This window comes from Marmota flaviventris, chromosome 8 (genome assembly GCF_047511675.1).
Source record: "Marmota flaviventris isolate mMarFla1 chromosome 8, mMarFla1.hap1, whole genome shotgun sequence".
Lineage (NCBI taxonomy): Eukaryota > Metazoa > Chordata > Mammalia > Rodentia > Sciuridae > Marmota > Marmota flaviventris.
Window position 1 is genome coordinate 131,393,007 of NC_092505.1, and position 144,179 is coordinate 131,537,185.

Below are 144,179 nucleotides of genomic sequence, written 5' to 3' on the forward strand. Positions count from 1 at the left end.
TTTATTTGGTACTGCTCAGTTAGAGGAACAGAGCAATTGTCACCATTGGTAAGGCTAGAGATGAATACAAAGACCAGATTGGGTTTTTTGTTTGTTTGTTTGTGGTATCCAGGAGTGCTTTACCACTGAGCCACATCCCCAGCCCTTTTTTATATTTTATTTAGAGAAAGGGTCTCACTAAATTGGTGATGCTGGCTTTGAACTCACAATCCTCCTGCCCCAGCCTCTTGAGCTGCTGGGACAAAAACAGATCTCTGAGGCCTTGAATGCCACACAAACTTTTTGAGTATGTCCTATTGGGTTTTGGAAGCTGAGGAGACTTGAAAACAGCATGCAAAAGGACATGGATGGACTGTCATGGACGCAGTGTGTGCCACCCAGACCCACCTTCAAGCAGGACCTGTTTGTTGCCCTAGCTGCTAGGAGAGCTCTTGACAGAGACCCTGCATCTGGGCCCCATTCAAGTCTTCCACGGCTGCAGAGCTGCCTCGTCCACCAGTATACCCTGCCCTGGGTTCCCACATCCAGCAGCTAATGGAGGCAGGGAATACTGGCCCAGCCATTTAGGCCCACCCTGGAGCAACTCCAAAATGCCCTTTTGGTTCCAGAGCTCCCTGTGGGGTCAGTTCAGGCGGTTAGGATTGGCCTGCATTGCAATTCAACTTCTCTTCAATCCATTCCTGCTTCTTTCCGGTGAAAAGAGCGAGGCTGCCTGCAAGGTCAAAAGGTCAAGCCTTTCTCCCTTCCCATCCTCCAACATCTTGGGCATCTACAATTCTAGCCTTCAAAATTCTCAGGTAGCGGCTCCGTGGTTGACCATGTACCACAAAGTACCACAAAGTGAGTACCACAAAGGGAGCCTTGGTCTCAGGATCCAAAGGATCTCAAAACCAGTTTCTGTTATATGTCAGGGGCAGGTCACGTCTCTGAGATAGTTTCCTCATTCCAGAAATAAGAACAAGGCAGACATCTGGGAGTTAGTGGTGGGAGTGGGCAAATATATAAGATAACATGGGAAAGTGCTTCATAAATTGTGTTTGCGAGTGGGGATGAAGAGCGTCTAAAACGATAGATAATTGCTTCTGCCTCTTGGTTCCAGTATCTGGGTACCTCGGGATTTATGGAGTAGTTTTTGCTGGGAGTCAGAGGAGCATTGCATGGAAGGGTTATACCACCACCTAGGAAATGCAGGGAGAACTGCAGTGGGACCTCACAAATGTTCCAATGATGGAATAACCAACACACTTGAATACCTCCTCCCAATGGTCCTCTAGTTATGGAAACTTTGCCTTGGCATTCTGAACTCCTGGGCAAGGAAAGGGCAGATAAGAGTCAGAAGTGGAAAATAATCACAACTCGAATCAAATCCTTCCTCTGGATAACCAGTGTGGCCCCCTTATGCCCAGGTAGTTGGAATTCTGCCTTAAATAATGGTCACACACACTCACACCATGAGCAGCTCTGTCAAGCAAGATGGAAGAGTTGCCATTTCATTCCCAAAATGCTGTCTCCAAAATCAGTACTTTATGGAAGAAAAAAAAAATAGATAGTATATCCAGGCATTAAAAAAAATGGTTACCTTCAGATGAAGATTATAGGTGATCTTTATTTATGATTTTTTAAATATTTTAGTCATAGATGGACACAATACTTTTATTTTATTTTTATGTGATGCTGAAGATTGAACCCAGTGCCTTCCACATGTGAGGCGAGCACTCTACCACTGAGCTGCAACAGCCCTCATCTTTATTTCTTTCATGTGTGTTTCTGTGTTGTACAGATTGGCTACAATGAACACATAGTCATTCTTTTGTGATCAGATGAAAATAATTGTCACAAAAATAGAATAAATATTTTAACATTTCTTTGAACATTCAGTATAAAACTGGTTCCCATCTCCTCTGCACTGTCATCTGTGTGAAGGAACAAAGAGTATTCTAGAAATCAGTCACCGAACTTGCCAGAGAGCAACTCCACTCTGCATCCCTAGAGACAGCCACCAGCTGCTTGGGATCTTTTATGAATGTGACTATCTTTGAATATAGGGCCTTTAGATTAGATAAGGGTGGGGCTCTAATACAACGGGATTGGTATGCTCCCAAGAAGAGATACCAGTTTGTTCTTTCTCTCTCTCCCTCTTCTTCCATCTCCCTCGCTTCCTCCCACCATGAGCATGTACCAAGGAAAGGCCATTGTGCGACACAGCAAGAAGGTGACCACCAGCAAGCCAGGAAGGAACTACCTCAGCAGGAACAAAATAGGCTAACACGCTGATCTTGAATTTCTAGCTTCCAAGACTGTGAGAAATAAATGTCTGTTGTTTAAGGCACCCAGGCTATGATAAATTGTTAAGGAAGCCCAAGCTGATTAATTCATCTTACAGCAATGAATTAATTACCAATACCCAGCAGCCCCCTTCTATCTCGTCCCCAAATCTGAAACTGAGTAAAAATTCAGAGGCCAGGAGAATCAAGTTGCCAGGCAAAAGAAGATCTTGCAAAACACGCGCACACCCCCACACACTCTCTCTCTCTCTCTCTCTCTCTCTCTCTCTCTCTCTCTCTCTCTCATCCTCACTTCTTACATTGCAAAATTACATTGTCCATGATGAATCAAAACCTTTCATTTCATCTTTGCATGGACAATGACAGCTGTAATTGTTGAGTCACCATGTTTCCAAGGACAGAAGTCACCATATTTTAGGCCAATTGATGCCAAAGGACTGGTCCCATGGAAAAGTCATTGCTGTCTCCACTCTATCAACTGCTATGTCACAAAGCACATCACAGGTTGCAGTCAACAGGAATCACACGCAGTCTCACCCCTAAAGATTTCATAAAGAATGCCTTTATTTATTTATATTAGGTAGTGATGATGAACTTCACATTAGACATCCGCCTCTTTGACTTCTCTATTCTCTGGTAGTCAAAAGACAAAGCAATTTTCAACTCCTTTCTGAATTAGGTTTTGCTCACTACTTCCATTGATATCTATTTTGCTACGTAGCCCCCCAAACTTCAAAATAATTTTCGAGGTTAAGTTCAAGTTTCTCTTTCATTTGGTTATTCTTTTTAACTCTTAGAATTCAGCCCTTCTCAAGTCACAAATCATCTAGCCCCAGGACCTCACTGGCAAGAAAAAAAAAAAATTCAGGGAGCAAGAAATGTGATGTCTGTGACACTTAAAAGTGTCATGACACTGGCTCAATAAGGGTAGAGGAGCAATAGCCATAAGACTCTGCCTAACTGGAGATACACCAAGCTTCACATTCTTCCTTGGTTTCAAACCATCTGGCGTTGCTTCCGCAGCTGCCATACCAGAACTATTGGCAAGCCTCCTGCTTCTCACTGTAGTACCATTTCCAGATGTAATCCTGGCACTCAACTTCCATCTGATCCATGGAACAAGGACCTGAAACAAAATAAACATAGAGTTGGATTTCCTGCTTCAGCATGTCAGGAAAAGAACAATGGTGTCAGATCCAGAAATGGATCCTAGCCTTACTGCCAACTGGCTATGTGACCTTGGATCTCTGAGCCTTGCTTTCCTCAACCATAAAAGTAATATTTATTTAAAAACACATCACAAGTATGTTGTTATCACATAACATGTGAAAGATATACTAAAGTTATAGATATTGTTTTGCATAGTACCTGGTATATGGCAGATATACCACAGACAATGTATAAATGAGTGAGTGAAAGCTTTCTAATACTAAGAACTCCTCACTTGCTTCTTTTTCTCATTTTTCAACCATGTCAGTCCCTTTCCTAATCCCAAACCTGTCTGACCTTCAAATGACCTACACAAATCCAGCTTATTTATTATTTATAGTACCCTAACTCTTACCCAGAAGTTAGGATATCTATTAAAAGAAAAACATGAGGGTCGTGGAAAATGAAAAACAGGATTGGGAATTAACAAATCATAAGAAGCAAGATCTGATATTCTCTGAATTTTAAATCAGGCACTGATTTTTCCAAGTATGTATCCTCTGCCTTCTAGGGAAAAGAGATTTCTTTGGGTACACTTTATATCATATAGAAATTTACTTGTCCCAACTTAACACCCCCCAAAAAATCCAATCAATAAATGGGCTAAGGAGCTGAACAGACACTTCTCAGAAGAAGACATACAATAGACCAACAAATACATGAAAAAATGTTCCACATCTCTGGTAATTAGATAAATGCAAATCAAAACTACTCTAAGATTTCATCTCACTCCATTCAGAATAGCAGTTATCAAGAGTACAAACAACAATAAATTTTGGCAAGGATGTGGGGGAAAAGGCACATTTGTACATTGTTGGTGGGACTGCAAATTGGTGCAACCAATCTAGAAAGCATTATAGAGATTCCTTAGAAAACTTGGAATGGAACCACCATTTGGCCCAGCTATCCCACTTCTAGGGTTATACCCAAAGGACTTAAAAGCAGCATGCTACAGTGATGCAGCCACCTCAGTGTTTATAGCAGCTCAGTTCACAGTAGCTAAACTGTGGAACCAACCTAGATGCCCCTCAATAAATAAATAGATAAAGAAACTGTGGTATATATACACAATGGAATATTACTCAGCCTTAAAGAAGAATGAAATTATTGCATTTGCAGGTAAATGGATGGAGTTGGAGAATATAATGCTAAGCAAAGTAAGTCAATCCCCAAAAACCAAAGGCCAAATGTTCTCTCTGATAAGTGGATGCTGATCCATAATTGCAGGGCGTAGGCATGGGAAAAATGGAGGAACTGTGACTGAGCAAATGGGAGGGAGATGGGAGGGGACACGGGGGCAGGAAAGATGGTGGAATGAGATGGACATCATTACCCTAGGTACATGTATGACTACACATATGGTGCAATGCTACATCATGTACAACCAGAGAAATGAAAAGTTGTGTTGCAATTGTGTACAATGAATCAAAATGCATTCTGCTGACATATACGTAATTAGAATAAAAAAGAGCATGCTACAGGGACACTGCTACATCGATGTTCATAGCAGCACAATTCACAATAGCTAGACTGTGGAACCAACCTAGATGCCCTTCAATGGATGAATGGATTAAAAAAATGTGGCATTTATACACAATGGAGTATTACTCTGCATTAAAAAATGACAAAATCATAGAATTTACAGGGAAATGGATGGCATTAGAGCAGATTATGCTAAGTGAAGCTAGCCAATCCCTAAAAAACAAATGCCAAATGTCTTCTTTGATATAAGGAGAGTAACTAAGAACAGAGTAGGGTCGAAGAGCATGAGAAGAAGATTAACATTAAACAGGGATGAGAGGTGGGAGGGAAAGGGAGAGAGAAGGGAAAAAGCATGGAAACGGAAGGAGACCCTCAGAGTTATACAAAAGTACATACAAGAGGAAGTGAGGGGAAGGGGAAAAATAATACAAGGGGGACAAACGAATGTCAGTAGAGGGGGCAGAGAGAGAAGAGGGGAGGGGAGGGGAGGGGAGGGGTGATAGTAGAGGATAGGAAAGGCAGCAGAATACAACAGACACTAGTATGGCAATATGTAAATCAATGGATGTGTAACTGATGTGATTCTGCAATCTGTATATGGGGTAAAAATGGGAGCTCATAACCCACTTGAATCAAATTGTGAAATATGATATATCAAGAACTATGTAATGTTTTGAACAGCCAACAATAAAAAATTTAAAAAAAAAAAAAAAGAAAAATTTAAAAAAGAAATGTTCTGTCCTAGATCAACTAAAGCACAGAATGTTGACATCCTACAAAAACTTCTTGCTAGGTCTTTCAAATATCCCTGAAAAAAGAAGGCACTGTCTTCAGGAAGTAGGAATTAAAATGCACAGGCTGTATTCCTGGGACATACCCACTAACTTCCCATTAGTATGGTCAGTACTGATTAGCCTTCTAGGAAGAACAATGAGATCTTCTGGACTCATAGGGATGAGACACACTCTTAGAGTCTGAGGAATTGATCACAGAACCATCCTATGCCAACAAGCACACTTGAATTTGCCAGTGCAGGACCCTGACTCTAGAGGGTGAAAAATAACAAGCTGTGAGGACCCAGGAGAAAGAAGAGCATATACCTCTCCAAAAACTTTTTGAAATAAACTGAAAAACACAGCAGTGGTGAACTATGGCCTGTTCTCTTTCCACCATCTTATAGACTGGGGCCCACCCACCAGCTGACCGAACAAATCAAGAACTCATTGCAACAGATCAGTCCCTTTTCCAATGAGGCTCTGTACTCTTTTTATTTAAAAGACTCACTCTTCTTTTTGGCGTTGGAAACTACTGGATAGGGACTGCTTTTCCTAGATTAAACATCTGGAGCAACACTGCCCAACCTTCTACGGTGATGAAAATTTTGGAAATGATGTGAAACCTGTCCTTTTCAATACATTAGCCACCAGCGCCCTCCCATGTGGATGTGGCTACGGAGCCTTTGAAATGTGGCTAATGCAACCAAGGAATTGAAATTTTATTTGATTTCAAATTATTCAAATTTAAGCAGTCATTATGGCCAGTGGTCACCATATTGGTCAGCACAATTAGAAATGAGTCCTCAATCCTTCACACTAATTATTTCTAAGTTATTCTTTAAAGCTTAACTCTTAGTATTCCTTAGAGTTTTAAGTTTTCTTTTACTGATATGATATGGTATTGGGGGGCCAATAAGCTTTGCCTTAAGCAATTATTGTTGGCCTCTAATTTTATAATTGACATTCTTTTTTACCACAAATATTAACTTTTGCCTTCTTGAATCATGCAGCAGTGGTCACAATTTTATTCAAACATATTGGCAGAATCCAGGAATAAGGAAAAGAAAAAGTGGAGGAAGGGAATTGGGAAGGTATGAATGAAACTAGTTTTGCCTGGACTTATTCTGACCTGGTACATATTTCTTACAATATAGCCCTACTCAAAAGGGAAAACCAAAAAATAGATCTGTGTATTTTGAAGATAACACTGAAATTGAAAACACACAATCGAGTTCATTCTGACTCCTGTGAAGAGAGATAACACTGGTTAATTCTCCACAAGTAGGTGCAGGTGCTATGGCAGAATTTGGCTTAAGACACAGGAGCACAAAGGCAGCTATGAAAACTTAACACTACTTGGGAGCCCAGAAAGGATTCTCAGGAGAGGTATAACTTGAGCCTGGTAGTACGAGATGAGTAGGTGTGATACAAGTGGACACTGTGGAGGGGATACAGACAGGCAGGTGAGGGTGAGCAGCAATCGAGCCTTAGAACAACACGGAGGGCACAGGGGCAATTGGGAGTCATGCAAAGTCTAAAGTGGCATCCAGTAAGGCCCAAAGGGCCAGTGCAGAGACTAGTCTTGGAGGCCTGTGTGTCTTATCCAGGCACCTGAACTTCGTGCCAAAGACAATGGGGAAACCATAGAAGAGCAATGGCATGCCCAGATTTTCCTTGGAAAATTTAATCAGGTATTGAGAATGGAGTTGAAAGGAGGAAAATGGGAAGAAACAAGACTGTTTAGAGAACCAGAGGTGTGAGCAAAAGGAATGAAGTCGGGTTGTGGGTTTCCATTCCTGGTCCAAGGATGGTGCATTCCAATGAACACAAAGGAGTTTACCTTTGTCTACAGCAAAATGATGATATTGTCCATAAAGCCGAGAGGGAAGAAGGTTTAAAGAGGAAGAAGGTAGTGGTCAACAGTGGCCAAGTCCCAAGCTGCTCAAGGCAATGAGGTCTGAAAGAGCCCCGGGGTCCTTCTTGACAGTTCAGACTAGACAAGGGCAAGCTCATTTCTTCAACTGAGGGCAGGAAGGGAGAGTGTACAGAAGGGTGTATAGGAAGCTGCAGGAGGTTGCTTTTGGCTCCCTTTTTCTTTTGAAAAGAAAAGAAAAAGGCAACTGTTGAAGGAAGAGGTGTGGAGGAAGGAGACTGGGGAGGTGATGAAGGGTTAGGATGGCCTTGGAGTACAGTGCGGGGCGAAACTGCACAGAGCCCAGTAAGGCAGTGGCTGAGATGTACTGGGGACCTTCAAAGCTGTGAATGGGACTGGATCCAATGGTCATTCACCTCTCCTCCATCTCTTTGACCTTGATTTTGTGGTAAAGAGTTCCTTAGAACAGTGGTTCTCAGTCTTAATTGCTCAGTGGAATCACTGTTAAGTACCACATATCCACCAAAGACTCTGATTGGATTGGTTGGGGTGAATTTTTGAAGATTCCCAGGTGATTCTGTTATGGGCCAGGCTACATGGACAATGACCAAACAGACTCCATTTTACCCTGAGACTCCATAAGCCCCACCTCTGTACCCATTAATAGTTACCTAGCATAACATACTTGGCAACACAAAATAGCAATTCTTACATAATGTAAAATTGTTCTCTTTCCTTTCCATTTTCCTTGGGCAATGTACCTTGTCAGAGATTGTCTAGACATTAGTAACCATTCTCTAACTTGTACTCAACTAGGGTCATTTTGACCCACTTCCCTTCTGCTTGCTTGCTGCTATGCCAATCTGGAAAGTCCTGTGGGAAATACCAATGAACCCATTGCATTGTCTTGCTAACTGCCCAATTCAGCTTCTGTACCTGGTTGCTTACAGCTACGTCAAACCCAAATGTAGTTTTTGCCTTTAAAAACCATAAAATGCTCAGGCTTGGGGCTGTTCCTTGCAGAAACAGTATGGGTCCTGTGGGAAGCAGTTGCCAGCTGGCCAGCTAAACAAAGACTAACTGGGACTTGGTGTGTTTTCTGAGCGACCTGCCCCACAACAATTCTACTGTATAGTCAAGGCTGAAAAGCACTGCTGTTATAAAATCAACTGAGGATATTCTGTACTGAAAACATGATAATCAACAAGTTGCCCTGTGCTTAATTTTTAGCCTAAGGAAGGGAATGTTACTGTACCTTCCAAGAGGGCCTATGGTTTTGTTATTTCCTTTGGATGTGTATTTGCTATTTGCTTTGTTTTGGTATCTGGGATTGACGGAGAGGTGCTTAATTACTAAGCCACATTTCCAGTCCTATATTTTTATTTTGAGACAAGGTTTGTTAAGTTGCTTAGGACCTCGCTAAGTTGCTAAGGCTGGTCTTGAACTTGCAGTCCTCCACCTCAGTCTCCTGAGTCATTAGGATTACAGGCATGCGCCACTGCACCCAGCTGCTTTAGATTCTAAGCAATAGTATATTTCATGGGCATCTTAATAGCTAACTTGTATACTTACTATCTGGCAAACACAGATTATCAAGTTTTACTCTCAAAACAACTCTAGGACATAGATACTCCTATAATTCCTGCTTTACAGAACAGAAAACTGAGCCACAGTGAAATTAAATAGTTCCCATAGCCACCCAGCCAAAAGCCCTCAGATGGGGAATCATGTGGGCACATTCAAAACCTCTAAGGAAAGTATATTTACTTTATATAAGCAGGACCAACCACACCACTCACTAATAAACTCTTTCAGCTGTCTTAGAAAAAACATCACAGTCAAGTTCCCCAGTATCTTGTTGATCACATATAAGAAAGAACTTGTTATCTGCATAACTACAGACTGCAATTCAAAACTGATGCTACATCTGTTTTAGATGGATCCAAAATGTTCCTTAAGCTTGGTCAGAACACATGAGACATCTGGTCACTTACAAAGCAGCCTGTCTATAAGCAGTAGTTATTCTTCACTTCTCACTTCTGCAATAGATATTTGCATCTCTGCCACGCAGGGCAGACACTTGGTGGGTGTGCCTCCATAACATGCGCTGAAATGGCTTTCTTTCAACTCCAGTTCTACAGCTCAGTGAAATTTGGCCTTTTTCTGTTTACTTAAAGTAATCCCTTTAGCCTGCATACATGAATTTTTGCATTTGTACGGAAGATGTTATAAAAAGTCAACACTTGCATGCTAACATAATACACAGGGATGTTTTAAGAAATAAAGATTGAAAAAAGTGAAGCCAATTCAGGGAGCAAGAAGGTAGCTTGTTTTTTACTGTAGGCAGTGCCTGAATTTATTTCTTTTCTAGTTTCTGGTTGTGCTGGTGTTTCCTGTTCATTTTCTTCAGTGTTAAATTTGTTATTTACAATTTTCAAGAGCTTCTAGCTGAGTTATAGATGAGATCATGCCTTTTCTCTTTTCTTCTAGGAAAAAAAAAAGTCTGTTGCTTCAAGTGCTTCTAAATCATAAGCAAAGCCAGACATGCCAAAGTGGCGCTTGGACCCCCTGTACAGAAACAATCCTTGTCAAATTGCACAACCAGCCACAAGAACTGAGAGGTTCTTGTATAGCAAATGATGTGGCTACACTCAACAAACTTTAGGTTTGGGCATTTCCTGAGCAATTTCATTATTGTATTCACTGTTTTCTTAGGTTTGTAGACATGTTTGGACAAGCATCAAAATGATGGGTTTTTTAATTTCACCTCTGAGACATGGAATTAGATGATGCGATGATATGGTGGAACAGAAATTTTTTTTTTATTTTTTGCTTCCAAACATTCATGTGCTCTTTGAATTTTTTTTATGTTGGTCCTCAATCAGTCTTCTGACTGAAAGACTGAACATCAGAAAAGAAAAACTAAACTGTATCAGGGCTGTCAAGCCCAGGAGCATCCCAATGTCAGTGGTTTGGGTCAAATCAAGGACTGACTGGTAATGCCTATGACCTTTCTCTAGGGAGACCGTCTCCTGTCTGAGGAAGATGTAGGGGACAACCATAGCTTGGCCTTACCTATCTCTTTTTTTTTTTTTTTTTTTTTTTTTTGGTACCAGGAATTGAACTCAGGGGCGCTTAACCATTGAGCCACAGCTCCAGCCCTTTTTATATTTTATTTTGAGACAGGGTCTCATTAAGTTGCTTAGGGTTTCTCTATGTTGCCAACACTGGTTTGAAGCCATGATCTTTCTGCCTCAGCCTCACAAACCACTGGGATGATAGGCATGCGTCACCTTGCCCAGCATTGACCTACCTCTTGACAGGCCTGACTGCTTACAGCAGAGTGTCCCCACGGTTTGGGCCCCTGCATTCTTCAGTGAGCTCTGGGGGTGGATACTGGTTTGTTCCACCTGAAAGTAAAATTAAAAAAATAAAACATAGAATTATATAAACTTAAAAAAGAAAATAAATATAAAAAATTCTCTATCAAAACACAAAATTCCAAAGATAAAATCAAATGAAGCATAAAATAAAGTAAAATATAAAGTGGAACAAAATAAAATAGGTATAAAAAACAAAAGCAAATAGAACATTTAGAACAAAATAAAATCCATGAAGACATAAAGTCAAAAAGATGTAAGAGGGATTCAAATGAAGCATGAGACAAGTATAAAAGTAAACAGAAATAAAACAATAAAAATAAAATACATAGCAAACAAAATAAAAGCATAGAATGCCTCCAATCTCATAAATAATATAAGATCACAACATAAAAGAATACAATCTAATATAATAAAACATAAAAAATAAGATAAAATGAAATTAAAACAAGATGAGAAAAATGATTCTTTCAGCCTGCTTCTCCCTCAAAGAATCACTAAACCATAAGCCAACTATTAACATTCTCTCCACCACTCCCTGCAAAGATAAGGAATCTAAGGTGCAGACAGCAGAGTGGTTCATTGACTTTTCTAGGATCACAGAACTCAACTAATAGCAGAGCTAGGACTAGAACTAATTCATTGATTTTTTTTTTTTTGCACCTCTTAAATTGGAGAGGCACAAATGCCATATCTGTACTTCTAAGATGTCCATCAAACTCCCTTTATTCTTTTAGTGATGAAGGAGCTGATGTCCCTTACAGCCCCCAGTGAGACGTCACACTTGCTTATAAACTGAGAAACTCACGTCTCCCAGGAAGTGGGGCAAGAAGTCCTCACATTTTACAATGAAGCACCTGCACATGAGTTGTTTTGAATCATGCACTGGAAGACCAAGAACAAAAAACACCTGGAAATATGACCAGGACTGCTGGGCTGCACATAACCCAACAGTCAGGAAGGTGCCATAGGGCATCTACCTGCCCAAATGCCAGGCTATGTAAGTACCTCTCCCCCACTCACCCAATATATCCAGGATGCAGGGAATGCTCACTTTTTAGGAGGTTCAGGAAGGCCCATGTGAATCCCCTGGCGTAGGCTACCTCTGGTTCTGAAACTCCCTCCAAGCGCAGCAGGTGCTGCTCAGAGGGGACGCTGGCCACATGGGACAGCTCCACCAGCTCATGAGTCCCCACACCAGGGCCCAAGGCCAACACAAACAGGGTGATGCCCATGCACTTGGCTTCTTGGGACAAAGTCCTTAGCTTCTCCCTGTCCCAGCTGCTTGTCTCGCTGGCCACGATGGTGAAGAGGACACGCGCCCTCCGCGGCAGTGGGGCCACCAGGAGCACTTTCTCCAGCGTCCATTCTAGAGTGTGGCCCAAGGCAGGGAGTCCCTGCAGCAAGCGGCCCGCGGCCTCCCGGACCTGTCTCTGCATCTGTGTCCGGTGGCCATAGGAGGTCAGGTTGAAGCCCTCAAGCACAGGGGATCGACCCATGCCAGGCCTGAAGCCTGGAGTGGTGTGTGTCACTAGAGCCACACGCGCCCCCTGAAGGGACATGCTCGGCTGAGCAGCCACCTCCAGATCTTCAAGCACAGCGTCCACGAGATGCAAAGCCCCACGGTATATGTCAATTTCCACGTCTTGGGAGCTGTCCACCACGAACACCAAGTCCATGTCCACTGCCTGGGGCCCAGGCCCTCCTGGCCCACATTCTGGGTCTGGCTGGCACTTGTCTGGGAAGGAAGTGCAGGGAAAGGCTGAGGTTAAACCATGCATCCTTTTCTTTTCCGATGCATACCTTGTTGTATCCTTAACAAGGACATCTGCTGCTGAGCTATTAGCCACACATTGGACTGACATGGCAACCGTATGACCCATTATTCAGAAGAAAGAATGGGGGCTGGTTGCATATTTAGTGTGTTCAACCAGTAGGCCCTCTTGCTTCTTAATCTCTGGGCTCACAGATATCATTCCCCTTTTCCCCTATATAAGAAAGAATTATAGGTGAATTATTTATTGACTTAATCAGCAGTAATGATGTTTGAGAAACTACCTGCAAAACACTGATTACTAGAGCTGAAAGTAGCCTGAACAGCTCTATGAGATTGCCATTTTTACATGTTAAAAAAAATCAAATATAGGCAATTTTAAATGACATGATCATAGTTCTCAAGCTGGTTCAGCATCATAATAGTACATAGAATTTTTTTGTTTTTTAATATAGATTCTGAGATTCTATCCCCACCAAGATTCTGGTTTGGTAGGGCTGGGATGAGGCTCAGAATATGTAACTGATATTACCTCGGGTACTCTGATGAACAATGTTGTTAGAGACCCACTGATGGGGTAAACTCTTTCATTTAGATCTAGTGTGCAGCAGGCATTCTTAACCTGGGGGCTACAGTCTCCCAAGGGGTCTGTAAACCAGGATGGGGAAAAATCACATCTGTATTTGACTACATCTATTGAAACGAAATTTAGCATTCCCTTTCATTCCTCATGAAGGTAGCATAGTGCTATAATACTAGGAATTTGGACACCAATAGAAACCACTGATATTCCCACACCATATGTTGGAAAAGTTCAATATTATATAAACTCATCACTACCTTGAAATAATAGTTATTAGAACTTCTGCTAGGTCTTGCCACCTAATAAATAAACACATTAAAAATATACTTAAAATGTAATATTTTAATAGAATATTATTCATCCATAAAAAACGGAAATTCTGTTATTTGTGACAACATGGATGATTTTAGAGGACATTACTCTAAGTGAAATAAGCCAGACACAGAAACAAATACCACAAGATCTCACTTATATGCAGATTCTAAAAATGAACCAGACTGTCTGGTTCAATCTCGGTCTAACCCCGCATGTGACCTTGGACAAATTACTTAGTTTCCCCAGAAGCCTGTTTTCTTATCTGTCAAATAGAAATAATGATGATAATATTGCCTATTTTATGAGGCTGTTTGTGAGGTTCAAGTGAAAAATTGAGTCGATATATATGTATGTGCTCAGAACAAGCCATAGTAAGAGCTCAATCAATCCCATCTAGGTTGATGTTTCTACAAGAGAGGCAACTGAAACCCAGAGAGGTGATTTGTCAATGAAATGATGGATGTAAGAGCATTTCATTAACTGTGCCATACTCTACAAATGGCAGTTACTGCATTTAAGTTAACCAACTTATCAGAGCCAAATCTCTCATGGCAGTGCTAGGTCTTCCCATGGATCAGGTAGAAGGAGCAATGAAATCACCTACTCTGCCCCCTGGGCACAGTGGATAGGATTGGAGCTCTGTACTTGAAGACATACATGGGTTTCAACAAAACATTCTCTCTAGCACACGCGAGGGTGTGAGATGCAGTGACAGAGGCTGGGAAGCAAGAGAGAATTAATGACTGGCCATCAAAAGGGGTCAAGCACAACTCAGCCCTGATGCCTGTGACCACACAGGAATGCAGTGTTTGTGCCTCTTAAGACAATTCTGACTTCCTAAGAAAAACTGGAAATCCAAACATCAGAAGAAATTCCCAGATTTCAGGACGCTGAGAATGCTGAGTAAATACACATCTGCAAAGCAGATCTGGCCTGTGGCCACCAGTTAATTCCCTCTGTTCTAAATACATCAGTTGGATCAGAAGGCTGCCCTGGCTTACCATAGCAGAGAGTACAGTGGGCCATGTGCTCCACATCCTGCTGGTGCTCAGTCTCCCACACAAACAAATGAAATCTGCTGGCTCCATCCATCTAATCCAAACACACATATACATGTTTATGATTAGCTGGATTAAATTTTAGACTATGTTCTTCATGGCGTTTTCCACCATTCAAATGACATTTTAAAAGAATATATAGTCATATAAATATATATACACATAATTGGGCATTATATATTATAGCTACTTATAGTGTTTAATATTTAATGTTATATACCATAATACTAATATTTAATATTACATGTTAAAATATAATGTTTATATATTATAGTTAGTTAGGTACTAAAATAATACCCTAATTCTAACCTGGAGATTTGACTATCAGTGTAAGTATATTTGAACTATGAGTCTTCAGACTGCCCGTATGCATAAAGCTCAGCCCAATGTCATGTCGTGTCAGAACATGAGGGTTCAATCATTTAAAAATTCCATCAATCTTTGTTAACTGTTCACAGTATGTAGGATGCAGTGTGGTAGGAGCTATTGAAAAGAGAGGTAGTCATATACCATTAGAATAGAAAGAGGTTGATACTGTGAGAGAGACCCCTCTAGAATATTCTTGGTCTTCAGAGATAGAGTATTCCTGGTGTTCAGAGTTAGAAGAAATCAAGGAAGGCTTTGTAGAGATGGCAAATTTGTTTTTCTCTTTTACTTTGCCTTTCCAGTTATGATTAATTTAATAACCAATAATAAGACTTAAAAACAAAATATAATAATAACAATAATAAACTCAACAAGGTCCATGGGATAACAATTCTTTTTTCTTCCTTGGGCCACAACCAGACTACATTTCCTAGCCTCCTTTGCAAATCACTGTTACATGGCTGCAGTCTAGCCAATGGAATGTAGGTGGAAGTGATGTATGTTATTTGCGATGCACTATAGTCCATTGCTCCCTGTACCCTCATCTGCCAGGCAGACAGAGGATCCATAAAAAGATTTTGAGGCCCTAGGCTATAATGAGACCACTGATTGAAAGATCTCAGATCCTTAGACAGCTACAAGCAGCAAAACAGCTCTCTGCCATGACACCCACACATTCATTCATTCATAAGGGTCACATCTGCTTGTAAAGATGGCAGAAAAAATCTTGGGCTGGGGATTTAGCTCAGTTGGTAGAGTGCTTGCCTTGCATGCACAAGGCCCTGGGTTCAATTCCCATCACCACACACACAAAAAAAATCTTTTATGATGCTAAGACTAGGGGACTAATGTAAGACTTTCACCTCATGACAAAATTAGAAATGCTTTCAGATTCTTTCTGTTAGGACCTGAGGTGTGGATTGCAAAGAGGTAACCGTCTACACTTAGCCGCGTCCATCTTTTAATCTACTCCCTATCAAAGCACATAGGATGGCGCCCCACTGAGGGTTTGCTCCTCCTCCTCCTTCATCCTTGGTCAAGAACAAGCAGATTCTGGGCCCTTCTCTGGGTAGCAAGGTGCTGAGGAGTTGAAGATGTTGCGCTAGGCCTCAAAGAAATTAACAGTCAAGAGTTACTTTAGAAAAGAATATTCTGCAATATATACTCATTACAGAGTGCTTCACTCTCTGTTCATGGCTGCAGCATATCCCAAACATTGTCTTTCAGAGTGAGCTTACTTAAAGGAAATGTCCTAGTAAGGAAAGAAATAAGAAGAGCTGAACATGTATTTATCTAATGGAACACCAAAATCCATGGGATCATTGCTAGTTCCCCAAGAAAAAAGGCAAAAGTAAACTTAAATTCTGCTTTTTCCCTGACTTAGACATTGAAATCAACCAAACAGCTAGGACATAAAAGTCCTAACAAGCTGCAAAGAGATACGAAAGTGACGTGACCACACATTCGAAGGGCTTGAACCCTAAGGGAAAGGCACACAAAGGACTTTCAAGAAGAAAAAAGTTCTAAGAATATGTTTTAAGAAAACGGAAAGAAGAAATTCATTTTAAGGCCAGGGCTAGAGGAGACCCTATTACTTTTTATGAGGATAATGGCATCTGGGACTTTTGAGAGCATGAGTAGGGTACTGAGCTGAAAAAGAAGCAGGAGAAAGCATTCCAGTGTGAAGGAATAGCATGTACAAAGACCCAGAAGGGGACACTGGTTATCTCTCCAGTTCTTCTCAATGCCTCCACTTCTCACATATTTCAGAACATCCTCTTCCAATGTGCATCTACAGAGCACATTTGAAACCTGCAAGTCATGGATACAAGGAGGAAGCTGGCAGAAAGAGGGAGTGCACAGGTGCCAACATTCAATAATCAGACCTATTCCACATGATCATCAGATCCAAGTATGGACTAAACCAAATAGACTTGATTAATTACCCAAGGACTAAACATTGTCCACAGGGTTATGACATTTGCTAGCTTTACTGGAAATCACAGGAAGCAATTTGGAAGGCTTCTGAAACCAGGATCTATGGCAATGCACCAGGAGAAATGAGGAGGCTCAGATCACCCTAGGAGCTTCAATTTTTTCCCAGAAGTTGTGGGAAAATGCTGAATTCACACCAAAAAAAATAAATAAATAACCCAATCAATAAACGAGCTAAGGAACTGAGCAGACACTTCACAGAAGAAGAAATACAACAGATCAACAAATATATGAAAAAATGTTCAACATCTCTAGCAATTAGAGAAATGCAAATCCAAACTAAGATTTCATCTCACACCAGTCAGAATGGCAACTGCCAAGAATACAAGCAACAGGGGCTGGGGTTGTGGCTCAGTGGTAGAGTGCTTGTCTATCGTGAGTGAGCAACTGGGTTCAATCCTCAGCACCACATAAAAATAAATAAAAATAAGGCATTGTGTCCACCTACAACTAAAAAAGTATTTTAAAAAAAGAATACAAGCAACAATAAGTGTTGGTGAGGATGTGGGTGAAAAGATACATTGCTTGTAGGACTGCAACCACTCTGGAAAGCAGTATGGAGATTCCTTAGAAAACTTGGGATGGAACCACCATTTGACGCAGCTATTCTTCTCTTTGGTCTATACCCAAAGGTCTTAAAATCAGCATACTACAGTGATGTAGCCACATCAATGTTTATAGAGCTCAACTCACAACAGCTAAACTGTGGAACAACCTAGATGCTCGTCAACAGATGAATGGATAAAGAAACTGTGGTATATATACACAGTGGAATATTACTCAGCCTTAAAGAAGAATGAAATTATGGCATTTGCAGATGAATGGATAGAGTTGGAGAATATCATGCAAAGTGAAATAAGCCAATCCCAAAAAATCAAAGGCCAAATGTTTTCTCTGATATGTGTATGCTGATCCATAATGGCAGGGGAGGGCAAGGGAAGAATGAAGGAACTTTGGGCAGAAGGGAGTGAGGGGAGGGAAGGGGTCATGGGGATGGGAAAGATGGTGGAATGAGACAGACATTATTACCCTATGTACATGTATGATTGCACAAATGGTGTGACTCTGCATTGTGTACAACCAGAGAAATGAAAAGTTGTGCTCCATTTGTGTACAATGAGTCAAAATGCATTCTGCTGTCATGTATAACTAATTAAAATACATAATTTTAAAAGATATATTATTTTAAAATCACAGGAAACATGGGCAAAGTAGTTTATAAAATGCAGAATGTGGATGAACTTTAAAGTAGTATGAGACTGCAAGCAAATTCAAACATGCCTTCCTAGTCTGTACAAATTCATACTTCTCTTTCTTTGAGGAAATTCATGGGAGAAGTTATTGGCAGCACTAATGGATTAGATATCAGGAATTTGAGTCCTAATCCTTATGTGCCATATTTGACCTTGGAGAAGCTTCTGGCTTCAGTTTTCTCGTGACAGAGTTTTAGGGTAGGAATCAATGCCACTGAGTTCTCTTCCTGCCCCAACACAAGCTGGTCCTCAGTTACTGATTCTGTATTGGCCTCTTCTTCAGGACAGAGCATCTTTTCTATTCTGAGCAACTCAGAGCACATAACCTTTCTGTTGCTCTGCTTGCTGGAAAACTGCTAAATTAAACTGAATTTGAATAGATAGATAGAGAACTTTATTTTTTTCAGAACTGGGGATCGAACCCAGGGGTGCTTAACTGAGCCACATCCCTAGCTCTTTTTATTTTTTATTTTGAAACAGGGTCTTGCTAAGTTGCTTGTGCCTCACTAAGTTGCCGAGGCTGGCTTTGAACTCATGATCCTCCTCCTGCCTTGCCTCAGCCTCCTAAGCCTCTGGGATTACAGGCATGGACCACCACACCTGGAAGAACTTTCATTTTTAACTTTTCTTAGGAACATTAATTTTATAATCATGATTAACATTTTGAACTGTTCTTGCAAAAGAATTGTGGGCATGACTACACAAAAACCCAATGGAAATCCACAAGGAAACTGATTCAGTAATAGATGCATCTGTACCAAGTTGTCACTTATAACCATATAATTACTCAGACTTTGGACTTGCCAACACAGTCTGTCACTGATAATTGAGACAAGATACTTCCTGAGAAAGCTCAAGCAAAGAAATAGTGTGGGAAGGAATTCCAGTATGAGGAGAGGAGAAAACTGGCCCTGTGATTCCTACTTCAAACTCGCATCAGCATCAGAGAAGGAAATCTCGAAAATAGAGTACCTAAAACACAATCCAAGAGATCTGCTTGAAGCTCAAAGCTTTACTATCATTTAACCAGCACCATGGTAATTCCCACAACCAAGTTCATTCCTAAATGTCTGACTGTGGCTAGTTGGGACCAGTTGTTATACTAAAGATGGGAGTATCTTGAGCGATGAGGATAGGGCACAGGGGTTTGCATTAACAAACACTTTGTTTAATAGACAGCCATTTTCTCAAAGGATACAAGGACAATCCTCCAACCTCAACCCCCAAGATTAAAGGACTCCCTATGAGCCCTGACCTAGAGAGACCCAGGGCTTATTAGCTCGATGCTTCAGCTGCTATACTAAGCTGCCAGAGACCATTCCTGGGACTGAGTTGGGGGAAGGTCTTGGCTTGGAAAGATGGAAATAAAAGGGAAGAAGAAAATGCTAGGGAGGAGTATTTGCCTTGGATAGAGGATAAACTAGCCAGACCCTAAGGAGTTAGAACTGTCTAACATGAAATTGAAGTAAGGGCTTGGAAAACAAGGAGAGAACCCTGGAAAAAGTAAGGAGAAAGAAACAGACACAGAGAGAAAAGAACATAGCCACATAACCTGTGCCTGACCCAAGGAGAATGAGTACAACAGTTTTGGCTCCTGCCAGTTGGCATGGTGCCACCAAAGCCTACCACGAAGAAGCCAACTCTTCCTGGACTCCCCTGCAAGCATTAGGGTCAGCACTGGGTTGAGGGTGTTGGGTGGAAAAGTGGGGCTTAGGAATAAGCCATAGCAGAATGCAAATTCCAGAACTGCATAGCTTAGAACAAGTCACTTGCCCCCTGACCTTCACTTACCTCATCTGGGAAATGCAAATTATCATTATTAACTTGCAGGACAATTATAAGTGTGTTAGACCAACAACAGTCCTCAAATCTTAATATTCATGCAAACCCTCCAGGATCTTGATATAAATGCAGATTGTGATTGATTAGATTATGGGCAAAGCTTAAAATTTAACATTTCTCACATGGGTGATGCTACTGTTACTGGTCCACAGACCACAGTTTGAGTAGTGAGGGGCTCAGACGACAAGGCATGGAAATCAAGAAGCAAGCAGCACTGTAGCTGGAAATTCAAAGGTGCTCGTCAAATGGAAGCTATTTGATTTAATAAATCCTGAGCAAAGGGCACTCTTAAGGACCTCAACATGGTAATATAATGACCTACGTTGAGCATACACACAGGAAGTGTCAGGTGCCCCTATAGCAATAACTCTCATAATCCTTACAACAAATCTATGAGTTTATGCCTATTTTACAGGCGAATAAATTGAGGTTCTGGGGCCAAATAACATGCTCAGATTACATAAGGGAAAAAGGTAGGGTTTGAAGTCTCATTGCCTATTTCCTTCCCCATGTCACTGAACCAGGCTTTAGGGTATTAAGAATCTAATGGAGAATGTAGCAGCCATAGGTAGTATCAACTTTTCTAAATTCTGAAATTTATACCAAAATTTTAAATATTAAACCAAAATTTTTCTTTGGCCTTCCTTTTAATGTTTTCATCTTTTAGCTTTCATTTTCAAACTTTAAAGCTTTTTTTTTAAGTCTCCTATGATAGCCAGCATCCCACTCCTTGGATTTGTTAAGAGAAATACACAGGAATAATAATAGGGCCAGTTCATAGCTCATAGTGTTATTGTAAAGATAACATGCATTAACATGGCAAAAGAACTTAGAACATCTAAAGTCTCTTTTTTCTCCTATTTTTGAATTTTGAATTCAAAATCTCATTGCTAAAGGAAATTCCAGACTTTGAACAACTATTTAACTGCTCTGTGTCCCTGTTTTGTTCTCTGAAAAATAGGCTTATAATACCACTTATCTCATTGGATTGTTGTGAGGATTAAATAAACCAAGAGAAGCCTGGATATTTATCCGAAAGAACTAAAATCAGCCTACTCTAGGGACAAGTGCACACCAATGTTTATAGCAGCACCATCCACAATAGTCAAGTTATGGAACCAGTCTAAGTGCCCATCAGCAGATGAATGGATAAAGAAAATACGGTGTATACACACACAATGGAGTTCTATTCATTCACAAAGAAGAATGAAATTATGTCATTTATTGGCAAATGGGTGGAACTGGAGAACATCGTGCTAAGGGAAATAAGCTGGACTCAGAAAGTCAAAGGTTGATTGTTTTCTCTCATATGCAGAACATAGGAAAAAGGAGAACTGTGACTATATCACAATGCCTTCCAATATTATATATAACCAATTTTTAAAAATAAAGAAATAGAAGACCAACTGAGTAGAGAAAGGAAATCAGGGGAAAGACTATAACAAGAGGGCTATAACAGTGAACAAGAAACTCACTCTGATTTTAACTTTGTTTCTCAACCCAAGATATTTCATCCATCCTTCCTGGCAGTTTGCAAGCTGTCACAAGTTTATCTATTGATTCTTAGAAGCATATTCACAGCTGTGTCAACAAAATCTCTCACCTATCACTTGTGCTACACACACTCCATCTTAAGAGAAAATTAAATGGTCTGGCACAGCTGAATTCATTAGCTCTTAAGTTGAACCATATGACATTTCCATTTTCTCAGGTTGAAAATGGTCAAATATTGGCAATGTCACCTGGTTTAAAGCAGCCTGAAATCTCTTAAGAAGAAAAACACCCTTCATTTTGATTAATCATCCCAGATATTCCAGAAGAATATACGGCAATAGGGTCCCTACTAAGACCCCCTCCTCCCTGCATACACAGCAATCTCTGGGGAATTCACGTTAGAAAAGGTGAATTTTAAAGACTAGATAAATGAGTAAGTTGTGGAACATACATATGTAGAAATACTGCACAGGAATAACAAAAAACAAATTACCCCATATACACAGCATGGATGAACAAGGAAAACAGACATTATGTTTACTGGAAGAAGTCAGGCACAAAAGAGTATGTGCTGCGCATTTCAATTTATATGTAGGTCTAGAACATGTTAAAAAACAACTATCTGACTGTGATAGAAATCAGAAGAGTAGTTACCCTGGAGTGTGTGAGTGTCCTCTATCTGAAACCACATCTTGGTAACAGGAGAATAAACATATAAAAATCCATCTCTGTGTGTGTGCATAAAATCGCTGCACCTTTTCTACTTTTTAAATAAAATACATATGTTATATCCTAGTTGTTATGCTTTACATGGGAGGTGTCCCCCAAAAGCTCATATGTGAGATAATTAAAGAAGGTTTAGAGGTGAAATTATTGGATTATAAGAGCCTTAACCTAATCAGTGTGTTAATCCACTGATATGGATTAATGGAGTGGTGACTGTAGGCTGGTAATATATGGCTGGAGGAGGTGGGTCATCAGAGGGTGTGCCTTTGGGATATATATTTGGAAAGGTGATCATATTCTCTCTCTCTCTCTCTCTCTCTCTCTCTCTCTCTCTCTCTCTCTCTCTCTCTCTCTCCTTCCTGGTAATGTCCTGAACTGTTTTCCTTCCATTATGATGTTCTGCCACACCTCAAGCCCCAAGGAATGGAGTCGGCCATCTACAGACTGTGACCTCTGAAACCATGAGCCCCAAAATAAACTTTTCCTTCTCTATGTTGTTCTTGTCAGGTCTTTTGGTCTCAGCAGCAAAAAACTGACTAAAACACCAGTTTAAGAAAAAAAAAGGAAGAAAGTTACAGTCTGTGACCCCAATGATACAGTTTAGCATAGTGGTTAAGAACACCTTTGAAAGTAGATAATATCGGTCCTTCCACTAGCTAGATATCTGACCATCAATGATATACTGAACCTCTCTAAGCCTCAGATTTATTATCTCCAACATGGAGATAAATAATAACACCCACCCTCTAGAGCTTTGGGGATCACTGAGGAAGATAATATCTATGAGACAGAACAGGTGCTGAGGAACTGCCAGTTAGTGCTAGGAGTAGCCCTAGCAATAAGGTCCATACTGAGACCCCTCACTCCTTGCCTCCACAGCAATCTCTTGGAAATTCTTCCCCTGAACAACTCTCATTCCTCAAGTGATCCTTGGTGGAGGGGTAAGAACCAGGTGCCAACTCCGTGGACCCTACCCATCATCAATCCCCCACCCACTTACCAGTAGAGCATCTGGAAGGTTGTGCTCCTCTGTGAAGGTGATGATCACAGGTGTGACGTCCACTGCACTGAGCTCCAGCATGGCTGTGCTGACAGCAACTGTGTCATAGGCCCTGCCCGCCTGGAAGAACACAGCCACCTTCCTCACCAGGATGCCAGGGCGCACACGTTTGAATACATGTCTTGCCACAAACCTCATGGCAGCCCCAAGGTTCCTGTGGCCAGATGACTGTACCAGAGGGATTTTCCTAACAGCCTGCAGAAGGGCAGGCTTCCCCTTGTAGTCTGAGAATCGAACCAGATAATCTGTTCTGACATTGTAGGAAACAATGGCCACTCGGGCACCCGTTGGGCAGTGACTCTCGCTTATTTCCAGCTTCATCAACAAAGATAATAAAATGTCTCTCATCCTCTCAAAATCCAGCTGGGAGGTACCATTTGACATGTCCAAGGCAAAGGCCACTTCAGTCGGGAACACCGGGCATTTATGAACACCTTGACACAAGGGAGACACAGATTTAAGATACTGTGTAACACCTCCAAACAGGTGAGGATTTAAGCAAATAAAGAGTATAATTTACCTGTTGAGCAAGCTGGAAGGCAATTAATTTTGGAAAGACAAGAAGATTATTAGTTTATACAGACAGTGGCATCTTTTCCGTGTGTTTCAATATGAAAAACCTCCCCTCCCAGCAATTCAAGCAGTACCTTCTAGACTCCTGCTGAGTAAGTTTCCCAGCATCTATTCTCCCTTTTCTCTAAGGTAACAGAACTCCACTTTCTGACTTGGCATATGGCTGCCTGGAACAAAGACCACATTTTCCAGTGGGGTAGCCCTCTTATTAAATTCTGCATAACAGGGTAAGAAAATTAATAGGTGCCAAGTATCCTGGTCCTTTCCCTTCCTTCCCCACTGGTTGAAATGTGTGTATGATGGCTAGAGCCTCACAAACTGCTTGGACCATGAGGTGGTTTGGAAGATAAGGTGTAAATACACACACACACAAACACACAATAACAGAATAAGAAAATATAAGGGGTCAGGCATGGGGGTGCGCACTGGTAATCCCAGAGATTCAAGAGACTGAGGCAGGAGGATTGCAAGTCGGATGCCAGCCTCAACTGGCAACTTAACAAGACCCTGTCTCAAAATAAAAAACAAAATGGGCTGGGGATGTATATGGGGTGCTCAGTTTATAGCACCCCTGGGTTCAATCTTCAGTTTAAGAAACAAAGAGGAGAGAGCGAGGTGGGGGGGGAGGAATACAGAGACTGTATCCCTCAATACCATGTGGCTCCACAGGCAACCCACACTGACAACTTCCGGGCTTTGACTTGAGAAATATATTCGTCTAGTGTTACTGAGGATAACAATAGTCTCATTCAAGTGAAATTAAATCTCATACATTGAGCCATTCTGAAACTACATATATGTATATATACACATGTATATATAATTTATATGTAATACATAAAATATAAACTCTACATATTATATACCAAGGTACATATACAAGTAATATATTCTTGTGGAAATTTTTCAAATTATCCTTAATCCATCCATACATGTAAATATATACGTGTGTATAAATGATAATGTATAAATAATTATTCTTTTTTATTTCCTAAAACTTGGAGCTTAGTATATGTTCCATGCTGAATCATCTTTCACTTAGTACATGATGATTTTTTCATCACTACATTTAGAGCCATATCATCTATTCTACTATATAGCTGCCCCATAAATTCTTCGGCCAATAGTTCCTTCATAGTTGAATTGGTATGTCTTTCAAACCACTTCACTTCTGAGATCATACTGGAAAAGATTATTTACCCAAAGGGGGACTGAACCCAACGTGTTAATTTGTAAGAACTTTTCATGATAAAAAAGCCACCTTCCAAGCCTCAGTCAAATCCTCAGGGGACATTAGCCCCCAATCCTTGACCTAGTCCCACTTCACATACTGGCTCCTTTTGAGTGTTTTCCAAATAACTTACGACAGTTTTCTCGAATGAGATCAACAATTTCACAAGGCTGTTAGAAAGATGGAAAGAGACAGGGAAAGGAAATAAGAATTTAATTTGAAAACATATTTTTCTTCACTCCTGTGACTTAGAAATGTCATGTGGATGTTATCAGGGCATACCTGAAGCTCTTTAATCTATAACAGAAAACTCAAAAATTATTAGAGCCAATGAAACTATCCAACAATTCTATTTCTGGATCCAGTAGATAATTTAAAACATTTAGAAGATTTTATATACAATATAACAAGATAGATAGATAAGCCATTCTATTTTTTTTTTTAATCCACATCACAAACAATGGAATCAAACCTGATTTTGAAGTTGAAATTCAGAAATCTCAGCGGAGATTGAAGAGAAATGCTTTCAGTGCTTGGATCTCTCTATTAGCAATTCCTGTGATACTTCTCTAGAATGACTGACAAGATAAGTACCCCACTATCTCTCCTAGTAATTCTGCTTCTTCCTTTGAACCCTTGTTCTTTGCCCTGTTCTACCCTCAACCCCAGATCCCATCACTTCCTGTCCTCAGTTGTCTCCACAGCCCCACTCCCTGCCTAATAGTTTTTGTGTACTTGGGAGATGAAAAATCATAACTTTTGAGATTGGTTGAGGTGTACCAGGAGGCACAACAGCCTGTACCATACTGTGTGTTAACCTACAAACAGTTGGTAAGCAATGTTTGAGCTTCATAGAAAGGCATACTGCACAAAGGTAGTAGCCTCAGAGTTCTTCCTTTCACATCAACTGATGCTACTCAAAAACATCTAGACTCCTTGCTGAATTTAAATATTATTCTTTTTTTTTTACTCAGTTATAACATTGCAAAGTCTATAAACAAACTACTAGCAGAATTTGTAAAAAATAATCTAAAGAATCTTTAAGATTAATTGATTGCCATTTGGGGAAACTGGAAATCTTTATGTTCTGAAAAAAATAAAGTTTATAATTAAAAATCTTCACCTACCATCATGTTCACCAAACCTTTGGGTCCCTTGATGCCCTGAAAAGAACAGACACTTGGATTTAAAACAAACATTCTGATATCTAACACATTCTTCTCCAGAACTGACAAAATATCAGCTATTATATTTTTAAAATATAAAAATATTTTACTATGAAAGTTCACCACCATACATAGATAGCCATTCACTCCTAGCCCTAGGATTCTGTCTGACTCCTTAAAGCAGGCCAGAGTGCCTAAGAAGTATGTCCCAGACTTCAGAGTATGGGAAGTCCACACAGATGGCACATAAAGACTCTTAGCATTTTGCAACCAAGCTGTAGCTCAGGATCAAATTCAGGAAAAGTTCATTCAACATCCCAGGTCTGTTCATACACTGTTCTAAATTAAATCCTAGTCCTTCCCCATCCCTTCTCTCCATCCACCCATCACTACCCTGTCTTTTCCCTAGTACATGTTTGGTGCTAGGGAAATCCTGGAGAGTGAGTCTATCAATGCAAACAAGATGAGCCAAATATTTATGCATATTGTAGCTGCAGCCTGGCTCCAATCACTTTGGGAGTCTAGAGATCTTTGTTTTTTATGCAGCACAAATTAGCCATTTGTAACCTTGGGCAGATCACCATAATCTTCTCAGTCTCTGTTTCTTCACTTGAATGTACTATGATGTGAATAGTCCTCTATCTATATGACTATCTAGCTTTGTCTCACCTCTCCAGTAAACCCTAAACCTCAGTGAAACCACCAGGTTTAATGCCCAGCTGACTTTAGATGCCATTCCATGCCCTAGGAGGAGGTAGGGGGCAGAATCATAGCTTTGAAGTCTTTCCTTTCAAACCAAATGACTTTTTACAGAATTTTAAAAGATATTTATAGGCTTAGAACACTATTAATTCAGTTAGGATTATAAAAATTATTATTTTGTTAGGATTTCCTTCTGGTTTCTGGATACACATCGTTGCTCATCTTGTTTGCATTGATAAACTCACTCTCCAGTGAGTTTTAATCATTATCTTATGTATTTAGGCAGATTCATAAATCTCTAGTCAGTCCAATATATTCCCCATGCTCAAGAAAAAATATATATGTATGTGTGTGTATATATGTATATATATATTTTTTTAATAAGTACACACACTGAGTAATGATTTGAAGCTAATGTTCTCTGAAGCAAATTTGGCTTATTCCCTAGATTCTTTTGTTTGTCTCAAATGTTCACTTCCTCTTTATAGACACCTTTTATCAAATCTTTATGCATTTTTATACAAAGGTTGAAAATAAAAGAAAGGAACAGACACATGTTACCATTTTGCCTGGTGGGCCTTGGTCACCTGGAGCTCCAATAAATCCAGGAAAGCCAGCATTACCCTAAAAATGACCAAAGCAAAGAATAAGCTTCCCCACTGATTACAACTAACAGAGACCCGCTTTGAGATATCAAGTTGTCATTATACATAAGGCCAATGAGTCTGCCATTGTCCAGTTGGTTTATGAACTGTAAATCCATGAGGAGAGAAATGGAGACTAGAAAGAGAAGGGGTACCTTTTCATTAACCATCCAGCCTTCCTGCCCTACATACCTAACTCCAGACTTGCCCATGTGTGATACACACACACTTCCAGACAAGCCTTCAAAGAGTTGAGTCTCAAGGTCATATAGCAAAAAGGAATACGTGAAGTCTATGTTGAGGTCCTGACATCAAGGAAAAGGAAAAATTCCCACACCACCATCAGGTTCTCAGTGTCTCAGAAAAGGCACATGATTTTTCATAGGCTCACTGCTTGTATTCCAGGTATTTGAAATGACACAGCATTATTTGGATTTCACTGATGCTTTCACCCTTTTTTATTTGAAACTAGAGAGATAAGTTAGCTGATTAGGGTAACTATAGCCAGCAGTAAGCCAAGTTAAGCATAGATCAAATTTTTCTTTCAGTCATTGCCAATGGGTGAAGATTCCAATTACTGAATACATGGAAAATACAAATTATCAGCCAGATGTTGGGACACATACTTATAATCCCACTACTTGGGAGGCTGAGGCAGAAGGATTGCAAGTTCCATGCCAGCCCCAGCAACTTAGCAAGATCCTATCTCAAAAAAATAATAAAAAGGGATGATAGGGATACAGCTTGGTGGTAAGGAACCCCTAGGTTCAATCCCCATTACCAAAAAAAGAAAACATATATTCTCTTTTCCTTCCTCTTTTTCTGCACTTTCTGTCCTTTCCCTGGCTAGCCTTGGCGCTTTGATATCTATCAGCTAAACACTACCACTGTGTTAATATCCACAGGATTAATCTTTTCAAAAAAGAGTTGCCAGTGATTGTGGCTCTTCAAGACTAAATCTTAAGAACCTGAAGGAATAGATTTTTTTATGGTTTTTTTTTATTGGTTGTTCAAAACATTACAAAGCTCATACATATTTCATACATTAGATTCAAGTGGGTTATGAACTCCCATTTTTTCCCCCAAAAGGAATAGATTTTTTAATGGGAGACTCCATGAAGCACAATTGACTGAAATTTCACCAAGATAGAATTCCTGAGAAATAATAAATAAATAAATAAAATAGCTAAAAGAAAGTTAAGGCTTGGAAGAATCCCGAAGAAACAGCAATGATTGCTCTACAGCTAAAACTCATCCAGACTTACCAAAGAGAGAGGGGCCCCAGCATGTTTTTAAAAGGTTGATCTTGTATAACTAAAACTCTAATTTTTATTTTCTGTTGTTATGGTTTGGTAAACTGCATTGCATTCAGAAGATAAATGAGGGGGATTAAGTGGAGAGTGTGGTAGATCAGAGAAAGGATGGAAAGTGCTTTAAGAAGGAATGGGCTTCCTGCCACGAAGTCCCATTAATGCAATGGAAGTGTGGAAGAGGGTTCTTAGGGCTTACCCTCTTCCCTCTTATTCCCTTTGCTCCCTTCTCTCCTTGGTGGCCAGGGTCACCATCTTCTCCCTTAATAAAATCAAAAGCAGAACAGTGAATGTAAAGAAAAATAAATACAAACGAATGACACATGCTGCCTACCAGTTTCCAGGCCAGAAAGACATCTTCTTACTTGTTCACCAGGATAGCCAGGGAATCCAGGTTCACCCTAGTGTTGGAAATGAGATAAGGTCATGTTTTAATGTCATGTGATGAAGTATTTCCTTTACATTCCTCACTTAAAGAAGACATTGTAATTTTGAGGAAAGAGATTCAAAACCGGTGCCAGGAAAAACAACTACATAAATTGTTATTATCTTGAGCTGCTCTCAAGGGGCCCTACTCCATTTCTCTAATTCAAAATGAAACAACTTGTAAACGATTTTTACAAATTTTTCTCCCTCTCCTTGGCATACTGTATAATGATACTTCCTTCTTAAGCATTTTTCTCTCTCCTTTTAAATAACCCTACGTTTGACCCAATGGAAACCAAGGGGGGAGCACCAAATTGAATGTTAGGAAGCAAGCATTCATTGTCAGAACCAAAGGCATGCTGCAAAGCAACCTTTCTTTCAACAAGTATTTATTTAGCATCTACCATGTGCCAAGCACTTCACTAGGCCCTGGGAACTCAGCGGTGAACAGAACAAAGACCCCATAGAATTTAAATGCCAGTGAGGAAGCAAGCAAACAAACATATAGCGTGTCAGGGAAAGAGAAATGCTATTCCCGGAAAGGGATCAAGAGGTAAAATATTATAATTGTCCTTCAGTATTCATGGAAGATTAGTTCTAGCATCCTGTAGAGACAAAACATCTGTGGATGTTCAAGTCCCTTGGGCAAAATGGTTCAGGATAGTATTTGCATATAACCTATGCATATCCTCCCATAGGCTTTAAGTCATATATAGATTACTTATAATACCTAATGCAATGCAAATGCTATGTAAACAGATGCTATACTGTATTGTTTAGGGAACAATAACATAAAAAAACTGGTACATGCTCAGTACAGACACAATTTTTTTCAAACATCTTCTATCTGCAGTTGATTAGATTTGTGCATGTGAACATGTGTTCTTGGGTGGGATAGAGGGCTATTTTATATAAGGTGACCAGGCAAAGCTTATTTGTAAAGGTGACATTTGGGCAAAGACCAACATGAATTGAGGAAACAAGCCAAACAGATATCTGGGACAAGAGTGTTCCAGGCAGGAGAAACCCCAAGGCAAGAGAATGAAAGTGTGCTGCCATGTTTAAGGAACACTGAAGCCAAATGGAGGGCAGGAAGACAGCAGGAGGAGATGAGGCTGAAGAATTCACAGGAGGCCACGGTAACTTATTCTGAGTGACCCGGGGAGTCACAGCAGGGCTTTGTTTTTTAGAATGACTCACTCTGGCTGCTTCCTGTAGAATGCTCTGAGGAAAGAGCTGAAGCAGAGAGACCAGGAATGAGACTACTGCAATAACCCAGGTAGAAAACCATGTTGGCGTGGTTCAGAGAGGAAATGTAGTCCTGAGAAATTATCAAATGCTGGATGGATATATCTGGAAGACAGACTCACCATTATTCATTGATGGATTAAATATAAGGGGTGAGAGGAAGAAACATCATTTATCCTGAGCACTTGGAGAAACTCCATACCCTGAGATGAGGAAGGCTCAGGTGAGAGGCAGGTTATCAAGGGAATCAGTTTGACCAGTGGGGTATTTGATAATATTAAAAGATTACTGCAAATTCTTTGATGTTCATATTTTTAAACAACCTTTTAAAGATGCGACCTGAATTATTTGTATATGAACTATGAGATGTTTGGGGTTTTCTTTAAAATAGTTGGCAGGAAGGGGATATAAGTAAGTGGGAATATAAATAAAACAAAATTGGCCAGGGGTTTTTCATTGTTTGAACTAGGTGATAAGTACATGAGGAGGGATCATTACTAATCTTAGTAACTAAACTAAGTCAAACTAATCTCTTCATATATGTTTAAATGTTTCTATGATAAAAAGAATAAAAGATCAATTTAAAAAGAAGAAACTTGTGTGGGAACATGCCAATTTTAAGATGCCTATTAGATGACCAAAGCAAAGCATTTCCAAAGTTAGGATATGCTCCAAACTTGAGACGTAAACTGGAGATCATGGGAGAGATGGTACTTGAGGCCAGGAAACTGGATTTTGCTGAGGACAGTCTCCCAAGGAGTGAGTGATGGGGAGATAATTATGAAAATAGAGCCCTGAGTCTTCCAATACTTAAAATCAAGAACATTCTGAAGATCCAGCAACAAGGGTTGATAAACAGCATGTAGAAAAAAAAAAAAAAGTGGGATGTACTGGAAGCTAAGTGAGGAAAGGTGTCAAGAAGAAGCCCATGGTCACCTTTGTCAAAGCTGCTGAAAGATGTGACAGGGCAGAGTGCAGACCACTGGATTTAGTAACATGAGGTTCACTCTGTCTAAAGCAGACCAAGTCAGGGAGTAAAGGCTCAACTATCATCAGTTAGAAAGTGGAACTTCTCACCCTTGCACTATGCATATTTTAGATCTGGTAGTCCTTTGTTGTGAGGGCTGTTCTGTGTGATGCAAATGTTAAATCAGCACCTCTGGTCTCTACACAGTAGATGCCACTAGCATCCCCTTCCCTCTCCCATTGTGACAACCAGAACATCTCCAGATATTTCCAAACATCCCCTAGAGAATAATATCATCCCTTGTTCTCAACTAGATATAGATGACTCCTTCAATGAGTGTTGCTAAAAATAAGTGAGGCAATGGGAGTAGTGTATATCCAAGTAAGGAATTTGGGGAACTTGTTTTTCTTAAGATGAGAAATATTCGTATTTTTGTACACAAATGGAAATAACTGACACTGGACGATGCAAAAGATCAAAGTGGCATATTCAGAGGACAGAGCTCTGAGTAAACAAAAGGAGTAGAGTTCAGTCTAAGAGATGAGGAACTAATGTTGGATAGAAACATGAATGTTCATCCAGAGCAGAAGACGAAGGCAGGATATTTGGGTCCAGATGTAAGTGGATAGGCCCACTTGGTGGTGGACATATGCAGACGTTCTCATCTCATTGCTTCTGTTAATGAAGTCGGAAGCTCGATCGTGTGCTTTAAGTGTAGAAGAGAAAGCAAAATAGAAAGAGCCTTGGAGGTTTGAGGAGAGTGGAGAGGGTATGAAATAGTTACCTGGATGAGGAGGATAGTGATTAGACTAGGAAAAGGTAGCTGAACTGCCAAGCAGCAATAAAGCCCGTTTAAAGTGAGACCACTAGACCTTGCCAAGGAAAATTCACACAAACGTTGACTGAATCTATGTGTTGCATCATGTTAACAACACACATAGAGGGCCCTTGTGCTTAGCTGTGAGCTGAGCACATACTACCCAGAATGTTCTTCACATGCAACTACTTCCCTAGAGTAGAAAAACTTAGTTTGCCTAGATGGGGCTCCAGGAGTCTAGCCTCTACACTTTGCTCTGTCTCTGACTAGCCATATGACCACAGGCAACTTACTTCACTTCTCTGAGCCTCCGTTTTCTTGACTGTAACTCAATGAGGCTGAACTAGATGGTCACGAAGGCTCTTTCTCTCTCTGTCATTCCATGGATATTCACTAAGAACTTACTGTGTTGGACATTTTTTTTTCCTCAACATGGCCGCAGTGTCATCTTGCAGCCACAGAGGAAGCATGAGAACTGCAGAGAAGCCAGCCCAGAGTCCTGACATCATGAAGTAGCTGAGCATCACTAAACATCCCAGTGATTTCTTACTTTGTGAGGCAATAAATGATGGTGATAGATAGTATTTTAGAGACTAAACCATTCAGAATACGAGTTTGTTCAACTAGCTTCATGTGACCTCCATGTTTCAAAACCCATCAGTGAGTGACCCATGAACTATGTGGAAAATACTAGCTTCTTATGGTAGTGGCACTCTTTAATTAATACTTATTTATTAAGCACCTTCCCTGTGCCAGGCTCCGTTTCAGCAATGCAAAGATGAATAAGGGGCAATCATGTTGTTGGTTCATAGACTAGGTGGGTAGACATAAATACAGAGAAATTATAATATAACCTACCTGGAAAGGCGCTACTGCAGAAATACACACAATGTGCTTTAGGAACACAGAGCATAGGATGACAAATTCTGTCTGGAGAAGTTAAAAAGGTTTCCACCAGGAGAATTTGATATTTGAGTTGGTTTTAGAAAATGAGTGAAAATCATCCAAGGGAGGGAGATGGAAAAGGGCATATTAAATAGAGACAAGGGTTTTTACAAGGCAGGAAGTGTTTATAAGGTGGCAGGTGAGGTAAGAAATTTGATTTTTAAATAAGAATGGGACAAAATCTACTTTTACTTTTTAGGAAGGAACTCTGTCAGCTACAGCACATTGTAAGCAGCATGTAGAAAACATTCCTGGCACACTACTTAGAAAATTGTCTTAGTCTACTAAAATAAAATTATACACACACACACACACACACACACACACACACACACATATACTACATACCTACCTATTGAGAAAAAGGAAAAGGAAGGTTTGTTGCTTTGCTAGCAAAAGAGAAACACAGGGGACTCCTGTCCCAGAGGCTGTGATTCTGCCCATCAGCAGGAACTGGGGGCTATGAAAGCTATATTTGTCAAGTCAGGATACCCGTAAGTTAACCCTCACCTTTGTTCCTTTTCTTCCTGGACGTCCATATCCATCTGCACCAAGAAGACCCTAAGAAAATGACACAAGATCCATTGTCCTCCAGAGCAACACATGGTTGATGACAACATCTGAACCTTGAATAATTCAACAATGCAGTGGGATGGGGAAGAGAGAGGGCCTAGGAGGGGATAAAGGTTTATAATTTAAAAAGACCATGACAGAAGGAAGTTTGGAGGTTTGGGTTTCGTTGTTATTTTGTTCTTGATACTGGAAATTAAACCTCTGAGCCACCTCCCCAGCCCCTTTTTGTATTTTATTTAGAGACCGGGTCTCTCTGAGTTGCTTAGGGCATCGCTAAATTGCTGAGGCTGGCTTTGAACTTGCGATCCTCCTGCCCCAGGCTTCCGAACTGCTGGGATACAGGAATGCACCACCACTCCTGGCAGGAAGTTTGGCAGTTGTTTTAGGTATCATCTTGCTGATTTGTAAAAGCTGCAATAAGGTGCAACATCAGCAAGACGATGGCAGAGTTGTAGGAGCCATGTCACTGAGCCATTGGACTAAACTCGCTTTCCTTGTAGGGCAAGAAAAACAAAGAAAGAAGCTCCAGAACTGATAAAGTTCCAGGGATAAAGGCGTACTTTAGAGAATAATATTGGAAATAGAGGCAATGTAATGGTTACTTGCTCAGGCTTATTACCCAGACAGGCCTAAATATTTTTTTATTTGTTCTAATCAATTATACATGGCATCAGAATGCTCTTTGATTCATTGTACACAAATGGAGCACAATTTTTTACTTCTCTGGTTGTACAGGAAGTAGGAGCACACCATTCATGCAGTCATACATGGATCTAGGGTAATAATGGGCTAAGGAACTGAACAGACACTTCTCAGAAGAAGGTATACAATCGATCAACAAATATATGAAAAAATATTCAACATCTCTAGTAATCAGAGAAATGTAGATCAAAACTACTCTGACATTTCATCTCACTTCAGTCAGAATGGCAACTGTCAAGAATACAAGCAACAATTAGTGTTGGTGAGGATGTGGGGGGAAAGGCACACTCATACATTGCTGATGGAACTGCAAATTGGTACAAACAATCTGGAAAGTAGTATGGAGATTCCTTTAAAAAAAAATTGAATGGAACCACCATTAGATAGATAGATAGCTATCCCAGCTATCCCATTCCTTGGATCCAAAGGACAGCATAACTCAGTGACACAGCCACATCAATGTTTATAGCATCTCAATTCACAATAGCCAAACTGTGGAACTAACCTAGACATCCTTCAATAGATGAATGGATAAAGAATCTGTGGTATATATACACAATGGAATATTGCTCAGCAATAAAAGAGAATAAAATTATGGCATTTTCAGGTAAATGGATGGAGTTGAAGAATATCATGCTAAGTGAAGTAAGCCAATCCCAAAAAACCAAAGGCTGAATGTCCTCTCTGATAAGTGAATGCTAATCCATAATGGGGGTTGGGGGATAGGATGAGTGGAGGAACTTTGGATTGGACAAAGGTGAGGGAGAGGAAGGAAAGGAGGATGGGGGTAGAAAAGATGGTAGAATGAGACCTAAATATTTTTCCTGGTGCTAGGGATGGAACCCAGAGCCTCATGCGTGCCAGGCACATGCTCCACCACTGAGCCACATTCCCAGCCCCAGACCTGAATGTTTATTTCAGTGCCAATATGGTTGTATGAATGACCTTGGGGAAGTTGCTCAACCTCTCTAAATTTTAGTTTCCTCATCTGTAAAATATAGATAATAAATATCATCTCCATGGTATGGTTATTGGGAAGACTGAGAATATGCATGGAAAATCCCTAGCACGACGCTAGTACCTTCTCTGTAGAAAGTACTTAATGAATGGTAAATATGTTGTTGTTGTTGTTATTGTTGCTGCTGCCACTGTTGCTGCTGCTGTGGGTGGCAGCAGTAGAGATGGTGGCACAAGCTTTGGGCTACTTTTAGCCAGGAAATTTTAATGAAGTCAAACAAAATGTTAGTTTCACCAGCTGAATTTTCAGAGTATAGAAGCTGACCATTATTTACCTCATATTTCACTTGACAGTAATCCTATTCTGTTCTTTCCCTTTTCACATTTAAGTTTAAGTCTCCTGGGCCTGTTTTTGCTTCCTTTCCTTGCTACTATTTCAGTGTAAAGAAAGGAAGGGGGAAGGGGGGGTGATTAAAAAAAAAAAAGACCTAAAGACCCTTCCTAGCCACTGGTGAAAGAAATCTCAGAAATATGAGCTGAAAGGTAGCATTACTCTTTATGATAAAAGCTGATTTCCATCAGGTGGTGAACTGAAAATAGCCACAAAATAACCACCCTATTTCACTGCCTAATCATTGCCACCACATTAATGTATCTTCAGGAGTATTCCATGCATCCTAACCTTGGGCTCAAAACAATTTAATAATAAACGATGTTTAAGGACTACCACCAGCACAATTTTTAAAAAAACTCCACTTAATGGTTGCAACCCATGTTTTTGCAAGAAAATTTGACATAAAATCTGCAATGACATGTACAAATATGTAACAACGAATCCTACCATTATGTTTAATTATAATGCACCATTAAAAAAACATGGGAAAAGTCTGCAACAATTATGCAGTGAAATATGATAATTTATTCTTCTGTTCAGAGTAAGAACTGAGGTAAAAATACATAGACCTGCCTTGCCAGTGTTATTTGTAGAAGTAAGTCTTTTATGATCTTTGGTCTGCAAACATTATTTCTACACTCTGGATGTTCGAAGACATTCTCTTAAATGTTCACAACTCTGATTGGCTGTCTTGTTTGCTGCCCTGGAAAAATGTTTCACTGGGCATCTCTGCATTCCCAAAAGACTCAGATACTTATAAAACATCTTTGTCCAACAGAAGAGGTTCATTGACACTTCCCTCTTCAACAACACGTAAGGAGGCAAAATAAATCCCAGGGCATCTTTGGATTCTTTATTTTTACAGGAGTTTGAGAATCTTTGACTATTACAATTCTCAGCAGCTATAGTGATCATGTCATATTTGTAACCCAAGTTCAATATTCAAGAATATTAGATTTTTATGTGAAACAAGAACAAATACCAAACAAGAAATTCAATCAAGAGTTCAAAACAGAGAAACTAAACTCACAGGCTGCCCTCTTGGTCCTTGTTGACCCCGTGAGCCTTTCTCTCCTGCATTACCCAGCTCTCCCTTTAATAACAAAGAGAAAAGATGAGATTAATTTTCTCCCACAAGTTTATGTAATTTTGTACTATTTTCCTCAGAAATTATTGTTACTCTTTTCAAGTCCTTTTAGCATCACAATACAGTCTAAAGGCTTTGTTAAAGGTTTTCTCTGGCTTTGTTAAATACAGATACTTCCAAATATAGCAATGACCCTGCTACTGCATATTAGCAAAACCAATTTATACATAACATAAATTGCAGAATTTTTTATTCCTTTGGCTTTTTCTAGACATAGGCGTGTGAACCTGTGTTTGTAGTAAATATGTATTTCTCTCTGTTAATGTCTGTTTGCTGATGAATGTGACACACACCCCCTTCCTATTTGTCTATATGTCTTTCCCTTTTATCCAACTATCCAGCTATAAGGTAAAGATCAATCAATAGCTTCACCAACCACATTAGAGACATATGCTGAAAATGATCATGTAAGGAAAGATTAGTATTTAAAAAAAAAAAAACAGGGGCTTCCCCAAATTGCAATCAAGAAGAGTGTTCTCTGACATTTACCTTCATTCCTCTTGGCCCAGCTTTTCCTTTGGAACCATTTGGCCCTGGAGGCCCAGGATTCCCCTGCAACAACACCATGGCCAATATCACCACTAAGGACAGATGTTCCATGATTCAATAATTTTTTTTAATTTATAATGGTGCATTCATTAAAATCTATACTTCTAATTTTGAATTTTTAACTATTCCAGGTCCAGTGATGTGTGATACAATACTGTCTTGTGATGCTGAAGAGCAGCAGAGAGCCATGGCTTCCAGTCAGTCGTGTAATCGTGAAGGTAAACAATTGATCCTCTACAGTGTGCTGTGTCGCCAAGCTATGGTGCTTGGCAGGTTAGGTCTATTAAATGCATTTTTCACTTAATGATATTTTTACCTTCCAATGGGTTCATGGGGACGTGGCCCTGTTGTAAGTCAAGGAACATCTGTTTTATTGAAATGGTCTGGAACTGACAATGTGCTCTTAAACCATCATGGAGCTTAGCCTTCAATATTCAGTACAATTAGTCAATTTTATCTTCCAACATACAAAATATACAATATAAACATTTAAGCTCTGGGCTGGGGGGTTTGGGAGACAGGAGTAAGGTATACACATGTACCACATAATTAAGAATTGGAAAGGCTGGGGATATAGCTCAGTTGGTAGAGTGCTTGCCTTGCATGCACAAGGCCCTGGGTTCAATCCCCAGCACCATAAAAAAAATTTAAAAAATTGGAGGAATTATCTGTATACTAGAGATGCATTATGGTTTGAATATGAAGTGTCTCCACCAAAACTCCTGTTAGTGAAGGGATACTTAGAGGTGAAATGATTGGATTGTGAAAGCTGTAATCTAAATCAGCCCATCCTAGTTTGAATGGACCAACTGGGTGGTAACAGTAGACAGGTGAAGCATAGCTAGAGGAGGTGGGTCACTGTCTTGTTAAGTATTTTGGCCACAATAACAAAAAGCTATCTAAACCAAAGGGGAAACATGATTCAATTAAAAGATCGGGATGAAAAAAACCTAGACTTAAACCTGATCCAAAAAATAAAATACTTTCAAATGACATTTAAATAACACAAAAAGTTATAGGGCTAGATTTTTCCTGACAAGAGTTTTGTGATTTGGATATTTGGCGTCTCCCAAAGCTCATTTGTGAGAGAATTCAAGAAAGTTTAGAGGTGAAATGATTGGGTTCTGAGAGATTTAATCTAGTCAATGTGTTAGTCCACTGATAGGGATTAACTGGGTGATAACCTGCAGGCAGGTAGGGTGTGAGTGGAGGAGGTGGGTCCCTGGGGATGTGCCTTTGGGGTATATATTTTGTCCCTGGTGAGGAACTCTCTCTCTCTCTCTCTCTCTCTGCTTCCTGGTGCCATGTCCTGAGCTGCTTTTCTCCACCACATTCTTCCACCAGAATGTTCTGCCTCGCTTCAGGCCCAGAGTGACGAAACTGTCTATGGAGACCTCTGAAACCCTGAGCACCAAATAAATGTTTCCTCTCCTAAAACTGTTCTTGTCTGGTATTTTGTTCTCAGCAGCAAAAAAAAAAACAAAGCTGACTAAAACACCAAGGGAGAGAACAAGGACAGAACCGTGGCTTGCACCATCCTGGAGCTGCTATTTTGAGTCTCCAGTTAGAGGTTCTCATTCCTAACTCCAATCCTGCTGCTCAGGTTTCTAGGCAATCTCAAATGCTCTCTTCCTGGGGGAGCTGCCTTGACTATCTGTCTCAGTCTGTCTGACCTTTCCATGAACCATTAGGAAACAAGGTGGGAAGCAGAACAGGCACTAGAAAAATTCAGTTCAGACTCAGAAGGCAGTTCAGCCACCCAGGGTCTGGATGGCAAGTCATTTAATCTCCCTGGGACTCAGTTTTCTTATCTATAAAAGTGGATGCTTCCTTATGTATTTACAAGTAGCAGATTAGTTATTTATACCTCTCTTATGGTACTATTATTTTTGTCTTACCCTATAGATAAATACCAGCTTATGTCAGATACCTTTAAAGCTCACACCCATGCCTATGGGTTACTACATTCCCACAATATATCCATAATAGAAGGGGGTACATAGCTGATGATCAATACCCACTGCATCAAATTGGCTTTTCTAGAAATTCCTGATACCCACAGACCCCAGAACACACAGTATAGTTCCTGGTCATCTAGGAACCCTCAGGGTTATAAATCAATCATCGTTAATTAGCAGTTGTATTGTAATTGTTCAGTTTTCAAACCTACCTGGGCACCGGGTAACCCTTTTTGTCCAAAAGTTCCTGGTGGTCCTTGTCTTCCTCTTGGCCCCTGGACCAAAGGTTATATCAAAATTCAACCAATTTTACAGAAACATTTATATTCTGCAAAGCCACAAAATCACCTTGGATACCTATGGAAGCACAAATCTGGGTGCCCTCACCCATCACCATCTCATTTATCAAACTTGAAGCACGTGGCATCTGTAAACTGCAGCACCCACAGAACATTCACTCCCAACCCACTCGGTGTGCAATACGGGATGTGAGTCCTCAGCATCTACGTTTTTAGCCATCTCTCCTGAATCCATTGAGTGCTACAGTTTGAAACACTGCTTTCATATTTTAATTCACCCAACTAACTTTAAATCCTAAAAGGGGATTAGGGGAGCAGATAGGATATTGATTCCTTTGAAAAAAAATAACCTTTTCTTGATATATACAAGGTCTAAAAAGACAGATTTTTTTTTAATTTTATCAAGAACCAAAGGCACACATAAGTGGCTTAATCTCATTGCCTACATCACTGAGGAGTTGCTCATTTTTTTTCTCCCGTCTATTTTACTTTACTGATTTTTGACACTTGACTTTTTCTCCAGTTTTTGTGAGAACTACTTTCTCAACAGAAGCATTGATCATGGCTTCCTTTCTCCGAAGTGAGGTATTGACCATCATCTATTTAAATAGACCATCATAGCCACATGCTAGTGGGAAGGTGAGAATTAAGGAGAGGTTTTATCGATTTTCTTGCTCATAGCTTCCAGCATGACATGCATCCCTTTCACCCAGAAACACAATCAAGTGGGTATAGAGGAGAAAGCAAGGAAGCAACCGTGGCAGGGGGTCCAAATATGAATTGATCCAATGATCAAAAAGAAAATGAAAAATATATATATATATATCTTTTCCCTCTGTATTTCAGATACTATTTTTCAATCATAAAGTAAACACGATCTCTAATTGGACTTTGATTATCCATTTCATTCCTTAGTTCTTTTGTCAAGTTTAAAATTAGCAGAAACTTCTAAAATGATCATCCGACACTGAAAGGATTCGTACTTATGGAGAGTGAGTCAAGATAAATGAAATTGGTTTGTTTTAAACTCCTTCCATGGAGGATACTTGGAAATAATCTGGCTTTTAAAAGAAAGATATACAAAGTGTTCCAGAAGGATCTACAGATGATAGATTTAGTTTATGATTAGAGGATTCAAAAGAACTAGTTGGAAGTTCAAATTTCCACTTATCACTGGACAGTTTACAGTCTCCCAGTAGATTGAAGTCTTTGAGGGCAAGACTTTTTGCCTTAATGGTCTACATGCCCCATTTTCTGTCTATTGGCAGAGTACTGTGTGCATGACAGACACTCAATTCACTCTGTTGATTTTTCCTGCCAAATTGAGTACAGTTTAAATGAATATTACTATTACTTGAGTTAATAGTGAAAATTAAATAGGTTAAAAATTAAATATTATTTGAGTAATCGGAATGCACAGCGTCAAAGGCAGTCATTAAGAACATCAATTTTATAACCAGATTGTCTGAATTTGAATCCCAACTTTATAACTTATTAGCTGTGCAGCTTAGCCAGTTGACCTAACTTCCCCATCTCCTTTTCCACTTCTTCCCTATAAAACAGGGATAATAAGAAACCTGACTAACCCCCAGTGAAGGATCAAGTGAGTTAAATTCAAGAGCTTATTGTAGTACCCAGAACATGGAGGTCCATAAATACTAGCTATCATGGTTTAACGTTCTCATAAGAGGGGCTATATGATTTCCTTTGAGAGGCCTTAGGTGGAAGGTATTCAGGCCATTCTGATTTAATTGCCTATCAAACAATGAAATTAACATTTCATACCAAATCCTTTAGCATTAAAACCAAGTTAAATATGGCTATACGGAGATATACAGTTGTCACAACAAAACTCATTATTTTGTACAATAACTATGTGATAATAATCATAATTTTTTTTAAAAAGTTCTCCGATTTAACCTGTGAACCTGGATTTCCAAGCTCTCCTTGGTAGCCCTGTTCACCAGATTCTCCACGCACACCCTGTCAAAAAATAAAAATAAAAAGACATCATCAGTGCTCCTATTGAAGGCAGCCTTCCTGAAAGATGTCACTTGAGAGCCCCAAGGGAAAGACTGAAAAAATATTCGATGGGTTGTGATCAATCCTCCTCGAGGATAGAGATGGAGAGGACACATAAAGGGTTTCCATTCATGCTGAGAAAATGCAAGACCACACTCTCACTGCCTTTCCTGGTCTTTGCACGTCTCTTTTCAAAATTTCAGCTAGTAATAGAAGCAAAAATACTTCCTTTAAATTACCCAAATTCCTGTTTTGTATAAAAATGAACTCCTAAAAGCCCAGCCCTCTCTTTAAGGTATCTGGATTAAATGTTCACTGGTATCAAGGACACTTATTCCATGCAAAGAAGTAGAATGTTGATCAAGCATGACACTCTGGGACAAAGGCACACAAAACACATGGTAAAATAATAGAATATTGGCTTGAAAACTCTATGGGCCCTTGGAGCATTTAGCTAGCTCCCAAGGCCAAGGGTGAATTGCTAAAATGATTCATTTGATAACTCCCCTAAGTTATTCCCCAAATTATTATTTTCATTTCTACAGAAAAGATATTTTTCCAAGATTGAGAATAATTCCAATTTTGTGAATTATTCTGCCTTCTTTTTCATGCTACTCACAGAAAGACTGGCTCACTGACAAATGAACAAAAGAGCCCAAAAACCTCAAATCCAGAATTCATCAATATGTGGATCAAATTACTTGCACTTCTTAAGTTTTTAAAAACTATCTGGCACTTCTATTCATCATTATTGTTATATTGTTCAGCTTTTCAAGAGCAGATTTCTAGATTTATTTCAAGAGCAGATTTCTAGATTTATAAGTATAAACCAAGTTTTAAAAGGAAGATAGCTAGAAAGTTTGAACCAGGCTGCAATCTAATTTGCATGTCACATTAGTAACTTTCATAGTGTCAGGTTTGTGAAAATAACATGGCTCAGTATGGTACAGTTCAGATTCATTATAATAATTCCACTCATATATTTATATTAAGGAAATAATTGCAGCAAATCAAAACCAAAAACAAAACAAAAAAACTTATAGTTTTTATTATATTACTGACCACGATAGCTAACAAAATAGAAATTACCTAAATGCCCAAAATAGGAATAGTTTAGCAATAAACTGTGCTACTTCAGTAGAATAAAATGTAATGTATTAGGAATGTTTTCTCTAATATCTGGATGTTAATTCACAATAAGGCGGGGGTTAGGGACACTAGAGAAGAATAGTGTTACCTTAGATTAGGTAGAAGGAAATGAAGGAAGGGAATGTGGGGATAGGAAAGATAATAGAACGAAACAGACATTGGCACTCATTACTTTATGTATATATGGGACTGCATCACCAATATGATTCTACAATAGATACACTAAGAACAATAAGAAGTTATATCCCAAAAAAAAAGAAGTTATATCCCATCTATGTATGATATATCAAAGTGCATAAGTGCATTCTGCTGTCATGTATAACTAATTAAAACAAATAAAAAAAGTGAAATTAGGAAAATTCAGAAACATGGAAAATCAGAATATAAAATAGTATAGACATTATGATAACCCTTTATTATTTATACAAGTAAAGGGAACACACAAACATAAAAATAATTGCTGAAGGGTAGTGGGTTTGTAGATATTTTTTAAATTAATTATATTCTTAATTGTATCATAACAACAAATGTAAAGTTTTGTTTTATTGCCAAAAGAAATCTATGCATCAATTTATTTGCCATAAACATAATCTTTTCCATAAATAAAATTTCATTTAGAATTCTATTTTATTCTGCATCTGGTGAAAACCAGATCTAATTTTATAGACAGTAATGAGATATTTTCCTATATATTATAGAGTACTATTATTTGGAATTCAGTACCTCTGTAAGCTACAGTCTTCTGTAGGATTGGCTGGTCTTTAACAAATTACATCCAAGGAATATAAATGGGTCTATAAGACCAGTGCTTCAACATCAGGTCAACTAATAAGCCACTGACATGTTGGATAAACCCAGTTCACCCTGAAGCCTGAAAATAGTTATGTTTGTATCTCTTATTTAAAAATAAAAATTTGAATAGGAATAAAAGCAAACTACTACAGGAACACATAAAGATTATAATGTATGAAGCCAGGCATGTGGTACATGCTATAATTTGAGGCTGAGGCAGGAGGATTACAAATTTGAGGCTAGCCTCAGCAACTTAGTGAGACCCTGTCTCAAAATAAATAAAAAGGGGTGGCAGGGGGATAGGGATATGACTCAGTTGTTAAATGCCTCTGGGTTCAATTTATAGCACCAAAAGAAAAAGATTACAAGATACAAAAAGTATAAAGCTGTAAATCATGTTCACTTAATTATCATGTGAACAATAAATTGATTTAATGAAGAATGGAGAAAATAAATGTATTGCACAGATGGTGAGGGTGTACAGAGAAGGAGATGGAAAAATAGAGTAAGAACATTAAATCTTCATCCCTCATGGTGAGAAATCAAAATAAAAGTGATACGAGTCAATATCATTTCTTCTCCATTCCTAAATCAATCACGAGAACACTGAAAAAATACAAGCAGAGCATCATCAGATTATGTCAGAGAGATGTCTACATAAAATAACTTCTTTTGTACAGAAGTTTCATCATGGTCTTTGGGATTAGATATTAGATTTGAATCCTATCTCCAACAATTATTAGCTGTGGTGCCTCTGATAAAGTTACTTCTCTTTGCTAATCCTGTATTCCCTCTCTTACCCATGAAAACACCTGGAAAGGTTTACATGAGATAATATAAATAATATTCTAATGTACACCAGGTACTAGATAAATGCTTAGTAAAGTAGGTTTCTCACAGGGATATTCTCTATTCCACCATCAAACCATACCATTTGGCCTTTGGAAATGGCAAAAGCTCAACCCTTCTCCATCATCTAGACACAGTCGATCAGCTGTTTACACCCATGGTAAAAACCATCATATCAGAATTGAAAGTCCTTCTCTAAGGTATTGGCTTCTTCTCAATCTAAATAAAGTAGAGCAATTTGAGGAGGAGGCAGAAAACCATATAAACTTCCCTTCTTCGTGAAAAAAATCTCCGTGGTAATCTCCCAGGAATTCCCATGCAACCTCCCAGCCCAATGGCATTCCCCTAGACCTCAGAGAGAACTATTAAAGCTGCAATGTACATGAAACAAAGAGCATCTCTCTCCAGAAAGCACTGACCTTCAACCCTGGCAGACCTCGTCTTCCTCGTGACCCCTAAGAAAAGAAGGAAAGCAGAGACCTCAGAGAAAGAAATAAACCATTTCTCACCCAGACATACCTTCCTCTTCCACAAAGGCAGGAGAAATATACTACACCTACCTGAGGACCAACACTTCCAGTTTTCCCCTGAGGTCCATTGAAACTGGACAGACCCTAAAAAGTAAAAGATAAAGGGAAGATCAGTTTAAATGCCACACACTTCTGGTTTTCTTCTCTATATCTGTACCATCCAATACAGAAGCCACTAGCTGTAGGCAGCTATTCAAATGAAGTGAACAAAAATGAAATTTAAAAAAATTTAGCTTCTCATTCAACACTGGCCACACTCCAAGTGCTCAGTAATTTCATGTAGCCAGGCTACCATATTGGATCACACAGATAGAGAATATTTCCATGATCTCAGAAAGTTCCATTGACCATCACTCCTCAAGAAGCCAATGACATTAAGTTCTCATGTTTCAAACATCAATGTTGTGGACAAATTCCCCACAGATTAGTAGTCTTTCCCCACAGACTCTTCCTTTAATGACTCCTCATGGTTCACCATGCTGGACAGTCATACACATTCTTCAACATGCTTAGTATAGGAAAATACTGGCCCATCCCTTTCTACCCATGTCTTATCGGGCATGTCTTGAGTGGTAGATAGAAGCAGAAGGTAGAAGGGTATGTCTCTGCACATGGAGAGATCAGTGTATAGGCGATGAAAGAAAGCAAGGTTTCACAATCACGATGAGGAAACCTCTGTGGAGTAGAAGTGGGGAATGAGTAGTATCCAGAAGGAATGATCCCTCTTTCAGGAGAAATGGAAACCCCATGGGATCCCAAGAAGGGATATTTCAGATAATTATTCAGTGAGGCTACATGCTAAGTCAAGTGGAATACATAAGTGGGGAAAGAATATGAAATACAGAAATAAAAAATGTCTTGTGAAAATTCGTTCATTCCAACTGTCATTTATAGCACATTAATTCTGAGATAATTTAAATATTCCCCAATATGAGGGAAATGCTAATCAAGTCATGACAGAAACACTTTTCACCTGAAGTTTATAAAGAATATATATATATATATACACACACACACACACACAATATAAACACAAAGGAAAAAGGGGGAAATTCAATATGGAGGCTGCCTCTGATAAGAACCAGAGGGTATATCTGAATAGACCAGTTATATAGGTCAAATTTTACTTAAACTCAGTGATGGGTTAATAAAAGCTTGTGTTTATGATAGTATTCACTACATCTTTTCCAGGGTCTTGGATATTTCATGTTATATTTTTTAAGATTTAAAAAAGTATTGATTTTAGTTTAAGATGACGTGCTGATATGCACATTACAAGGGTTTCCAAAAGTTCAGATTGTAGCATCGTGAAGAGAAAAACATCTGAATGATTAACCACAGTGCTCACTTGTCTACTCAGCCATATTATGGGCTTTGGGTTGCAGGATTTATCTGTATAGCTCTTCTATTCAGAGTTGCATTTCTAAGACAGCTGACTTCTTGTCGTTGTACATGTTAGAATTCTAATGTTTATCTTGAAATACTGTTTGTCGAAAAAAATTAAATATGTCATGATAAAAAATGCACAAGGCATGCAAATGAAAAAGCACAAAATTAAAAAGCAAATCTTCCTTCTCCCAAGGCAGCCTGAGAAAAGAATGCTTCTCATAAAATTCAAAAAAAAAAAAATTCTGTACTTACAAGCAGACATAAATATATTGTTTTGTAAACTCAAGCAGGAGCATACTATAAACACTGTCATACATTTTTATATTTTACTCAGTTTTTTTTCTTGAAGATTTTTAAAGATCAGCAGAAATAGGTGTATCTGACTTTTTTTAAAAAGTGTATAAAGTAAAAAAAAAGTATATAAAGTAGAAAGTTTGTGCTATGATGTTGTTCTTCTAAAATTTGCAAAATTATGTGGGAGAATAATTTGTCCCAAATATGGAAAAAGAAAAAAATGACAAGTCCCCATTTTTAAAAATATTACACTAGGGGCTGGGGATGTGGCTCAAGCAGTAGTGTGCTTGCCTGGCATGTGTGCAGCCCGGGTTCGATCCTCAGCACCACATACAAACAAAGATGTTGTGTCCGCCGAAAACTAAAAAATAAATATTAAAAAATTCTCTCTCTCTCCCTCTCTCTCTCTCTCTTTAAAAAAAAAAAATATTACACTAGAACATTTTGTAACAAGCCCATGGGACACTTTTCTGACTTTCTCTAGAAGAGAGATTGCCATCATATGTTAGGAAAGTTCAATAAAATAATGGTTTCCTTGGCTACTGGAACTATGGATCATTTTTCCTCTACATTTTACTTTATATTCCCAAATTTCTGTAGTAAATATTACTTTTATGGGCTTTTTTTTCCAAAGTAGGAAGTAGATGAGAGGCGGCTATAAATAAAGCCTTCTCACAATAGATCTGGATGTAATAAAGATTCTTTCTTAAAAGATTAATCATTTTCTCACTTCAGCAGTAAATAGCATTTTGCAGCCAACATAGTAAAAGAATTATCTGGGCAGATGCTGGAGCCATTGGGTAAAAGATTGTTGAGAAATAGGAAATTTATAGTCTCAGAGTATCATTCCCATTCGAAGAAAGGAAAAGCATGCTTGCCATGGAGAAATCTGGCGAACATAATCCAATGTTCGAACTTAATGTCACCAATATGACCCAAATCAACACTGTATCCCTGCCCATCATTAATAAATGTACAGCACCACTAAGTCTCTGCTAAAAATGCTTAGCCTGACTGTAGTTATGGAGAAACCATCAGATGAATCCTAACTGAGGTAAATTTAGCCAAATAACTAGTCTGGAATGTCAATGTCACAAATAACTGGGCCACTGATGTGATTGAAAGATACCAAAGAGGAAAGACACCTGAAACAACTGCTTAATCCTCAGCTACACGCTGGAACAACAACAAAAAAAAAAAAAAAAAACAGGCATAAAGAACATCGTTGAGTGTTATGGATCGAGTATTTATGTCTCTTCTCAAAAAAACTCATTCTGAAATCTTGACCCCCAAAGTGAAGACAGTAGGAAAGGAATGCCAGTCAGTCATAAGGGTGGAGCCTTCCTGAACAAGATTAGTGCCCTTACAAAAGAGGCCTGAAGGAGCACCCTGTCTTTCCTCTATGTGAGACCATAGTCAAAATACTTATTTAAGAATCAGGAAATGGGCCTTCACCAGATGCCAAATCTTCAGTGCTTTGGTCTTAGAATTTCCAACCTCCAGAACTGTGAAAAATGCATGCTATTTGGGGTACCCAGTCTATTGCATTCTGTTATAGTGACCCAAACTAAGACATAGGACAAGTGTAGAAATTTGATTACAGACTGTGTATTAGAAAATAATGTTGTACAAATATTGTTTCTCGAGTGTGATAATTATATTGTACTAATATAGAATGATGACCTTTTTCTAAGAATACACTTGAGCATATAGATATACACATACATGCATTTGTATAAAGAGATATAAAGCAAATATAGTAATAATGGGGTTCATTCTTGCAACTAAAATTTATTTTTCATAGATTTGAAATTTTTCAAAATTAGAAGTTAGGGTAAAAAGAAATGCATAATTTCTAATGATATGGAAGTTTTCTACAAATTTGAACTCACATTGAATAGTGTTTTATAAATCTACCATTTTTATTTAATGTTGCAACATGGTGTTTTCCATGTCAAGAAATAGTCTTCTATATTATTTTTCACTGCCTAGAAATATTCCATTGTGCAGAAGCACCAGGATGCATATAAGCTATTATTAGACATTTGAGTATTTTCAATTTTTTACTATTTTAAAAATCACCACAGTGATCACCCTTGCTGCTAAATCTGTGTTGGTCCATGATTAGCTTCTGGGTAAAGTGCTAGGCCTAGAAAGACTAGAAATTAAGCTATGGCAGACACAGTGGTGGCCTACACAATAGTCTCTCCCTTTTCCTCCTTAATATGAAAATCTGTTGTGTTTAGAACAACAATATACTCAACTCCAGGGCTGTAGATACAGTTCAGTAGTAAAGCACTTACCTACCATGCTTGAGGCCCTGAGTTCAATCCCCAGGACAAAAAAAAACCTCCAACGGGTGAATGAGAATAGATCTAAGCCAATCATGGTGATCACATTTCCTTTATTCAGAGATTTGCTTTCTCTGGATCCCGTGAAATTGGGCAGTTATGCTCAATTTTCTAATGAGCTTAGAAAACAATATTGTTGAAAACACCCAGATGAAAGGAAAGTCCCTTTCCTCCTGGCATTTTATATAAAAGTAAAGACAAAATGCTCAAAGCTGCCAGGCCTACAGACATATGCTGTCATACTGAGGAGGGAGCGTGGAAAGAAAGGGACTGTGTCTCTGACAAATCACTGAGTCTCAATGGTATCATAGAGATGGTGTGTCAAATCTGAAATCACCTAAACTTGGGTTTCAAACATATTACTACTTAACACTACTAGACAAATTTTCTAAGAGTCATATATATAATAAGTAAATACATATATGTATTATATATGTATATATATAATATGTATTATACATATATATGTATATGTATATTTTTTTAAACAGCAATGCTAACTGATTTATTTGCCTATTGCCTTTCCAAAGGTTAAGCTCGTTTTCATTCTCCCCAGAAGTGTTTATTTCAACACTCCTGACTGACATGACTGATTCCCTGATACTAAATATATAATAAAGTTTCTCCTTGTTGGAATGACTGCTTTACCCATCCAAATTGTAACATTGAATCTGTTCTTAGGTTCATCTCAGAAATAATTCCAAGGGAAGACTGCCCCCTAGAGGTCCATCTCCTGATAGTACTGAGGCTAGAATGTCAGTATCCACAGCTGCAGGCTTATGTAACTGGTGAGAGTTACTTCTGTTATCCAAGTCTATTCAAAGGAGTTAGTTAGCACCCTTCTTTGAGCACAGCATGGGAGCAGAAGCCATGAGATACAAACTCAATATGGCATTGCCTCAGAGGATTACAATTTCCATGTACACACACAATTCAGGGCTGATGTTCAAAGTTAACCCTTGGCTAAAATCAGGGAGGGAGGCATCTGAAAGCTGTGAGCATGTGTAACGATAGTACTGTGGCAGGCAGAGCACTGGACAGTTTGTCTATAGGCCTGGGTTTCTCCCCAGCAGTAAACCTTGAGCCAACCATAGAACAAGTTCATCTTATCTCAGATCACAATCTTTCTTCCCATGACAACCTCTAACTCATGGAAATCAATCTCCATTCTTCCCATCTTACAGATGGGCACCAGATGGGTTGCTTCCCTACTGTCTCCTTAGCCCAATCCTGTCGATAATTGAGTGTCCCTTCACAGAGCTCTCTGGTCACAACACCAAAGGGAACATTCTCAATAGGATCTGTTCAAAACAACTGTAATTAATGACAGGATGAAATATTCTTATAGTCAACTCCCAGTGGTTTTCTCACATAGCTACATAATAATGACCTTGTTACAAACTGAATTTAACTTAGGATCTGGACATATATAACATGGATGCTATCTAGCCACAATCTAGGAAGGAGAGTCAATGTCCTACAGTTTTGTTAAAGGATGCAGAACTGGGATTGGAAGAAAATAGAGGTTCCTAGGCTCTTTTCTAGTTGCAAATATTGTGCTATGCAGACCTCATTCCTGGAAATTAGGAATGGTGAAATGTGAGGACTGAAGCACTTGGATTTATTTTAGCATTCTTCAGAATCATGCATTTTAATGTCTGGGACATAAAAATCTAAAATTGGCTTCCAAGAAATTAGCATCTGTCAAGTTAACAAGTCTTTTTTCTTCTGTGATGTCTTCTATCATAGTGCTTCTAGTCTTTAGAGCTAGACAAAGATCTCCTCTTTTAAAAAATGGCTAGTACCCAATACACATCAATCAGCTCTGACTACAAAGAAAAGCAAGCTGGTGACATGATAATTGCAAGCATCTTTTAAATTTTATAATTGGAAAATTTTTTTAAGTGGAAGAATCCTAGGCATCCTTGAGTCAGATGCTTTCATTTGCTAATGAGGAAACCAAGAACAAAAGAGGTAAAATAACTTGTAAAGTATTACTAATGTTGTGGGAGATAGTTGTTTTTTTTTTTTCCCCCTGTACAAATTCTAAGACAAGAACACAAGGACAAGATGTAAGCAGAGATAACCAGTCAGGACTCCTGTGTCCATGGATGATGGAATCCCACAGGTTTGTTCCCTGGCTTGCTAAGCAGAGTGCCCAAATTTCTACACCAGAAGCATTTGTTCCCATGCATACCAGTCCCCCCAATTAAACAGAGGTCATCTTACCTGATGCCCACGCCTTCCTTTTTCCCCCTTAGGTCCTTGAATGTGACTATCCGTTCCAGGATCCCCCTGAGAAAATAAAATGTCGCTTATTCAAATGGACAACAACCAAATTAAAAAAAGAAAAAAAATATTATAGGAAAAGTTCCTTAAAAAGAAAACAACAACAAACACACACACACACACAACCAAAGTGGACCCTTTTTATTGTCCAGACCCATCCAGTAATCCCAGATACCTGATACAATTAAAATTCCAACCTATTTATGAACCCAAATGTTCTGTGACACGGGTTTTACTCTCAAATCTCTCGTTTGTTGCAGTGCAGTAAAGACAGACTGAACAGATGCCTCATTAATGAATAAAAAATGGCTCTCACCTTGTGCCACAAGCAAACATTTCTCAAGTCCCTGGAATTAAAGCAGAAGAAATCCCCCAATCTTTACTCACAGGATCTCCTCTTAACCCAGGCTCTCCACGCTCTCCAGGTTGTCCTGGTGGTCCTGTCAAGCCCTTAAATCACAAAGAAAAAAAAAATGTGTCACTTTTCAAAATCTCTTGTTGCCTAAAAGGAAAGGAACTCTAAGAGGAAAAAGAAAAAATCAGGCTCAAAGAGCAACTTGGTACTTGAACTTGAAAGCATTCACTGTGGAAAAGGCAAGGTCAAGCAGTAGGAAAGATGTTTTGTTGGAACCCTTCCATATGATCAGCCTTAGGTGTGCTTCACCTCACTTCTTAGGAATTAACCCACTTGCATATGAGGGACTTGAGGCTCTGGGAAGCTGGACTCATAACTCCCTAATATCAAATTTCTTGATTTTTTTCACTAATTCCTGATTCTCTCTGTAGAAACACACATAAAAAAGGGGGAAGGGGGAGTTTTCTCCATCATGGATGCAGGCAGGATTAATGGAGTAAGACCTCATGGGGAAAAAAATAAATAAAAGGAGAAAGAGAATGATGTTTTCAGAGTGGGCATGCAAAAGGAACATTCGGGGGGGGGGGGGCAGGAGTAATACAATCTGACTTAATTGGGATTAATGAAGAGAGTGGTTGAACAGCCTTGGATGTAAGACTAAATCATCAGTGACAGGGAGCCATGAAAAACTTGTGAGCTAGACAGTGACACAATTATGTCTCTAAAGCACAAAAAGTGAAGTCCCTGGATTTAGATTCTCCATTTCGCTATCTCCATTTCACTATCAGGTCCTAAGTAAACATTCCAAACAGTCATCTAACATTCATTGTCCTTTAACTCTCAATCTAGTCTCTAAACCACTAAATGATTCTTTCCCACAGCTTAAAAATAAATTGTTGATATCAGTTTACCCAGTAGAAATGAGAACAGAATGCCTTCATATTTTACCCAATTTCCCCTATTTCCTTTTTCTCCAGATGATCCTGGGACTCCACGATCACCCTAGGAAAAGAAAAAGAAATATATAAAGAATCTTGGGCTGGGGATGTGGCTCAAGCGGTAGCGTGCTCGCCTGGCATGCGCGGGGCGCTGGGTTCGATCCTCAGCACCACATAAAAATAAAATAAAGATGTTGCGTCCACCGAAAACTAAAATACTAAAAAAAAAAAAAAAGAATCTGTATTCTATTAGTCATTCCAGAAAATTCTTTCGGGTAGTTTCACATTTTTAACCAAGAACAGGAAATCACTTTATCACAACAGAGTGACAGACTAGATCCTTTGAACAACCTTTCCCCAAAAAACAACCGTAAATTCCAGATAAATTAAAATATATTTTAGATACATTAATAAGACAATAAAGAAAAAAGAGAAATCCTTTGTTCAGAATAAAGACAAAGCAGGATCCAGAGAGAGAAGAGCTCTTGGTTAAGAACTTATTGTGATATGTGTGTGTGTGTGTGTGTGTGTGTGTGTGTGTGTGTGTGTTTTCAAGAGAAAAAGAGATAGAGAGGAGAAAGACCTCAGGCTGACAATTTATGTTACTGGTCCCGGGAACTAGTGCCACTAGGAATGTGGATGAAGCAAACAACATCAACTCAGGTTTTAATGACTTCTTAAAGATAAAGTTCCATTAAAAACTGTTAATTTTTTAACTGATGGAACTTTATCTTTAAGAAGTCATTAAAACCTGAGTTGATGTTGTTTGACTTTTGTTAATCAAAAGTCACAACACACAGGAGGGACACACCATGTCGGAGAAGCCAGCAGAAACAACACATAATAGAATCAGACCCACATTGACTACAGATATTGGAATTATCATATACAGAATATAAAATAAGTATATTCAAACTTCTAATTAGACTGTTAGGTCGGTGGCGGCGACTTGGTGGCGACTTAGTGGCAACTTAGAACAAAGCAGCCCGCGCCGAAAAAGAACATCAATCAGATGCCGGCGGAAACGCCTGTCAATCACCCAGATCTCCTGACTAATGCCTGTCAATCAACAGGACCCCCCTGGCCAATCCTGGAGTTCAGCCAACACCCCTGACCAACTTCAAGGGGGCAAGGGACCCTAGAAATACCTTTTCCTGTCCCAAGCCCTTCCCTTCCTGCTGTAAGCCCCATAAAAGTCCAGACCGGTCGAGCTTCCACACAGTTTCTCCTCAGACCCTTCTCCTGTCCCCTCTGTGGGTCTGATAGAGTTCCGCCCGGGAGTGATATCTCAATAAAGCCTGTTCAGCGGCCCTTTTAAATCTGCCTCCTTTGGCCATTGCCTGCCCCGACTGATCTGACATAGACTTCTATAAAAAAGATAATAGAGAAAATAGGTGCTCTACTTTGGATGTTGAATGTCCCCTGAAAGACCCACATGTTTAGGTTTGGTGCCAGAGTGGCAGTGTTGTGAAAAGCTATGGACGTTTAAGAGGTGGAGCCTAGTGGGAGGCCTCTAGGTCACTGAAGGAAATTGTGGGATCCTGGATCCTTCCTCTTCCTCTTTTCCTTTTGCTTCCTGGCCATGCTCCACCACATGCTCCCCACTATTACTTTCCAGCACCCCTACCAGGGGTCTAAAATTAAGGGGTCCACCCAATCATAGACTGAATCTCTAGAGCCATAAGCCAAAATTAACCTTTTATCTTTATAAATTAATTATCTCAGATATTTTTATAATGATGAAAAGTTGGTTAACACAATAGGAAAGATAAAGATTTCCATATGATGATCTTCTAAGGATTTTCTAAGACATAAATACTCAGAATCAACAGCCGAACAAGTCCCAAGCAGAATAAATAAAAGGAAATCCACACCTAGACACATCATACTGAAACTGTCAAAAAGGAAAAACAAAGTGAAATTTTTAAAGCAGCCTGATACATATTTTCATACTCTGCTTACAAAGGAATAATTACTTTGAAATATAACTTCTTAACAGCAATAATGGAAGATACAAGGCATTAAAAGCCAGGAGTCTAGAAAGTTATATTTTCAAAGAGCTGAAAGAAGATAACTATGAACACTGAATTATTTACCCAATGAGCTATCTTTCAAGAAAAAGAGTAAAATAAAAAGATTTCCAGGAAAATAAAAGCCAAGGGAGTTTACAATGAATCACCCTTCATTAAAGGAAATTCTAGGAGTTCTACCTTAGGCAAAAGAATCATGGTGTTTTCATGTTCTTTTGAAGGCATCAACATACTGACAGAAAGGCTTTGATGAAACTAGCAAATATCAGGATAAAGCTAGATAAGCACTGGCTATATAGAATAATAATAATAACAATGTCTAGTCGACAGGATCTAACAAAAATAAGATGTGATGATCTTCTAAGGATTTTCTAAGACATAAATACTCAGAAAAAAAATACCAAAGAAATAAAATACCAAATAATTTGAGAAATAAAATGTCAAATAATTAATATGTGATATCAGAGGAGGGTAAAGTTAGGTTTTTGGATCCTTGTATGTTGGAGATAAGAATAAATAACATGTGAACTTAATCACTGTTGAGTATACATATCAAAATCTCTAGACAATCAGGAAAAGCTATACTCACTATAAGAGTATAAATGCCAGACTAGTCAAGGGGAAAACATAATGAAATACTTCCATACCTGTTCTCCATCCAAGCCATCAACACCTTCCTCACCAGCGTCACCCTGTGGAGCAAAGGAAGATCAGAGTTAGACACAAGAGAAATAGGGGTACGTGGATATTTCTTTGATGTTAACTTCCTTAATAACTTATTTTCCAGTTGATAGAAGAATCTAGACCTTCTGAAACAACAGCTACATAGAGCATTCAATTATTAAAAGGTGATTATGGGCTAGGGTTGTGGCTCAGTGGTAGAGCACTTGCCTCACCTGTGTGAGGCACAGGGTTCAATTCTCAGCACCACATATAAATAAATGAATAAAATAAAGGTCCATCAACAACTAAAAAAAAAATAGTCAGCAAGGCTTGAACACAATAATATATGTCATTGCCTCAAAACTGAAATACGTGTCTTACAAACAGTCAATAGTCACTTATTAGCATGGCGTTTCAGATATTAATAAGATCTGGCCCACTCCTTTGCCTAAAATTTAAAAGCCTCACCCCATCAAGCAAAGGAAAAGGGCTTGGAATCAGTATTGTGTTTCCCAAAGAGACTGCTATCCAGTTTTAGAAGAGTAGAGACGGTTACCTACCTTCTCTCCTGAAAATCCTCTTGCTCCCTAAAATTAAGAAGAAATAAGAATAATTGAGCTGAAGAAATAAGAATAAATTTCCTTTGGAGATACGTGTGTGTTTGTGTGTGTGTGTGTGTGTGTGTGTGTGTGTGTCTGTCTGTCTGTCTCCAAAGGAAATTAAATCAGCATGCCAAAGAAATACCTGCATGCCCGTGTTTATTGCAGCATTATTCAAATAGCTAAGATATGGAATCAACCTAGGTGCCCATCAATTGATAAAGAAAATGTGGTGAATATATACAATGCAATATTATTCAGCCATAAAGAAGAAAGAAATCCTGTCATTTGCAGCAAAGTGAATGGAACGGGAGGGCATTAAGTAAAATAAGCCAGACACAGAAAGGCAAGTACCATATGTTTTCTCTTATATGTGGATGTTTAAAAAAAAAAAATTGACCTGAATGTAGAATAGTGATTACTAGAGGTTGGGAAGGCTGCAGGGCTGGGGAAATGGAAAATGGGGAAGGCTGGATTTGATTAGTGCACAGAGTATGTACATATGGAAAAATCACACTGAACCCCACTAACAGATACATTTAATACATGTTAATCAAAAATAAAATAGGGCCGAGGACATAACTCAGGTCAATCCCCTGTACTGCAAAATAAAATAAAAAGAATTTGACTTGGGTGAGGATATAGTTTAGTTGGTAGAAGAATTTGGCTTGAATGAGATTTTTGAAATTTTGTTTCATTTAGGAAGCCATGTTGCCTGATTTGAAGAAAATATATGTATTAGATCAAAATGAAGATTAGATCAAAATGACAAGGCTTTCCTTGTCCAGCAAATGTGATGGGTTTCACAGTTCTCTGATTACTACAACCCTCCTTTTCCTGTGACCTGGAGAAAACCACCTTGCTACTCCTCACAGAGTAGGCAAAATAGCAGCACCCTGCCACTTATTTTTGTAAAGATTTTTTTTTTTTCAAATGAAAGTGAGAATACACTGGTTAGCAAGAGTGGGAAGACTTCAAGGAACCACAGGGCAAAGTAAGTGGAAAGGTAACTTGTTAGAATATACAGGACATGGTCATTGTGATCAAGAAAACCCTAAGACTTTTATATTGAATACATTCTACTGTCGTGTATAAGCAAAAAAGAACAAATAAAATTTTTCAAAAGACTTTACGTTGTATGAATTTTTTTTTCTTACCTTATCAAAAGAGATTCTCCAATAATGAAAGGTTGAGGCACCTGGAATGCAATCACTCAAAAAGGTGCCCCACCTGTATCCCCTTAGCCTTTAAAATCTCAGTATTCTTGAACCTACCTTCCAATTACAAGCACTCTCTCGGCTCTTTTGCTGAGGTTTTTTCCTGGGACTTAAAACCTGCTTTGCCTACATGCATGACAGGCCAAAGAGCTGGGGGAATTAAGGCCTCCTAGCATCAGCCCTCGATAATGCCTGATAGGATGTGGTATACAAACACCCAGCAACTTCACCCTTCAAATGGGAAAACATCAAGGTGCATGTTCAACACTGGCTGCCAGAGTCCCTAGGGAGGAGTGATCTGCATCTGCCCACAGCAGTGATCTGCTAATGCATCGTTTGGGGTCACATTTCCTCCATATCTTATTCACTTCCTTACTCCTCTGCTACTGTTTGCTAGGATCATCTCCCAGTAAGCTGTGTGCAGTTGATTCCTTTTCTGAGGCTTTACTTCTGGGAAGCCTTCAGTCTAAAGAGAAGCTAAGCCTCCATAATTATACTGAAGAATGAAGATTTTTCTTGAACTCAAGGGTTGAAACAAAGAAAGGGAAAGAATCCCACAGCTTGAGGTCACACTCACCTTAGGTCCCCTCACACCCATGCATCCTTCCTCACCTCGAGGTCCAGGAAGACCCGGGGGGCCTCTTTCTCCCTGTGAAGACAGATACAAGTGGAGACCATCAAGAAACTGCCTCTGTGACCACCAGCCAGTTCAAACCACAGTGTCCTTAACAATCTGACTGCCTTGTAGGCAATCTGATCAGGTCTCTGAAGCACTTATGACAATGCTCCAGATAACACGGATTCTAATTCAACTTAGCACTTATGACAGTGAGGGTTTTGTGGGGGTTTTTGTTGTTGTTGTTGTTATTGTTGTTGTTTGTTTGTCTTTTATGTATTAGAATCTCCTGCCATGTTGTGAGCTTCACAATGTCTCATTTATTTATCGCTCAGTTCCCTGCCCCAAACCTCTTGCCTGACATACAGCAGACATCAATCAGAATTTGGAGAATGACTCACTGAATTATATTAGCGAATAGAAGCTTTTCATCTAAGCATTGAATAAGGAAGGGAATCATGCCTTTTGCCAAAATGATTAAATATGAATTAGAAAGTCTCATACAACCCATGAGCTTCAATCAAAAGAAAATCTACATTTGTAACATCTAATTTAGACTTAATAAGGTCAGAAAATACAGAAGCTGCTTGGGACTATAAATAGGCACATGATAAAGTGAGAAGCACTCTGGATCCTTTTATTAAGAACCTGAATTCAGGTCTGAGTTCTGCTTCCAACTTGTTTGGTGACCTTGGACTGTTACATGATTCCACGAATCACAATTGTCCCCATTTATGAATGTGGATCCAGATAACACTGATTCTAATGATCTCACAGGATTGCTACATTGACTACAGGAGATACCATATAGAAAATACTTCACAAACCATGTGACTGGACAAATGAGGTGCTCTATATTTAAAGGTAGCAGGCAGGCAGGGTGGCCTGTAATCCCAGCTGCTTGGGAGGCTGAGGCAGGAGGATCACAAGTTCAAAGTCAGCCTCAGCAATTTAGCAAGGACCTAAGCAACTCGGCGAGAGGGCTGGGAATGTGGCTCAGTGGTTAAACACCCCTAGGTTCAATCCCTGGTGCCAAAAAATAATAGTAATAATAATTAAAAATAAAAATAAAGGTAGCAAGAGATAATTTAAAAACACAGGTACTGGCATCAAACAGGTTTGGACACATCTACAACATTCTTATTTTTAATATTTATTTTTTAAAAGTAGCTGGACACAATACCTTTATTTGGTTTTTTTTTTTTTTTTTTTTTTTTATGTGATGCTGAGGATCGAACCCAGGGCCTCGCATATGCTAGACGAGCGCTCTACCACTAAGCCACAATCCCAGCCCCTACAACATTCTTTATATGATCTTTAGCAGGTCACTCTCTGCACATTCCTACCACCCCATCTATAAAATGAAACTATTCATATATACATGAGGGTTGTGACAAATATCAAATGTAATAACATACACAAAATGCCTAAAGCAAGGCTTGATACTAAATACTGTCTGTTCTCTTCCCTTCTCCCTAGTCTACCTGCATTTCTAAGTTAAGTGGATGGTGTTTAAGTTTCATCTGGAGAAGTTAATCTTAATGTTTCTACCATACTAAGCCACTCACTCAACATTGATACATTTTTTAAATTTATAGAATTCGTGAGTCTGGCACATTGTATTTTCCAAAGCTGGACATCAATATCTCCCATCCCACACTCTGTGACCTGCCACTCCTCCATCTAAGAGGAGTCTGATTCCCTCCGCTTGAATGTGGTCTGGCCTCAGTGATTGGCTTCCAACCAGCAGAATGAGAGAGACATTGTGAGGCTACTTTCTGAGACTCTGTCAGCAGCCTCGTGGTTTCACATAGGGGGACCTTCCCTGTAGGGATGCTCCCTCTCACACCCAGCAGCCCTGAGGTTCATGCTCAGCCTGTCCTTCCACCATCCCAGCAAAGGGTCCAGACAAGTGATAGAAGATGCCACCTTGGCATTGGGTCCTCTGGTCCCAGCTTCTACAGCCCAAGAAGTTCTTTCTTATCAACTCATCTGAAACCCCAGATATAGAGAAAAGAGCCATCCTACTTCTGTTCCCTTTTTGGCTTCCCCACCCACAGATTCCATGAACATAATAAAATGATTACTTTATGCCACAAAGTTGGAAGGGGTTTCAGGAGAAAGGAAATCAGTTAGTAAGAGGTAACCAGAACAACGAGCTATCTGCACTCATGAATCTTCAACTTGATCCTACAAATGGGATTTCAGAGCCCCCTTCTGAAACCATTCCATCTGCACAGACAGGTCTCTGCCTGCCACTGCTCAGGCCAGTGTGACCTGTTCGGGAGAAAAAGACAGTAAGAGCCATTCAGAGGAAAATGCCTGGCAACGCCACCTTTTCTTAAGAGAATGGCATTAAAAAGAAAATGAGACTGGCTAAAACTGCTCTGTCAGATACAGTAGCCACAGCCAGAGTGTCCACTGAGCTTTCAAAATGTGTCTAGTCTAAAGTGGGATGTGCTACAAGTGTACCGTACCAGATCTTGAAGACCAACTTATTTTAAGATATCTCATTAATTTTATATTAATTACATGTTAAAATGATATTTTAGATGTGTTGGGCTTAACAAAACGAATTATTAAAATCAACTCTACCTGTTTCCTTCTACTTTAAAGTGGCTACTATAAAATTTAAAATTATATATGTCCCTTGCATGTATCTTGGTTTTACAATGTTATAACAGCAGAGAAAGGGAACAAAAAATCATCTCCTCTGGACAGACAAGGCCTTATTAGTCCTGTTTTGTCTGAAATCGGAGTCACTGGCCCAGTGAGCTGGACAGATTTTAAGTAATTTCTTCCAACTTGAGTCAAGCTCATTGAATTACCAGCCCAGCAGAAAAAAATAAAGGAACACTTAAAGGATATTTTAAATCATCATAAAAATGAGAATGAATATTTTCACCACTTCAAAATGAAATAGCAAAAATATGACACCTTCCATTCCTGTCTGTATTTCTAACGTCTAAGGCTCTGCTTACTGAGGAAACAGAAAAGCTGAGTAATTATCCCATAAACATAGTTTAAGAAGAGGATCAGGGGCTGGGGCTGGGGCTCAGGGGTAGTTCAGAATGCCCAAACATTCAGAATAATAAAAACAATGTGCTAATCCATGTGGAGTAAGGAAATCGTGAGGGTACATGTCCCAAGGGCTCACAAAGTGTGCTGAGAATTCCTTCTGTCCCCAGAACCCACTTACCAGGGTCCAAAGTTTAAATTATTTTCTTAACAACACTAAAGTGTTATTTTCTTTTTTTTTTTTTTTTTTACTCTTACTCCTCCCCAAGTGTATGGCAGGGTTTTTAAGAAGCCACACAGCAAGTGACATCACAGCAGACCAAATACAGAAACCAATATGCAAATCTAGCCTTCTTCTAATCACACCAAACGATGTCACCCTTCTCACTAATTTTTTTGTCAAACATGGTTATTTTTCACAAAGACAAGGCTTTGCCATTTTGAAATAAGATAATAAGTAAATAATTCAAGAGTTTTCTCAGCTTTAATTTCTATCAATAGATAGAAACCACAAGAACAAAAATTCTTCAAGATCCTCAATAATTTTTAAGTATGAGAATCAAGGCACAGGGACGTGCAGAGATGTTGGTCAGACAGAATAGACTTTCAGTCACAAGTAAGTTCTGAGGAGCTAATATACAGCATGGTGACTTTACACTTACCAAATTCCAAGAATTATATATGGCATTTAAGTATTATATACTTGGAATCTGGTAAGAGGGTATATCCTAAATATTCTCACCATAGGAAACAAAGGTAACTATGTGAGGTGATGGATGTGTTAACTAACTTGATTCTGGTAATCCCTTCACGATACATAGTACATCAAATCATCCCATTACACACTGACAACTGAGTTGTACAACTTCACTTGTCAATTATATTTCAATAAATCTGCATAGGAAATAAGTGCAAAGATATTTTGAAACCAAAAATGTGAGAACCATGGTATACATACAAAATTAAAATAGGCACCTGTGGCAAACTAGTTTTCCATTATTGAAAATTAAGTGAAAACCATGGGTTTTTTAACACTTACTCCTCCCCAAATGTATGGCAGGGTTTTTAAGAAGCCACACAGCAAGTGACATCACAGCCTCATATGGCATGATGGAATAAAAATCATCCCTACTACATTCCAGTCTCCTAGCTCAGAATTTTCCCTATAACATACTTTTTTTTCCTCCACCAGTGATCACATGATAAATAACTTCACTTGTCTAAAATGTTCCCAGCGGTGTATCCAGGGTTACATGCCAACCATCAGTGATCAGCTGTAATTCCACCACCTTCTTGGCTACCCAGGAAGGCATCAGAATTGAGCTTGCCCTAAGAATGGGGACTGGGTTTGCAGCTCAATGGTAGAGCACTTGCCTTGCATATGTGAGGCCCTGGGTTGGATCCTCAGCAGCACATAAGAATAAATAAATAAAAATAAAGGTACTGTGTCCATCTACAACCTAAAAAAATTTTTTTTCAATCCTTAAAAAAAAAGAATGGGCTTGGATTTTCTTCAATTTATTTTGTTTAACCACTTACATATGTAGCTCAATAATAATAACAAATTATCTGCAATTTAGATCATTGATGAGCAATTGCTCTTATATGCATTTCGGACCACATTCTCAGATCAAATTCCCTGAACAAAAAACAAAATGGCCACCATTCATCATTAAACACCTTCCAGAGACTACATCTTTAAAAATTTGTAAGCATGACATTGGTTATAATAAATGGTAATTTTATTTAAAAAAAAGTGTGTCACATTAGATTGGATAGAGAGAAAGGATGGGAGAGGAGGGGAGGAGTAGGGAGGATAGGAAGGGCAGCAGAATAGAATAGATAATATGATTGATGTATGTACATTCCATGTATGTATTATATGTCAAAATGCATTCTACTGTCATGTATGACTAAAAAATAAATAAATAAAAATTTAAGAAAAATAAAATAAAATAAATAAATGGTAATTTTAGATATTTTAAACCCACTTAAATGACAGATGAGAAAAACTTCCATGACTTAAGTGCCAGCTAAGTATTGCTAATATTTGACCCATTTTGCCATATTCTTCGAAAGGAAAGAAATAAGATGCATGGTACATAAAAGGAGGCTGGATTTGATTAGTGCACATCATATGCATGTATTGAACTATCACACTGATCCCCATTAATATGTACAATTAAAACATGTTAATCAAAAATAAAATGAAATAAAAATAGACTAACCTATAAAAAAGAAAGAAAGAAAATTTAGTACTTACATATTCACCTTCTTTACCAGGATGGCCAGGAAACCCAGCAAAACCCTTCTCTCCCTGAAAAAAAAGATTAAAAAATTAAAATAAGTAAATTGGACTCTTAAGTTCTTCATTTCTCAAATTTAGGTAAAATACAGTGATAAAGTGCTCCTGAGTTAAATCCCCAGTACCAAAAAAAAAAAAATTTAGGTGAAATAAAAATCGTTAATAATAAATATCCTTGTATTACTGAGTTGACATTTTATTGAAAATCTACTAGATACTGGAAACCATATGCTAAGATATATAAAAATAAGTATTTTGGGCTTGTGTTCCAGGGAAAATGTGAATACCTGTTTGTTTTAATAGAAAATAAAACTATTAGTATTTTTCAAAAATGCTTTTTTAAGCCATTCTCTCTCATCTGAAAATTCAAAGGCCAATATCTAGTTAAAAGATTAAGGAAAACCATTATTGACCTTGTTTTAGAAAAGAGCAGTAAGTAAAAGGGTTACCAATCATCTGACTCATGAGAAAAGGTTGTTTATTTCTGAATGACTCAACTGTTTAGTCTTTTTTTTTTTTTTTACTTCTTTTTACATACCTAAATACAAACTATATCCTCTCAAGGAAGTCTGGCTTACCTTTTATAGCTTAAAATGTTTATTTAGTCTAAAACTGCAAACCTTATTTTTTTTTTGAAACAGCTTTTTGTTAAACAACAAAGCAGAACTGCAACACACATTTTAAATATTTGTAAATTAGATCACAAAAGTGATGCAAAATGGTTGCAGTCTATTATATATTCATACAGCTAAAGTCATTCATCAAATCTTATACTAATCTCTAAAATCAGTCCGTGATTAAAAGCCATCCAAATCTAATAACCATAAGCTATATTAGTGGATCTCTTTTCCTATCATAAAATTTTATTATTATTTCTGATAATAAGTCCCTTATCAAGTGGAATCCTCCAACTAAATATTTTTAAATTGTTCAAGAATAACTAAAACTCTGCCAACCGAGTAGTTCAATTTACAGATAATTCTAGGAAAACAAGTGAGATAAAATACTGAGATGAGGATTACCAATAATTATACATGAATAAATACATTTATTCATGGTTCTGATACTAATTCAAGCTCTTAAGGAATAAACCTTGAGATCAAATAAACCTTGAAATCAAATTCTGTAATGAGTCTCCTTAATATGTGGCTTATATAATGTAATTCAAACTAAATCCACTTTCATATATATTCTCCCAAAAGGTAGACTCTGCCAGAGATAACACGAATCTGGAGAAAAAAATATTTGGAATTGGTCGCTACTACTTACCAAGTTCTCTTCCACCCAATTTCTATTTTTCCTTAAGATTGTCTATATTTCACACACACATACACATGCCCAGAACTTGTACCTTTTCAGAGATACTAAGTGGGCTATTTTGTGCAAAAGGAAGTTTTTAACAAATCTTTCCAATATGACGATTCAGTTTCACAGAAAAATCTTCTTTTATAATCTCAATCAACCATCCTGTCTTATTGGTAAATATCACAAATGGCAAGCCCTGGCTAAGAAAGCATCTTATTTTGCTTACATTTCAACAATTAAGAGTTCAGGTTACTCTCAAAAGTGATTTACTATTAAAATTACTTTTTTCCAGTGTGAAATCTTCCCCTCCCCTTAGAGGAAGGGAAACAGGGAGGAAGAGGCAAATGGAGAAGAGACTCCAGATTGTAGAGAGGGTACACAAATCTGTATACCTAGTATATGATTTGGGTCACTTTTTCACAATGTGGTAGTTACTTTCTTGTACATCTTACTAAACCTATAAGAAAAGACAGTGCTAAACTTATACATCAAAGCAAATATCATCTTCACAAGAATTCAATGAGGCCACAAAGATACTGTAACTTTTGGAATCTATCCAAGTTTCAAAGAAAAAAAAATCAGCAGTAATTCTGAAAAAAAGAGGGGGCGGGGAATCAACCTCCGACTTTCTCTTGCTTTTTGTGTCAGTTATTTGAAAAACACTAGAAGCAGACAGGAGGTTTTCTATATATTGTCCAAAAACTTGTTTTTTTATTTTTCTTCCTTAACTGCATCTACTCTTGCAGGGAGATCTTGAAGGTATGTGTGTGTTGAAGTTCTAACACTTGATTAATAAGTTGTGTTTTTTCCTCCATTTCCACCTGATTTTTAGCATCAGAATCGGGTCAGTATCCATCAACTCCTGTAACAAATTTTTAGGCCTTGAGTACAACAAAATTCTGGATGAATGATCTTCTGTTTGAGGCAACAGGAGTGGGTGGGACTGGGGGAAGCTCTTTTATGATCCACAAAGACATGAAAGTCAGTACAACTAGCTGAGGCAGGACAGGCAGAAAGGAGACAAACAGCGAAGGAAAGAGGGACTGTAATTTTAAAATAACTAAAAATACACGAACGCCCTCACCTTCTCTCCCCAGGCATGTTCTCCTCTAGGCCTGAATTCTTAGGAGGTCCAGTAAATCTTAGAGTACTGTAAGTCCGGTTATTTAGTCCCTACATACTTCATTGTTTTACAGAATGTACGTTTAGATGGATTAAAAGAAGCCTAGAGAGATAATATTTAAAAACTTAAGACTCGGGTAGAGACCAAGAGCTGTCTTGGGGGAGGGAACTGCTCCATGCTCCACAATCAAAGGGATCAAGCTCATTAGGTTGACGCCACCCCTGCAGGCACCCCATGTTCACTACTTGCAAGAGCAGCCCTGGACCCCAAAAGCACACCTCACTCGAGCACCCACACACCCCCTGCCTTTGAGAGCATGCCCGGCTCTGCCGTTTGCTTTCCTAAATAAACCTCTGCACTTCTTTCCATGTGTCCTGAAATTCCTTCCTGCAGCCTAAATAAAAAACCTGCCAGGGCTGAATGCAGGTCTCCTTTCCCTTCTGGAGGAACCTCCTGGGACTCCTATCCAGTGACACAATCACTGAACTCTAACAAACAGAAAAAGCAGAGCAGTCAAATTTCAAAACATTTTCTGAGTTGCCAAGAACACAGGTCAAGAAGTTCCCAAACTTGATTTTCTGATTCTCAATTCTGATATGAAAGAACAGGAGGGGGGGAGCTAATGCTAAGACATAACTATAATTTATTTTTTAAAAGGTAGTTATACACTCTTTATTATACTAAGTTAACAAGATTAACCTGAAAAGCCAGTAAGAGCTCATTCCAAGAAGTTCATGGAAAAATCTTCCAAAGAGAACCAACAAGTCTGACTCAACCTTACATGTGGATCTGTAACTGTGTCCTCATCATAAAGCTATAGTCCCTGTGAGAAGGAACCTTGCCTGCCCTGGATACCTGAGGACCATTTTTGTGTTGCATACTTATTTCCCTATCAATTTGCTTAGAATTAACAGAGGTGTAAATTAACTGCTACATGAAACCAGCAATTGCATCTTTTCTCGATGTATAATGCTATAAAAAATAATGTTAGATAAGGGGGGGGAAGCATTTACTACACTAAAAACAGCAGCTAATGGATAAGTAAAAATCTGGTAGGTAAGTGAAAATTTCTCTGCCATGGTAGAATTCGTGACATTATTTGTCAGATATTAAGTAGGCAGCAAAATATGGCAGAAAGAACAGGAAACTTGGAGTCGGGTAGACAAGTGGGGTTTAAACCTCATGACTGCAAGTTTGGGAAAGCAATGTCCCCTCTCTGAGCCTCAATTTCACTTATATAAAATAACAGCAACCTTGAAAGTTTGTTAAGAGGAAAAAATTAGGAAGGGTTTATAAAATACATAGTGTAGAACCTAGTGTATGGTGGATAGTGGACTGCCATCTCTCTCCCCTTCCCCATCCACACCCAAAAAAATTCTTACCCTCCTCCCAGGAAACCCATGATCACCTCTGTACCCATCTTCTCCAAAACACTTGGCATACATATTGCAGCAGGTTCTTTCCACAATTGTGTCCTGAAAAACAGAATCCATATCACATGTGATTTTTTCCATCCATACTGACCTGTATCACATTATACAATAATACAGACAAAATTCCCTCAAGGTTTTACAAATTATCATAATTATTAGGACCTAGTGAAAGATGGTGTTTCAAAAATAGAACTTACAAGTTGCTTCAGTAAGACACTTGGGAGGGATTGTAGAGTGATACTCAGAGGCTGTGTATATGAAAATCCTCTGCCAAATTCTAGCTCCTGAAGCTCTTCTAATTTATGCACACCTTCCAGGGCAATGATTAGGAGCCCAGAGAATCCTTTGAAAGATCAACAGATGGGAGATTTATTTGCATGTCCTTTGAATGGCCTTTGTCTCAGCCCCACATATTCATCTGTCATTCCACCATTCCCATATCCTGAATCCAACATGTTAATACACAAACCAGTTCACAGCATTCTTCTTGAAGAATTGTTCCAATACCTTTCACTCCCACCAGTTGAAAGTTAGCAGTTAAATGGAACAAAAATCACACTCACAGCTCTCTCATACCTCTACTTTTTTCATATCATAGATAGTTTTCTGCCCTTACTGTATTGTTACATCCTTCTAAACCCATCCCTGAAATCAACTTATGGTTCACTCTTAGAAATAGTGGTTATCATTGCGACTCCTTATGCACTTTCTGGTTCCCTTTCTTAAGGATGCACAATAGGACCACACTTCTTTGGGAAAGTTATAAACTCTCAGTGAAACTTAATTCCCTACCAGTAAAATATTTTAAGTAAGAAGTGGTCATGTGGCTTGTTCTTGCCAGTGAAATGTGAGAAGTGACATGTGGCACTCCTGGGGAAGAAGTTTTAAGAGTAGCGCATAATTAGCCCCATCTCCTTTCCCCTGCCCCAGCAATTACAAAAGCATCTGTTGGGAAACATCCTCCTGCACCCTGAGTCTTTGAGTGATAAATAGGAAGCATGAAATGAACATGTTCTTACCAATTTAAGCTGAGATTTGGAGATAGCTTATTAATACTGCATAGTCTATTCTTCCAATGCACTTACTAAGAGCTTATCTGGATTTGTCCACACAACAGATAACAAAGGGGCAAGAATAATTTAGAAATTCAGCTAGAACTCACCATGTTTGTTGAATGTCAGAACAAATATTACTGTTGATATTATGGACAAATACAAATCAACTTTTTATTATTGTAAATAAGTTGCGGAAAACCTCATAGTTAAAAGTTGTGTACACAACCTTAATTATTCATTAGAAATAAATTCTTGGCAATGGAATTGCTGACCTACCATGCAGGCAAAATTTAAAGTTTCTTGTCACCTCCTCCCAAATCTCTTCCAGAAAAGTTGCAAAAATTTAAACCTCCAGGGGCAATCTACCAGGTAAATTAAGCTGGAAGCAAGTTATCACAGAAAATATCCATCATACCATTAACCATCCCCAGCAGAATATGTTGAATATACTCTACCAAGGAAAAAAAGATGAAGGGAACTTGAACAAGTCAAGTGGCTGAGTGTTCATCCTGAGTTTGCTTTAGAGCCTTGTGACTCAAAATGGGAACTGGCAGAGTCACTGCATACCGTTGAACAAATCGTGCTGCACAAGGACGTCCAGCAGAGGGAGCAAACGTGCACCGAAATCCAGCCACCCGGCCCCTCATCACGCCAGCAGCCCAAGTGCAGGGTTGCTGGCACCTAGCGCACCGGACACCTTCTAATTTCAAAATATGCCCTATAGATAAGCGCAGCAAGCCTTGAAGACGGAAAGGAAGGAAAAAGTGGAAAGGGGGTAAGAAGTAGGGAGCGTTTAGAGGGAATGGCAGTGCAAACAATAAGGCCCAGTTTGAGGCTGAAACCAGAGTTTAGGGGGGGAAAAGAAAAAAAAAAAAAAAACCCACGCTCAGAAGCAGATGCCAGGTTGGTAAACTGGCCAGCTGTCTTAACCAGAGAGATCCCTATGTCAGAGATGCTAAGAGCAAGAGGTGTCTCTCAGTCCTAAATACCCCTGGCTCCTACAAATGGGGAGATTGGGGATCAGCTTCTGGGGACTGAGCTCCATCGACTTGGGCTAACACACCCTCTGGAGAGTTGCAGAGCCTCTGTGCCTGGTGGGAGGAGCCCGGGCAAGGGAGGACAACTCCGCCCCTTACCTCTGCTGCGGAGGAGCTCCGAAGCTATCTTCAGTCTCTCTAAATCATCGTCCAGTCCATCTGTAAACACTAAAAGGACCTGTAGGGGTGGGGAGGGAGGAAAGGAAGAGAAAGGGAGAGAGAGGGAAGCCAAGGGATCAAAACGAGGAGGAAGGAAGGGGATGAGGAGGAGGAAGGGGGGAAATGGATGCTATAAATTGCACATTTCTTAAAAATGAGACTGAATTTTTCTGTGCTTCACTTTTCACCTATTCATTTGTTATTTTATTACACATTCATATTTGTCAACTTCCCCTTTCCCCTGGAGAAGAAAAAGGGGAGGGGATTTGTGCCAGCTTAAACTCTTCACTAAAAATGCTTCTTAAACCCGGCCAGGTGATGCACACCAACTCTGGAGGCTGAGGCAAGAGGATACAAGTTCAAGGCGAGGCTCAGCAACAGCGACACCCAGTCTTAAATTAAAAAAAAAAAAAAAAAAAAAATGGCTGGACATGTAGCTCTGTGGCTCATAGTAAAGCACCCCTGGGTTCAATCCCCAGTATTTAAAAAAAAAAAAAAACTTCAAAAAGAAGGATGGGGGGGTTGTTTTTTGTTGTTTTTAGTGCGGGGTATTGTTATTTTTGTTGGTTTTCTATGCATTTTCCACAATTAAAATGTGTCAACTTTATTCATAGAAAATTTTAGTTTAAAAAATAAATTATGTTTGTCAAGAAATCCATTGAATGGGGGCTGGGGTTGTGGCTCAGTGGTACAGTGCTCGCCTAGCAAGTGTGAGGCCCCGGGTTCGATCCTCAGCACCACATAAAAATAAATAAAATAAAGATATATTAAAAAAGAAAGAAAGAAATCCATTGGATGCATGATCTAAGGAAAACTCAAATGTAAATTACAAAGCTTGGGAATGTCACTTAATCAATGTCACATGAAATCTTGTGTCTATGAGGACTTATGGAGTATATAGTTAGGCACAGCCAGAAGGGAGGAAGGGGCCTGAGGAGTGGGCTGCACTAGAGAGCCATTAGCTGTCACTAAAGACAGTCCAAGGTGCTGGCTGGAAAAACAGTGGAAACCAACTCCGTAATAGTTGATAATAGTAATAGTAACAGTAATGAGCTACCATAAGAAACAAAGCGGTCTTAAAACGTACTTCAAATTGTCTTTGGAATGAGTTTATGCCACAGAAAAATCAGGATCACTAAACTTTGGACAATTTGAGGGCAGACTTTATTCTTTCATCCCTACAGGCATTTTTTAGTGCAGAGCCTCTAGGGCTCAATAAATATTTACTGATTGAATGAGAATATATCTCTAGTTGATTCTTAATAGGCAAGAATATGGTTTTCTTCTTATGTAGACTTTCCAATAAAGAACATTTCCACTGACATGGGTTACAAAAGATAGAAGGTCCCCATTCTATCCTGACTAATGGCTCCATAGCATGGGTTCTCAGCATGTATTAATTACCTTTACTTTAGCAGAAGAAAGGTTGATAGCATTATCTCCCAAGGATTGTAAAAAGTCTACATCCATATGGCTGTTCTTCTCAACCTGATGAGCCAAGAACTTCTGGATGGTCTCATCACTGTATTTCTCAAAGCCTGAGTCAAAGATAAGCTGACCGTTTGAGCCAGGAAGCAAGTAGCGGAACCTTGGGTTGATCTGACCAGGAGTACCACAGCTGAGGTTAGAAAGCAAAGCCAGCTGCTGCATCAACTCTGGAAGTAACTCTTGAAGTTTCTGCTGAACTTGCTTTGCAGGAGTTGAAATATCAATTCCTACAGACAAATCCATGCTGCATCCTTTGAAGGTGAAGAAGAAATAAAATTACAGTTACAGACAGTATCCTTCAAGCTGGTCTTAAAAGAAGCACCTGAAAAGAAGTACAAGCTAAAGAATGGTGGTTGTTTAAGCCTGGGATTGTTTGTTACACAGTAAAAGCTAACTGACACAATGCATACTACTTCATACCTCTGTCTCTGCAGATCCTGTACCCTCTTGCCTGAAGTGTTTTCTCATTCTCTGTCCTGATTTGGTTGACTTATACAAGTCCTTCAAGTAGAAGTTCAAGTGCCTGCCCCACCCACTCCCAAGCAATCTCTGATTCTTGTCCCCACCTCCTCAGATTAAGCTATAAAGTGTCCCCAAATGTCCATTATGATTTTACTTGACCTTCTCCCCGACTAAACCAGGTTCTTTAAAGGTAAGTACTATGTCATCTTATTTTCCCGTGGCCTACCATAGACGCTCATTAAATGTTTGATAAGTGGGTGCAGAAGGGGCTATAAATGAACCTTGAGTCTCTTTCAGTGTTATTTGTAACTATTTTTTTCTCCACTGGAAGTTTTCCTCCTCATCTACCAAGCGCACTCACACCTTTTTTTAGGGGTGTGAGAGATCTTAGAAAAGGTCAAGACTAAATATAATCCTGAGTTTTCTGCTTCCTCTGCCTGAAAATTGTTAAGCCCTCCTGGGGAGGCTTTATCAAGAATTTGAAGGCACCCGGATATTTCAGGTTATACCTATACTCTCAGGTGTCTAATGAGACCATTCACAAAATTCCACTGAGGATGCAAACGTTAGTGGTCACAGCTGGGCTAGAATCTACATGAATGAGTTGAAATATAAATTATCAACAATTAAAGGGCCACTTGTGAACAAAAGCATAATTTAAGACTAAGAAAAGCAAGATATGTGATGTGGACATTTTCTCCTTAAACGTTCTTATACTGGAATATTTAATTCAATAAAAACAAAACTGCAGATCTGGGGGAGACGCTTCACCAATGAAAAAGGACATGAACGAAATAGTTTAAAGTTTCCTAAGGACATGAGATCCAGGGCTGAGCCATGAATTTTTAATTCCCTAAATATCATACTCCATACTAGCTGGTCAGATATGTTTCTGGAATTGCCAAGACAGAAAATGTGTCCCTCTCCTCCTTTCATAAAAAACAGCTTGGTTTTAATTTGTCTTTTAAATCTCTAGTTCAAATTCATAAGAAAGAACTTTTACTGATTTAATCCCATTTCTATATTAGACCTATTTTCAGGGGAAAAAGGGATTTTCTTTTATCATAATGGTATATTATTCTGACATTTTCTAATTTACATTTTTTCCCTAGAACATTTTCAGCTGGCTTTATTCTGTAATTGACAAAGGCAAGAAGCAATATCTTTCCCTTATTAATGGAGAAGGTTGAACCTTGGCAGATAATCTCTAAGGTCTAGGTCTTTTTCAGCTTTGTGATTCCAGAATTCTGTAATTAATTATGTTCCAGCTATTATTAAAGTGTCTAGCCAATTTCATCCAGAAAGTTAAAGACAAAGTTGAAGATAAACATAAATCTTAATTTACTGCATTTTGCAAAATAAATTGAAAAGAAAAGCAGGAATCCTGTATTTCTTCTCTCCAGGATAATGTCTACTTGTTTATAAACAAAAATAGGACCTTGATGCCTGAAGAATTTGCACTACTTAATGCAGGATAGCCCATAATCCATGCTTATTTTGAAAATAATTATACACATGCATTCCTTTCAAATGATTTCCAAATTCACCTCAACTACGGCAAAGAAATGATCTTCTTTAGACAGTGTAAGCAAAGATATTTATTTAATGTTCTATAAAATTGGACTTTAAAGGTTTTATAGGAATTGGCTATGGTGGCACACGCCTATAATCCCAGAGGCTGGGGAGGCTCAGGCAGGAGGATCTCGATTTCAAAGCCAGCCTCAGCAATGGCAAGACACTAAGCAACTCAATGATACCCTGTATCTAAATAAAATTCAAAACAGATCTGGGGATGTGGCTCAGTGGTTCAGTGTCCCTGAGTTCAATCCCTGGTATCAAAAAAAATTATTTTTTGATAGGATGCAGAGATCTCATCCTAGTATTCCAAAATTAAGCCTCCACCTCCAAAATAAATGCTGGTGCACTTTGGGCCCCAGCTTCTCGTTAAAAGGCTCCCTACGCATACATAATGATTAGTTCTTGGGTTTTTGACATCAAACTACTGGAGAATCCAAACCCTGCTTCCAATACTTTCCAACTGTGTTTATTATCTCTCTCTCTCTCTCTCTCTCTCTCTCTCTCTCTCTCTCTCTGCCTTGTTTTTCTCCTCTGTAAATTGGGCATCATAATAATAGCATAAGTTTCACATGGAGTTGATGGGATTAGTAGATGTTTGTGTACCGTCCAACACGTTAGAAACCATGCTGTGCACACAGTGGAAGAGCCACGTTAAGAATCTCAATTGTGCCCTACCTGGAGATGGCCCTTCCTTGAGATCTCTAGTTATATGAAATAATATATTATTGCTTAAGTTGTGTCCTCTATAGGTAAAAACATCCTAATTGATAAGAAGATTTTTTTGATACTTGTGAAGTATCCAGTAAGACAGAGGGTGAGAAAGTGCTTTGTAAATGTCAAAAGCCCATGTTCTGCCTCCAGGTCGAAGGTGGTAGAACCTTGTCAAGAGACACATAAGTAAAAGCACGGAGGTGAGCCATCTTCCCTCCCCTTTTTTCAACCTAAAAGTATTCAATAAAAACCTCTAAATCCAATTAATAGTGTATATATATTTAGAGACAAAATTACAAAATGATCTTCTATATATTTTCTAGGAATGCTGAGATTCCTAAGTTCCACGTACTTTGTTCTACATGATTCTGTTCTCTACCTTATTACACGATGCTATGCTATACTATATGCATCCTAGACACTCTATGCTGTACCACGCCATCCTTGTGATGCTTCTCTACTCTATCATATATGTCTCTCCCTCCTTAAATAGTGGTCTGAGGACCCACCTGGGGGCCTGTTAGAAATGCAGGCTCCCACCCCTGACCTACTGAATCAAAATCTGCACTTTCACAAGATATCTAGGTGACTCAAAAATATGTTTAAGTGTGAAAGATCCTGTTACCCTCTGCTCTAGTGTACCAAATCAAAAGGCAGCAGAATGCAAATTTTTAGCACATAAATTCTAGAACCCGATTGCCTCGACTCAAACTTCAGCTCTGCTATTAACTTGGGTCAAATAACCCAATTGATCTATGTCTTGAGTTCCTTTCTCATTTTTTAAAATACTATCTATGTCATAGAGCTATATAAAGATTAAATATTTTAATATATAAAAGCCTTTGAAGCAGTCCCTCTCTCTCTCCTCTCTCTCTCTCACACACACACACTCACACACTATTTAAAGGCTAGCTATTCTGATGATAATGTGGCTTGCTGTAAAACCTCACTGCATATGGGTATGAGCTGGAGCTTTCCTTACAAACATTTTCTAGGTCTCTCTTCCCTGGGAAAGAAGAGCAGAAGAATAGAGCCAGGCTGTCAGGAGGAGAAACACCTGTCTCTAGCCATTGTTATTTTAGAAAAAAAGCTTGAGTAGCACATGCCTGTCATCCCAGCAGCTCAGGAAGCTGAGGCAGGAGGATTGCGAGTTCAAAGTCAGCCTCAGCAAAAGGGAGGCACTAAGCAACTCAGTGAGACCTTGTCTCTAAATAAAATACAAAGTAGGGCTGGGGATGTGGCTCAGTGGTTGAGTGCCCCTGGGTTCAATCCCTAGTAGCAAAGTAAAAAGAAAAAGAAAGAAAGCTTGAGGGGGAAAAAACTGGATTGAAAGTGGGATGTGGTGGCACATTCCTGTAATCCCAGCTACTCAGGAGGCTGGGGCAGGAGGATCACAAGTTCTAGGTCAGTCTCAACAACTTAACAAAGACCCTGTTTCAAAATAAAAAATAAAATGCTGCAAATGTAGCTCAGTAATAGAGCACAGTGGATCCAATCCTGAATACCACAGAAAAGGAGAAGAGGAATTAAAGATGACCTTGCCATAACTGAAGCTGATTGGCAACAAAGCAGAGGAACCCTTGTAGAGCACCTCATAGCAAAGGCGGTGTTTTCTAATAGTCCTATTATATATAACTCTTATGCATCAATTTTTCAAAAACCATGTTCAAACACACACCAAAAGAAGACTATGTTCTCTGTTTCATAGGAGAGACTGCCTAAATGATATTGTCTTCTGCTTTATTTTCCTGTTGCCTAACCCTTCAGAGGGTTGTGCTCACACACTCCAGTCTGGTTTATCTTTGCCATAAGGAATAAGAGGAAGAGCTGTGAGGAATTGTGGGGATGGAGTTCTGAGAAGGTTCAGGCCTCTCAAGACCAGAGTGGTTCAGTTGGGGATGCAGCTCAGTGGTAGAGTGTCTGCCTGGGATGCAAGAAGCTCTGGATTTGATCCCTAGCACCACAAATAAAGATATACAACAGTGCTTCCTGCTTTGTGTAGGCACTTATAACTAAATAAGTAGAAAAACATTTTTGAAAAAAACAAAAAGAGACCACTGTAGTGACTATGGAAATAATTAAAATAATCCCCAGGAGAAGGTGAACCACAGTGTCAAGTGCCTAGATCCTAAAAAGTCAACTTCCCATCCACCCCCCCACCCCCCAGTCTACCTGGAAGGATCAAGTTTTACATTAACAGAGCCAACTGGGTTCCTGACACCTATGATGACTTGTGAGTCAAATAATTTCTCTGTCACTCACCTTGTGAATTGCAGACTTTATAAAGAATTTTCTTCTCCAGGTTCTGCAGGGACTCAAATTTCTCTTCATAGTATATGTTATCCCTATCATTCGTAATCTCGAAAAGCTGGGAACTTTTGGCTTCTCCCACCCCAATGGCAAAAATAATTATGTTTCTGTCCCTGAGAGCCTTGGCTGGTATGGCTACATTATCCTGAGAGACCCCATCCGTGATCACAATCAAATATTGAAGAATATTGGGTCTCCCTCCTCTTGAACTGTCAAAAAAAGGCAGAGTGAAGTTCAAGGCTTTCCCCGTGCGGGTACCATCATTCATTTGCTGGACAGCCAAGATGGCTCTGAGAATATCCACCTTTGAGGAATATTGGTTGAGCCTGAATTCTTCCTGAGGGGTTGAGCTGAACTGCAAAAGGCCAATCTGAATTTCATCAGCACTGATATTGGATTGGTTCACCATCCTCTCCATGAATTCCTTCATCTTTTCAAAGTCTTTTGGGGAGATAGATTCTGAACCATCTATCAGGAAGATAATGTCAGCTTTTCTATTCTTACAGGCTGGGAGGAAAAAGAGCAGAACAGAATATTCATTCAGAGTCTGAAACTAATTAATTCCAAGTTCCCAGGGATAGTCTGGGTTAACATACACAACATGAAAAGATTTCAAAGGGAATGGAAGAGGAAGTCAATAAAATTAAATTTCTGTAACTCAACACAGACCATTCTCAAAATAAGAAACAGCTATTTATTTGGTGATGCTATAAAATTTGACCAGCTTGGTTTATTCCAGGTCAGTGTCACTTTAGGATGTCATTACTGACTTGTCAACAGTGAATCACACTTAGAGAATGAAGCCTATTCAAGTAGATTAGACACATATAACTTGAGAAAGAGAAAGTGAAGTAAAAAAAATGTCTTACTCTCTGAGGAGCAGATGTCCTGTACCACTTCTTGTTGGATGGCCTTCAAGGAATCAAATTCATACACAAAAAACACCTTGTCTTTTGCTATTTCCTGAAGCTCAGTAACGTCAGCATCTCTTACTCCAATAGCATAAATGACGACTCCGTCTACCCTCAATCTCTCTGCAGCCTCAGCCACGGGGTCTGAAGATTTGCCATCAGTGATGACTATAAGATATTGAGCCACATTGATTCGGGCTGTGTCTGCAAAGACCCGAGTCATGTTACTCAGGGCCTCCCCAGTCGCAGTACCACCTCCACCCTGCTGGATGTCATCAATGGCTGCCTTCAGCTCTGCCACATTGGTGTACTGGCTGAGGATAAATTTGCTTTTCATTTTGTCTGAGTACTGAACGACTCCAAATCTCACTCTGTCAGGCCCGATCTGAAACATCTTTATCACCTCATTCATGAACACCTTCATTTCAAGAAAATCCTCTGGGCCGATGCTGCCAGACCCATCCATAAGGAAGTAAATATCTGCCTTCTCAATATTCACACAACCTGGGCAATGAGAAGAGGAAACAACCTGTTAGAAGAGAGTCTGAGGTGGGGTATAGTCAAAGCCATGGATCTGATCTCTACCATATTCCCCTAGCACTCATTGTCCCCTGGGTATTCCTTGGCCAAGAGCATGATCAGCCTACATATGAGCAAACCAGAGTGCCTGGGAGAGAAACAGCCTCCAACCAATGTCTGGAAGGGTTTGGATAAATACCCCAGTTCCCTTGCCCTCTGGTGGGATAACTCCAAAGTGAGTTCTACTGTTTCTCTTGAGGACCTACCAGAACTGGGCACCAATTGCCTACAGCAATAGCCTAGAGTTTACTTTTCACTCTCTGTTGGCTGTCTCCCCTTTCCAGTCTATATATTTTTTTCTTTTTCCTCCCTTTCCATTCTTGATATCCCACCCCTTACCAATATCCCTTAAGGTCACCCCCAGATAAATTCCTCACATCCCAATCCTTGTCACAGAGTCTATTTGATCCTACTCACTGAATGCATGAAGTAAATATAACTTGACATTTCACAAATGGGAAAGTTAAGAATAAAAGTTAAAAATTAGCTATGAATCGTCTCCATTTCCATCATCCTGCATCAAACCCAAGTCACTTTTTTTTTTTAAATGCATGGGCAAGAGTGCAACTTTCTGAAATTTAATTTAATTAATTTAAATTAATCTGATTCAAACTAATTTAAAACTTTCAGTTTTAAATGAGCCTAACTTAAACTACTCACTTTGTATTAAGACCTAGATTGCAAAGGCTCCTAGATTTTGACAGCAGGCTTGGCTCCTTCACAGCTGAATTTCCTAATCTGTCAAACAGGATCTCAACTCCTACTCAAGAAACTCATTGTGAGGCATAAGTAAAATCATGTAAACATAACAGAGCTGAGTCCTTAAAAAATTTTATAATTAAAATTATCCAGTGTTTTTTTTAATTTGCTCTTTTTAGTTATACATGACAGTAGAATGTAACATTCTATTTATTTTTGTCATCTAGCAAGTTCCTCAAAAAGAGTGAAACACTTTTCTCCTCACCTTTTTAAGTGAAGTCAGACAGCCTCGTGTTATTCATCTCTGCATTCCCCTGACCCAGAGGAGAACTAAGGTCCTTTCCATGTTCCCTAGCTAAAGGGGAAATGGTCTGAGGTCAGAGTTGATCTCCCCTATTCAGGCCTTTATTTGGGAAGACCTAGGTTCATGCAATATGTGTGACATAACTTACATTAAAAGAAAGAGAGAGAGAGAAAGAGAGAGAGAGAGAGGAGATAGAAATAGACATACAGAAATAGACATACAGCATACAGATGAGAGAGATGAATTTCATCTTAATGAAACTCAAATTTAATTAGTCATCCTATATTTCATCTGGCAACCCTACCTTAGAGGATCACACATTGGAAATGCGGGTGGCTTAGAGGGGTAGAGAGAAAAGTAGTCTGCCCCTGGAGACTAGGGGGTGGGGAAGTTGTGGGAACATAGGGCAGAAACTGGAATATTGCTTGGAGACAGCTATACGGTTGCCTTGGAGTCTGAGAAAAGAACCTCTGTGCAGGAAGAGGTATCTCTCTAGAAGGCAGCATGCAGCAGTGGCCCAAAACAGCTCCACTCTAACCCATTGTGCAGAGGAGTCAAGGGCCCTGAGCACTGCCTGGCATATACATTCTTTTCAGTTTTGGCAAATGAAGGGTTTGGGGGGTTGGGGGAGATTATCTTACCATCTGGATACCACTGGGCATCCACATCTATTACCCACATCATGTGCTTAGCAGGGTGTCACATAAAAAATAGCAAATGACCAATAAATGGTAGATATTATGATCATTATGATCATCCAGGATGGAATTCTGGTAGAAATCATCAATGCTTCTATTTATCTCTGAACTTTCCCCACCAATATCTCCTCTAGACTTAGGGATAATTTTCCCATTTTCAGATTTCTTCTTAGCTGAAGAAAAGAAGTCAGCTCTCAACACTTGATACTGTTTATGACTCAGACTCCTAAAAACAGGGAGTGGACAAGGAAATAAAACTCATCTTTAACAATTTTGTTTCTCATTCCCAGAGAAAAGGACTAAAAATGCAGGTCAAAGAGAAAGATGGAAACTTATTTACATATTTCATATTTCTAGACCTCAGGACAAGTAATCAAGAAATTACAAGATAATTCAGCATTTTTTTTAAACTCAGTAATTTTTTCCCCTGAAGATATAATCACAGCCTTGAATTTTTAAGTCAGATATCTACATGTCAATGATTCTCATTTAAGTCTATGATTCTAATTTGAATTTAAGAAATACCAGCAGAGGTGAGCAAAAATAGAAAAGCAGGCAGATAGCAATAAGGATGTTTATGACAGTGAGGAAGCAGCAAATGGAAATTCAAACTTTAGGCATTTTTACTCCCAACATATACACGTTTTTTTGTTTTGTTTTATTGTTTTAGCTGCATATACAGTAGGAACTCTCCTAACTAACCTAACTAACCTCCACCTAAGTAACTCATCAGATAAATTGCTGCTCTCCTTTCCTTCTGTAAAACATGAATTTGCTCCCACAAAACACTGAGTGCCCAAAGCCTGCTTTGCTCTGTGGAAAATAAGCTAACTACGATAGAGGTGGGTTTGCTCCCAGCCAGTTTATGGCAGTTTTATTATAATTACACAATTAATAAGATATTGTGCAAATCAATAAGACACAATTGTGAATAAAGAGGTTTACTGTATCTATGAAAACCAGATTAAATGCTTAAAAATAATAAAGGTATTTCCAAAAAATTGTTAATATGCTAGGTAGCACTACAAAAGACAGAATATTTGACACCATGAAAACTGGGAAGGATTTCTGTACTTGGATTATCTCAGAAATGGCTAAATTCTCTACTCATTCAAAGGAAACTGAAACCAGAAATTACATGCAATATGCTATTTTATGGTTTACAAAAAAAAAAAATACACAGAAATCCAATATTCAAAGAAGCCTTGGCAATGGGTGTGGTGGCACACTCCTGTAATCCCAGCAGCTGGGGAGGCTGAGACAGGAGGATCATGAGCTCAAAGCCAGCCTCAGCAACGGTGAGGAAGTGAGCAGCTCAGTGAGATTCCGTCTCTAAATAAAATACAAAATAGGGCTGGGGATGTGGCTCAGTGGTTGAGCTCCCCTGAGTTCAATCTCCAGAACCAAAAAAAAAAAAAAAATGTTCACTATTTACTTCATATTCTTAAGAAGAAAAAAAATAAAGACAGAAATTTCTAAGTTTTGGGTTTCTCTCTTTTAACAAATGGACTCTGGAATTTTTTCTCTTCTGTCAGGTAGAGAGGTAGGTACATAGAGCAAGCAGAGTAAAAACTTTGAAAAGAAAAAATTAATCAAATTTGGAAAAGGCCTCCCTACCTTCTCGTAGGGCATAGCCCATCCCAGGAAAGAACGCCTTCTTGCCCACAATCTCAGGGCAGAGCTGGTTCTTAAGCTTGCTTCCCACAACGAAGAGCTGCAAAAAAGATTCAAGGGGGATGGCATGCTTCCAAGGAGGATATGTGGCCATCTTCTCCAGGTCCTTGCTGTCTGAGGCATGCTGGGTACCAACTGCGTAGATGGTCACCCCTGCCCTGCGTAGGTGAGAAGCGGGTCTGGACACATTGTCCTGAGAGAAACCTTCTGTGATGACCACAGCTATCTGCCGCACACCTTGGTGGGATCGGCCACCTTTCTCCTGAATGAAAACTTCATTCCTCAGGAAATCCAAAGCAGCACCAGTCTTTGTCCTTCCTCTTCTTCCCTGGTAAGTTAATTTGTCCAAATGCTCCAAGATTTTGGCTGAACTCTGAAATGTATCCAAGGAAAATTCAAGTCGTGGTTCCTCGCTGTAGAAAACCAAGGCAATTCTCAAGGCATCAGGACGAATGCTTAGAGAGTTGACAGTCGTCTTTAGGAAATTGACAACTTGTTGAAAGTTGGATTGCCTAGCCCTGCTAAATTCCTCGATGAGGAATACTAAGTCAGCTGGGATAGCAGTTGGACATGCTGTAAACAACCAAAACAGAAAGAAGTGTACTTGCATGAGAGCAGAAAAATAAAGACAATATTCACATATAAAGTTATATGTATCTACTACAATAATATTTTGGTTATTATGAATTATAATAATATCCGAACTTCATTCATTTTTGCACTTTGAGTTTTTATTTATTTTCCACAAATTTTTATTGGTGCATTATAATTATATGTAGTAGTGGGATTCACTGTTACATTCATACATACACATGATATAACAATATGATTTGGTCAATGTCATTCCCCAGTATTTCCTCTTTCCTTCCCTTCCTCCCTTCCCACTCCCTTTCCTCTATTCTACTGGTCTCCCTTTGCTTTTCATGAGACACCCCCTCTTCTTTTCCTTTTTCCTCTCTAGCTTCCACTTATAAAAGAATATATGCAACTTTTGACCTTCTGAGTTTGGCTTATTTCACTTAACATAATGCTCTCAAGTTCCATTCATTTTCCTGTGAATGACATAATTTTGTTCTTCTTTATGGCTGAGTAAAACTCCATTGAGTATATATACCATATTTTCTTTATCCATTCATTCATTGACAGACACCTAGGCTGGTTCCCCAGTGGGTATGTATGTATCCCCAGAGTGTGATGACTTTAATTCTTCAGGATAAATAATGAGGAATGATATCGCAGGGTCATTTGGTCTAGTCTTTTGAAAAACCTTCATACTGATTTCCATAGTGGTTGTACTAATTTGCCATCCTGCCAACATTCTCTCCAGCATTTATTAGGGCTTATATTCTTGAAGGCTGCCATTCTAACTGGAGTGAAATGAAATATCAGCAAGCTTTGATTTGCATTTCCCAACTTCATGCACTTTAGAATATAGTGGAAGCCTTTGTTTGACAAAGAACATCACAGGGTTCATGACTATCTCAAAATTCTCACAAGAAAGAATAGTCACATCATTTGCAAACTATGTAAAGATAAGAATATCCACACTAAAGTACTGAAGATCATTTTTCAACTTATCGAAGTGTCTTAGAAGAATTAGTCTAGACTAGTTTTTTTTTTTTTCCTTTGTTTTACTAGTTTCAAGAAGTCTTGGGACAAATTCTCTTTTATAGATCTGAAACTTCCTCCATTTAATAATATTTTTCCTCACTTAATGAAAGTTGGAAATAGCAAAGTGAAACAAATCTGTACACCTTTTTATGATAACTCTCATGTTATTTCAACAGAGGTGATATGAAATGTTATAAGGCCCTGTGAAAAAAAAAATCTTTGTCCAAATATTGGGTTAGCTGACTGTTTTATTTTGGTATAAAAGGACCTCCCCTTCTGCCTGCCTCAAATGGAAGAAGGAAGCATAAACTACCTGCCACTCAGAATTCAGATAACACCCCTCCTATTTAGGGCAATGCCCAATGTAGGGAAGCCCGCCATGTTTACATGTCAATGGGGGTCCATCTGCTTTGATACATGATAAAAGAAATCTACCAAAATGATATATACCAAGGGCTAAAATCGGTGTATGGACAACTGAATATTGTGAAATAGGATCTAGAGAAGGTAAAACAGGGCCACGGAGTAAACTTTTGACTTTCTTTGGTCTCTTGGTGTCCTCTAATTTCCCTTATGGTCCTTTTTTTTATATAAAGAATCAACAATCAACACTGGGTTTTAAGAAAGGGTGTTGTCCCTGGTTTTGACAAATCTTGAGTACTTCCTCTAGAAACTCCAGAAGTCTCGGCTTCTCCCTTCCTTCCCCTAATGATACCAAGTACTATTATTCTCCTTTCAAGTTGTCTCCAGGATTCATCTCTTTCATGATTATCAGAGCCATGGTTGGGCTGGGCCCTGACACTCTCCACATGTGACCAGATGGCGTTTCAGCTTTAAATACTTTCTGGGTCTTAGATGCCACCTAGAACCCAGCATGCCCGCCAAAGGCTCTCTTCAGGACTACTCTTGATCGTGCCACTTTTCCTGCTTAAAAGCCTCCAATTACTTCTGGTGCCTTGGGACCCTGTAATCAGGGCACATCCTACCTAATCTACTCTCATCCCTTAAAGCTCCTAAACGCTCCCTCTGGTCCCAGTTGGTACAGTTTTTCACTTTCTTCCACATTTATTCAGACTATTTCCACTTTCACATCCTTATCAGGAGTGAGAAACCCTTACCTGACTCTTCCCCTTACCAAAAGTGCCCCCTTCCCTTTTCCGCATATATCAAAATAACACCCTACTTAAAGGACCAGTGCAATTCCTTCCTTTTCACGTTCTCCAGTAGGCCTCCCTGTGCTCTAATTCTATTTAATGTAGTACCTATCAGGTTCTTGGCTCCTTGTTACTGTGCTGATTTATGCTCTTCTTGTCTCATATGTGTTCATAAAACTGCAAAGCTCCCAAGCTCCAGATGTTGGGAGGTCAGGGGAGAGGTATAAACAACTTCAGAAAAAGGACAGCTAGGTCCCTTTTGATGTACAAATCAAAGGATCTTCACTAAGAGATAACTTAAGAACTGAAAGGCAAATTTTTTCTTTCTTTTTTTTTTTTTTTTTTTTGGTACTGGATTAACTACAGGGCACTCAGCCACTGAGCCACATCCCCAACCCTATTTTTGTATTTTATTTAGAGACAGGATCTCACTGAGCTACTTAACACTTCACCATTGCTGAGGCTGGCTTTGAACTCACGATCTTTTTGTCTCAGCCTCCCAAACTGCTGAGATTACAGACATGTGCCACTGCACCCAGCCTGAAAGGTAAATTTTGACTGTGGGTATTCCAGGAGGATAGTAGGATGTTCAAAGACAGAGACAGAGGTGGGAAAGCAAGACATATACATGGCAATCTTTTGAATAGTTCAGTTTGGCTGGTGAGTAGAATATGTAAAAAGACTTAGAAGGAGATAAGGCCCAGTGGTTTCCAACCAATAGTGCACGTTTCCTCAGGGACATTTTGAGACTATATGAGGGTGTTTTGGATTGCACAATAATCGGAGATGCTACTGGCTGGAATCAGGGGTGCAACACCTCAGATGATGCCCAGGAAAATCCTGTACTAGGAATGTCCTACCCAAAACACTCATAGCATCTTCCTTCAAATGCCAACCTAAGGAAAGATTTTTTAATCCCTTGGGAAAAGCCTGAATGCTTTTTAATCCTGGAAAATGTATATGGTAACTTGTATTATTGTTCAGAAATATTCAATTCCATGGGGCTTGGTGGTGCACGCCTGTAATCCCAGTGGCTCTGGAGGCTGAGACAGGAGGATCCTGAGTTCAGAGCGAGCCTCAGCAACTTAGTGAGCCCCTGAGCAACTCAGCAAGACCCTGTCTCTATATAAAATATAAAAAGGGATGGACATGTGGTTCAGTGATTAAGCACCCCCCAGGTTCAATCCCTGGTACAAAAATAAATACATAAATAAATAAATATTCATTTCCATGAGAAAAATATACTTTCCCAATCCACTGATGTTAACATAGTCATCTGACTTTCTTTGGCCAATGGAATGTTCATAAATACAAAAGGAGTCTGAAAAGTACTTATGTGATTGTGTTTCTCTCTTGCACCTCTGCAATTACCATGGAAAGAATATGCTCAGACTAGCCTGATGAGCCCAGGAAGATGATGAGAGATACACGGAGAAGAGCCAAGCTTAAATCAGTCAACCCTCAGCCAAATTCCAGGTCTACAAATGAGCCCAGGTGAGATCAGCAAAGTTATCAGTTGGGCCCAGTTAAGATCAACTGGCCCAAATCCGTGAGAATAAATTATTCTTTTTAACCACTGACTTTTCAAATGGTTTGTTATGCAGTGTCGTTATAGCGATCAGAGTTAATTAATACAAGATGTGTATTGGAGGCATCCCAGGCTTCCTTTTCCTATCCACAGATGTCAATACCCCACTACTAAGGAATCCAGAATGCCCCCTTTCTCTGATCCTTCCACAGATTTTCCTCCTAGAGTGTGAGACCTCCCAGTGGCTCACTTAGCCAGGAATCAAGCCTTACCTACTATGGCTTCCTCCGTAGCCTGAGTCCTGAACTCTGGCTCTCCACTCCCTTGGATCACCATACTCACATCCTGTGATATCTGTCTGATTCCATCTTCTCCCTGCACATCATATACAAGCGCTGGGGACCCTATGCCCTCCAGTTCTCCCCTGTCAGCCTGCTGCACACCCACAGACACAACTTTCACGCCCTTCTCCCTCAGTGTCTGCGCAGCATCCCAGGCCTCATCCTCAGATTTGCCGGAGGTAATGACCACTGCGAATTGAGGGATGCCCTGTAGAATCCGACTTCCTGCTGCCTCCTGGAGGAAGGTCTGATGAAGGTACCACAGAGCTTTGCCCGTCCTCCTGGAGCCACCTCGGAGCACAAAGCGCTCACGGATGTGAGACATCATCTCATTCTGGGTCTTGTAGGTATTGAACAAAAACTCAGTGTGACCTTGGTCACCATACTGAGCCAGTCCAATCTGGTACTTGTCCCTGCCAACCTCCAGCATGCTAACCGTTCTGGCGATGAAATTCCGCATCCACTGGAAACTGGCCCTTGATGTTTCCTGGGAGGTGTCCACAAGAAAGACCACATCTGCATAGGCCTTAGTGTATTCTGAAAGTAAAGAAAGGAGGAAGAGGGGAAGACATAGAGGAGAAAGTGAATCAAATCAAGCTCTTGTGAAAATTTCACACAAGGATGGTTTTGTGTGGCCCATGTGAGAAGGAGCGGTGCTGCATCTACACAATATTTATATATATATTGTGCATTCCCCCCTTCTCTGTATGGATCTTTCACAAGGCTCTCTATTTTCTGCTTTATTAGAACCTTTCCATTGTTCTTTTTCAACCAATGGAGCAAGCATTAGAAACTGACCATTACTAAATAGTTAATCTGTATTAAAGCTTTTTATATACTATTGATTTTAGTCCTCATAGATCATTCTTCTGGGCAAGTACTATTATCTTCATTGTGCAGGTGAGGAAACTGACGAGGTGAAACTGCTGTTGATGCTTACATAACTGAAATATGGTAAATGAAAGATTAAAAAGCAGCCACTCTGGACTCTAAAACCCATGCTGTTTCCTCTGAACATGGTAGAATGTTCTTTTCTTCTTTTCTACTTATGAGAACTCCATCTATCTTTCAAATCCAACCCAGACACCCCTTCCTTTAGGAAGTCTCCCCAGATTCCTCACAGATAATAGACATTCCTTCTCCTGCCCTCCCATGATGCCCAGGATATGTTGGCTCATATTAAAGTTAAGCGGTTTGGTTGTAATGTTAGGTTTTGACACAGTTTCTCACCTTTTATCTTACCCTCCACTGCTGAGCACAGAGTCTGAAGAAGGCTTCCTGAGAATTCCTGCAGGATGTTGAAGTTTTCCGTATTGAAGAGAAACTTCTCATATGGCTCACTGGCTATTTTTTGTAATTCCTGGACATCCTGAACATTGACTCCTACCACATATACAATAACTCCATCTTCTTTCAACTGGTCAGCTGCATCCTGAACTTCATCATTTGACTCCCCATCTGTCACCAGGATAACTATCTGAGGAACCCTGTCCTTGGCCCGGCTGCCACCCGACTCAGTCAAGCAGTTGGTCCGGATAAATTCCAAGGCACTCCCTGTGTTTGTGCCTCCTGTGCGGTAGGGAAGATTCTGGATATGTTCCAGGACCACGCTCTTCAGAGGGTACTGGTTCAGCTGAAAGGCTGGGTAGATATTGTCATTATATTGGGCGAGTGCCACCTGGACCCGGTCACTGCTGATGTCAAGCCCCAAGACAATGGAGTAAAGGAAGTTCTTGACTTTCTGGAAATTCTGGGGTCCAATGCTAGTAGAGCTGTCCACTAGGAACACAATGTCTGCTAGGGCTACTTCTCTGCAAGCTGCAAAAGAGAGAGAAAAAGGCATGGGGGTCACTGGGTCTTTACTCAAAATACTGAGAATCAATGGTGCTAAGTGGTGCACAGAAAGGAATTGTAATAGCAGGCAGCTGATACTAAGTGGTCCCCAGTGTGCTCAGAGTGACATCACTTTCCTCCACTCCATAATCTTCCAGTACTTCAGACCTGTTCTACTGATAACTTCCGACATTGAAATCCACTTGGATGATCCCTTGAATCTTATTAAAAAAGGAAAACACTTGTGTAAATTTAGCATCAGGCTGAAAAATGAACTTTCTGGTCAGAATAAGCCATCAGCCTCCTATTCTGTCACAAAAGGAAGGTGCTAGCATCAGCAGGGCAGAAAACTGGAACATGTTCCATGTTCCTTGATATGTATCATCGCTGTGCTACCACTTAGCAGTTTTGTGACCTGTTTATCACTAAGACTTAATTTTCTTCTCTGAATTTTTTATAGTAGACCTCAGACTCTTATGGGATTGTTTGGAGGATAAAATAAGATAGTCTACAATAGTAGACAATATCTGTGCTCCTCCCAGTTCCTTTTGGGTTACTTTTACTATTTCTGTGCACTGCTCTTTGGAAGGTTCCCTCCAGCCTTTGGAACTTCTTCACTCACAATTTAAATTTAAAAAAAAAAAGGCCAGATCTTTGCTTGACCCAGATTCAGGGTCAATACACCTCTGAGGCATCATCTACATTTTTTGAGTTCCCCTCCAGTATCAGGTTGAAACTGCTCTTTATGAAACTTTTGCCTGAGATCACACCCTTCCCTACATTCTTCTATTTCTCTGTTCCCCCAAACCCAGTATCCTTGCTTGTGACACACCACATGTATCCAAATCCTTGTCTCAGGCTCTACTTCTGAGAACACTACCTCACACACCTGCTGTAAAAGACCTGGGATTGATTAAAAGACCTAGCTCTGTCCTGCATGTCTTGTGCTACCCTTTGGCCTGTTTTCTCATTTGAAAAATGCAAATAATGATACTCATTACCTACATATCCAACAAAGTTGGGATGATGGATCAGTCAGATGAGCAAAATAAACAAGTTTTGAAAACTACAGAGCACCAAGCAAATGGTAGTTATTATTAATATGTTTACAAAACCTCTTTGTAAACCTTAAAGTGCTATAGAAAAATAAGACATATAATATTTATTTGGTCATGCAAATGCAGAACTACAACCTCATACTTCTGCATCAAAGAGTCCAAAGTGTCACCTACTCTATACAATATACCAAAATAATGAATAAATAAGGAAGGCTCCATCCTCTTGTGGGTGTTGATGGAACACACAAGCAATTTTCTCTTTCTCTGCTCAAAGTATAATAAAGCAAAGTATGCTTTATTATGGGAGCTTGGTAATTAACTTATAAAGAATTTTCTCCAGCTTATGTCCCATCTCCAATAGAAGTACAAAGCAGATGAAAGGTACATCATCAACACAGGTAATGACAGGTAGTACTAGGAAATGCTTATGGGCACTTCTGGTTGCCTATACACCGTGCTAAACACTTTTCTTGCACAATTTTGTTTAATGCTTTCAATAACTCTCTAAGACAGAAAGTTTCATCCCAGAAAGAAAATTTAGATTCAGAGAGATTAAGTTACTTGTCCAAGATAACACACTTGGAAAGTAGAGAACTAGCCAGGCATGATGATGCCCACCTCGGGAGACTAAGGCAGGAGGACTGCAAGTTCAAGTCCAGCCTCAGCAACTCAACAAGATGCTGTCTCAAAATTAAAATACAAATAAATAAAAAGGACTAAGGATATAACTCAGTGGTAAAACATCCTGGGTTCAATCTCTACTTTAAAAAAAAAAAAAAGGTAGAATGCAGAGAACTAGAATTTGAACCCAGATCTTTCCTTTCCCTAATTTTTTTTCTCTTAACCAGTATATTATACCAAACACTGGCAGTGAAATATGCACACTTTCTGGGAAAACTCTCCTATTCTGCACTCACATCCAAACAATATGGGTAAGTTAAGCTAAGAATAACAATATCATTCTAGAATCAAATAATACTACATCCTTATGTCAATATACTAATGACTTAATGAAATTTTAATTTCAAAATTAAACATGCACACATATGGAAAATAAGAAGAGAAAGAGAGATGAATAAGAGCTAATGCTTTGAGTTTTGTGACATTCAAATTTTAAAAAAAAAGGGGGGAGAGGGAGAAGTTTGTGTACCTGGAGATACAGGGTCAACAGGTTGAGCTGCCTTTGCCAAAGTATCACACAGCTCAGGCTGCAGCTTCTGGGCAAGACTGACCAGGCCAGAGACTCTGGGAACAAAGGAGATAAATTTCTCCTTGGGACTACTTGCAATCTCCCTGAGCTCTGCCCGAGCTGCATTTCCAATGCCAACTGCATAAAGTAGGATGCCTGCCTTCTTAAATGCCTCAGCAGGTTCACGAATATGGTCCTCAGCCTGGCCACTGCTGACGACCACGGCGACCTGGGGTACCCCTTGGCTTGCGCGGCTCCCGGCTCCCTCCTGGAAGTGGTGATCCAGAATGAACTGCAAAGCCAGGCCCAACTTGTTTCCCCCAGACTTAAACTGAAGCCTCTGAATGTGTCTCAACACATCGACTTTGCGGTGGTAGGTGGAAAGCAGGAACTCTGAGTGGGGTGCATCGCTGTACTGGGCCAGACCCACCCGGATGGTCTCTCTGCTGACATTAAAGCTGTTAACCAGGATGTTCAAGAAGTTCCGCACACTGCGGGCATATTGGGGGTTGTTGCTGGCGTCCACCAGAAATACCACATCTCCCACAGAGGCCTTCCTGCAGACTGAGAAAGAGATGCTTTAAGATAAAATATTATAAGTTGACATCTACTGGCTGGAAGTCCATCTCTCCCAATGCAGTGCCTTACCCCCCACAAGTCCAATGGATGCCGGTATGCATACAGCCCGAGATACACAATCATCTCCTCTGATTCCTTGTAGCTGCCCATCTAGTCCCCTGCCACCCTTCGTTCCTTTCTGACAGACATTTGACCCTTCAATCAGATTCCTTTTCCTGGCTCTCCACACATCCCTTGAACTTAATAAAAAAAAAATTTAAAACATAAAAATAAAAATAACAGCTTTCTAAGAGTAGTGAGCACTGCTGGTGCCCACCTAGATCCTCTTTATTGGCTGGCACACCTATTCTCCCAGCTGCTGCCAGGGCTACAGCTAACTGCCCACATCGTGAGAAGAAAGGAAGGAGGGAGGGCAGGAAGGGAGAGCACTTATAAGGCTGGAAATCTTGAACAGCAATGAAAACATAGGAATCAAAATTTTAGAGCTGAAAATAATCCTGTGAGATTATCCATGCAATGTTTGCAGCCACAAGGCACATGTGACCACTGAGCACTTAAAATGTTGCTAGTATGAGCCAGAAACTACATGTTACATTTTACTTCATTTTAATTTGTTTTGATTTAAGCAGGCAATGCAGCTAATAGTCACTGCGTTGGACAGCACAAGCATAGAATAAGCAATCTAATTTTCTCAAGTCACAAAGAAAGAAAATAAGACCTGAAAAGGAAAAACTCAACTGTAAATCCAAAGAGCTAGATAAAAGCCAGGTCTCCTAACATCTAGTCCATATCCTGAAAGTTAAATTAAAAATCCATGTTTCAGGAGTTGGGGTTGTGGCTCAGTGGTAGAGCACTTGCCTAAAACATGCTCTAGGCATAAAAATAAATAAATAAAATAAAGGTATTGTGTCCATCTAAAATATATCAAAAAATATCCACGTTTCAAGCTAGTAGTTGGCACACGCCTGCAATCGATGTGGGAGAATTGGGAGACTAAGGCAAGAGGATCAAAAGTTTAAGGTCAGACTCAGCAACTTAGGGACACCCTGTCTCAAAATAAAACAAAAAGGGCTGAGAATGTAGCTCAGCGGTGGAGCATTTGCCTAGCAATTGCAAGGCCCTGGGTTCAATCCTCAGAACCAAAGCAGGGGCGGGGGAATTCATGTTTTAGAAAAGTAAAGACCAAATGAGAGCTTAGACAGAGAAGGACTGGAGGAAGTTGGTCTAATCCAATCCAGAGACAATAATCCACCTGTCACTTCTGGAGAATTAAGCTTTGACCCTTCAATCAGATTCCTTTGCAATCTTGTTGGGAAAAAATAACTCAGTGACTGTTCTAGGGCTGGCTTACTGGTTTGTCCCTGAAACAACTCTTTCAGGATCAGTCAAATGCAGGCTATGAAGTGTTTCCCTGGCCTCTCCAAGCAGAAGAAATCTCCCAGCTGTAGGAATATTTCTCAGACAAGTATTGGTTCCATCATGTGCAACTACCAGGAGGATTACATTTTCATACCTCGTAACTTTCTTAAGCCCTCCATTAGTTCTTTGTAGTTTTAGGATTTTGAAACATTATAAGACGACTACCACCACTTCTCTTCACAGGGATGGGAGCCAGGGACAAAGGGAAAATTTAGAGAGCTTCATGTTTTTTTTTTCCCCAACAAATAACAGTCTATGTAATTATATTTGAATACTTAAACCTCATAGTGTCTCACAGGGGCTTCAGGCTATTCAAACAATCTTCTCTTGATATGACTTTCATCTTGAAAGTCTCAACACTGTTAAAATGACTACAAAAAATTGTAGCAGTGTCACCAATATTCAGTGAAGCTATCCATCTCATGATGACAATTATCCCCTTGGAACAGCTCTGCCATAGAAACAAAGCAGAATGCAGAACAGGCCCTTTTTACAAAAGCACTTCAGAGCCTGATAATACATTCTGAAGTATGGCACTTTTAATATCCCTTTTTTTGTCATTTGAGATTAAGTATTGAAAAAAAATCAAGTACCCATCATTTAACAAAAGCTCCCAGATTCTGACTAAATTCTCCTTCAATGAATTGATTCCCCTTTTCTAAGTATGAAGGTCCTAAAATATTTTCTAAGATTGTCAAGAACACCAGGTTCCTGGCAAGGTAATCATTTGATCTTAAAGAATCCCATGCATTACCAATCCTCTGTGCTCTGATGAAGTCAAACCTAGCTGCAAGAAAGATGGTGGCCAAAAACATCTTCCAAGTCTCCATTGTAGATGCAACCCTAGAAAGAAAAAGAAACCCTGTGATTTAAAATCGTGCCTTCTTACACTAAAAAGGAGTGTCTCACATTGCATGTAAATTATATCTCAATAACATTATTTTTTAAAAGAACAATTAAACCAAGGCTGAATGTTTTCTTTGATATGAGGATGTTGACTCATAATGGTGATTGGTGGGTGGGAGCATGGGAGGAATGGATGAACTTTAGATAGGGCAAAGGGAGAGAGGGGAAAGAAGGGAAAAGCAGGTAGGAATGATGGTGGAATGAGTTAGACATCATTACCCTAAGTACGAATGGTGTGAAAATACTTTGTGTACAATCAGTGTCTTGAAAAATTGTGCTCTATATGTGCAATATGAAATGAATTGCATTCTGCCATCATGTATAACAAAATAGAATAAATAAAAGAAAAAGAAGAACAATTAAACCCCCAAACCAACAGATGCTTTTTGAGAATAAAGGAAGCTGGATACAGTGGCACGTGCCTATAATCCCAGTGGTTTGAGAGGCTGAGGTAGGAGGATCACGAGTTCAAAACCAGTCTCAGCAACTTAGTGAGGCACATAGCAAGACAGCAAGACCCTATCTCTAAACAAAGTATAAAAAAGAGCTGGGGACATGGCTCAGTGGTCGAGTGTCCCTGAGTTCAATCTCTGGTACCCCCCCCAAAAAAAAAAAAACTAAAATAAAATATTAAAAGGATGGACTGTAAATTAGCTCACTGGTAAAATGCCCTGGGGTTCAATCCTTTGTACCAAAAATAAATAAATAAGAAGGAAATGTTGCCACTTTGTTTCAGTTGTGCAAGGAAACTGGTCTTGTTGATCTGACTCAGGAAGAATTCTATAAACACCCACAGTGTACACCTCAGATTTGTCTATTGAAAGTTGTCCAGATGTGGCTATAAAAGGAGGAAAGCATACAGGGCATGGGATACAACTTCTGTTTCACATGCTGAATTCACTTGGTGGAACATAAACATGTCTCAATGATTTTGCTTGCATTTTTATACAAGAGTTTGATGACCTGATAAACATTTGTAGCATGCAAAAAATATTCAAATATCTCAGGAGCACATCTGCCTGATTAAATCAGCACAGCCCAAAAACATTTTATAAACTCCCAGCAGAAGCAGAACATGACCACCCTTTCCCCTAAGTGAATTCATATCCAAAGCACACATTAAAATCATCTGTTCTCGATTCCATTTCTACTTTTTCACTCTACGAAAGTACCTTTGTTTAAAAATAAGAAAAACATAGTAGTCACATTGAACGAGGGGTCCAAGTGGGCAGGGGATACTTCATCTTTTCATTCTTAGCTATCCAGTTGCACATATAGAACTCTTGGAGAGAAACTACCTGAATTTGAACCTCAGATCTACTACTCAATAATGGTTCTTGGGCAAATTGTTTCATTTCTCTGTGCCTCAGTTTCCCCAAATACACCTACCTCGTGGTGTCATCAGGATTCAGTGAGTTCATTAATACTTAACCCAGGCCTGTTTGTTTAACAAACAAAAGAGGAAGAACTCTTTTGTTTGTTAAATAATATAATAATCTTCTTGGAACTTCATGATATAAAATTTAAAAAGAATTTTCCCTAACTTGAAACTCTAGAGTCTGTAGAAATAGAGGAACTGATATTTGCCTAAGTATTAATGAAATAATTTTTGCATAATTTGTATGATTTGATTTAATTCATTCACTTAATTTTTGCTCTTTGTTTGCTGTTTTGTAAGTTACTCTGCTAATATCTTCATATTTCTCACCTCAAACCTGGAAGAAGCCAGCAGATCAGGCATTACTGTGCTCATTTTGTTGATGGAAATAGAAGAAATTGGGTGCAAGAAAGGTTAAGGAGTATACCAGAACTACACAGCTATGGGCTGCCAAGACCTGCCCACACCCCCCAGGTGACTTGATTACAGGTCCAGTGCCTGAATGGACATCAAACATCTGCTTCAGACCCTTCAGTGAAAATCTTCAAGTCAAGACTTGTCATTCAACTTTGGAGTCTACTTTATGTCAAATAAAGACCTGGGAGAAATTTAGCCTGGGGTAAAAATGTAAACTGAAGATCCAAGTTCTTTTATCAGTTAGATCTAAAAGGAGCAACATTTTTTTCCAAACTCTGTGTTAGGTACTGCAGGGAATAGAATTCTAAATGGCTCATTTATGCTTAGAGCACTGAATGATATATTTGGGGAGAAAAATTTTACTATACCAGAAACAATTTAAAAAATTGGTAAATGTTAAAGAACATTTCTTTAAACATATCAAGAGTTTAAGCAAGAATCTCTATAGTATTCACATCCATTTCAGCCTTGGGCTCTTCAGATGGAATATTATGTGGAAATAACCATCACTGTGCCCAGAAATACCAGATACCAACAACTGAGTTCCACTTTCCACAAAGTGGTATGGCTGCCCTGCTTCCCTAAAGACCCGGATCTACTGTTCATGCTCAATTTACTCCTTAAGAATGATTCAAAGATATGAGGCAACCACATCTTTTTCATTGTTTATAGCCCTCACCAAAAAAAAAAACAGAGTGAAAAGACTTGACTTCAAAGGCAGCCCTTAGGCTTTGGCTCTGGTTTCAGCTTGGCCATTTGCTCTGTAAATTTGAACAAGCCATTTCATCTTTCAGGGTTTATGTGATGGCTCTTGAAGTCTTACAGTTGATTTGAGCAACCAACTCTATTGACTACTATGTTATAAACATTCCCCCAAAGGGCTGGTCCAGTGATTTTCCAATGAACAAATATGATACAGTTAGACTTCTCTGTTCCTCAGTGTTTTGTCTGTGTGTGTGTTTGTTTGAGGTATTTGGAGATCGAACCCAAGGCCTCCCACTTTCAAGGCAAGAACTCTGCCTCTGAGCTACATCCCCAGCCCTTTTGGTGTTTTTAGTTTTGTGTGTTGTTTTGTTTTGTTTTGTTTTTAATTCTGAGACAGGGTCTCACTAACTTTGCCCAAGCTAGCTTCAAATTTGCAATCCTAGCTCAACCTCTTGAATAACTGGATTACAAGCAAGTAGACACTGTGCTCAGCTTCCGCTCCTCATTTTCGACATAATCCTCCCCTTAACACCTTCTCTGGAAGTCAGATAAGTAATTTAAGGGAAGATATTTTAAAAACTTTAAATATCCAATCCTTGGCCAGGCGCAGTGGCACACACCTGTAATTCCACCAGTTCAGGAGGCTGAGGCAGGAGGATCAAGAGTTCAAAGCCAGCCTCAGCAACAGTGAGGTGCTAAGCAATTCAGTGAAACCATGTCTCTTAATAAAATACAAAATAAGGCTGGGGATATGGCTCAGTGGTTGAGGGCCCCTGAGTTCAATCCCCAGTACCCCCCCAAAAAAAATCCAATCCTCACCTGACATGGTGGCACACACATGTGATCCCAGGAACTCGGAAAGCTGAGGCAGGAGGATCACAAGTTCAAGGCCAGCCTGGACAATTCAGTGAGGCCCTAAGCAACTTAGTGAAACCTTGTCTCAAAATAAACAAATCAAAAGGACTAGGGGTATAGTTCCGCGGTAAGCACCCTGGGGTCAAGCCCAGTACCAAATATAAATAAATATTCAACTCCCAATAAGTTTTCACCTCATGGTAAATAAATTATTATATGTCTCTTAAATAACAAACTGTTTTAGTGAATTAAGGACTGTATGAGGGTACAGATCTTGGGAGTTTGAAAGTGCCAAGAAAAATGATCCAAAATAAATTCATGCACCATCATTATTTTTTTATTGTAATAAATTTTTGAAAAACTCAGGATAATAAAGTTAAATAAACCAGGTGCACTCATATAATCCCAGCAACTCAGGAGGCTGAGACAGGAGGATCACAAGTTCAAGGCCAGCCTGGACAACTTAGTAAGACCCTATCTCAAAATAAAAAAGAACTGAGGATATAGCTCAGTGGTTAAGCACCCCTGGGTTCAATCCTTGGTACCAAAAAAAAAAAGAAAAGAAAAGAAAAAAGAGGGAGAGAGATACTCTGGTACATTATGTGACAAAGGGCTTCAATGCCAGCCATGTACTCTTAAATGTACAGAAAAATTTATAATAATTCATAGAGAAAGTGAGAGAGAGAAACACGGCATTGAAATATTCTTGCAACTTTTTTCCTCAGCAGTGTTTATTGTTTGCCACACAATATGTCAGGCACCGATTAAAAGAAACCATGTTTTTTACCTCAGCAAATTCAGAGTCCAATGGAGAAAGAGATAAATTGCAATATTGTGGGAGGAGCAGAATGATAGAGAAATCTTTGCAAGGTGCAGAGAAACAAGGTGTGTGAGTGTCTCTCTTCACCTGAGTGATGAATTCGCAGAGCAGATGATGCTGAAGGTAAGAGTCGAAGGAAGAGCAGAAATCTGCAGGTGAGAACTAGGGATGTGGTAGAGTGCTTGCCTAGAATGCCTGAAGCACTGGGATCAATCCCCTGCACCACTACAAAAAGAAAAGAAATTTTCTGGAGAGCAGGCAGAGAAAGGAAGTTCCAAAGAAGAGCATGTGCAAGGACACAAGAGAGACACTAGATGGCCCTGAGAGAGCCTGCTTAATCACAGCCTCAGGACCTAAGGTTGTGAAGAGGTGGGACATTTGTGACGCCATCATCGGTGCTCCCACATCTGTACTATCTAAACTCTTAGGACATTGTCAGTCTCTGAGAGACTTTTGGTTTTCTATAATTCCTAAGCCGAGAAGGTGGGCTAGAAGAGGGAACCCAGGCAGAATTTTTCAGTCTTCAACCATAAACCTTAACTTCATTCATTTAAATCAGCAGTGTTTTTTATGCCACACACCTTCAAGGTTTTTGTTCTCCCTCTGTGAACTCAGCTATAAAATGAAAATCCTCCACTTCTAATGTTCTGTGTCAGTGGCTTTTAAACTTGAGTGTTGCACCAGGCATGGTGGCGCAAACCTGTAATCCCAATGACTCAGGAAGCGGAGGCGGGAGGATCACAAGTCCAAGACCAACCTCAGTAACTTTAGAGAGGCCCTGTCTCGAAAGAGTTGGGGATATGGCTCAACAGTAAAGTTCCTCTGGGTTAAATCCCCAGTACCAGAGGAAAAAGATTAAAAAAAAAAAAAAAAAAAAAAAACTGAGTGTTTCATCTGAATCGATTAGAAGACTGGGGATATAGCTCAGTCAGTACAGTGTCTGCCCTGCATGCACAAGGCCCTGGGTTCAATCCCCAGCACCAAAAAAAAAGCAATCAGAACCCAGAGTTTCTGATTCAGTAAGTCCAAGAATTCTTGGCACCCAAGAATTTTCATGATGAGCTAATCCAAGGGAACATATTATTAAAACATTCTTCTATGCACTTGCCTTCAATGGCATTTCTAGTTCACACAGAGAAAGGCAAGTGTCTATTATCAACGAAATGGAGAAAGGAAAGAAAAAAATAATTTTTAAATGTTTTCTTTGGATATACACAGCTGAGGTAATCAGAAGCTTCAAAATATTTGGATGAAATAAACAATGCAAAAATGTGAAAAAATAATTCTAATAGATTTTTTCCATTTTCTTTCCATTCATACTTCATTATCTGTAAGTTTGTTTGGTTTTTGTGTTTTGAGGGTTTTTTCCTCTGGACTTTCAGATTCCTTATAAGAAAGACTTGCAGTGTACCACATCTGGACAGGAAGCTCCAGAAGGCAAACAATTGGGGGACATGAACAGACTTTTCTGTACACATCATGTCAAAATCCAAACAGCATGCTTGAAAGTAAGAACAAGACTAAAGTTTAGCTTTAACCTATTTTATAAACATTACCATTTGCTTTCTGTGCCCATTCATAAATCTTATGATGGTTTGGATATATATACAATTTTGTTGTAAAATATTTGAGGGAAGCTATGTCAAACATTTCAATGACAATTAATGTCTCATTAGGCTAAAGAAGAAGAAGAAGAAGAAGAAGAAGACAACGACGACACAGATCTTGGAGCTTTCCTCCAGCAAGGGACAAGGATTGCAATGCCAGAGTTTAGCATAACTGTTTGCAAAGCAATAAACTGGTGCTAATGGCCATGATATTCTAATCAGCCATGGTAATTAAAATATTGGCACACAATTAATTTGTGAGAAGTTTAAAATTTTGGAACAAAAAAGAATCATGGTTTGTAATTATCCTAGGCTCTCTTTATATCCTGACTTCTCTGGTTCCTCATATTGCCTGGCTCATCCATCATTTATGCCATTTGCTGAAAGTAACATCGGCAAGCTGGCCAACTAGAAGTGCCCAATCCTCAGCCCTACCCCCACAGAAAGGACCCAAACAATGAATAAACAACTATATTTTTACAAGGGTGACTAAAAGACAGTGCTGGAGTATAGCAGGAGTGGCAGAAATCCCATAGAGTACAGAAACTCAAGATGGCCACACAGAGAAGGGAACGAAGCACCTTGCCTCTGCCACCCCGTCTCCCCAAGTCAAGATCAGTTTGAACCAGGACAGACCTCTCTGAAGGGAAAAAGTAAACAGGAGGGCCCAGTGGCCCCAATCACTGCACAGACACAGTCTTTACTTCTGGAGAATCCTGCACTCTGTACAGGCCTTGAACTCAGCCTGGTGGGCCACCTGGAATTCCTGAGGTTGCACTACTCCAGGGAAAGAGTCTAAATTGCCCCCCACTGTGCATGACCCAAGCTCCTACTATGCTGTGCGCCATCTTGTAACTGGAGCCAGTGCTAGAATGTGTCCTGTTCCAGGGTCTAAGAGCCACTGCATCCCTCATCGCTAAGGCTCTGCCAACCCTGCACAAGGCTCACACACCTACACGGCAGTACATTATTTCTTTTTTATGATGGAAATATAAATGATTGAATAAGCTACTGAATGATTTAATCCAAGGAAAAAAGAATACTCAAACTCAATTTCTGTATGGTCTATAAACTCCATCATCACATTTCATGAGCCTGGCTACCTTTCTAGGGCATGTTCATTCAGGAATGAACACTAAGAAGATCAGCCTTCTCCAATAACCTTGGGCAGGCCAGGTCACTCTTGTCACCCCTCTACTTTCTGTCACCAGAAATTTTAGAAAGTGCAGGTCATAGGATGAGGAAGGATAAAGCCAGGTTGTGTAATGTGTGGTAATGTCCACCATCCTTTATTTCCTGTATATTCTTCAAGAAGATTTCTCCAAATGTAAATCAAAACTACATTAAGATTTCATCTCACTCAAGTCAGAATGGCAATTATCAGGAATATGAATAATAATAAATGCTATGCTATCCAGACTCAGAAAATCAAATTAGTACAATCACTTTGGAAAGCAAATTAGTATAACCACTTTAAAAAGCAGTGTAGAGAGCCCTCAAAAAACTAGGGATGGAACCACCATGTGACCTAGCTATCCCATTCCTTAATATTTTCACAAAAGATCTAAAATCAGCATGCTACAGCAAGATAGTCACCTCCATGTTTATAGCAGTACAATTCACAAGAGCCAAACAATGAAATCAACTCAGATGCCCATCAACAGATAAATGGATCAAGAAAATGTGGTATATATGCACAATGGAGTTTTACTTAGTCATAAAAAGGAATGAAGTAAGGCACTTGTCAGTAAATTGATGAAAATGGAAAAACATGCTAAGTGAAATAATTCAGTCCCAGAAAATCAAGGGTCAAATGTTTTCTCTCATATGTGGGATCTAAAGCAAAATTAAGGGAAAGAAGGCAGTGAGGGAAGGAATCTGATATCATAAAGATAAAGAGAAGATCAGTGGGGTAGAAGTAAGAGAAGGAAAGAAAGGGAAGAAGGAAGGGATAAGGAAAGAACTATGGAATGAATATAACAGAGTCATGTTGTATACATATATAAATGTACCAAAGGGAACATCTCTTTGAGGTGGAGGCAGGAGGATCACAAGTTCAAAGCCAGCCTCAGCAAAAGCGAGGCACTAAGCAATTCAGTGAGACCCTGTCTCTAAATAAAAATACAAAATAGGGCTGGGGATGTGGCTTAATGGTCAAGTGCCCCTGAGTTCAATCCCTGGTACATAGAAATAGAAATAAATAATAAATAGCCAGGCATAGAGATGCACACCTGTAATCCCAGTGATTTGGAAGGCTGAGGCAGGAAGACTGTAAGTTTGAGACCAGCCTCAGCAATTTAGCAAGGCCCTCAGCAACTCAGCAAGAGTCTGTTTCAAAAATAATAATAATAATAATAATAATAATAACAACTAGGGCTGAGGATATAGCTAGGTAAAACACCACTGGGTTCAATCCCAAGTACCCAAAAAATAAATAAATAAAGGTGTGAAAGGAAGACCAGTAAAAGAGAGAGAAAAGAGAGGGAGGAGAATGGAGATTGAAATCAAATTATGTATATGTATAATTATGTCAAAAGGAGCCCAGATACTATGTATATAAATATAATGCTCTAAATAAAAATTTAAAAAGAAGGGCTGGGGTTGTGGCTCAGCAGTAGAGTGCTTACCTAGCATATGTGAAGCCCTGGGTTTGATCCTCAGCACCACATATATATAAATAAATTAAATTAAGGTATTGTGTCCAACTACAACTAAAAAATAAATAATTTTTAAAAAAGAATTTAAAAAAATTTTTAAAGATGAATATTTTTCCAGAAACTGGAGTGAGATTACAGTGTGGTAAAATGAAAATGACAAAGAACTTGATTTTAAATTTTCTGGCTCAGTGTCAGCCCTGCCACATTTCTATTATGTGGTTTCTTATAGAGTTTCTTGAACTCTCTAAGCCTCAGCTCTGCCTGCCACAAAATAGAGGTAATGATACTTAGCCAGCAACACAGGGCAGAGTTACTGTGAGCACAGCATGAGCTAATGGAGGAGGAAGGATTTTGTAAAAAGCCACATAATTGGAGGTGTCACCACTGCCTTTGTCAAGTAAAATCTACAAAACAAAAATCCCAAAAATGTAGTCCTTTCTCACTGACAGAACAAAACCTCAGCTTTTTGTAAACTATTTTTATTAGTTGTTGATGAAATTTTTTACTTCATTTATTTTTTTATTTATTTATTGTAGTGCTGAAAATCGAACCCAGTACCTCACATATGCTAGGTAAGCACTCTGCCACTGAGCCACAACCCCAGCCCCTTCCTCAGCTTTTTTTTATTCCAAGAGAAATGTTTTGCTTGATCAAAGAGCTGACCACATTTTTTGCTCCAGTACAAATGAGTGAGATTCTGAGTTATAGCAGACTTTTGACAGCAGTGAGAGAGCTTCCCTATGTCGAAGGATCCAGGTGCCAGGTGGGACACCAAGCTGGTAGGCAGTGTAGTCACTCAGGTGAAATAAGGTCTTTAAATTAGCTGTGATTGTTGAAATGAACCTTTAATTTTATCTCCAGAATCTCAGCATAAAGCACCATTGACCTACTCTTTACATCATTTTTTAGGACTTATATAATGTTCAATAATTTCTTAAAAGACAAATTTTAAAAAACACTAAATACAACAACACAAGCCTTTTTGCCCCTAAAGAAGATTTTTTTAAAAAATATTTCTTTATAGACTGCAAGATGGATTGGCTAGGCTACAAAATTTTGAGAAGGTCCCATAGTTAGAAGATAGGTTCTGCCAAGTTCATTCAGATCTTACAGATTCTGAAAACATCACTATTCTCTCCTTCTCCCTAGATGCAGCACATCACTCCTCGGCTCCAATACTTGTGCACATGTGCATACTCTGTCTCACACACACACACACACACACACACACACACACACACGGCACCTCTGTTCATCTTTAGAAATCCCACTCACACATCACCTCCCTTATGCAAGCCTGGTGGCAAATCACTCCTTTGTGTTCTTCCTCTGAATCATACACACTTATTTCAATGAGTAACTGGTATTTGTGAAGACTCTGTCTTCCTAACTTTTATTACGCAGTGCCTGAAACAGTTATCTCTTCATTCTTCACACCCCTTTTTTTTTTTCTTCCTTAACTTCTCTCAATACAGTCATTTATTTACATACCAAAAACCATGGAGTTATCATTACTCCTTTCTCATACACACCCTATGTCCACATGTCAGGAATCTTGTGGGCTCTACCTTCAAAGAGACTTACCCAGAAACTAACAATCTCTCATCACTTCTACTGCAAACATCCCAGCCAAGCTACCATGATCCTTCTTGCCTAATGACTGCAAAATCTCCATGGATCTCCTCCTGTTCCACCTTCTGTCCTTGAAGTCTATTCTCAACGTACATCCCGGGAAATGCTTTTAAAATCTAAGTCACTCCGCTCAAAGACTTCCAATGGATTCCTGTTTTACCCAGAGGAAAAGACAACTTAGCCTACAAGATGCTAAGTGACTTGGCCCCCAGTTTTCTCTCTGACTTGTCTCTCACAGATCATTTTGGCCTATTGGCTGTTGTTCAGACAAGCTGGACACACCTCCTACATTGGGGTCTTTGCACTTGCAGTTTCCTCTACCTGGAATCTCTTCCCCATAACTCCACAACCAAGTCCCTCTCCTCCTTTCAGGTCTTTGTTCAAATGGCACCCTTATAGTAAGGTTCACCCTGAGCACTCTGTCCAAAATTGCTACCCACCTTCATTCTCCCAATATACCTCACCCCGCTTACTCTGCTCTGCTTTTCCTTTCTCCCTACCACCTTCTAATGTTCTCTACAATATTCATCATGATTATTATTAATGATCCATGCTCATGCCCTCACCTCTAGCTAGAATACACACATCAAAATGAATCCTTTTGTTTTCCACAAAGTATCTCCAGGGATTAGCACATCATAGGTGCTCAACAAATAGCTGTCAAATAAATTTGTTTGTTGGAGAAAAATAGAAAAACTTCCTTTTCTTAAAGTATTCTTTTTTATTTTTTTTTTTAGTTGTTGATAGACCTTAATTTTACTTATTTATACATGGTGCTAAGAATCAAACTCAGTGCCTCACACATGCCATAAGTGCACTACCACTGAGCCACAGCCCCAGCCCCTTAAAATATTCTAAGCAAAGGTTTAGAGGTTCTTTGGGGAGGATCCATTTACCCTAGACCATTATTTTGGTTAAGCAGAGGAATCAAATCCTATTGAGTTCTCTTTTACACTTTAATTATAATTATACTTTTAATTTGTGTATAAAAAATATAATCAGAAGGCTGGGCACAGTGGCACATGCCTGTAATTCCATCTGCTCAGGAGGCTGAGGCAGGAGGATCACAAGCTCAAAGCCAGCCTCAGCTAAAGCTTAGTGGTGGAATGCCCCTGAATTGTAGCTCAGTGGTAGAGCACTCGCCTGGCACATATGAGGTCTGGATTCAATCCTCAGCACCACATAAAAATAAATAAATAAAAATAAAGATATTGTGTCTGCCTACAACTAAAAAAAAACAAAATTAAAAAATATATATACATATAATCAGAACAAATAGCACAAAACACTTGGTGGATCTGTGAAACTAGTAAGCTAGAGTACAGGCAGAGTATTTTAAGGGGACTTGGTTTAAGACCACAAAGAAATCTAAAGTGGATTCAGTCTGTGACTGTAACCCATGTCCAAGGAGGCAAGATGTGGCTGTAATGATGAATCTTCTAAAATGGCCATAAACATTCATTTAGGTAGTGAGTTGTTGTTCAAACATAAGCCACAAGATTAACTTGGAATGTCTGGGAAAACAATTTCCTGTGTGATCTTTTTAAAGGAAGTTACAATTTGGAGCTCTGAATATTTAAGGTCAAAATATCAGACTGATTTCATCATTTCACTTCTCATGTCCCTGTAATGTGCCATCTTTGCTGTTTCTGCAAAATGTTGACAGGGCTCAATTACTCTTGGCCAGTAGTAAAATAAATACTTCCATAGGGTTTTCCAGAAAATTCATTCCTGAGAGTCCAAAATTACCAGATAGAACTCTATGAGGGCAGACTGCTTCCAAAGGTCACTGGGCTACATATTCAGAGCCTAAAATTTTTAAAAGGGCCCTTCTGTAGTTTGGGCTTATTTCTTAGCCTCTAAAGATCAATACAAAATAGAAGAAAAGAGTAATAACTTTTTCTCCTATGGAGTCTATAGATAAGTAACATCCAATATTTTATTCTTTTGCCCCACCTCTGTTTGTTCAATGAATTTAAATGTAAACAAATCTACCCTGACCACCTAAAAATTATACATAAAATCTAAGTCTAGCCAGGCACAGTGATACACACATGCAATCTCAGCAACTCAAGAGGCTGAGGCAGGAGGAGCACAAGTTCAAGGCCAGCCTGGACAACTTAGCAAGACCTTGACTCAAAATATTAAAAAAAAAAAAAAAAAAAAAAAAGGAGTGAGGAGGTAGCTCAGTGGTAGAGCACCCCTGGGTTCAATCTCTAGTGCCACACCAAAAACAAATCCAATTCTGATCAATTTCACATTAACTTTTTTCTTTTTTCAAATATACATTTTTATTTGTAGATGGATACAATACCTTTATTATGCTTATTTAGTTTTTTTATGTGGTGCTAGGGATGGAATCCAGTGTCTCATGCATGCTAGGCAAGCACTCTACCACTGAGCCACAATCCCAGTCCTCACATTAACTTTTCTTAAAGTTCTTTATAAAAATATCATTTTCTGGGGGCTGGGGATATAGTTCAGTTGGTAGAGTGTGTGCCTCACATGCATAGGCTCTGGGTTCAAGCCCCAGTACTACCACACACACACACACACACACACACACACACACATACAAAAATATATATATATACACACACACACATATAAAATTTTCTTCAATGCTAGTAAATTATAAATATGCTGAAATGTTGAGAGAGAAGTATACTAGTGTGTATCATTTATTTTAAAACCATTAAAAGTCAGACATGGGAGGCTGAGACAGAAAGGCTAATTTGAGCCAATGAATTCAAGACCAACCCAGGCAACATAGTGAGACTCCATCTCAAGAGAAAAATGCATTGAAAAATAAAATGGATTGTACATAGATAGAGTGCTGATAAAACACCTCCATGAAAGTGCTAATGGTAGAATCCGAATGGTGAATATTATCTGTGAACTCTAATTTGCTGCACATTTGAATTTTTTTTTTTTTTTTTTTTTTTTTTTTTTTTTTAGTGCTGGGGATTGAACCTAGGCCCTTGTACATATTAGGCAAGCATTCTACTACTGGGCTACCCCCCAACTCTTTTTGAGAAAGGATCTCATTAAGTTGCTCAATCCAACCTCAAACTTCCTCCTCTACCTTCCAAATAGCTGAGATTTCAGCCAAGTGACATTTGAACTTTTCATACAAAACTTAAATTATCATTTAACTTATTTATCAAAAATGTATACAGCTGTCAAGTAGAAAGGGAAGCTATAGGCAAATCACACAAATCCTTGTAAGCTCAACAGAAGAAAACCACTTCTACTTTTAACTCAAATTGCCCCCATTACTCTTGGGAATGCTCTGAAAAGGAGAGTCATTTTTTTATCTGGGTCTTATGTCTCCACTAAGCCTGTTCATTCATTAAGTTTTCAATGCTTTTTTCTTCCCTTGGCCTTACCATTCTAACACTCATCTCCAATTTTTTGAATCTCCCAAAGCTTTGTTTCAATGAAATAATTCATGAAATATGATTGAATCCCCATAAGTTGAGTTCCCCTTTCCACCTTAATGGTAAATTCTGAGTTCATCTCAAAATATTTAATTTCTTCTTGTTCAGCAGAAGTTCAGAGAGTTTCAGATCCCTTTTTACCACAATTTTCATTTTAGGGGTAAAAAGTCACTCTCTTTCTCTTGTGTATCTAACAGACATTCTTTTAGGTTCTTTTCTCTGTGTCTTTATCCCTGTCTCAGTTTCTGTGTCTCTCATTTCTCTTTCTCATATGTATACTTAGACTTCCACGTCTCTGTCTCTCTCATTAGGTTAATGAAAAATATGAAATGCATTTGTAAAAATAAATAGAAACAAACTAAAGAGTGCCCATCCATAAAACTATCCCTAAGAAAAGAAAATTCCTCCTACCTGGCAAAACCTTCGAGGCTGGTCCTTTCAATTTTTCCTTCTGGTCTTCATCACTTAAGAAGCTGTTTGAGCTTTGGGAATTCCCTAGAGTACAGGAAGGCTCAAGGGCACCATGACAAATCAGCTTTTCTAGCATTTAATACTCTCTTGGGGCCATGGAAGGGGGGCAAGGGGAGGAGAAAAGGATGTGTTTATGGTGACTGACAACATTGCTTGCACTCGTCCATGCTTTATTGCCATTAAATAAAAATGCTCATTCACTCTGTAAACACCAGTCTTAAAAACGAATACAAAAACATAAACCAGGAAGAACATTCTCAAAAAAATCATAATAATGAAGTAACATAAATGAAACCAGCCTTTTCAATTTTAATTAAAATTCCCAAGAATTAAAATTCATCACAATTATCCCTATCCCTATTTCAATATTTTGTGGTTGTTTCAATATTTGGTTGTTGTTGTAGTTTTGTTTTCCTTTGTTTTATTTATTTATTTTTTTAAATGTGGTGCTGAGGATCGAACCCAGGGCCTTAAATGTGCTAGGCAAGCGCTCTACCACTGAGCCACAACCCCAGCCCCTCAATATTTTGTTTTTCATTTCATACAGTTTCTAAACTGTATTTTCTCAAGAGCAGGTACTGGGTATCATTCATCTTCTAGTCACTCAAGTCCCCCAGATATCCCATAGCAAAGAGACTTACATATATTGGGTTTCAACACAACATGTACAATGGGTGGATGGATGGATGGATGCCTACAGAGATAAATTAATGCTGGGCTCAGTGGTGCACACCTGTAATCCCAGTGGCTTGTGAGGCTGAGGCAGGAGGATCACATGAAATAAAAAATAGGGCTGGGGATATGACTCAGTGGTTGAGTACCCCTGGTGGTACCCCTACCACCACCAAAATAAGAGATAAATTAATGAATTACACAAGGGCAAACACTCCCTGTGTGCATAACATTTACTTAGGCAAAAGTCAGTATTCATCTTGGATGCTCTAAACTGGACCATATGCATCAGATTAGCAATCAGGATGTAGTTCAAAAGAAATATATTAGTATTAACATGTGTGTATGCATGAGTTAAGATAACAAGAAACCTAACAATAATTTTGTTTAGAAAAAGAGAATTGTTTCTCTCTCACATCATTCAATTTAAGGTGGGTATTCCCAGTCACCTGGAGGCTTTCCTTAGCACAGTCATTCAGGGACCCGCTAATACAGACATGCATACCCAACCCAGGGCATCTAAGATTCCTACAACTATCAACAGGGCAGCCAGTGGAAGTTAAGCCCAGGGACATCCTCCTAAGCAAGGAAGGGCTGAAGTTGTCACATCACTTCTGCTCACATTCTGTTAATCAGAGTTTTGTCACTAGCCATACCAGCTGCAAGGAGCACTTGAGATTGGGTTTCCAGTTAGTCAGTCATATGCTCAGCTCATTTCTGTTACCATAGTAGGAGCTTGGTTCATGCACAGTGGGGGGCAATTTAGACTCTTTCCCTGGAGTAGTGCAACCTCAGGAACTCCAGGTGGCCCCCCAGGCTGGGTTCAAGGCCTGTATGGAGTGCAGGATTCTCCAGAAGTAAAGACTGTGTCTGTGCAGTGATTGGGACCACTGGGGCCTCCTGTTTACTTTTTCCCTTTGGAGAGGTCTGTCCTGGTTCCAAACTGATCTTGACTTGGGGAGATGCGGTGGTAGGGGCAAGGTGCTTCGTTCCCTTCTCTGTGTGGCCATGTTGAGTTGCTGTGCTGTATGGGATTTCTGCCACTCCAGCTACCATCACCACCTCATTTTGCATACATGTTTATTACTTCAGGGTTGGAGGGTTCATATTTGGAATGCAGTGTTGTTTCATTTCTGGCATAAATACTTGAGGAAATGAGGTCAAATAAAGTTTCCCAAAATAAATTATCACTAGAAAGACATTCTATTATTAACAGAGTTGGATTCATGCTTCCCATATTTTCCAGGCTTGTTAAATTTGACAGAAAAATCTAAGGAGCCTCCTACACAGAAGATAACCCCAAAATGATAGGGTAGGGCTGGAGATGTAGCTCAGTTGGTAGAGTGTTTGCCTCACATACACAAAGCCCTGGGTTCAATCCCCAGCACCATGAGATATGTAGATATAGATGTAGATATAGATATAGATAAAGCTAGTTCATTCTTTATCAATTGTTCCTTAATTATTGATGATGTTAAAGCAGCCTAGAGATCCCACCCAGAAGACCCTTACCATAATTAAGAAAAAAACCCCACCATATTTGTAACATAAGTTCCTCTTCTTGTCAGAAAGCTTTTTACACAGGATATCAGCTACCAGCAAAATCTTCTGCAGAGGGCATTGTGGTTTGTAGCTTCCTCTTCGTCTGTAAATGCCAAGTTTGCCGTGGGGGAAAAAAGAAATTACTTTTATATAGACTTATGTAAAGTCTAAAAAAAAATGTAAAACACCACCACCACCACCACCACTGGGTATAAAGTTGAAAGAATTTCCAGATTCTTGGTCCAGAGAATATTTTAGGCAGTAGCCTTCTGAACCCTGCAGTCAATAAAACTGGGTGTCCAACCTTTTCTGTCCTACATCCATGTGGAGATAACAGGGGCAAAATTTTTATGCTGCTTGGAAGTAGAGTCACTCCTCATAGAGTCAAAAAACATAACTGCTTACCAAATGTTCTGATTCCTTCTGGGAAATAAGTTATCATGCACAAAATTCTTCAGCAAAAAGTTCTGCTCAGGGAGCCACGATCTCCCCTCTATTTCACTCCCCTACAACATTCCCTTCCTCTAGCCTCCCTTTTATTCTTCCAGGGCTCTCAGGAGTAGTGTGGATCCCAAGGTGACTTCAGGATCAAGGTCTTGACCTCTCCAGCACTGACCCTGGTTAAGTAGCGGAGTCCTCACTTCCACAAGTACTTCAGAGCATTCACCACTTTTCTCTGTCTCCTCTCCTGCTCTTCCAACCACGTTTCCAGTCTCTGCATGCTATTCTCTCAGGGAGAAGCCTGCCATTTTCTGTAAAGTCTAAAAGTTTTGTTTCCTCCAAATGCTGACCCTGAGATAAGAACTAGGGCATCAGTGGTGTATCTGAAAAGGGACCCAAGGAAACAGGGAAAGCAGACCCGAAGAAGCAAAAGTCAAAACGTGTGCCTTATGGTGTATGCTACCTCTGTAGGCAACTAGGGTTCAATCCTGCTAGAAATCATCTGAGAAACTGTAGAAAGACCCTCAGAATCATCCCAGTGAGAGACACTGCTACCCCTTAGTGGTCGAGGATTGCCTCCCGGGTGGGGGTAAATCCCTGGCACTTCTAAACTGCCCTGTGAGCCCGCTAAGTAAGTTCCTTTTCAGTAGGGAAAGATCTCAGGCTGAGAGGCTGGATGATTGGACTCTTGGGAAGTGAGGCTGTGGGCAAGCTCTGGAACTGGCGGGGGTGGGGGGAGTGAACTTGGGGGTCCTGTGCGCATGCTCAGAAAAGTACCCACTCATGCTCTTCTCAGAACCTCCCATAGCCTGTGCTACTGGGTGTGGAACCAAACTTCTTAGATCAGAGTCTATGACTCCTTTTCCTTCGTTCTTGCAAACATTTATGTCAAAATTCATTAGTGGCCTCATTAAGGTATACTGGCCTTATTTCATTCAAAGAGGCTTCCCTTAATAGGGTGTGAAATGCTCTAGAAGTGATATCTCCTTTACGATGATTGGCACATGGTGGGGGATCTCAACCAATATTTGTACAGTGACTAAATGAACAAAGAATCACCTCCAGAAGACCTCCAACTCCACAATCTCTCTAGTGTGAGGTCCACTTCAGTCAACAAGTTAATCTAACTTTGTTAAATGGCAAGTGTGACCTTGATGGTCTTATCAAATAGACTTTATCACCTCTAGCCAAATTGTGTGCAGCACAGATTTACACCTTACATCACTTCTTGATATTTAGACTAAAAAAGCCATGCATTGTATCAGGGAAGACCGTGATGGAGTGCACATCTGAGGAGTAGAAGATGAATTTTCTCTTCTGAAGCTGTTTTTTCTTTTAAAAAAAGAAAGAAAGAAAAGAAAAACTTTCATTAATTAACAAAAGGACATGAGAAAACTTGTTTTCTAAAATCATATACCATCAGAAACTTCAACTGTTAGAAATCATATTTAGTGAGAATGAAACACCTCAATCTTGCCTGGAGGATCCAAGTCATTTTAACACATAGAAACAGCCTCAATTTCCACCCCAGGTGGAGAACTTCAGATAAGGATTTTGCACATGGCATTCCACATTTATCTTAACTTTGTAGTTTCCAAGGAAACAGGACCCTGTGTTCTCATCTCAACCCAGGCCTGATATCAATCCCTTTGTACACAGCCGGGCTTTGAGCTGGCACACACTGCTTTTAAAAGAGTCTATGACTCCTGAGGTTTTGTTTGGCACACAAATTTTATCTAAACCTCACTCTTCACTAAATATGACAAGCCTGCATCTTCCTTTGTCTGGCGGGGTGCCCACAATCTCTCTAGTGTGAGGTCCCCTTCAGTCAACAAGTTAATCTAACTTTGTTGAATGGCAAGTGTGTACTTGATGGTCTTAATCAAATGGACTTTTATCACCTCTAGCCAAATTGTGTGCAGCACAGATTATTTATAGGAAGGTTGCTAGGCATTGCCATGAAAAGCACTTAAAGATAGACACCAAAGGCTGGGCAGGTAAACTTCAGGAAGGAGCTAAGTCAGAATTAAAAACAAAACAAAAAACTGGTGGCTTTTAAGAAATAATGAGCTTTTGAGGAGAGCAAATTTATGTAGCAGACCTGAACATACAGTAGAAAATAAGGGAGCAACCATGACCAGATGAGTCATTTACTCTTTGCCTGCCTTGAGTGGCAACTCTACTGGAATGGAAACCTCCACCCTAGGCTCCACTGAGAGCTGCTTCACAGAATTCATCTACACATCACAACTGGCCCAAGATTTGTCATGTGACCCAAGCTCAGCCAATCAGAGTCTTGCCTTAGGGTTTCCCCCGCCCCCAACATTTCTGGTTATGAAACTTTATAGATGTGTGCTGAAGTTTCCTATTTCAGTGGTTTCACTGGGACGGCCTAACCCAAAATACAGAAGAAAGTAGAGATGACATCCTGAAGACATTCAATTACTTGAATCCTGCTCTTTCCACTTTTTTTTTTTTAATTTCACTTTTGTTATTTTGTTTCTGTTTTTGTTGGAGGAGTGTTATTTGTGAGAGTGGATACATTACCTCATCTGCTTAAGCTAATTCAATTTAAATTTTGGTCACTCATAATCCAGAATCATCACTATGACTTTTGCATAGGTACAATTTCACAGTCTCTCCGGGGTCCCACATTTTGCTTTTTACTTGGTGTTTATTCCATCTTTAAAGATGCAAGCCTGCACTTCTTTTGTCAGACCAGAGACACCATGTAATTAAACAGCTTTTCCTATTTCCTTTTACTGCCAGGAATCCTAAAGCCAAAAACAATACCCAGCTGCAAAAATATTTGTATATCCATAGAATTTAGCTCTGGAAAGAACCTTGGAGATTATATCTAGTCAAACCCCCTTATTCTCCAAATGGTGATGCGATTTGCCCAAGGAATACATAAGCAATTGGCCATTTTCTTGGTTAACTGGTCACATCTACTCACTTTTATCCCTTTATATTCTCTCTCTTCTTGCCTTGAATAAGAGCATCTTCATTCTCATCTTCACTGATGGGAGGGCTGAGAATAGCAGATGAAGAAATGATGATCTTGGGGAAGGAAGAAAGGAAATAAATGGGCAGAGATAATGTGATTTAACCAAGGAATTAATATTATTCAACCTATCAAAGCCTGGAAGTTTATACATGAGTTCAGATATTTCAAAAGGGGAAGTGATTATTAAGGCTAGAAAGAGAAGATTTGGTGCTAAACTCAAGAGTTCCTAAGATTTGGTTACAGTTATAATACTCTATGACTTAAAGATCTATTAAAGTCATACCTAATAGAATGAATTAGGCAATGCTAGTCAAACGTTTGTAACTGCATGTGTTTAATCAAAACCGTGTCAAAACCAGACTGTGACACAATCTCAGAGGCAAGCCACCACATCTCACAAGTCCTTCATGGGTGTAAAAGACAAAATAGGGAATGATGCAATAAATGTAGTCTGTGATTCAGAATCTCTCTTTAGGGTCTTTGGGAAATAGGTTACCAGCAGCCATGAAGAAAAGGGATAAGCATTTCCTTCCTCTCCCCAGGTGAGGATGGTACCGGGATCATCCTGGTCCACCTCAGTGGGACCATATCCACCAGAGTGAGACTTGACAGCCCCATTGTGTTTGTGACCTTTATGAAGAACTGCTCACTCAACTTTTCTAGAACTCCCACTTCTCAAGCTGTTCCTAGACAGTTTAACTCTGGTTCCCTTGAGGGGTTCCCCAGTTTTTGCCTCAGCTTTCTCCTTGGACCTATACTTTGTGAAAGCATCCTTTTCAGATTGTTAACAATCATAATTCTCATATGAATAGATAATAAACACATGTCAAAGTTTGATTTAACCCAATGCAGGGAAGAGCATCTCTACGAGGATATGAGAAACCTGGTTTATATGGTCAGCAGAAGAATCTGACCAAAGTTAAAATGCTAAGCCAGGTACGAAACTGATTAATTTCCTACAAGGCAACAATACCTTAATCTTTGGGGTTATCTTCTCTACTGGACAAAAAAAAAAAAAAAGTTCCTTTTTCAGTTTAATGCAACTTAATCTTAACTTTTTAGAGCTGTAAAACAAATGAGCTCTAATCAATTGTGAATAGTAAGTCACAGAAAATTACATTCCCTAAGAGTCAGAATGCCCTAAGGCAGGCTTATTAGAAAGCACTCTAGCATGGCATTAAAATGTCAGGCAATCACCTTTTTACTTCACTCCCAAATTTTACATAATTTGGCTTAACAGCTTTTTTTTTTTCCAAACCTCAAATCTCTGCTCTTCCCTCAGAGGATACTGCTTGGGTAAACCCAGAAACATCCCATATCCTTGCCACTGGGGAATATCCACAAGGTTTTTTCTGGCTAGCCTGATGGACTGATGGACTTCATAAATTGTCTAGCTGGGTTTTTTTGTTTGTTTGTTTGTTTGTTTGTTTTTTAGTTTTCAATACTAGAATGCCAGTTTGTAGTTAAAGCAAAAATTTTTGAACTCTGTAAACCAAAGGATCTCAAACTCAAACATGCATCGAATCCTCCCGGCAATTGTGATTCCCTGACCTCAAAGTGGAGTTTGGGTATTTTTTTAACAACCATCCCTAAGTGATTCTAGGTCTTACCTTTTCTAACTTCTAGACTGGAAATGATTCGTTTCCTTCACAGGTTGGCTCATGAGAATTTACAATGGGATAAGGAATTTACAAACATATTCATGTTGTTATTTCAGTATGTCCTTCTCTAACCCCACCCTGACAGGAGCACTAAAATCCCCCCACACATACTTCCAGTCAATAAAAGAATTAAATAAAAATTCTGTTTCAGCACGATTGAGGAGAATTCATTTGGCTGTTCATTTAAAAAAAATGTGACAAAGGCCATTCATTATGTGGGGTTGAAAATGGAAACAAATATCCCTAGAGTGGACATAACCCTACACTCTGTGTGTATACTGAGCCCCGGTCGATCAGGGCCTTTGGAGAGAAACTCCGAAGTACAATCCAGACAGAGGACCATTTCTCCAGTTTGCTGGAAATGAGGTAGAATAAACCAACTCTGAGCATGGCCACCATTATGGACCCATGGAGCCACAGCCCAGGACCCCCTCCTTGCTCTAGCCGAGGATACTTACTTAATCATGTGGAGATGTGGAGAGAATCCCAATCCCAACTGGGGCTAAATGCCCTGTCAACCAGGTAGAGGGAATTTCAGAAGAGATTATCACATGGTGGGGAAAAAAAAAAAAGTACCAAGAGAAAACCAGAATAGTTATTGAGAGCAGAGACTCTGGGGCTAGACTGTTCTGGGTTGAAATACTAGCCCTGCCTTTTGTTGACCTTGTGACCTTGGGCCAGTTACTTAATCTGTAGCTCGGTTTTCTCATCTCTAAAATAAGAAGAGTAATAGCCCCAATCTTGTAGGGTCACTGTGGAGTTGGATGAGTTGACCAAGGCAAGGCATTAGGACAAGTCCTGGCACTTGTCAACAGCTACATAGGTGTTTTCTGCTGTTGTGATTCTGAAACTCAAATGCTCTGGAGTGGAAATCACACCTGCTACGTTCCTAGGTCTCACTGAGGAAATACTTCCTCCAGAGCAGTTTGACCCCATTGGCAAAGGCATTTCATCTCGGTTTCTGACTTTGTTCTTTGGCAGAGGGTTGAGTTTTTAAGATTAAAACTCATTTTTGTAAAGCTGCTGTGTGATTGGGGAATGGCAGTATTGGGGGAGGAATTTCAACAACTACGCAGTGTTCTAGGAATCTGACAAAGAACTGAGGAATGAAATAAGAATATGATTATATATAATCCTATGTTACATACATATTCAGTTATCTCCATATTCAGCTGCTTGGATGATTCATTTATTTCACAAATTATCTGTGCAGTTGGATTTATTTTTAACCTTTTACATTGCACCCAAAAAATACACATTTCATAATATTAATAGAAAATCTGAACAATTCAGATAAGCCTAAAAGAGAAATATCACCCACAACCCCACTGCCCAGAAATAACCCTTTTAAAATGGAAAGTGTTCCTTGCTTTGTTCTTTGAAGGCTGTTTTGTTTCTTGTGTGTTTGGGAGGAGGGTAAGATGAGCTGGGTGCCGCTGAGAGAAAGAACTCCTGCCCAGTGGGCAGAGATGAGGAGATGAGTTGGCCACGTGACCCATCAGCAACTAAGCTCATCTCTCTGATCTACATGGTGCAGGCCACAGGCAAGGTTTTCTTGGCAGGTCTTTTTTTAATCCAAAGGATAAAGGCTGAATTCCAGCAAATTCTAGCCTCTAGCTGAGGTCTCTGAACACAAAAGATGTCAGCCCCTTTGCAGAGCTCATTCAAAAGTTGGAGTAGAAGAGTTGATCACCAGAGGAAAGAGCAAAAAGCTGTTTGTCTCTCTGATTAGCGCTTGGACGAGAATTCATTCTGCTGGGCATGGTTACAGCCCAAGGACACAGACTCGGCGCGCCCTCTGCTGGTCAGTTGGGCACTCCTGGCGCTGCATCCTCACGCAGCAATTTTGTTGTTGTTGATGATGATGATGAAGATGATGATGATGATGATGGCTTTTTTGTGAAAAGCCCAGTTAATTTTTTAAAGCAAAGACTTAGACACAGGGATGTGGAGGCAGGTGATATATTTGGAAGATGATCCCAGGAAGCCGGTATAAAGCAGGGAGTATGAGACAGGAGGGAAGAAATGTTGCCATGAAGCTGTGGCACTGAGATCGCTGCTGCTGTGAGCAAAGAGAGCTTGATCCCATGACAACCTCCAAAGCAGCATATGGAATGCCTCCTAGAATGATCCGGAGGCTGAGACAGCTATCTGCTGATTCCTGTTCTCATTAATGGTGGATTGCACCTAAAGACATCAGTTTCAAGTCAGGCTTATTAGAAGACCCAGGGGATTCCCCTAACCTCATGGAAAGCTCTAGGTAAGCAAAAGAAAAGCACAAGACACAAACTTAAATTGTGGCAGGTTGTCAGGATGAGGTTGTCTGGGCTCTGCTGGTGGAGGTGACTCAGGAGATATGGTGTGAGGCACCAACCTTGCCTACTTCTGCCAGTATGAGCTGATTGAAGACCTGTCCTGTTCCAAATTTCCAGATTCCCAGCTTCAGGCCCATTTCACAGACAGGGCAATTGAGTCTCAGAGTTTGAGTGCCTTACCAATCTTACACCACAGAAGTAGGAAAAAAAAAGACTAAACCTGTATCTCCTCCTGTCTGGCCTGGTACAAATATTGCTTCAACCCCCAACCTCACTCATGACAGAAGTACACTGAGCTCTGTTCTTATCTTTTTAAAAAATTCCCAGGGGAGTTGCACAGAAGATGGAAGGAGAACCTCATTGTTATACAGAATACATATATGATGTTGTAATGAGAAAAAAGAAAAAAAAAGTGTGTCACATTAGATTGGATAGAGAGAAAGGATGGGAGAGGAGGGGAGGAGTAGGGGGGATAGGAAGGGCAATAGAATAGACAATATGATTGATGTATGTACATTCCATGTATGTATTATATGTCAAAATACATTCTGCTGTCATGTATGACTAAAAAAATAAATAAAAATAAAATAAATTTTAAAAAGACTGTAATAATTATGCAACATTAAAAAATAGACAATATGATTGATGTATGTACATTCCATGTATGTATTATATATCAAAATGCATTCTACTGTCATGTATGACTACAAAAAATAAATAAATAAAAATTTAAAAAAAAAAAGTTCCCCCTGCCAGACACAATGGTGCACACCTCTAATCCAGCTACATGGGATTAGAACCCATTCAACAAATATTTATTGAGTTCCTGTTTGTATTAGACATCTAAGTTCTGAGCATGCAGCAGCAAATAAATAAAGCCCTTTCTTTTTCCTAGACCAGCATTTTCCCAGCCTGAGTGTGCATCCGAATTACCTTTAGGACTTATTCAAACTTCAGTTAATGGGAATGAGGTTGTGGCTCAGTGGCAGAGCACTTCTGGAGCAGGAAGATCACAAGTTCTAGCCAATCTGGGAAACTTAGTGAGATTCTGTCTCAAAATAAAAAATCATAAGCGCTGGGGGCATAACTCAGTGATAAAGTATCCCTGGGTTCAATCTCCAATACAAAGAGGAAAAAAACTCCCCCCACCCACCTAGCAGCCTAGGGCAGCCTTATTTTCCATAGGAACCGAAGTCATGTTCAGGGGTAGTGCTTATGACCTGTGGGGTAAGTACATGAGCTCCTGGTTCCTGGTTCCATCATTTCCTAAGTGTGTGACCTTGAGCTCATCATCTAGTTTCTCTGATTGAGGTTCTTCAACTGTAAAATGAGATAATCATAGTATTTAATTCAGAGCACTGATTGAAGAGTAAATGAGTTAATACTTGTTAAGCACTTAGAAGGTTGCCCTGTACTTGGAAAGCACACAATAAATTCATTTAGAACCCATTCAACAAATATTTATTGAGTTCCTGTTTTGTATGAGGCATCTAAGTTCTGAGCATGCAGCAGCAAATAAAAAAAGCTCTTTCTTTTTCCTAGACCAGCATTTCTCCAGCCTGAGTGTGCATCAAAATTACCTTTAGGCCTTATTCAAACTTAATGAGGCTGAGGTTGTGGCTCAATGGTTCAGCGCTTGCCTAGCATGTGTAAGGCACTGGGTTTGATTCTCAGCACCACATATAAATGAGTAAAATAAAGGTCCATTGACAACTAAAAAAATATGTTTTTAAAAAATCTTAGGTTAATGGATCCCATCTTCAGGGCTGCTCATTCCTTAGGTCTGGAGTGGGATTTCTATCAAGTTCTCAGGTGATATTGATGCTGCTGATCCAAGGGCCACACTTCAAGAATCATTATCTACAAATGAAGAAAATATTGAATATACACACAATACTTTTCAGCCCCCCTCCAAAAAGAAGACAATCCTGTCATTTGCGACAATGTGTATAGAATTGGAGGACATTATGCTAAGTAAAATAGAAAGACAAAAACTTGTTCTCACTTATATGTGGAATCTAAAACATTCAAACTCATGGAAGCAGAGGGTAGAATGTGGTTATGGTAGGAATGGGGGAGATAATGGTCAACTGGTACAGAATCTCAATTAGGAAGAGTTTTTTTTTTCCCCTTTGGTTCTGGTAATTGAATCCAGGGCCTTGTGCATGTGAGGCAAGCACTCTACCAACTGAGCTATATCCCCAGCCCATATTTTTTTGTTGTTATTGTTCTATTATTTTTTAGTTCTATTGCACAATGTGGTAGATATAGTTAATAATAGACTATTGTGCATTTCAAAACTTCTAAGAGAATAAGTTTCAAATGTTCTCATAACAAAAAACATTAAGTATTTGAGATGATGGATATGTTAACTAGCTTGACTTAATTATTCCACATTGTATTCATAAATTCTAACATCATTCTGTGGCTCATATATTTATACAATTATAAATTGTCAATTTACAATTAGCTACACTTCTATTCCAGATCAGAAAGAGCAAAGACAAATAAACTCAGCACATCTGATGGCAATTAATGATGTGGAGAAAAACAGCCCAGCAAGGTAGGGGTTGCCATTTCCATTGGGGGCAGGGAAAATTTCTCTGATAAGGTAGCATTTGAGGACTTGCCTAAAGTCGGGCATTGTGAAGGGAGAGTTCAAGGCAAAGGAAAGGTGAGTACAGTTAATCCTTTCTGTGGCTGGGAGCTCAGCTGTGTTGCTGACTAGAGCACACAGTGAGCTTTCCAGGTTGGTGGTCTCTAATGGGACTTCTTTTCTAGTGGCTGCTTTCCACCCCATGGGAACCAGGTGGAAGCTAATGGCCTCCTCTGGCTCAGCCTCAGAAATCATATAGCAGCCAGGCGTGGTGGCACTCACCTGTAATCCCAGCAGCTCAGGAGGCTGAGGCAGGAGGATTGTGAGTTCAAAGCCAGCCTCAGCAACTTCACAAGACCTTGTCTCTAAATAAAATATTTAAAAGGGCTGGGGATCTGGCTTGGTGGTTGAGTGCCCCTGGATTCAATCCCCAGTACCAAAAAATACACAAAAATAATAAAAGAAAGTAATTATATTGTATCACTCAAAGCTATTATGTGCCAACATCCTCAGATTCCCAAGGAAGGAACATAGATCCCACCTCTCAATGGAAGATGTGTCAAAGAATTTGCAGACATGTTATAAAACTTCCACAGAGAAGCTGTCATTTGCCCTTTTTCATAAAGCATCTGTCTGACTCATGCCCAGCTGTCAAAAAAGTAAAATGTACCATGGAGGCCAACTGAAAATATTCCTCAAAATTTCAAATGCACATACTATTATTAGACTGAGCAATTCTACTTCTGGGAATTGATCCTACAAATATGGTCAACCCCATCACTGCAATCATCTTCTACCCGCTGGGATTGTTATACAGATGCAGGGCCAGAGTTTCCACTAAGAAAAGATAGGGGCATCTTCTCAATTTAAGAAGACTAAAAACATATTAAGTATATTAGATAGCCCTAACTGTTATTACCTGCTTTACACTGTGCCCAGCATGCTCCTGCTTTGCACTCATTATTTCTAATTCTTTCTACAATCTTCTAAGATTAATGGTTTCTATTTCTCTGGAGGTTTGGATAAATATGACTTCCTAAGGCCACGCAGCTAAGTCAGTCCTGTCTGATTCTATACCCTGATCTTTAGCTCATAGCAACAAAACATATATTTAATATATGGAGTTTATATTTTAAAAACTCCATGCTTTTTATAGGGACACAGCCACATCGATGTTTATAGCAGCACAATTCACAATAGCTAAACTGTGGAACCAACTTAGATGCCCTTCAGTGGATGAACGGAAAAAGAAAATGTGGAATATTACACAATGGAATACTACTCGGCATTAAAAGAGAATAAAATCATGGCATTTGCAGGTAATGGATGGAATTGGATAATATAATGCTAAATGAAGTTAGCCAGTCCCAAAAAACCGAACGCCAAATGATTTCTCTGATATAAGAATGCTGATTCATGGGCTGAGGTTGTGGCTCAGCGGTAGAGCACTCGCCTTGCACGTGTGAGGCCCTGGGTCGATCCTCAGCACCACATAAAAATAAATAAAGATATTGATTCCAACTACAACTTTAAAAAAAAACAAAGAATGCTGATTCATAAGGGTTGTGGGGTGGGGGGTGGGGAGCTGGGAGGATTAGAAGAACTCTAGATGGGGCAAAGGGGAGGGAGGGGAAGGGAGGGATCATAGGGGTAGGAAAGCTGGTGAAATGAGATGGACATCATTACCCTAAGTACATGTATAAAGATGTGAATGGGGTGACTCTACTTTGTGTAAAACCAGAGATATGAAAAAAATGTGCTCTATATGTGTAATATGAATTGTAATGTATTCTGCTGTTATACATAACAAATTAGAACTTAAAAATTTAAAAAAAAAAAAAACTCCATGCTTTCATTTGACAATCTCTAGTCTCTCTGCATTTCCAAACCACTAACACAAGATTTCATTATAGTTGTTTCCGGTCAGAAGTAACATGTAAAGATGATTCCTTACAAGTCTTTGAAGGAGAGAAAGTATGAGATTAACATTTGCACTGAACATTTCCTTAGAAGTGGAAATTACACTCGCAGTCTCTGAATAGAACAAGCATCAGTTGGCGTATCTTGTTAAGAAATTCTCAGAAATTGAATCTCAGCACAGTTCTTTCTCATCTCTACCCTTGCCACCATTGTTAAAGGACAGCTGGAACTGCTGAGAAGAATGAAAGTTAATGCTTATCGGGAATGGCTCTTTCAGTTCCAAAAATGCAGGCAAGCAGAGATAAGCAAAAAATGTTTTATCTTAGAAAGTCAGCTAATAGCTTAGCCACTCCCTGATTCTTCATAAGTTGTCCATGGAAGCGCTGCCCTGACCCAGTTGTTGTGTCCACAACCCAGTTCCCAGGTCAGGGGAATAGGTTGCCGAGATACCAAAGAAAATACCCAGAGATGGTGTGGGAAGTGGGAATCATGGGGTTTAACTGAGAAATGCTTACAGGGGAGTTCAGGTGGTGATGCCCAGCACAGCCTCCTCTCCCTCATAGGTTTTGGCAGCTGGCTAGACAAGTGACACATATCCTTTCCACAGTGCCCTCAGTTCTGCTCCAGTTGCCACTAAAAGAGGGGTTTCATATATATATATACATTCCAGCCCAGGCTTTCTCTCATTGTTCCCTTGGCTAGTTTTGGGAGATAAGAAAGGGGGCATTCAGGGACATGATGATTAACTGTCCCCCTTTTCTTTAAGGGCAATACACCAGTACTATACACACACACTTATGCACACACATACACACATGTGCATATCCACATGATTTTCATCTGAAATTTACCCCTACTTTTTTTACTGAAATATAAATGTTCCATATTAGCAAAGTCTTTCCTTGTTTCTTAAGCTAAATGAATCTCTCACCTGCTCATTTATTTTAGTTCCATTCTGTTCGCTGAGTCAAACACATTCCATGAATAAATGACCAAGTACTAACAAGAAAATTATTATGAAATATCATTCACTTTCTCAACTTTTTTTCCCCTCTCTGCTTTACTTAGTCCAATCTCTGGCAGTTCTTCATAAACCAATCTCCTTACCATGCTTTTTGGGTGTTATTCTTCTACATTATGTTTTTTTCACTCTTCTTCATGTTTCTGAATTCTACCACTCCTTCTGGGCCTAAATCAATTCCAGCTCTTCCAAGAACCCTTATGTTAGTTTGCTTTTCTGATTCTATACCCTGATCTACCTGAGATAATCAACTTTTAAAGAGAAAGGGTTTATTCTAGCTTACCATTTTCAGAAGTTTCATTCTATGACCTGTGGCTTCTGGGCCTTTGGCAAGACAGTATATCATGGCGGACAGCATGTGGTGAAGCAAACCTGTTCATCTCACTGAGACTGAAAGGCAAAAGAGCAGGAAGGCCAGGTGCAGTGGTGCACACCTGTAATCCTAGAGGTTCAGAAGGCTAAGGCAAGAGGATCAGGAGTTCAAACCAGCCTCAGTGAAAGTGAGGTGCTAAGCAACTTAGTGAGATCCTGTCTCTAAATAAAATACAAAATAGGGCTGGGGATTTGGCTCAGTAGTCAAGTGCCCCTGAGTTCAATCCCTGTACCAAAGAAAAAGAAAAAGCAGGAAGAAGAAGGCTGGTATCTCTCCGTGTCCCATTCAAGGGCTGCTGTGCAGAGGCTTAGGCCCACGAAACAGGGTTCTGGGCTCCAGTAGTTGAAAGAAGATGATGCGAGGCAGAGCTGGGATAGTTTACATACTTTATTCAGAGGCAGAAGCATGAGCCATTCCCATGGGCCTTTTTAATGTCCAGGCCAGGCAAAGAAGCCACATGGCCAACAGGTTACATAAATGAGCATGTGCTCACAAGCAAATGTTTATGACCTTGAGTATCATGGAATCAGAGTGTTCATGACCTTGGCTACATATTAAAACATAGCCTTCCAGAAGCATCAGCAATGGAGCCTAACTATAGCCTTCTAGGGCCTGCCCTACAAGGGCATTACTCCAGTGACCTAACTTCCTTCTGCTAGTCCTACTCCTAAGGGTTCCACCACCTCCCATGGCTGAGGACCAAGCCTTTGACACATGGGCCTTTTGGGGACACTTATCCAAATGATAGCAATCCTCCTGCAGTGTTCCTGCATGTTATACTTCTCTTTTCCTCAAAGGCCTATGGCATTTAGGAGCGTCATAGTCCAACTTAATATTTGATTGCCTAGGACTAGAAGTTCTACAATATGGGTGTGCATCAGGATCCCCTGGAGGGCTTTAAACAGATTGCTTGTATCCATTCTGAGTTTCTGATTCAGTACATTCAAGATGAGGCCTAAGAAGCTGCATTTCTAACAAGTTACAGGTGATGCTAATGCTGATGGTATGAAAAGGATACGGCAGAGGACAGAGCATACTGTGTGCAAGCTATTTGAATGTAGGTCAGTTACTTAGCTTTTTTGTGTCTCAGTTTCTTCATCTGTGAGAAGACTGTTGCCAAGAACTATTTACTGAAGATCTGGAATAATGTATTTTAAACTTTAGTAAATTTCCTACTACATCATAGCTGTTTGAAATATGTTAGCTATTATTCCCAGAAGAAGAAAGACAAAATTTGCGGGGGGGGGGGGGGGGGGGCGGGTCACTTATATTATAAAGGTAACACCAAGACCTATGGCTTCACAAAATCTGGACTGTAGGCTTATTAGCAAGACTGACACATCTTTTGCCAGGGAGAAAGCTATTCGAAACTTTACTCACCACTTATTTAAGCCTTAATCTGGGAAGGGCAAATGAGGGCAATGTTTCCCATGCTTAGAAGACCCCTTCCAATGCTAACCAGCTACAACCGATTCAACTTTCAATTCAGGATAGCTAAGTTTACAACTGGGGATTCTGTAGAAATATTACTTTTACTTTATTGTAAGTTCTAATAACTATGATGAAGGGCAAAATTTTCTTAACTTAGCTCTTCATAGGGAAATAAAAGTGGGGAGCAGGTAAAAAAAATCTTAAGAAAACCTTAGGGAATAATTAATAATAGCAAAACCAGTGTTACCTATTTTTGTTGGCAAGAATATGTGGAAAGGAGAAAGAGTTAATGGAATCAACTTCTATGCAGACTACTCCCATCAGAAAAAGGGAAGCAGAGCCGGGCATTGTTTCTACAGGCCTGTAAATCCTAATAACTGGAGAGGCTGAGGCAGGAGGATCATAAGTTCAAAGCCAGCCTCAGGAACTTAGTGAGACCCTGTCTCAAAATTTAAAAAAAAAAAAAAAAATTAAAGACCTGGCATATAGCTCAGTGGCAAAGTGCCCCTGGGTTCAATTGACTGTACTGAAAGAATAAAAATTAATAAATAAAAATTAAAAGGGTGCTAGATGCAGTGGCACACACCTATAATCCCAGTGATTTAGGAGACTGAAACGGGAGGATCTCAAGTTCGAGGCCAACCTGAGCAACTTATCCAGACCCTGTCTCAAAATACAAAATAAAAGGGATGGGCATGTAACTTATGATAGAGAGACCATGTGTTCAATCCCTTCCACCACAAAAAGGAGGAAGGGGAAGAGGAAAGCAGGTAGTGCGGAGGAATTGGCACCCAGTTTGGTCAGACTCTCCCTTACTATCCCTAGCATGCTCAAAAATATGGGCATCCTCTGGTTGCACAGAACCAATGTTTGGCTAACACACTGTTTCAGCAGCTACAGTTTGGGGCTTGGGCTTTTCCTGGGATCTCCTTTTAGAACCAAAAAAACAAATACTGGAGCTGAAGGAGCAAAACCAAAACCGGAAAGTCTATTATGTCTTCCAAAGCCCTCACCCCACTGTTTCTTCTGCCAACTCAGACCCAGGTCACATGCCTTTTGGTAGACTTAGCATCTCATATGCAGTGCCTGGGGCATGACAGGCACTCAAGAAATCTTAATTTGATTAAGCAAGTCATTTAAACAAGTAACTGTTGACAACTCGTGCAAACTATGATGGCCATGGTTGACTCAGAAAGCTGTTTTAGGCAGAAGAAATCAGATTTGCCTGAATTTGTTGCTTTTTCCCACACCTCTGTCAGTCAGGGTTTGATCAGAGAAGAGGGGCTGCCAGGAGAAATATAAAAATAGAGGCTTTATTAAAGGGATTTGAACTTTCACGATTGTGAGAACTGATCAAACCATTAATATAAAGCTACAGTCTCTGAATCTGGTGCTAGGGACAAATCAGCAGGGGCTGGCCATAAAGGAGGAAAGATGGATGTGAAGGGGGAAAGAGAGGGACAAGCTGGACCCTATGAGACTGAGCCAGAATCCACAAGGGCAGATGGCACAGGATCCATCTCCCACCACCTCCCAGGCTTCCATGATGCAAGTGACCTACGGGTGAAGCTGGTACTCTTTGTTGTAGAGGCAAACACCACCAAGGCCAGGAGTTAGAGAAGCCGGAGACAGATTCAGCAGAAACAAAGGGGTGGTGGACTCTGCTGCTGCCCACTTCTCCCAGATGAGCCAGCAATGAGCAATGAGTATGAGCCACAGCCACTGGTGCCCCACATTCGCCTCCAAAGTGTTAAAGATGCTAGCTTATTTCTGGCTTCTGGTTGTCACACAAAATGTCTCATGAAGCCCACACTAGACAACACAGGCAAGGGAATTCTGAAAAATGTACTCCCAACTTGGATGAGTTGACCCAATATAAATTATAATACCAGACCAGCTGCGTGGCCTTTAGTCAGGACTGTCGTTGAGAGCAAGTGATCTTTCTCACTCCATCTAGCTCAGAGAGATTGTAAGGATGAGAATCAGGGAGACAATCTGGTGGTCAACCCTGGCTCACTGATAATTGTGAGAACAGATAATAAGGAGAAGAGGAACAGGGCTCAAATGCCAGCCTTGTAAATGTTGGCATATATAACTTGATTCAGAGGATTTTTGAACCAATTAGATGTAAACCAGTTAAGGATAGATTCCTGATGAGCTAGTCCTTCAGAGCATGATGAGGAATATAATCTAGAACGGAAATTTAGAGTTAGAAGTAAGGCTGCATAAAAACACCCTGGTGAAGCCATGGCACATGCCTGTAATCCCAGCAGCTCGGGAGGCTGAGACAGAAGGATCGCAAGTTCAAAGCCAGCCTCAGCAACAGCGAGGCACTAAGCAACTCAGTGACACCCTGTCAAAATACAAAACTGGGCTGAGGATGTGGCTCAGTGGTTGAGTGTCCCTGAGTTCAATCCCTGGTAACCCTCAAAAAACAAACAAAAAATATTAATAACGCAGGTTCCCAGAGAGGCTGACACAGCAGGTTTGGGAAGAAGCCCAGGAATCTGCATCCCAAACAAATAAAGAGACTCTCATGCAGGTGGACCCTGATGCACGCTTCAAAAAAGCCTTCTCTAGAGGCTTGCACAGCAGAAAAACTCCCAAATCTACCCTACCTGCAAAAGCTGCAAAATGACTATAGGTTATTTAAATTGAAAGATCAACAGAGAGCATCTTTATAGAAAGACAGCAATGGGAAATAAAAGTATGCTATTTACTTCAGCATGATGTTCTAAAGATTATTTTAGAATTCTATGTATTACGGATTCGTAAATATTACTTGCTATTTTAATAAAGAGCTTGATGGTTGCCAAAATGCAGCCTCCATTCTGACTTATCAGTCCACACGTTTGCAATCTCAGAGCAGCTGAAGGTGTGCTAGTGCCACCTAGAGGCCATCATCGTGAGCACACATTGGGTGCAAAGCAAAAGAATCCAGAGTGCATGGGAGGCCAGACAGAAGCAGTGATTGCAGCAAGAAACTGAACTTTGGGAATAGTCTTTGACTTGGGTTTGTTTTTGTTTTGTTTTTCTTTTAAGTCATAAATAAAAAATGAGACTCTCTGTATAGCCTTCCCTGACTGCTTGAGAGAATTAAAAAAAGAGAGTTAGGAATTTGTCAGATGTGGTTTAAATTCTTTCTTTGTTACCTGAAAGACATATGTATAGGACACCTCTTGCCTCTCCTGCTTCATGCAGGTGTGAAGTGACAGCAACACACCTCAATTCCCTGTGTACCTGCTGGTTTCTGACCCCAGGACTCTCTAAGACAGAGATACTTGGAACTACTGGGAGAACCTCTCTATTCCTTCACAACTAACTGTTCACTTCCCTGTAGTAATGTAAACCACGGGAATCCAGAGCCCATAACAAATGTGTAACCTGGTATCTCAGACAAACAATTCTGAGGAACATTCTACCCAGCTCCTCAGAAGACTCCAGGACAAAGAAGTGGGAAGCCCTGTTGCTCACAGTGATGCCAGTTCAAAAAATCCAGCCAGGAATTAGTTTTTTCCTCTCTCCATTTGTGTTCCCTGAGATCACTTACCAAAGTAAATGACTGCACCCAAGTCTTTGTGTCATGCTCTGGTTTATCAGAGATGCAGGCTAAGACAAAGTATGACCTTGGGCATTATTCACTCATCCTCGGTGAGCCTTAGTTTTCTCAGCTGCAGTATGTTCCTCCCAGGGATATTATAAAAATTAAGTGAACCATTGTATAAAAATCACCTTTAACAGCACCTGATGCATAACAGGACCTCCCCTTTTCTGGGCTCTTTGCTATCTGGTGGGAACCATTTCTTTATTAAGCTGACCCATCATCACCAGGATCAGATTCAGCACTTATCATTACCACCACCACCACCACCATCACCTCCACACAAATGCCATCATCATCATCACCACTACCACCACCAAGACCTTCAACAATACCACATTCCCCACCACCTTCACCATAATCATTACCATGACCATACCCATTCACAACTACTATCATCTTCATTCTCACCACCATGACAAGCATTATCACTTCCCCTACCTCCACTCCCATATTCACAATATTATAACCACCATCCATACCAGCTGTCATACCAACCTTACACCTCACCCACAACTACAATGACCACCTCCACTACTGACTTTACCATCCCCGCCTCCACCATCCTCACCTCCACCACCACTACCATCACCACCACCATCTCCTCCTCCACTATCACCACCATTCCCATCTACTCCATCACCACCTCCTTCAACAACATCTCCATCTCCATCACCATCACCATCTCCTCCATCACCATCACTTTTACCAACATCCTTACCTCCTCTACCACCATCACTTCCTCCATCACTACCACCTTTACCCCCTCCTCCTCCACTGCTACCACCATCTCCATCACAACCACCTTCACCACCATCACCTCCTCCACGATCCCCAGCTCCATGACCACCATCTCCTCTGTGTCACCACCTCCATTACTCTCACCACCTCTACCACCACCTCTACTATCATCACCACCTTCATCACTATCACCATCACCTCCACCAGTTACCTGCATCATCACTATCATCACCTATACACCACCATTACCTCACTCCAGTATGTCACTGGAGAGAATTGCTCTAGCCAGGTCTAGTTGATTCTTTTTAGCTAGAAAAAAATACTAGACATGTTTCACTATGTCTGCCTCAGAAAAATATAAATATGAGCTAGTGTGAAATTTTCCCAGCTACTTCCAATATTAATCAAAATATTTGGCTAATTAAAATCCTGCAACATCCAGGCATGGAGGTGCATACCTGTAATCCCAGTAGCTCAGGAGGCTGAGACAGGAGGACCAAGAATTCAAAGCCAGACTCAGCAAAAGCAACGCTCTAAGCAACTCAGTGAGACCCTGCCTCTAAATAAAATTCAAAATAGGGCTAAGGATGTGACTCAGTGGTCGAGTGCCCTGAGTAAAATCCCCCATATTCCCCCCCAAGAAAAATTCTGCAACAGAGCCAAGTATAATGGTGCATGCCTATAATCCCAGCAACTCAGGAGGCTTCCGCAGGAGGATCCAAACTGGAAGCCAACCTGGGGAACTTAGCAAGACCCTGGACAACTTAGCAAGACCCTATATCAAAATATAAAAAGGGAGCTGGGGATATAGCTCAGTAGATAGAGTGTTTGCCTTGCATGCACACGGCGCTGGATTAAATCCCCAGTACCACCAAAAAAAAAAAATATATATATATATATATATATATATATATATATATACACACACACACACACACACATACACATATATACATATACACACATATAAATACATACTAAATACATACACATATAATATATGGCTGGGAACATAGCTTAGTAGAAAAGTGCCCCTGAGGGGCTGGGATTGTGGCTCAGCGGTAGAGCGCTCGCCTAGCAGGGCGGGACCCGGGTTCGATCCTCAGCACCACATAAAAAAAAATAAAGGCATTGTGTTGTGTCCATCTACACCTAAAAAATAAATATTAAAAAAAAAAAAAAGAAAAGTGCCCCTGAATTCAATCCCCAGTACCAAAAAATAAAGTCCTGCAACAGAGGTCCTGAAACAGAGCTGCCATTTCTCTGCCATTTCTCTATAACATATACCTATAATTCCAGTTCACCTGTATCCTTCAGGGGACTCTGAGAAACATTATACCCAGCAGTGACCATTCAGTGCATAGGAAGGGGTTCAGATTTCCTTGTAGCCTATCAAAGGTGGCCCTCAAGAATGTCACCCAAGACTTGCCCCCTTCCTCTTCTCTTCCTAACTGGGCTGTCCACCATGACCCAACTCTGGAAACATGCTGGCCTCAGATCTCCTTCGAATCAGAGGAATATGTGGAGGTCCTGAAGGCAAGAATGATTGCTCCCATTTCACAGATCAAGAGATTTGCTGTGAGCACACACCCTGCTGGTCAGACAGAGCTGGCTTAGCAGCTGGACACTCTGTCCCTGCCTGGGGCCTTCTGTTACCCCTCCTGGTTTCACAGTCCTTCCTGGTCGGCCCTCAAACAGGCAGCTGGACCTTGGAATAGACAGGGAGAGCCAATGGGGAGGGTTCCTAGAAGAGGGAGCAGGTGGTGGAGCAGCAGGTGCAGGATAATGGGGCCACCAGGCAAGGCCCAAGGAGCAGGTGCTGCTCATGGAGGGGGTAAGGTTGTCATTGTATGCCCAGTCTCATAGGCCTAGGGCAGGAGGGGTATTCCTGTGGGCCCTGGGCCACCCTGGCTCATGCTCAGATGTCATCAGGATGCCTGGGCTCAGGCACACAGCCAGGCCCCTCCCCTGAGTCCCAGCAACCCTGCCAGGTTTCTATGACAACCAGCACTTTCATCTCTGTCCCTTTGTCTGGTCATGGTCCAGCTTTTATGACCAACCATAATTGGGGGTTGGGGGAAGGGGGCCTTGCCTCAGCTGGGGTGGAGTTGTGACTCTAAGGCAAAGAAGGACAGGAGGATAGGTTAAAGAAAACTGAAGATGCAAAAAGTGCTGGCCTTTCCCCGGGCAGTGACCCTCTGAAGCCTCCTCTCTGGCTGCCTGGCCACATTATCAGGCTGGGAGTGACCTGGGCCCCAGGCACTCATATCCCACCTCTGGGTTTCATTTTCTCATCTGTGAATGGAGCTGTGGACCACCCCCTCTACTTTGGTGCACTGTGGTTCTGGGAAGCAAAAGAACATGGGCCTAACAAGAATCTGTTAACTTCCTTGCACAACTAGAAAAACTGAGGCACCAGGCCCCATCCCAGATCACACTCACAATGAGCAAGTGGCAGAGTCTGACATATTGGGAGCCTCAAAGTATGAGGCCACCAAATTGAGCCTACATTTGTCCTACACCCTGGCATCCTCCAAAGGGAAAAAGCCTGGCCACTATAACTTGGCAGGGTTTCAAGGAGGCCTATGGTTGCCCACCCCACATCTAACTTGGGTCCCACCAGTGTGACTGTGGGCAAGTTCCTTCTCTCAGAGCCCCAGCGTATAAAGAACAAGGTGGGGGTGGGGGTCTAGAAACAACCTTCCTAGCTCAGCTGGGGTGAGAAAAAGTGAAGCCTACTCTATACATATCTTCTGCTCTCCTAGCATACCCCCGGCCCCCTAGATTATTTGGTACCCCCTGTAGACGGCCCTGCCTCCCTGTTCCAGGCATCTGCCCTTGCAATTTCTGTACTTCCTCATAACAAGAACCCGGAGGTCCCCATTCCACAGGAATTGGAAAGGATGATGAGCAAAATCCCTTTCTGCACCATTTGAGGCTTTTGCCATTTGAAACTTGATGCTGTTAAACAGATGCAATAGTTGCTAGACTTTGTGCCCAGTTTTGTGTCTGTGCCTGTGGTTCCTTAGGTTATGTGTGTTCGTGTGCTTTGTACATAAAGCACAAAAGGAAAACTCCATGTCTGTTCCATGTTCTGGCCAATAACTTACTTGGGCACATTCTGGATAAATGGTCTGAGTTTAGTTACCCTCTGTATCTAAGAAAGAGATGATTTTCTGTTGATTAAGTGAATCCAGGAAACAAGATTGGGCAGAATCTAATTCAAACTCACCAAGGTAAGATGTCCCAGAACTCTCAGGAACTGCTTTGGCAGGGCTGCTTATGACCTCTATGTTATTTAGGTTTTGGTTTTGGGTTGTTTTGTTTTGGGTACCAGGTATTGAACTCAGGGGCACTCGACCACTGAGCCATGCCCTAGCCCTGTATTTTATTTAGAGACAGGGTCTCACCGAGTTGCTTAGCACCTCACTTTCGCTGAGGCCGGCTCTGAACTCTCCATCTTCCTGCCTCAGTCTCCCCAGCCACTGAGATTACAGGAGTACGCCACTGCACCGGGTTAGGTTTTGTTCTTTTAACAGGGATTTCTCCTGCACTTTTTAACCTTATTGAGCCCTTGGAGCTTATGGACTTTTCCTGGTGAATTCACTTTTGGTTCTGTATGCTTAATTTAATATATTTTTTCAATCAGCATGCTTAATTTAAAAACATGTAGAGGCTTTTGGCTTTTTTTTTTTTTTTTTTTTTTTTTTTTTGCCTAAACTCATTTTGTTACTGAAATCCCTGTCCTTCTCCCCAGTGCCAATCCAATAACAAGGACAAGGTTTTGAGAAAAAAGAAAAGGTTATTGCTTTGCTAGCAAAAGAGAAGCAAGCAAAGGAGACTTCAGTCTGTCTCAGAGGCCCATGGTGGTTCTGACCATTAACTCTTCAAAGGCTGCATTTCTAGGTTTAAACTGGGGGTGCATGTGGTGGGGAGTCATCCCAGGTATTGAAGTTCACAGTTAATTTGGAAGATAGTCACTCCCTAGATCTTCTGGTGATATTGCCTTCCTGTGGTGAATGTGTGCTCAAAGACAGATAACTTGGTTTAGGATGGGAAAAGGTAATCTTGTTCCCCACCCCCAGGTTATGGAGGAGGAGAGGAAGAAAAGGAAAAGAAAAAAACATGTTCCTTTTAAAATAAGCAGTGAGGGCTATATTCAAAAGGTGAAATGGACCACTGTTACATTTCCCCACTGTCAATTTCAAAATTTTATTTCTATGGAAAAATGGGCAATGACATCTCTAAGCTGCTTCCTATTGAGAGAGGATGAAGTTGGAGGAAGTAACCCAAAGTCCTTGTTCTCTATCAGTTGGGACATGGACAGTTAATGGTATTCAGCATCAGGAGAGTCCAGGGGTCCATGGTGGAAGTTGACAGGTGACTAGATAAGGCATACATAAGGCATGAATCATGCCAAAATAACAATAAACAAAACAACAAAGTATTACTTTTTTGTAAACAATTATACAATAGCAATTAGTATATCAGCCAGTCTCTGAAATGCAGGACAAATTTTTGATTCTAGAGTCCTTTGTGATACTTAAATATTAGGCACTCCCATATAATAACCTTTTCTTTACAGTCTTCCGCTATTCTATAGGGCTGACACAAGTAAGTGTACATCTTAAGTTACATTTTTAAAAATATTTATTTCAAATGTCCATGTATGGTTGTGCTTTGGCTATATCCTGCCAAGTGTTTAATACCAACTTGGTCAAAATTGACCTTGTTCTTATCTGCTGTTAAGAGTCAGCTGAAATCCCTTAGAGATCACTCCTGGGAATATGTGTGAAGCCTTTTGACTTCTTTTGGCTTCCTCTACCAATTGTACCATCTGCTAGAATTGGTCAGGGTCTTGCTACTACCAGTGGCTTCCCTTGGAAGCATTAGGACATTTCCCTCTCCAATGACTCTCCTCTTTGCAAAATGTGCAGATTAGCTTCCTGTTCTCTAGGGTACCCTTGATCTCCCTGATCAGTAGATCAGATCAGGTGACTCACCAGAGTTGCAGGGTCCAGAAAGGGGTCTTATAGTTACCTGGATGCTGGCTAATTCTAGAGGGCAAGGGCCAAATGTTGGCTGCTTTTCTCCTTGGTCCTTTTACTTCCTTTACTTTAGTCTCCAAGTTTTTGGTTTTAAACATCCTGCAGACCAGTTTCACCAGTCTTCAAGTGAGTGTAATGGATTTTAATTTTACAGTTACCCTTTCCATTTAATTGGGGCCATTATTAGCACTAGAAGTCAGTCTTATATCCTGTCTGTTGGGAAAAAGTATAACAGCAGCTGCACCCCAGGGAAAAAACCCCAACATGGCGCCTAAGGACCTTCTCTTCCTATTTTCCCCTTTTTTCACTGGCGCGAAAAGTTCCCGCTGGTGCCAATTTCAAATCTCGCTGGCGGGAAACCTTAGCCCCAATAAGAACTAATTTCGTGGGCTCCGGAACTGACATCTGGAAGAACTTACCAATAAACGAGTGACCCGTCATTTACCTAAGCCCTGCCACCTCTCCTTAGATCTATATAAGCCTACAGCCTTTTGTAATAAAGTGGAACTCTCCCGGCCAAGTGTCTTGCATGGAGGAATTCTTTCACTGTCTATCCTGAAAATTATGGCTTATTATCTCAAATTAACTCAGGTTGTTCTATTAGAAGGAGCACCTCTGCAAAACACTAACAGACAACAGTTATAAAGTTTATAAGGAAAATACAAAATAAAATTAACAATAGCAAAAACACATTCAGTTATAATAGCTATGATCCAAAAACATAATTTTCATAATCCCAAATCTTACTTACTTATATTATATCCCCTGGTTATTTTGAGATCACAGTAATCTTTACAACAAAAATTTATCCTTTGAATATAACTTTAAATGAGCTTAAGTTTAGCCTCTTTGGAATCATCCTGACATGAAGATGAGAGGCAGAGTCAACTCAGGTAAGGTGGGGCTCTTGATCACTCTTAGGTGGTGTTTTATTTCTGAAGCTGATCTTTTCCTCTTTTACAAAGTTCTCATATATTGTTTTCTGAGTCTATATGAATATCAGTTATCACAATACAACATTACATCTGAAACACAAATCAAACAAAAGCTAAGAGAGCTCCTAACCCCTTTTTGTGGGAAAATGGCAAAATGTTTTCATGTTTCACAATGTTAACCTTTAAACAGATCAGACTCATTAACTTTCAAAAATACATTTAAATTTCCACCCCAATGTAAAAAGTAACACAAAATGTTATATATATATATATATATATATATATATATATATCTTAATGATAACAAGTTACCTTTGACCAGTTACAGAACATTAAGTAACATAAACAAATCCCCAATTAAATTTGCTATTTAATTTCTAAATTAGTCTAAAAGAGATAACTTTCTAAATAAGTCTAAAAGAGATAACCATTAAGACAACTTGCATTTGGAGAACACCAGCTTGGTAAAGTGCTCTCCTAAGCTTTATATTTTAAAACTTGTATACTAGAAGAACATGAATATATTTAATAAACAAAGAAGCCACTAACAGCATCACAGTTATACAGATGTCCTTATATTAACTAGGTTTGACTTTCACATAAAATTCAGAATCCACAGATAATTATAGGTTTGCAGAGTCTAGCAATACTAGCAAAAATCAAGGATAGCCTTAAATCTCTTACACATTTAGGGAACAGTATCATGATCAGAAATAGACTTTGTCAAAGCAAACAAATATAAGCCCATTTTTCAAATGGCAGGGTGGCCCTTTTATGCCAGATACAATATATAAAAAAGAGCACTTATTGGATAAACCTACATGAACTTTCATTTTATAAACTTTTACAGAACATTTAGATAAGGCTCAAACAAATGTATTTAGTTTCAGATGTATACAAACATATTTAGGTTACTCATGAAAAACCAAGCCTGGTCAACATTTAAGTCATCTGTTCTCTGGCAAAGAAAAATCCTAAAACAATGGACATCACACTTTAATAAATAAATAAATAGCTCTCAAGTCTTGCACAAATTGGCACTCTATCAGTGTGAGGGTTTTTTTTTTTTTTTTTTTTTTTTTAACAGGCAGAATAGGCATATTGTAGGGTATCTGGCAAAGCTGATTCAATTCATGTTTTAAACATTTGTCCAGAAGAGAACAGATCCTCATTAATGCCTCTCTCTTAAGGGTTATTTTCCCCCCAGGGGCAAGTCATTTCCTCCTTAAACAAAATCGTGGTTAAGATAACATTGATCATATTTCTTTTTTTTTTAACTTTTTTCTATTTTTTTTATTAGTTGTTCAAAACATTACAAAGTTCTTGACATATCATATTTCATACATTTGATTCAAGTGGATTATGAACTCCCATTTTTACCCTATATACATATTGCAGATTCACATCCGTTACACATCCACTTTTTTACCTACTGCCATACTAGTGTATGTTGTATTCTGCTGCCTTTCCTATCCTCTACTATCCCCCCTCCCCTCCCCTCCCCTCCCTTCCCATCTTCTCTCCCTACCCCATCTACTGTAATTCATATTTCTTAGGGTCCCTTTGGCCGAAATGACCTTACTCACTTTTAGTAGATCTCCAGCAAAGCAGGCTGCTTTCTTTTCTTGAGAGGCACTTGCAAATGAAGTTGTTGCTTTTGGGATGAGAATGTTATCTGTATGTTTAATTTACATAACAACTTTTATCTCAGGAGAGGGATCTTCAGTCTGGCATATACAAAAAACTGTGATCTAATCTCCCCACCCCCAGTTTGCATTCAAAGGGTTGGAGCACAGGATATTGTTGTTTGACCAATCTCCCTTATTATCATCACAATGCCATCAACTTTAAGCATTAAACTTTAAGGGAGTTCCCCACTGTCAGTTGTACCCAGAGATCATTAATACTGTTCCCAATTATACCCAGAGATTGTCTCTGTCTATATAGTTAGATAGATAGATAGATAGATAGATATAGATATATTCTCTCTGCGCCTACTTACAAGGGGACTCTGGGAGGTCCCTGTATGTTAGTTCTAAGGGCAACAGGCAGGGCTGCACCCAGAAGTGTCTCCCGCCAAATGGGGCATCCTATCAGATCTATAGTGTCCTGGGGACCTGTTTTGTCCCCAGGTTATAATTTAATATTACTGGAACCCATTGCCATGTTCTTTGTGACTGGCAGCTTTTATCCCTTATCCCCATAAGATAGGCTAGTTAATCATCAGACAGACAATGAGGATAATGGGCCCCAATTAAAGTGTTGTTTTCTTTCTTCAAATGTAAAGGCCATCCTGTGAAGTTCAGCATTTTAGTCCACTCCTTTGTCCCAGAGTGGCAGGAAAATGGAAATGGAAGTGGAAAATTCAGATTTAAGGACCAAAAGCACACAGCCAATTAGAAAGTCGGGGGCCAAGCCAACAGCCATGGTACCCTCCCAACACCTGTACAGTATAGATCCCAACAATTAGCCCCAACGTTTTTTAATGCTTGTTCAGCATGAACTCTGATCAGTGCCTTTATCCAGAAGCCATAAATCCCCAGACTGGTACACTCAAGTAGAAAAGTTTTCCACCTGTTTCCCCCTCACATCACGGGGAATTTCATCTTTTTTTCCTCTCATTCAAAACAAACTTTATTTCTTCATTTTTGTCTTCTGCCACCATCCAAGGATTTCATTCTTTGAACCCATAAGACAAGAACCCGGAAAGAAAATCAGTGAGGCCTACAGCCCACATAGATTTCATTTGTCAGCAGAAGAAGCAAACTAAGCCCAGTTCTCAAACTCTGATTTTATTCCCATGGGCAAAGAGTGGCTGGAAGGAAGGGTAGAGGCCAGGCCTACCCAGCCAGGAAAGCCAGACAGACAGCTTTCCTGGGATTTTTTTCTTTTCCTTTAGCCCAGGGCTGGTGTCCCAGACCCAAAGCAGGATGATTTGCAGCTGCCTGGGGCCAGGATGAGAAGCAATACTGGGACTATCAGCACTCAGCACTCAGTTGAAAGGATTAAAAAAAATAACCCTTTCTTCTGATGTCCTGCTATCCTCACACATTAGAGGCAGCATGCTTTTATACCCTCAAATTCATTTTTGTCTGTTCAGACTCCTTATTATGCAATTGCATATGTGTCTGTACATACAAAATTTCTTTCACTTATTTTATCTCTGATAGTCCAACTCCAACTGCAAGATTGTACAATTCAGAAAACCATTCCAAGGCTGGATTGTTACAGTAAAACATCATCTTTTCTTGGTGGCTCATACAATCAAGATCTTTCCCAAGAAATAATCTATAGGATCAACACAGTATTGTCCATGTCTTAAAGGGCCAGTATCAGATACAAACAAAAAAACAAACAGAGAGGATCCCCCAAACCATTGCTGACAGACAGGAGGTGAGAAACTGATGAGACTCCATTTTTTGGGAAACCAGCTTCTACCTCAAGGCCTGTCCAGAGGGAGGGGGGAGTGACCCTTGTCCTTGGAAAAACCCACAGTTCGCTCCTAGTCCCTGACTCAGTTACTGCTAGGTGAGGATCCATAGCAAACCACTAGCAACCACCAATCAGGGTGAGACAGGGAAAATATCTGAAATGCCAGGTGATTCTCCCAGTAGTTTCAGTGATTGATTACATAATTAGGCCACCCTGAAGTTTAGCGTATACATTCTTGCAACCCCTCGAAGCCTAAACCAATCAGTTCAAATGTATCCACCACTTAAACTAACCAATCACCCTTACCCAACTTGTTCCTGCCAGTGAATGTGCTAATGAATGTTAAGAGTTGTTGTTTGATTTTCCCGCAGTATGAAATGATTTGCTGTGTGATGTTGTGACGTATCCCTACTCACTCCTCCGGACCACTGCGTTGAAAACGGTTGTGAGTCCAGGCTCGAGCTTGCAATAAAGACTCTTGTGTGATTGCATCGATTCGGCTCCTGGAGGTCTATTGGGGTCCCAGGAATCTGGCATTACAGAGGCTTAAAAATAGATCAGATGGGGGGAAATTCATCCCAAGTTTCCAACTCCTGCTTAACCATGACTTCTACGCCAGCAGCATCACAGAGATCCCTGTCAGATCAGGCTGGGCAGGCAGCAACCAAAGTTGGCAGATTTAAAAGGGCCGCTGAACAGGCTTTATTGAGATATCACTCCCGGGCGGAACTCCATCAGACCCACAGAGGGGACAGGGGAAGGGTCTGAGGAGAAACCGAGTGGAAGCTCGACTGGACTGGACTTTTATGGGGCTTACAGCAGGAAGGGAAGGGCTTGGGACAGGAAAAAGTGTCTCTAGGGTCCCTTGCCCCCTTGGAGTTGGTCAGGGGAGTTGGCTGAACTCCAGGATTGGCCAGGGGGTCCTGCTGATTGACAGGCATTAGTCAGGAGATCTGGGTGATTGACAGGCGTTTCCGCCGGCATCTGATTGATGTTCTTTTTCGGCGCGGGCTGCTTTGTTCTAAGTTGCCACTAAGTCGCCACCAAGTCGCTGCCACCGACCTAACAGTCCCCATGAAGGCAAACCAGATGTTCCCACAAAGGTAATCAGTTGTGTAAAATCAAGGGCCTCAGGATAAGCTTATCTAATGGTCAAGGTGTGGCAACTCTGCTGCCTTCAGTTTCCTTTTTCTCAAAGTAGATCAAGATGGAGTGATACAGTTCAGAGAAGAAAGGCAGGAATTCCCCAAAGCAAAAGGGGCTTCCGTCAGCTGAAGGGACAATCCCTCAGTTCCTCCTGAGGCAAATTCACCATCTCCTAACTCTCCAGCACTCAGCTTTCAACAAGTTCACCTTATATCCTCAGCATGGAAGTGGGGTTGCTTGGAGAGCCAGGCCTGCCCAAGAAAGCTGGAGGGGGGGCTACTCTTGGGTCCCTTTGTGGGTCACCAATTTTCTTACTAAAATCTCTTTCCTTATCCCTGATGCCAATCTAATAACGAGGACAAGGTTTTGAGAAAAAGGAAAAAGAAGGTTTATTGCTTTGGTAGTAAAGGAGAAGCACAGGGGACTCCAGTCCCAGAGGCTGTGTGCTTCTGCCCATTAGGGAAAACAAAGGGCTTTGCCTTGGTGGGGGTGGGGGTGGAGGTGGGGTCCCAGGTGTGCCCTGATGTGGTTAATTTGGGAGATAGTCACGTCCTGGATCTTCTGGTGACATCTCCTTCCAGTGGTGGGTGTGTGCAAAAGAACAGATAGCTTGGTCTAGGATGGAAAAGGGTAATCTTATTTCCCACCTCCAAGTTAGGGAGGAGGAGAAAGAGAAGAGGAAGAGAAAAAACATGTCCCTTTTAAAACAAGCAGTGAGGGTTATATTCAAAAGGTGAAGTGGATCACTGTTACAACTTGAGACTGAGAAAAGTGAAGGGTGGGGATGGGGAGGTAAAACAGGCTTTTTAAAAAATCAAAGTATGTGAACTGCTTCACCTGAAATTTTTTGGACGCAGCCTTAAACATAATTTGGATTCAACTAATCTTTTTATAAATTGGCTGTATAAATTAATACTGTTATATTAACTCAGATGTCTTTCATTCACAAATGAACTAATTTGAATTTATTGATAAAATAAAAATAAGTGTCTTAGAATTATTATACATTTTTGCTTGGGTTTCTAGCCAGTCAGGATTATATTGGCGGGGAGGGGGTTTAGGAGGTTGGTTGTTAGTACCAGAACAAACCCAAGGACCCTTAACCACTGAGCCAGCCCCACACACACATTTCTTTTTTTTCTTTTTCTTTTTTTTTTTTTTTTTTTTTTTTTTTGAGAAAGAGTCTTCTTATTCAGTTGCTTAGGGTCTGGGTAAATTGCTGAGGCTGGCCTCCAATTTGTGTTCCTCCTGCCTCAGTTTCCCAAGTTGCTAGGGTTACAGGCTTTTGAGACCGTATTTTTATCTATTAGATGTTTAAGAGCTAAGAACAAATATATGAAAGAAAGTACAGGGGCTGGGGTTGTGCCTCAGTGGTAAAGCACTTGCCTAGCACACTTGAGGTACTGGGTTCGATCCTCAGCACCACATAAAAATAAATAAATAAACAAAACAAAAACGTTGTGTCCATCTACAACTAAAAATAGTAAAAATAAATAAAAGAAAGTACAATACAATTGCCACTTCTTTGTGTTTCAAATACAGCAACTTTTAGAGGTGTTCTTTAACAAAGGAATAACTTGGAATAATGACTTATGCTTGTCTGCTATCTCAGTTTTCATTAAGTTATCTAGGAATAATCATTAAAAATAAACATTAAGGCTGGGGTTGTGGCTCAGTTGGTGGAGTACTGCTTAGTGTGTGAGGCACTGGGTTTAATTCTCAGTAAATAAACAAAAGTCAATCAACAACTAAAATTTTTTTAAAAAATAATAATAAACACATTAGATATATATAAATGGGATAAAGGATTTGTAATTATACTATAGAGTTAAAACATGTGAGTCATTTCTAAGTAAATTAGAATACTGAAACAAATCAATTGTTTAATATAAACTCAAGTACTCTTGGGAAAACAATATATATTCGTGTCTATTAATAAATGTGTTTTCATAAATTGTTGGTATGTAAAAAAAATTTACATGTTTGGGTGAGAGGTGTCCCCCAAAAGCTCACATGTAAGACAATGCAAGGTTTTGGAGAGAAATAACTGGATTATTAGAGTCTTAACCCAATCAGTGAATTGATCCCCCATGGGATTAAGTGAGTGGAAGCTGTAGGTGGGCAGGGTGTGGTTGGAGGAGTGGGTCCCTGGGTGAGTGCCTTTGGAGTATATATTTTGTATCTGATGATCAGAGTCTCTCTTTGCAGTCTAATCATCATATGAGCTGCTTCCCGCCACACACTCTTCCATTGTGATGTTCTGCCTTACCTCAAGCATGGAGGAATGGAGCCAGCTGCCTATGGATTGAGACCTCTAAAACTGTGAGCCCCCAAATAAACTTTTTATCCTCTAAAATTGTTCGTATCACGTCTTTTAGTTACAGCAGCAAAAAAAAAAAAAAGCTGACTAAAACACATTTATAATTCTATATACAAAGAATACAAGAAGAAATTAGCTGTTTTGATAAGAAAATATAAAATATATTATTTCATTGAGAAAAATTTGTCTAAATTCAGAAATTTTGTAAGGGTTCCTTCAAAATGTAAAGGAGGGGCTGGGGATGTGGCTCAAGCGGTAGCGCGCTCGCCTGGCATGCGTGCGGCCCGGGTTCGATCCTCAGCACCACATACCAACAAAGATGTTGTGTCTGCCGAAAACTAAAAAATAAATATTAAAAAATTTTTTTAAAAAAATGTAAAGGAAAAAAGAAAGCAGAAACAAAGGAGAGAGAAAAAGTTGTAAGTATGAAAATATGTTTTTATGAGGAAGTTTAATAAGAGAAGAGGGCTAGTGCCAGGTTTCTGTTCCGGCGACTAAAAGGCTCAGGGGTCACTCTAGTTAAACTGGGCTAACTGGGCTGCACGAAATAACCACACAAGAGACACAAATACCTTTTTCTTTGGGGTTGCTGTGACGGCTCCTCTGACCTTAAGGGTCCGCAGAAAGAGAGAGAGAGAGCACGCGCTAACCCCTTTTATTGAGGAGAAGCTAGTCAAATGAGGCAAGGGGTCAGGTTTCAGGGGGCTGAGTCTATCTTCATGATGTCCACTGTCAGCAGGTTGACTGACACCTGGGTAGGCCACACCCAAGGGCACAGTAAGAGGAGGGGACACACACAAGGCACTTCCATGGAAGATTCTATCCTAAACAGGGCAAGGGGTTATATTACAAAGGAACAGGTGAGCATAGCTTCACCCATGGGGCCCTAGCAAGACACACCCATTTCTGTGACTGAGCGCCTCAGCACCCAGCTGGGGAGTGTAACTCAGTCACCCATAATGTTGGCCTCCCACAGGCTGGCATGGTATGGTGGCACATTCCTATAAACCCAGGAGCTCAGGAGGCTGAGGCAGGAGGATCACAAGTTGGAGTCCAGCCTCCGTACCTTAGCAAGGCCCTGTCTCAAAATAAAAAATAAAAAGGGCTAAGAATGTGGCTTAGTGGTTGAGCACCCCTGAGTTCAATCCCTGGTACCAAAAAAGGAGAAGAGTGCTGAAACAGCAGATGGAGTTTCAGTCTCCCATACCAACAGGAAACTCAATTTGGTCAGGGAGCCTCCTATGGACTCAGGATGCCCAGAGGTTCCTTTGGACTTGAAGTATTTGATTCACATTTTCCCACAGGAATCCCTGGGGCAAAATGACACTGGGGAACAAACTAATCAACTTTTTTTTTTTTAAAAACACTGATGTTATACATGGACTTAAGTTATTAGGGTCTCTGAAGAAATCCAGGACCATTCTTTTCTGCAGTCATTGTAATGTCAGATAGGGACCTGACTCTGAAAGACCTCCCTATCTGCTGGAATGCTCCATTCTGCTCCTAGGCTAAGATCTCTGCAAACTAAATGCACAAGTGACTTTTGCCCCAGGAAAGCTCCAATATAGTGTTCCTTCAGAACAATCCCTAAGTTTACAGATGGCCCTTCTGGGTTTACTAGAGACAAAACCAGGACTGCCACCGCCTGAACTTGAGAAGGGAAGGCCTAATGCAGGGGCATGCAAGACCCCAGGAATAACAAGCGAAAACTCTCCCACCTTATTTGACCAAAGAAGTCCCTGATCATGAGTTAATAGGCTTCCATTCTAGGAAGCCTTAAAGGATTTTCATTCTGACCCTTTTAGCCTTGGATTTAACCCTTTAAATCCAAGCTCCTCACAGGATGGCAGTTCAGGGATTGGGTTCAGAGTGTTGATCCATATGCTAGTGGATATTCTCCCAATAAATTGCTTCTAATCCAAACAGCTAGAACAAACTGTAAAAGTGTGCAAGGATGGCCCCTGTGTCAGAACTGCAGCCACAACTTGTAACATTTTACCTGATGCTGAAAAGTTCACCCTGGGATAACCAGTGGTGATGATTGTTCCCACTAGGTATGGACTCCTTTAGAGAAGAAGAGTGGCTATTGGATAAGAGCTGGAAGAATGGTTAAATATCAGGATAATTTACTAGACAATCTGAATGTTAAAGTTGGGGTGGCTTCTGCTTTAAATCCTACCACTCTGCTCCTTAGCCAAGACAAAAACACACTAGAGCATAACTACATAGAAACTGTAGATTTACTCTTTTCCAAAAGATCTGACATGGTGAATCAACCACTGGAACAACTGGATTGGGAGCTTGTTATGATTTGGATATGAGGTGTCCCCAAAAGTTCCTGTGTTAATGCAGGAATATTCAGAGGTAAAATGATTGGATTATGATAGCTGTAACCTAATCAGTCCATCCTAGTTTAAATGGACTGTCTGGGTGGTGACAGTGGGGCATGGCTGCAAAAGGGGGTTCTCCAGGGGTGTGCCTGAAAGGGGCCATCTCCCCTGAGGACCCTTTCCCTCTCTCTCGATGCTTCCTGGTGTCCACAAGCTGAGTAGCTTTCCTCTACCACTGCCCTTCTGCCATGATGTTCTGCCTCACCTTACTCCAAAGTGATGGAGTCAGTCGACCATGGACTGAACCTTGATACGTGAGCCCCAAATAAATTTTTTCTCTTCAAAGTTGGTCTTTTGGATATTTTTAGTCACATTGACATAAAGCTGACACAGAGCTCTTCACCAATGGATGCAGCTCCACGGAACAAGGGTGCTAACATGCAGGATATGCTGAACAGATGACAGAGGTAAATAGGTGAAAAGGCAAAGCCCCTGTCACCTGGGACATTGGCACAGAAGGTGGAACTCATTACATTGAAAGGGCACTATAAAGGTCTACCGGGAAGAAGGTTAACGCTTACAGGGATTCCAGGTGTGCCTTTCTGGTTCTGCATGGGGCCATCTGGTGAGAGTGTGGGTGTAGGTATTCTGACCATGGAAATAGACAGGAAAGCGTTCCCCACGGTGAGCAAACTCCCGGGGGTAACTGGTGCCCTGATTCCCGAGATTGGAATGCCCAGAAGTTTCCCTCTGAAGCTATTAGGATAACTATGCAGGTGTGCTATCTAGTTTCCATGGTGATGTCCTTGGAGAGAAGGGGCTCTGTGTTTGTATTAACCTGTGCCTTATCTTAGTTAGCTAGCACTTGGGTTAAAGAAATACTAAGTTAAAATGTAGTCATGGTAACGGGAGCCTTGTAATTTGGGGGTATAATAAATGCGGCCATGGAGAGGAGCAGCCGCTTGGTCTTCTTTCCTCTGCACTGAGTGTCTCTTTCTTCTGTTCGCTTCTTTACATTTCTTTACAAAAATATCCT

The 144,179-nt window shown here is 39.9% G+C and overlaps 1 protein-coding gene across 1 annotated transcript; it reads right to left on the reverse strand.

Moving 5' to 3' along the window:
* Positions 1-2,856: 2,856 nt before the first annotated feature.
* On the reverse strand, positions 2,857-106,566 carry LOC114091369 (collagen alpha-4(VI) chain-like). Its single transcript, XM_027933853.2, is given in 37 exon segments — positions 2,857-3,411; positions 10,939-11,035; positions 12,060-12,743; positions 14,679-14,769; positions 23,412-23,905; positions 23,992-24,003; positions 25,409-25,445; positions 26,403-26,438; positions 27,705-27,767; positions 29,297-29,359; positions 29,463-29,498; positions 34,011-34,061; positions 37,157-37,219; positions 37,763-37,825; positions 39,993-40,055; positions 42,000-42,062; positions 45,311-45,346; positions 45,452-45,505; positions 51,685-51,750; positions 52,132-52,194; positions 53,048-53,101; positions 55,715-55,759; positions 56,291-56,317; positions 58,124-58,195; positions 63,444-63,497; positions 67,296-67,388; positions 67,544-67,689; positions 69,538-69,616; positions 71,002-71,336; positions 76,099-76,653; positions 77,016-77,631; positions 81,004-81,584; positions 85,577-86,182; positions 86,876-87,463; positions 89,687-90,289; positions 92,478-92,566; positions 106,552-106,566. Coding segments are annotated over 35 exon segments (6,645 nt in total). The 5' UTR covers positions 92,554-92,566; positions 106,552-106,566; the 3' UTR covers positions 2,857-3,411; positions 10,939-10,958.
* Positions 106,567-144,179: the final 37,613 nt, after the last annotated feature.